The sequence below is a fragment of the Nicotiana tabacum genome, chromosome 1 (assembly GCF_000715075.1).
Source record: "Nicotiana tabacum cultivar K326 chromosome 1, ASM71507v2, whole genome shotgun sequence".
NCBI classification, from domain to species: Eukaryota; Viridiplantae; Streptophyta; class Magnoliopsida; order Solanales; family Solanaceae; genus Nicotiana; species Nicotiana tabacum.
This window is the reverse complement of record NC_134080.1, coordinates 45,690,874-45,829,632: the sequence shown is the minus strand read 5'-3', so window position 1 is coordinate 45,829,632 and position 138,759 is coordinate 45,690,874. Positions and strand designations below refer to the sequence as shown.

The following is a 138,759-nucleotide window of genomic DNA, read 5'->3' as shown; positions in this document are numbered from 1 at the left end:
TCTGGTCTAGCAGGAAGAGCATAGAATCGGGCTTGGCCGCCACCTAAGCGGCCTCCCCCTCTAGGGCGACCTCTAGCTGACTGAGCCCCACCCCGAGCTGGCTGAGTGGGTGGTATAGCTGTTGTTGCTGGTTCCATTGGTCGAGAACTCTATTGTGGAGTACCACTCAACAACCTAGGGCAATCTCTCTTGATATGACCAAGATCCCCGCGCTCGAAACAACCTCTCATCTAACGGAACTGCTGCTCTTGATACCCCGAGGAACTACCCATAGAAGCCTGAGCGGATGAGGCATAGTGAGAACTCTATGCTGGTAGTGCACTGAATGAAGACTGGCTTGAGCGAGCAATGTAAAAACTATGGATAACTGATGCACCACGATGAGCTGGTCAAGTCGTCTGAGCATGCCTGAAAAGACGACCCCTGCCGTGGTGGAACTGACCCCCGGAAGGAACACCACTATAACCACCTGATCCACGAGACCTCTTGGACTTTCTATGAACCCGCTCTTGGTTGCAGACCAACTCTATTTGTCGAGCAATGTCAACAACCTCATCAAAAATAGCACCAAACACCCTCTCTTTAGTCATAAGCACTCGTAGCTGAAATGTGAGGCTATCAATGAACCTCCTGATCCTCTCCCTATTAGTGGGAACCAACCAGACTGCATAACAGGCCAACTCAAAAAACCTCATCTCATATTGCATCATAGACATATTATCTTGACGTAACTACTCAAACTGTCTACGCAGCTCTTCTCTGTGAGACTGTGGCATGAACTTTTCCAAGAAGAGAACGGTGAACTCTTGCAAGTAAGTGGTGCTGCACCAACCATCCAACGCCTCGCATAAGCCTCCCACCAACTGAAGGCAACCCAAGATAACTGAAAAGTAGTGAACGAGACCCCACTGGTCTCTAGAATACCTATTGTATAGAGAATCCTCTGACACTTGTCCAAGAAACCCTTGGCATCCTCCGCCTCTGTGCCACTGAAAGATGAAGGTTGGAGTTAGGGATGACAATTAGGGCAGGGCGGGGCAGGGATAACCTTAAATGGGGTGGGGCAGGGGAAGAATTTAATGGGGCAGGGCGGGGCCCGGCAGGGCAGGGCAAATTGTTAATTTTAAAACTTTTTAATAAGGCAGGGTAGGGCACATATGGGTTAATAGCTAGGTCGGGTCAAAATAAGTTAGACTCGCTTATGGGCGTAGCCCCAAATCTTAAATCCCAAACGCTAAAAGCATAAAACCTAATTTCCAAACTCAGAAGTCAGAAACTCTCAATCTCTCATGTGATTCTTCTTCCTCTTTGAACTGCTACGAATCTGCGATTCTTCTTCCTCAAACCTTCTTCGATTCTTCTTCCTCCAGCAAATCCAGATAAATATCTAATAAGTACACAGTTCTCTTTGATCTCTAATAATTTCCATTCATTTTGTCACGACCACTGGTCTTTTCCGGCCTAGTAATGGTGTTCCACTGATCAACAAACCTTTTTTGGAGAAGAACTACCTTAGACCAGGTCTACCAGTCTTTATTTGTCAGGTTCTGACTCGATTTTATTGCTACTTGATTTCTCTAATTCTATATTCTATTGGGAGATTAGTGTCGGGCTGCACTTTTTTTTAATTTTGTTACTGATATAGTGGGTTTCCTATGCATAGAGAGTTATCTGATTGCTAGGTTTCAGTATTATACGTGCTTTTTCTGTACCTTAATCCTGACATAATGTTACTCAACTACCAGGTTTCTTCTAGTTCTGCTTTGTGATTTATCTATGTGGAATAAGACTTGGTCGAAAATCCTTTTTTGAGCTTTCCCATTTGTGGGAAATTTTGGTGGATCCTCCAATTTATTTTGGTAGTGTGAGTAATTATTTGGAACGGAAACAAACGATGGGTAGTTTTAGTCTTTTAGAAAATGATTCTTGGCTTCTCCTTCAACAAGAACTAAAAGTCTTGCTATGGCTTCTCTTTGGGCTATTAGAATTGGCATGGCAGACTTGTTTCATTCTTAGTGCCATATTGCTATGACTTCCTGGTGTGCATAAAATGAAAAAAAATTGTTTTCTACTTCCAAATGTTTCCTTTAGTAACTCCATTGTAGCACAGGGAGTTTTCACAATATATTATAAAAGAATCTGATTCACATAGATAATATCATCAGATTTCTTAGTTTAAATATAAGATCATCTGTTGTAGATGGACACCATCTTTTGTTACTTTGTTTATCACAGTACTTGGAATATCTAAATACTCCTACCAAATATTTTATTAATATAAGTTAATACTAGCATATTCGATGTACATGTCAAGGAAAACCTGCACCATGAAACTTATGCTTGGTGAAATTCAGATATCATCTTGTCCAAATCAATCACTTAACTACTGTTTGACTGTTCATTTTGACACAAAAGTGAGTAGATTCTAGGAACATGACATTTGGTTATTAAATTTTGTTGATGGAGAATGAGACAAATCTTCTTGTCGCTGGGACATATACTAAATATCAGTTTTTAGTGATATTTCTTGTCTTTGATTTACTAGATAATCATGGCATCTCAAATTGAAGAGAATCTACGAGCTTCATCTATTAATGCTATTTCCATAGACGATGAGAGTCAAAGGCCTTCACAACCTGATGAAGTTGAACTGAAAAAAAGGAGATATTCCCGAGCATGGGATCATTTTGAGCCGGTGAAGGTTAAGGGTGTTCCATATGGTGCTTGTAAGTATTGCGATCGCCGGTATAAAAATGCTAGGAATTGTGGGACAAAATCTATGTTAGATCACATGCTTAAGTGTCCTAATAGGCCAAGAGATGCACAAAATGAGGGCGATACTGGGGGTAGTTATTTTGATCGAGATGTTTCACGTAAAAAACTTGCACATGCCATTATTTTACACGAGTATCCACTCTCTATAGTTGATCATGTGGGATTTAGGAACTTTGTTGCGAGTCTTCAACCTATGTTTAAGATGGTTTCTAGAAATACAATCAAGAATGACATAATAAAATTTTTTAACAATTTGAAATCGCAAAATTCTATGTTGTTGGAGAAAGTCACGAGTAGAATTGCAATAACAACTGATATGTGGACTTCCAATAGTAACAAAAAAGGATTCATGGCTATTACTGGTCATTTCATTGATGATTCATGGAGACTTCAAAGTCATATTTTGAGATTTGCTTATGTCCCTGTTGCACATGATAAAGATGCTTTGTATGGTGCTTTGGTTAATTGTTTGTTTGATTGGAATCTTGAACGAAAACTATCAACTATCAAAGTTGATAATTGTAGCACAAATAATACTATGATTAAAACTTTATTGGATGAGAAACTTAATAAAAAAAAAATTATTGTTGAGTGGTCGAGTATTTCATGTGCGTTGTGCTGCACATATTTTAAACTTGATTGTGCAAGAAGGGTTAAAAGTGATAGGAGATAGTATTAGCAAAATACGTGATAGTGTCTTGTATTGGATTGGATCAGCTGGCAGAATTGAGAGGTTTGAAGAAGCCGCACATTTGGTTCACTGTTCTTGTTATATGAAGTTGGAGTATGATTGTTCTACTCGGTGGAACTCAACATATTTAATGTTGAGAACAACTATAGAATACAAAGAGGTGTTTAACAAGTTGAGTCTAACTGACACAAATTATAAGTCGTATCCAACTAAAGAGCAATGGAGTAATGCAGAAGATGTTTCTGAGAAGCTCAAACTTTTTTATCATATCACTGAACAGTTTTTAGGAACTCAATATCCAATTTCTAGTCAATACTTTACAAAAGTTTGTGAAATTAAATTAGAATTGGAAGCTTGGGTGAAAGAGCTTAATCCTTTGATTAGCGATATGGCATCTGCCATGTTGTTGAAATTTAAAAAATATTGGGATGATGTGCATATTTTGATGGGAGTAGTTGCAATCTTTGATCCACGGTACAAGATGAGGTTGGTAGAGTTCTTTCTTCTACTAATTTATGGTGAAGAAGCTTCAACTAAAATTCAAGAAGGTCGATCCAATTGTTATGATCTCTTTCAAGATTATAAGAGTAAATTATCTGCTCCACATGATTCATTAGCATCTAGTTCTAGTGAAGTCACTAGTTATACTCAGGGTGATCGGCTTTCGAGCTTTGACAGATTTGTAGCTTCAACTGGAGCTACCGTGGAGAAAAGATCAAAGTTGGACATGTACTAAGAAGAAGACCTACTACCTTGAACCCCTTCATTTGACAATTTGTGTTGGTGGAAGACAAATGGATTGAAATTTCCTACATTGCAAAAAATGGCTCGTGATCTCTTAGCCATTCCCGTGTCTAGTATTGCTTTAGAATCGACATTTAGCACTAGTGGGAGGTTGATTAGCCCGCATCGGAGTAGACTCCACCCCACTACTTTGGAAGCTTTAATGTGTGCGCACGTGGTTATGGAATGACTTAAATGATAAGTAATTTTCTCATTATTGTCTTAATAGGTATTCAATTGTTTAATACTATATTGATACATTGAACTATGCATTTTTCCTTTTAGGTTTGACTTCAACCGTTGATCAAGTTTCATGTCCAACATTGCTTGATGAAGAGGACGAGCCGGATTCAAGTGGTTTATCGCAAATATGAAACCCTTAACATGCTACTGTTTTTCCACATAGCTACTGTTTCACATAGCTATTGTTTCAATTTATAGTATCTGTTTTTATTGTTGTTGGTACTATTTGAATTGAAGTATGGTTTTGGCCTACTTGTAGCAGTTAAATGTTCCTTGTAAAACTCACAGTTTTTTTTTCATGGTTAAAAGACTATGTTTGTCAAGTAATTACAACATACAGGATTAACTAATTGTGCAAAGACGTACATTTCCATGATGGGGTTGAGTAGGAATACATGTACATGTTGTCTGATGTGTGTCTAGCAAGTACGAAGTGAATATGGTTCCTGCAAAGGCAACCTTAATCTATAAAATAAAAGTATTCTACCAAATATATACTCATCATTATAAAAATGTAATTTACAACCCAGGGATAATAAACTAAGACACTTGAACATCAAGAGTGTACAACAGTAGACTTTTGTTCAAAAATATATAAAATTTCTTCAACTCTTGCAATGCAGGCTGGCAGTCTTCCAAATCCTCTTCAGCTCCTTCATGAACTTGTATCCCTCACAGTAGCAACCCAACTCAGATTTGAAAATCTTTTTAATAGTTCTCACAACTAACTTGCAACTGTACAATGAAAATCTTGATCTTTTAGCCCAGTTGACACGACAATATTTGCAAGAGAGAGAGTGTGTGTGCGCTCGCGCTCGTGTAACACGAGACTTTTTTTTGTTTCTATACAAAGGTTAGGATGCAAAAATTGTATATGTCTATACAAATACATTAATGCATGATTATGAAGATGGGATCTGCTCATACACTATATATAAACATAATATTACAAATTAGAAAAACAATACAAGAGAACCTAAATGGGGCAGGGCGGGGCGGGGCAGGGCAATATTTGAAAAAATTCTATATAGGGCAAGGCAGGGCGGGTCAAAATATTAGCAGGTCAAGGCTTGCCTCGCCCCGCCCTAATCTGCCCTGCCACATTTGACACCCCTAGCTGGAGTCCCAAACCTCTTTGGAGTGCGGGCCGGCTGGGCTGGTAGTGCCCCCGATGTATGGAGTCCCTGCATCACCTGTTCTGGTGTACGGCCGGCGGGAGTCTGAGCACCTCCCCCGACCTGAGAAGTGGTTGCTATGGCCGTAACAGAGACAGCCTGAACAAGACTGGTGCACACGGTCAAAATCTGAGCTAAGGCCTCCTAAAGGTCTGGAATCACAATGGGCACGCTCATCCACAACCGGAACCTGATCTTAAACTGGGGAAACTGGTAGGTCTACAAGTGTTGTGCGAGTTGTACCCCTGCCCTTGCTGCGGCCTCTACCGTGACCTCGTCCTCTCACGGCCCAGACTGGTGGTACTAGTGGTTGTCCTTCCTGCCCGGTAGTATGTGTCCTCACCATCTCTGAGAGAATAGAATAACAGAAGTTTAGTTACCAAAATCAATAGATTCACACGACAAGAATTCAAGAATGTGAAGTTTCCTAAGGGTTTGACAGCCTCACAAAGATAAGTACAAATGTCTCTGTACCGATCCACACGACTTTACTAAACCTTCTCATGACTCGTGAGACCTATATAACCTAGGTTGTGATACCAACTTGTCATGACCCAAATCCTAACCCGTTGTGATGGCGCCTATCGTGGTACTAGGTAAGCCGACATTTCCAAAATACTTCCAACATTTAATAGAAATAAATTAAGAAGTTTGTAAATAACCAAAATTTCCATAAAAATAGGATAAAACCCAAACACAAGTGCGAAAAATAATCTCCCAAATCAGGGTGTCACTGAGCTCATGAGAACCTATACAACCAGTCTAAAAAGAAATGCCTACAAGAGTCTTTGTCAAAGTACATATAAAGAAAGATAAAGAAGGAGAAACAAGGACTGTGAACGTCGGGCTGCTACTTCGTAAATATCCGAAGATCAGCCATGCACGATATCAAGGCCCGCCGTATCCGAAAATACCTAGATCTACACACGAAGTACAGGGTGTAGCGTGAGTACAACCAACTCAGTAAATAACAATAAAAAATAAGGAACTGAAACATAGCGACGAGCTACACAATTATAGTTCATTTTCAATAATCTCAACAAGAAAGTAAGCATGCTTTCAAATCCAGCAATTTAAGTCAAATCAGTTTATACAAGCCAAGTTCAAGTAAAAACCGGATATAAAATCTCTCAGGAGTTTTCAAAACAGTGACATATAGCAGCTATGTGCAACAACAAGGAAAGCAGATACATCTTCTCAGGGCAATAGTCACTTAGTCTTTCTCAATATCTCATCACTCGGCTCTCAGCCCTCAACACTCACACTCAATAGGTACCTACGCTCATTGAGGGTGTACAGACTCCGGAGGGGCTCTTACATCCCAAGTGCTATAATCTGTACGAACAACTAACGTGCTATAATATCATATCAGAATCCTCACGGACAACTCACGTACTACTATATAAATATCTGAATCTGCATGGACAACTCATGTGTTATGGTATCAATATCTCACCATCAAGCCCTCGGCCTCACTCACTCATCAACCTTTCTAGCCTCATGGGCTCTCAATAATCATGGAAATCAGCCCAAAATAAAAATGATATAACGTATCAATAAGGAATAACAGAGACTGAGGTAAAATATGCATGTAAGACTATAACCGAGTACAAATGGCAATTAACAATTAATTCAACGGGTATCACGGCCTCTGCGGGTCCCTATAGTACCAACACATAGCCTAAACATGATTTCTAATATGATTTACAGTCAAATTTCTTTAACACATGGAGAGCATATAGCTAGTAACAAGTTATTCAACTTTACAGTTTCACGGAATGGACCAAGTCACAATTCCCACGGTGCACGCACACACACCCATTACCTAGCATGTGTGTCACATCCGAAAGAATCAGATGCGCATAAATCCGGGGTTTCATACCCTCAGAACCAGATTTAAAACTGTTACTTACCTCAATCTGAGTAAGACTATACACTAATATGCCCTTGCCTTGCTAATCGACCTCCAAATGTCCTGAATCTATCCACAATCAGTACAATACAATCAATACGGGCTAAGGGAATCAATTTCACAAGAAAAATATGAAATTATAACCAAAATCTAAAATCGGCTCAAACCCGGCCCCTAGGCCACGTCTCGAAATCCGACAAAAGTCATAAAATCCGAAAGCCCATTCACTCACGAGTCTAACCATACCAAATTTACCAAAATCCTACACCAAATGGTCATTCAACTCCCCAAAATTCACTCTCCAAATTACCTAGCCTCAAGCCCCTAAATTTCACCCCAAAAATACACCAACTAGGTGGAAAATCAGTGAGGAAACATAATTATTGAAGAAAAATGAACACAAAAAGCTTACCTCAAGAATCCCTCTTTAAAATCCTCTCAAAACCTCCAAAATCTGAGCTCAAAATGGTAGAAATGGTGAAAAATCTCGGAACCCTCGTATTTATAGTTTTTGCCCAAGCTTTCCGCACCTGCGGCTAACTCCGCACATGCGTCCAAAATTTTGCTTCTGTGGAATCGCTTCTACGAGACAATTCTTTGCTTCTGCAGAGTCAAGCTACAAGGCCAAATCCGCTTCTGCGGTCACGTAGGTGCGGAAAAACCATCGCACCTGCAACCTTCCGCTACCTCACTTCTCTGGCCTCTTCTGTGGCTTACTTCCTGCTTCTGCGGGCTCGCACTTGTGGTTCCACTCCGCAGGTGCGATTACACCAGTAGCGGAATACCTTCAGCAAGCTAACAACTTCAAAACTTAATCCGCTAATCACCTGAAATCAACTTGAGCCCCCTGGGACATCAACCAAATATACCAACAAGTCTTATAACCCAATACGAACCTAGTCGAATCCTCAAACCACCTCAAACAGCATCAAAAACATGAATTGCACACGGATTCAAGCCTAGTGAACTTTGAAATTTCATAATTCTACAAACGACGCCGAAACCTATCAAATCACGTCTGATTGATCTCAAATTTTGGACACAAGTCACAGTGACACTACAGACCTCCTCCAACTTTCGGAATCGGAATACGACCCCTATATCAAAAAGTCCACTCCCTGTCAAACTTTTCAAAATTTGAACTTTCGCCAATTCAAGCCTAATTCTACTACGGACCTCCAAATCAAAATCCGGACACGCTCCTATGTCCAAAATTACCAAACGGAGCTAACAGAGCCATCACAATTCAAATCCAAAGTCGTTTACAAATAAGTCAACATTCGGTAGACTTTTCCAACTTAAGTTTTCAATTAAGAGACTAAGTGTCTCAATTCACTCTGAAATCTCTCGAGACCCAAACCAACCAACTCGCTAAGTCAAATAACAGTTGTAGAACACAAAAGGAGCAGTAAATAAGGGAACAGGACTACAACTCTAGAAACAACTGGCCGGATCGTTACAGATAAGGAGGTGCTCTCTTAAGGAAACAAACCTTTAACTTTAGAAGATATGGCAAGATATTTGGAATACCTCGACCCTTGAGCAGAATTTCGATTTAAGCCCTTGAAATGAAAAACTTCTTTGGTAAGAGTATTTTACCACCATTAGTGCACTTACATAGCACAGAATCAAATTAATTAAGTTAGTGAATTTCGAACATAGAATGTCTTTAGTTACTTGCCCATGGATTTTTACTACTCCTGTAAAGTACTAATGTAAAGCCCCAAAAAATTTTGCCAAGTATTTTAAGATTTTGTGGTGCTAAGGTAGGCTAATTATTTTATTTTGTGTGCAAATGAGGATTCATGATATAATGGATATCAATTGGATATGTTAATAAGAGTACAAGTCATATTATAAGTGAATTGGGGTCTAAGGAGAGGCCTAAGTCTAAGCCAAGTTGGAAAATTTCATAATAGACTAAAGTTGTAAATGAGTGCGCACAAGACCTCACTTTAGACAATCACATCTCCAGTTATATAAGGTGTTGTGTGATCCACAACCTATCAAATTAAAGCCCTTTGAGTCTAGTTTCCAACTCATCAAACCATTCATCATTTAGAGGTGTATACAAACGTTACGACCATTTTACTGGGCATGTGTCATTAGCGCGGCCTTAGCGCGGCCGCGCATATTGCGAAGTATTCTGCCTCGTTAGCGTGGCCTTAGCGCGGGCGCGCTAGTGGCAGACCTCTAAATACACCTAAGGACGGGAAATTAGAGGATTTAAGTCATTTTTCAAGACTAGGGCATCCTCTCCATCCCCAATCCGACCAAGGCATCCAATTGCACACCTAAGGTGAGTTTTTAAGTGTGTTTTCGTGGTAATTTCACTTCTCAATCACTAGTTACAACATGATTTTGATTGGATTTCATAGGATTTCTTCAAAATCTCAAGAACACCCCAAAATTGTCTTTCAAGATTTGGTCTACAAGAGGTAAACTTTTACCCTTAGACTTACATATATGGAGTTATTATGGAATTATAAGTATGAATAAAGTATTACAACTTATGGTATGGTGATTGGAAGCCATAAATTCCCAATTTAAATACATGACCATGGTAGGGATTTAAAGGTGATTATTTGATGGAATTTTGTTGGTTGGGTGTGAATGGTTGATCACACATGTGGTGTTAGGAGTAAAAATTGTTAAAGAATAATGGTGGGATAAATTGTTGGTTAATGGTGATAGTTGGATGAACCAATATTATAGTTATAAGGTGTAAATATCTATACCTACAAGGTGTTTGATAATATGCCTAAATGACTTAAGTTATGGAATTTATTACAAATATTGGCCCTATTGAATGTTGTATTGTAGATTGAAGTTACTTAAGTGTATTGGATCATTGTAGTATCATTAAGGGGCAAATTTCAGGTATGTATGGCTAAAACCCCCTTTTATTAGAAATTGAGCTCCGTTGGCATTTACGAAAGTGTGGTAAGATTTGAATTGGTTAATGTATTGATTGTTATTGTGCATTAATTGATTTGCAATTAACTACACATATACGTGAAGGATGTGCCTCAATGTGAGTAATGTACCATTCTTGATAATTAGAGAAGTATGAAGAATACAATTATGTGTTGAAATGTTTAGGCTATAAGACAAGATAGAAACTGAGAATTATTCATGCTAGCTATGTGCCCACTTACCTGTACTGCAACTTGAATTACTTTTGTATATGCCTATGATCACAACCTGCAAGATGAATACTGAAAATGGAAAATGATGTGATAATGGTGGCCCTGAGTGCCAAGGAATCGATATGATATATATGAAATAAAGATTCAGATGTGATGACTAATTAAAGGAACAACGCCTAGATAAGGCGGCCTAGCCGATCGGGTCGTGATCGGACACCATGCCACACACATGGTGGTAATGTGCTGATATTGAATTTCGGATAAGGGAAATGAAATAGTGATTGAGATATATTCCTCCAATGAGGCAACCTAGCGGTCGGGTCATGATTGGACTCCGCTTAAGATAGCGGTGGGGTTGAGAACAGTGATGAAGATATGAAAGAAATGCCCCAAACTAAGTTTTGAAAATTATATGAAGGGTTGAATGAATTACATATTTGATTTACTCATGTGATTTACTTGTCCTTGCTTGATTGTTCTTTCTAGTAAAATGGTGTTTCGTTATACATACTAGTGCTATTCGATGGCACTAACATCCCTTTTGCCGGGGGTGCTACATTTTTTTTTATGAATGTAGGTGGCTCCATTGCGAATAGTACCGATCGTGCATAGCGGAGTACCTTATTCTTAAAGTCTTGGTGAGCCCTTTTCTCCTTCAAGGGGTTATATTGTACATCTTCTTATTTTGGACTTTCACTTTTGAGGTATAGCCGGGGCCTTGTTGCCGGCAATGTTATCACGTCTTTTGTATCCTTAGAGGCTCCGTAGACGTTTGTGTGGGTTATGTATGGGTATTGGATAGTTCAATGGACCATGTTATAACCTTGTACTCTTGCTTTCTTCTACACTATAACTTGTATAGAACCTTGGAAGTTTAACCACATTTTAAATGTTGTGATATAAAATGAACTAAGATGTTGAATGTACTATCTTTCCTAGTTTAAATAAAGGTAAGCATAGATTCCTTATTCCTATCGAGTTGGGTAGATAGCGGTTCATAAGGCTTGATCATTGGATTCACTCGATTGAGCGCCGGTCGCGCCTCCCGAAGTTGGGGAGTGACAAACTTGGTATCAGAGCCTAAGGTTTTAAAGTGTCCTAGGATGTCTCGGAGCCATTTCTAGTAGAGTCCTTCTTATTGGTGTGTTGTCGACCACATCTATAAGTTGGAGGATACTTGGTCATTTAGGAATAACACCCTTCTTTGATATTCTTGATCGTGCGGTGAAACTGTTTTCTTCCTAATCAGTGTGTTGTTCTATCTTTTAGTAAATGGCACCTAAGAAGAAAGCGAGAATTAGTCAAGAAGCCAATGCCACCCCAGGAGTGGCTGATGATTCACTGTTTGATGTTGCGGGTGAGGGTAGTCACCCTGCTATTACTCTACCGGATCCTTCTATTCCAAAGCAGACTACCCCAGTTCCTACACCTACGGAGGGTACCACTATCCCTCCCGTTGATACTTATGTCCCGCCTCCAGCCCCAACCTCAGGTTCTGGTATTTCTGATGGGGATCTTAGGGGAGCTATTCATATGCTGACCCAATTAGTATCCTCTCAGGCCCAGAGATCAAATGTTGTGCCCAGTTCATCCAGCCAGCAAGGGGATTCTACTAGTTCCAGGGTAAACAGATTCCTTCAATTAGACCCTCTAGTATTTACGGGTGCCAATCCAGAAGAAGACCCCCAGGATTTCATTGATGAGATGCATAAGACCCTCAGGGTGATGCATGCAACTGAGACAGAGGGGGTGGAGTTGGCTGCCTACCACTTGAAAGGGGTGGCCTATTCTTGGTTTGAGTTGTGGGAGGATTCCCATGAGGAGGGGCGTCCTCCGGAGAGATGGAGTGAGTTTGCAGACGCCTTTATAGATCATTTCCTGCCTGCCGAGACAAGGGCAGCCCAGGCAGCGGAGTTTGAAAACTTGAGGCAAGGTAACAGGAGTGTGTGGGAGTACCACATGGAGTTTGCTCGCTTGTCAAAACATGCCATTCATATGTTGCCTACAATGGAGGCCAGGGTGCGGCGGTTTGTTCAGGGACTTAATTATTTGACCATTAATGAGTCTTCTACGGTTGCATTGAATTCGGATTTGAATTATGGGAAGATGGTATCTTTTGCTCAGGCTACAGAGAACCGCAAGTTGAAGAACAGAATGGAGAGAGAGGGTAACAACAAGGCCAGGTCCACGGGCAACATGAGAGAGTCACTAAGTGGGGGAAGATCAGCTTTCAGGGGAGGATCATCAGGGCCTTCCCAGTCTATTGCACAGTCTTCAGCTAGTGCACCGCCATCAAGGCTCAGCCAACAACAGTGGAGTCGTTTCAGGCGTGGTCAGGGCAACATGGGATCCTATCAGCAGGGGCGGTCAGGAGAGAGGTTCCAGCAGTAGCAGAGGTCCCCGTGCCCCAGGTGCGGGAAGATGCACTTGAGAATTTGCTATATGGAGTTACCTATATGCTATGGATGTGGGATGAGGGGTCATATTCAGAGACATTGTCGTGTGTCTCGCAAGCGAGCAGGTAGGGGTGCAGCTCAGCCCACCAGTCCAGCAGCTGCTACATCTTCAGCCCCCTCTCCAGCTCGAGGTACCCCAGCACCCGCAGGGCGTGGTGCAACTAGGGGTGGTGCGTAGAGTTCAGGAGGACCCAGCCGATTCTATGCTATGAGTGGTCGCCAGACCGTAGAGGCTTCTCCAGATGTTGTTACAGGTATTCTGACTATCCAATCTCATGATGTGTATGCACTTATTGACCTCGGTTCCACCTTATCCTATGTTACCCCTTTTGTTGCTATGGAATTTGGGATAGAACCAGAACAACTTCATGAACCATTCTCAGTATCTACCCCGGTTGGAGAGTCAATTTTGGTTGCTCGAGTCTATAGAGGGTGTATTGTCACGGTGCAGGGTAGGGATACCACGACCGATCTTGTTGAGTTAGGGATGGTCGACTTTGATGTAATAATGGGGATGGATTGGCTTTATTCATGCTTTACTAAACTTGACTGTCGGACTAGAAATATTAGGCTTGAATTCCCTGATGAGCCTGTTATTGAATGGAAGGGTGATAATGTAGTGCCTAGATGTCGGTTTATTTCCTACCTTAAGGCCCGAAGATGATCAAGAAGGGGTGTATCTATCATCTAGTTCGGGTTACGGATGTTGATGTCGAGGTGCTTAGCCTTGAGTCTGTACCGGTTGTGAATGAATTCCCGGACTTCTTTCCAGATGAGCTCCCTGGGATTCCCCCAGATAGGGAGATTGACTTTGCTATCGATGTGATGCCAGACACATAACCTATATCAATTCCACCTTATAGAATGGCACCGACAGAATTGAAAGAGCTAAAGGAGCAATTGAAGGATTTGTTAGAGAAGGGTTTCATCCGGCCGAGTGTGTCGCCATGGGGTGCACCGGTCTTGTTTGTGAGAAAGAAAGATGGATCGCTGCGGATGTGTATTGACTACCGGCAACTCAACAAAGTCACAATCAAAAACAAATATCCTCTGCCAAGAATTGATGACTTGTTTGATCAATTTCAGGGTGCTACGTGTTTCTCAAAGATTGACTTGCGGTCCGGGTGTCACCAATTGAAGATAAAGGAGCAATATATTCCAAAAACAGCCTTCAAAACTCGGTATGGGCACTTCGAATTTATGGTGATGTCTTTTGGGCTAACAAATGCCCCCACAACTTTCATGGACCTTATGAATCGAGTCTTCAAGCCCTTTCTAGACTCCTTTGTGATAGTGTTCATTGACGACATTATGGTATATTCCCAAAGTCGGGAGGACCATGCTGACCATCTCAGGGCAATTTTACAGACTCTTCAGCAACATCAACTATATGCGAAATTTTCAAAATGTGAATTTTGGATTGAATCTGTCGCATTCTTGGGTCATGTCATTTACAGGGAAGGAATTATGGTTGATCCTCAGAAGGTTGCAGCAGTGAATAATTGGCCTAGACCTATCACTCCAACCGATATCCGTAGTTTCTTGGGTTTAGCTGGATACTATAGGAGGTTTGTGGAGGGGTTTTCTACTCTTGCCTCTACATTGACTAAATTGACATAGAAAGCAGTTAAATTGCAATGCTCCGATGCTTGTGAAAAGAGTTTCCAAGAATTGAAATCAAGGTTGACAACAACACCAGTATTAGCCCTGCTAGAGGGTACAGAGGGATTTGTGGTGTATTGCGATGCTTCAAGGATCAGGCTCGGGTGTGTGTTGATGCAACACGGCAAGGTTAAAGTCTGCACTTCTAGGCAACTCAAGAATCATGAGAAGAACTATCCAACCCATGACCTAGAGCTGGCAGCAGTGGTGTTTGCGCTAAAGATTTGGCGACATTATTTGTATGGGGTCCATGTGGATGTATTTACGGATCATAAGAGCCTTCAATGTATTTTCAAGCAGAAACAGTTGAATCTGAGGCAAATAAGATGGCTAGAGTTACTTAAGGACTATGACATCGACATTCTCTATCACCCGGGAAAGGCTAATGTCGTGGCACATGCACTTACTCAAAAATCTATGGGGAGTTTAGCTCATTTGGGGACATATCAGAGGTCGTTAGCCAGGGAGGTTTACTAGTTGGCCAGTTTGGGAGTTCGCCTTGCGGACTCTAGTGAAGGAGGGGTAATTATACAGAATAGGGCTGAATCATCACTTGTAGCGGAGGTGAAGGAAAAACAATTCAACGATCCATTGTTAGCACAATTGAAAGAGGGGATTCACAAACACAATACCACAGCTTTTTCCTTTGGCATGAATGATGGTACTATACGGTACCAAGACCGCCTATGTGTTCCTGATATCGACGGTCTTCGGGAAAGGATCATGGCAGAAGCTCACACATCCAGGTATTTCGTGCACCCCGGTTCTACAAAAATGTATCATGATCTCAAGGAAATTTATTGGTGGAACAACATGAAGAGGGATAGGGCAGATTTTGTAGCAAAATGTCCAAATTGTCAACAAGTGAAGGCCGAACATTAAAGGCCCGGTGGATTGACTCAAAGCATAGAAATTCCAATGTGGAAATGGGAGATGATCAATATAGATTTTGTAGTAGTGTTGTCGTGCACTCCGCGCAGGTTCGACTCAATTTGGGTGATCGTTGATCGACTCACAAAATCAGTGCACTTCTTGCCAGTTAAATCTATCGACACAGCGGAACAGTATGCTCAGTTGTATATCAAAGAAATAGTCAGGTTGCATGGCACTCCAGTCTCAATCATTTCAGATCGAGGGGCTCAGTTCACGGCTAACTTTTGGAAGAAATTTCAGCAAGGTTTGGGTACGCAGGTAAACCTTAGCACATATTTTCATCCATAAACCGATGGGAAAGCAGAGCGGACTATTCAGACGTTTGAAAACATGTTACGTTCTTGTACTATTGATTTCAAAGGTAGTTGGGATGACCATTTGCCACTCATAGAATTTGCTTACAACAATAGCTTCCATGCTAGTATCAGATGGCACCATTCGAGGCACTGTATGGTAGGAGATGCAGGTCTCCCATTGGGTGGTTCAAGGTTGGAGAAGCAAAATTGATAGGGCCGGACCTCGTGTATTAGGCCATGGAGAAAGTCAAGATTATTAAGGAGAGGTTGAAAACTGCTCAGAGTCGCCAAAAGTCTTATTCGGACATTCGTCGCAGAGATTTATAGTTCAAAGCAGATGATTGGGTATTTTTGAAGGTTTCCACCATGAAGGGCATCATGCGATTCGGGAAGAAAGGGAAATTAAGTCCAAGGTATGTCGGACCGTACATAATCATTCAGAGGATCGGTCAGATGGCATACAAGCTCGAGATGCCACCCGAGATGTCGTTGGTACATTCGATTTTCCATGTGTCTATGTTGAAGAGGGTAGTGGGAGATCTGTTTGTTATTGTGCCAATTGAAGCTATTGAGGTTAATGAAGAACTATCTTATGAAGAAATTCCAGTTGTCATTCTTGATAGGCAAGTCCGAAAATTGAGAAATAAGGAAATTGCCTTTGTAAAAGTGTTATGGCAGAACCAGCAGGTTGAGGAAGCCACTTGGGAAGCCGAGGAAGAAATGAGAAAGAAGTACCCAAATTTGTTTGAATAGTTATGTAATAGCTTTTATGCATTTGGTTCCTATGAACTCTTATCTTTTGATTTGATCTATGTTAAACTATTCCATTTTGGTAATATATGTTGCCTATGCGGCCATGGTTGGTGTTGTATAAGTTATGTTATGCTTATGGAACATGTATATGTTGTTAGGATATGTATCTGGGGCTCTCTGACAGGTGGATAGTCCTAGTTACAAGGAAAACTCTGCCGAAATTTCTGAAAAATTTGGGAGTTAGTCAATTTGGGAGTTAAAGATGTGTGAGAAAGGAGATAAGTTATACAAAGTATTTTCGGATTGACTCCAATTATCATTCGAGGACGAATTATCCTAAGCGGGGGAGAATGTAAAGCCCCGGAAAATTTTGCCAAGTAATTTAAGATTTCGTGGTGCCAAGGTAGGCTAATTATTTTATTTTGTATGCAAATGAGGATTCATGATATAATGGATATCAATTGGGTATGTTAATAAGCGTATAAGTCATATTATAAGTGAATTGGGGTCTAAGGAGAGGCCTAAGTCTAAGCCAAGTTGGAAAATTTCATAATAGACTAAAGTTGTAAATGAGTGCGCACAAGACCTCACTTTGGACAATCATATCTCCAGCTATATAAGGATTTGTGTGATGCACAACCTATAAAATTAAATCCCGTTGAGTCTAGTTTCCAACGCATCAAACCGTTCATCATTTGGAGGTGTATACAGAAAGCTACGACCATTTTACTGAGAATGTGTCATTAGCGCGGCCGCGCATATTGCGAAGTATTCTGCCTCGTTAGCGCGGCCTTAGCGCGGGCGCGCTAGTGGCAGACCTCTAAATACACCTAAGGATAGGAAATTAGAGGATTTAAGTCATTTTTCAAGAGTAGGGCATCCTCTCCATCCCCAATCCGACCAAGGCATCCAATTGCACACCTAAGGTGAATTTTTTAGTGTGTTTTCATGGTGATTTCACTTCTCAATAACTAGTTATAACATGATTTTGATTGGATTTCATATGATTTCTTCAAAATATCAAGAACACCCCAAAGTTGTCTTTCAAGATTTGGTCTACAAAAAGTAAACTTTTACCCTTAGACTTACATATATGGAGTTATTCTGGAATTATGAGTATGAATCAAGTATTACAACTTATGGTATGGTGATTGGAAGCCATAAATTTCCAATTTAAATACATGACCATGGTAGGGATTAAAAGGTGATTATTTGATGGAATTTTGTTGGTTGGGTGTGAATGGTTGATCATACATGTGGTGTTAGGAGTATAAATTGTTAAAGAATAATGGTGGGATGAATTGTTGGTTAATGGTGATAGTTGGATGAACCAATACTATAGTTATGAGGTGTAAATATCTATACCTACAAGGTGTTTGATAATATGCCTAAATGGCTTAAGTTATGGAATTTATTACTAATATTGGCCCTATTGGATGTTGTATTGTAAATTGAAGTTACTTAAGTGTATTGGATCATTGTAGTATCATTAAGGGGCAAATTTCAGGTATGTATGGCTAAAACCCCTTTTTATTAGAAATTGAGCTCCGTTGGCGTTTACGAAAGTGTGGTAAGATTTGAATTAGTTAATGTATTGATTGTTATTGCGCATTAATTGATTTGCAATTAACTACACATATACGTGAAGGATATGCCTCTATGTGAGTAATGTACCATTCTTGGTAATTAGAGAAGTATGAAGAATACAATTATGTGTTGAAATGCTTAGGCTATAAGCCAAGATAGAAACTGAGAATTATTCATGCTAGCTATGTGCCCACTTACCTGTACTGCAACTTGAATTACTTTTGTATGCCTATGATCACAACCTGCAAGATGATACTGAAAATGGAAAATGATGTGATAATGGTGGCCCTGAGTGCCAAGGAATTGATATGATATATATGAAATAAAGATTCAGATGTGATGACTAATGAGAAAGGAACAACGCCTAGATAAGGCGGCCTAGCTGATCGGGTCGTGATCGGACACCATGCCGCACACATGGTAGTAATGTGCTGATATTGAATTTCGGATAAGGGAAATGAAATAGTGATTGAGATATATGCCTCCAATGAGGAAACCTAGCAAGTCGGGTTGTGATCGGACTCCGCTCAAGATAGCGGTGGTATTGAGAACAGTGATGAAGATATGAAAGAAATGCCCCAAACTAAGTTTTGGAAATTATATGAAGGATTGAATGAATTGCATATTTGATTTAATCATGTGATTTACTTGTACTTGCTTGATAGTTCTTTCTAGTAAAATGGTGTTTAGTTATACATACTAGTGTTATTTGATGGCACTAACGTCTCTTTTGCCGGGGGCACTACATTTTTGTTTTATGAATGTAGGTGGCTCCATTGCGGATAGTGCCGATCGCGCATAGCGGAGTACCTTCTTCTCAAAGTCTTGGTGACCCATTTCTCCTTCAATGGGCTATATTGTACATCTTCTTATTTTGAACTTTCACTTTTGAGGTATAGCCGGGGCCTTGTTGCCGGCAATGTTATCACGTCTTTTGTATCCTTAGAGGTTCCGTAGACGTTTGTGTGGGTTATGTATGGGTATTGGATAGGTCAATGGACCATGTTGTAACCTTGTACTCTTGCTTTCTTCTACACTATAACTTGTATGGAACCTTGGAAATTTAACCACGTTTTAAATATTGTGATATAAAATGAACTAAGATGTTGAATGTACTCTCTTTCCTAGTTTAAATAAAGGTAAGCATGGCTTCCTTATTCCTATCGAGTTGGGTAGATAGCGGTTGATAAGGCTTGCTCAGTTGGGTTCACTCGATTGAGCGTCTGTTGCGCCTCCCGAAGTTGGGGCGTGACAACTAAAATCCTATCACATTGAGTCTTTAACACCAATATCATATAAACAAAGCCAAATACATCGACAGCCCCTTAAAGTTGTCATTACTTTTCACTTACACACTCTATCTTAAGTCTGTTCCATTTGAACACGTCAACCATATCTCATATGTGCCATTTAGACACAAAATTACTAGGCAGTCAAACACAAAAGATACGTGTAATTCACACTCCAAATTGATGAATAAGCCAAGGACACGTGAAACAAAATAAAAAAAAAGAACCAACCCCCCACCCCTTCGTCATCTTCTCAATGATCCCCCTCCTTCCGTCATCTTCCCGACGACCCCCCCTCCCCCTATTTTGTCTTCGTAAAACTCTCCACCTACATCGTTTTCTTCCCCATATCTAATGTGAGAAAGCAAAAAATATTTTTATATCTAAGACTTGAGGACTGAGATCTGTCAAAGCTTTGACGGAGTTGCATTAGATTTGACAAAATTAAACTGAAATACCAAAAACAGAAAAAAGAATTAGGACAATGGAAAAGAGAGCAAAGAAAATTCCTCATTTCAACAATCCAAACACACCAACGCGCGCGAGCAGAGAGAGGGAGCTAGTACTATCAGTAACATTCTAACCTAGCCAAGAATCTTTGGAGTACTACCAACAAATTTTGCTGAAAGTTACATACAAATTAGGCTCAAATTTCAAATTTAGAACGACATTCCAAATTTTTCATATCAGAAAGGAACTTTTTCGGCCAAAACAAACTTTCAGATTGTTGTAACCTTAGTGAGTTGCAGATCTTGAAAATTTCTTTTAAAGTCCAAAAACGTTTGTAGCCATGAGTAACCTTTATAAGTTGCAGATTTCTTTTGCCATTATTCATTTTTTTCTCCTCTCAGCTCGCCGGGAAATTCTCCGCCTCATTCGTCGGACTACAATAGGTCAGGAGCCTCATTCTACAATTGGAGAAGGGGGTGAATGGAGAAGGTGATTATATCGATGGAGATAGAATGATGAAAAATTAAAAGAAAAATTATTCATTTTCCGGAAAGAAAGATGAGGAGTTTGTTTTTGGACCATTTCACACGTCTGAAAAATGTGAGGAACACTTGACTTACCATGTCAGCTTTTTGTGTTTAAATGGTACATAAGAGATATGATTGAAGTGTTCAAATGAAACGAACTTAAGATAGAGTGTGTAAGTAAAAAGTGAGGACAACTTTAAGGGGCTGCCGATATATTTGGCCTATAAACAATGTTAATATATTGCTTGAATGCATATTTGACAAGATATCTTAGTGTGCTTTGCTATTTGGTTCAGGTAAAATCTTTCCAGCACCCGGTGTTTACACTAAGTAAATGAATGCATGATATATGTCCTGTATACAATATATTTTTTGCTTAACTGTGATTAAATGATATGGATCCGCACTTTAAATTGTAAATGTCATGGTTAAACTGCTTGGTTTGGTGTAAACATCATATGCATATAAGTATTTATCCTTGGTACACGCTTAACATGCCATACGGCGAATGCAATTCACTACAATAGGAGTACATGACTGAAGCAATATTTGGATCCTTTAACATGCGTAGGATTTTTCCCAAAATGTCTCACACCATATTAAAGCTCATTGACAACACATCCGTCTGAGAGGTACTCTACCCTGACTGGCTAGAAAATATAGTGGTAGCTCGTAAAAAGGATGAAAATGGTGTGTATGCACATATTTTATTCATTTGAATAAGAGCATTGTTGCACCTAATATGTAGCTTTTTTTATTATCAGCATTTAATGTGAAACTTTGTTCGTACGTTCAACAACAATATCTATTCCAAGTGATTTTCATGTAATAAACAAGCACCAATACAATGACCTCAAAGTTAGTAGATAATTCAAGTAAAACTAACAACTTATTATTAGCTTAAACTCATGAACATGCGTCGAACTCCAAATACTATACTGCTAAAAGAAATGGTGATCCTCCAATTTCTATAACTAAATGGAAAGTTTTCTTGATAATCATGTTAACAAGCATGTTATTGGGGGTAAAGTTGAGTTGGCTTGTCCATGAGCATTATTACAAGCTGCAAGAGTTTGTTTTTCAGGAAAAACTGTGGTTATATTAATTTGCTCAAACACTAAGCTGGTGCAAGCTGTGCAGTTGTCACTGCAATTCATATTTATAGCTATTTTGCTTGGTGTTGTCCCAAATATATCCTTGTATGTTACATTACTCACTTGGACTGCATTTGGCTGCACAAAAAAATAATATGGATTATCGTTTCAAAATATAATATGTTCCCTTTTACTAAGAATTCGATGGGTTTTAATTTTTTTGTATTACCTCAACTCCACAATTATGAGCACCATTGCAATAGAATTGGTCTATGATGATGGGATGACGAACATTTGTGAGGTTGATATTCTCAAAATTTATAAATCTGGCATAGCCCATACCACCCTGAAAAGCAATCAAAAGACATTTTTCAGAAAAAAATGGAAGGTTAATTTTACAATATTTGTATAAAATAAATTAATTTCCCTCTTTATTTTGTTTATTAGTAAAAGAACCATCCTTCTACTTACCTGCCATGTTTTGATTCTTACACCATTTTGTGTTCCTTGGAGGGTACAATTTGTTACATTTATATTCTCCACAGTAACAAAAGTCTCATTAACTCCTAGACTTCCTACACTGCATTTACACACAAAAAAAAGGTATAGGAAGGATTTCAGTAAAATAAAAAGTGTAAAATGAAGTAAAATAGAAAAAAGAAACAAAAAATGAAAAGAGAAATTTAGGTCAACTTTTACCTTATACCATGTCCTGGTCCACATGAAATACCAGTAATATTGATATCAGAACATCCCGTATTGATGGAAATACAATCATCGCCTATTTGTATCAATACTTTTAGTTACGAAAGTTAATCAACTTAAATCTTATCGAAAGAATTAAAAAACTTAACCTTAAGACATTGCTAATAGTACATTAAAATTATACTTACCTGTTTGAATAGTGGAATTCATAATTTGAACTTGAGTAGTAGACATAGAGAGGTCAATACCATCAGTGTTGGGGCTATCTTCAGGTGCAGTTATAGTGATATTGGAGATATTTACCCCTGTGCTAAAATTAATGCTAATATGGTTTCTTGAACTATTAACAAGGTTCAGTCCACTCAATTGAAGATCATTACAAAAATTAAAGTGCATAGCCTGCAAAAATTTTCATACAAAAATTAAAACAATTAGTAGGCATTTGGATATTATATTTGGTTGAAGTTTATTTTTTATTTATTTTTTAAAAAGAGTTTCAAACTGAACCATAAAGTTGAAAAATATATATTTGAAAGTTGTGTTTGCCTAGACATGAATTTCATTTAAATTACTATCGGTGGAAAATAATATTTAACTTAAATTACTATCTTAAACAAAACTTTAATATTTCACCAGTATTTTAAATATTGAAATGTTACCCACGACTAACATAAAAATATGGATTCAAACTTTGAGAAAATTAGGTTAATTACAGAAATATTTACTAGAACTTTGCTAAATTAAGTGAACACTCCATAATCAATAATTACAAAAAGGGTTTAAGCAATTCAGCGACCACATAACCACATTATACCTTAACACTTTGAAAAATACGAAGTGTCTTACCGTTGGCTTGTGGCAAGTCCCATTGACCTAGCAAAAAAAAAAAAAAAAAAAAAAAAAGAGAAAAAGGCTTTGTCAAATTCCTTAATATTATTGACTCATAATTCCTTAAAACTCTCTTTTTCTTCGAATAATTAACAAGAAATGCAATTCAACATCAAAAATCAAGAGATTATTAGAGTTCAAACTCTTAATGCTTTAGTTTAAATTGTTTTTTTTTTTGGTTTCCTACCTGGTGTCCGATACCCGCATTGGAGCCCGACTATATCGGGATTCGTGCCGCGTAGGGCCCCATTCGAGGGGAAGCGCTCCTTATCAAGGATTTTTCCATACCCAGGGCTCGAACTCGAGACCTCTAGTTAAGGGAGAGTCGCCTTATCCACTGCACCACTTCTTTTGATGGTTAATTTTTTCCATTAACCTCTTGAGCATTGAATTATCGTATTGAATTAGAATATTTTGAGTGCGAGCTCTAAACATACCTTGTGAGCGCGACCAGAAATGTTCCACCAGGTAGCGCCTTGACCATTAATTTGACCAGTGCCATTGATGATGAGACCAGATATCCCAGTGAAATAAAGCCAACTATCATTTTCACACCCTACCCATTCTGTTATATTTTGGGGTGCCGTAATATTCCCTAAAACCTGTTTATAAAAAAAATACGATATTTAGTTTTGAAAATAATTAAGTAAATCTCTCTCTAATAATCTGCAAAAAGAATTATAGAATCCACCAATTCTTTTGAGGAAATTTATTTCTCCCTTGTGTTCCTTTATATTTTTTCTTACACACACACCTTAAAAATAAATTCATGAGAAGAAAGACACGTTAGATGGTTGCTATTTTTTTAATTAAAAAGTGAGATAGATGTTTGTTAAAAAATTATTTTAAAAGTGTCCAATTCTTTTAAGGAATTTATTTCTCCCTTTTGCAGGTTGTCTTGGGGTGCAACCTTCCCCAGACCCTGCGTGAATACGGAATATTTTGTGCACCAAGCTGCCCTTTTTGTCCAAGGACATTTCTCAAAAAAGAGCTTTTCCTAGAATTTTATCTATAAAATTTTAAAACCTTTTCCAATAAACCAAATCAAATGAAACATGTTTAATTAGAAAGTGAAGTTTAATTTCTAACAAATATTTCTGGGCTATATATCTCCTAATTAAAGAAAGTGTAGCATTTTACCTGTATATTAATAGTGGTAGAATTGCAAGGGCCTTGAAATAATATAGGGCTCAACAAGAATAACTTTTCACTTGGTAGGTTCATCGTTGGATTTTCACAATCATAGCATACATCTAGCCAAGCTTGTTGAAAAGCCTTCAAAATGGAGATTAATCATAATACAAGAACAATTAATCAAAGTCTTTTCTTCTATTCATAGAATTTTTTTTCTTTATAATTAAGATGTGAAAACTAATTATAAAAAAATACTTTACTTGAGAATCATCAGTTACTCCATCTCCAATAGCACCATAATCCGTGACATCAAAAGTAGCAGCAAGACCTTGGTGCAGAATAAATGAAGTAGCAAAAACTAGAAAGATGGAAACTCTGTCCTGCAAAAATGACAAAAAATAGCTATAATCAATCATTTTTCATTCACGTGAATTAATGATTGATATAAGAAAATTTTCAGAAAAGTATTATTACAGTGACTTGATAGAAAAATAAAAATAAACACTGAAACCCAAGTTATTGTAAAGAAACTAGTAAGTCATGCCGATTCAAATTTACTTGGGATTGAGATGCAAAGATGATGATGATTATTATTATTATTATTATTATTATTATTATTATTATTATTATTATTATTATTTGCAATGTAATATACCTTTTATATAAGTAAATTAATCCCTTACTTTAAACGTAATCTATTTGACTATTTACAATATCTTCTCTAATTAATTTCGGCTGATGTTGGAGAATCTAGTGGAATTCTTATTTTTATAGAAAATAAAGGGCCAAAACTAGAGAAAGTAAATTACCAAAGGCTTGTTTCATCAAGAGATTTTCTTTTATAATTCCTTTCCAAGTAAAGTTTATAATTCCGATATGTTAAATAACTAATGAGCAATAAAGAGTTACCAACATGTCTTGCATAATAAATTGTCAATTGTTTCATAAAGAGAATTTCTTTTATAAGTTCGTTCCAAAGTAAAGTTTATAATATAATTCTGATATGTTAAAAAACTAATGAACAATAAAGAGTTACCAACATATCTTGCATATCAATTTTAAACACTCTTGTCTTTCCAAATAAAGATCAAATTTTACGTGTAGTCATTTAACTTTGTGTTCATTACTCAAAAATCATTTCTTCTTTTTTGTTATGTAAAAGTTATTTAACTTTGTGTTCATTACCGAAAAGTCAATTTTTCTTCTTTTGTTACACAAAAATCATTTTACTTTGCTCTACTTATAACAAAATTCACCTTAGCCAGATTTTATAATATTTCTATTTGAAAAGTCTATTATGCCCTTGACATTATAACTTTTCTCATTCATATAATACCTTCTATATTATATACTATAGAGCATATTTTTAACTAGATATTTACTTATAATTAAAATAACTATATATTATTTTATTTATTATTTCTATAATATACCCCTACATATAATTTTTTCATGGCACTCAATTTGTTTAAAATCATATTCAAACATGAACATCTTTTAAAATATAAATGATAAAAATATTTGTTTTTTAATATTTATTTAAAATAATAATAAAATATTTATTTAACAAATGTGTTTTTTATAGTTAGTTAAACTTACAAAATTCAGAGATATTTGTGTTTAATATTAAGTTTTTTAAAAATTTATCTATTAATATTATTTATTTGAAAGTATTAATCTGAAGTATCAGTGTTCTAAATGTGTGTGTTTTGTTTATTTGGATTAACGAATATGGCTTGGCGGATAAATTTATGAGCTTTGATTTTATAATTTTTATTAAAAATATTTTATTAGGCATAATTAAGAACATTAACTTGAGATTTATTCACAGTAATGTTAGTGAAAAATTTAATAATGTTACCTATATATCTTGAAAATTAAACGTTAAGTAAAATTAAATGTACGAATATATTATAACAATAATAAATAAAACAATATAAAATTATTTGAATTATAAGTAAAATACCTAGGTAAAAATAAATTATATTATATTATATATATATATAAGGTATTACATAAATCGGAAGATTTATATTGTCAATGGCATAATAGACTTTTCAGGTGAATGTTTTAAAATCTAGTCAAGATGACTATTGTGACAACTAGAGCATAGTAAAATAATTTTTGTGTAACAAAAGAAAGAAAAATGACTTAGGTAATAAACACAAAATTAATTGACTTTTACGTAACAAATAAAAGGAAAATAAATTTTGGGTAATGAACACAAAGCTAAATGACCACCCATAAAATTTACACCAGAAAATCGGGTCTTACCAGTTCAGAATATCCGTCAGAATTAACTAAATAACTGGTTACTCAATTATTTAAATTAAAAATAGTGTATATATATATATATATATATATATATAGTATAATATTAAATGAAATAGAATTAACTAAACAACTAGTTCACTCAATTATTTAAATTAAAAATAGTGTATATATATATATGTGTGTGTGTAGTGGTAGAATAACAACAGCAAAATTTCTCTAACTTTAAATGACTCTTGATGTATGAGCGGTTCTATTTAAAGTATCACTAGTCATTTGGGATGAACTATTAAGTTATTTTTTGTTTAACCGTAAAACGGTACAGTTAAATTTGTAACGTAGTTTATAGACAAGATCAATTGTCACACCTCCTTTTTTACTACATCCCCGGGAGAGTATAAATAAAAGGGAGTTTTTCCAATTAAAGGACAATCGAAACGGGATTTAATTCAGAGTCGCCAATTAAGGGAGTTTATTGTTAAAAGATTCAGAGTCGCACTTGGGAGATTTATGGTGTCCCAAGTCACCGGTTGAATCCCGAATCGAGGAAAGGGTTGACTCTGTTTAACAGTCCGCGAACCAGAAATCCGAGTAAGGAATTCTGTTAACCCGGGAGAAGGTGTTAGGCATTTCCAAGTTCTGTGGTTCTAGCACGGTCGCTCAACTGTTATAACTGGCTTAATTATCTGATTTTAATACATTTGAACCTATGTGCAAATTTTAACTTTTTAACCGCTTTTAATTATTTTTAGGAAGATTCAACGTCATCTAAAACACGTCTTTGGACCACGCCACATGAAATGCACCCGCAGTCCGAGACACATTTTATTTAACGTTGTTAAGACTTGGAGTTGGGTCACATGAAATGCACACCCGAGTTTAGAAAGGTAATTTAATTACGCGTCTAAAGCAACTATGCGTTTGCAACTTTGCGAGGGCCATAGAAATTCGCTAAATGGCGCGCCTCGAATTCTAAGGCTCAAAATACTAATTAAGCGAGGGCCATGCATTTTAAGACTTTTGTTCGGCACGACGCACCTCGATTATTCTTATAAAAGAGTTTCTACACTTAATTTTGAGGGTCATAAATATTGGTCTTGTTTGATATGGCATACCTCGATTAATTTAAAGGACCCTGCTAACTAATTAAAAGACTGAAGAATTTCCAATCATTAAGGCGAAAATTTTAAAATCAATGTTATTAATTCGTAAGTTAACAGTACATGAAATCAAATGGAATTACTGAAGGAGCCCAGGCGGGCTATGAACCCAATGACCAATTGCCCATTTCGCCAAGAGGTATGATGATGCAAATGGGCTCAAACACGAAGCCCATAACTGAGATCTGTCCGTCAAAAGAAAATTTGGCACAACTGGGCCAATGTTAATAGCCCAATTCAGTGATTTAAGCATTAACAATTGAAAGTAAACTACATTGTTGTAAAGATTTAGAATTTGAAAAAAAACTGATTATTAACAGCTCGTGCAGGATGTTTTATCATTTTAAGCCACCAATTCGAATTTCCAGCAAGAAGAAAAACAATTTAAAGTTTCAAGATAGACTTCATTCATTAACAAAGGACTGGGAACTGCCTGACTCCAAACCTCGAAAGAAAGCAATCACTGGTTGATTCTACCTAAACCAAATAGGAGACTTTTGTATTGCAACATGGCACAACCAATTTTCTGCATCTCAAAATCAGAACTACTACATAATCAATATTTAAACTAACACATTCAGCGGCTTCAGTGGAATATTACAGCCATTCGGATCAGCTATCAAATACAATATCGTGCACTGAATTCGTTCAAACACCTAACCTAACATCTAGAAGAGGTAAGCAGCCTCAAGTTAGTTAATGGAACTCACATGTCTAACTTCTGAACACAATCTCACATTAGAACTAATAGTACTAAAAGCATGGCTAAATGTATCTAACAACATTCTTATTAACCCATAACTCAAACCATACTAGACCAAATTACTCATCTGCTTTACAAATGCTTTAATAATACTTAATGAACACACAACCATGCAACAGGACTACATGAACACAGAACCAAATAATTTAACATATACTGCCATAAAACATGGTATCATCAGCATGCTCATTCCCATTTCAATATGTCATTTGAAGTCGAATGTGTACCTGGTTACAGCAAAGACAAACAAGAATTTTGAGAATCAACTTAAAGCAAAACCAAGCCAACAAGTATATCAGCAGTAAAACCAAATCAAACAGCTTCCAGAGATCCAACAATTTCAGCTCTTTAAACCATTTTTCACCTAGATAAAGCAAAAATTCTTTGAAGCTTTTAAATTCCAGTTGAAATTCAAGATTAGTGAGCTGATTCAGAACCAATTCACACCCCAAAAGATGCAGAAATCTCAATGTGTTTTCAGAATAACTTTTCTCAACCGTTTTGCCTTTTAGTATTTTTTTTAATCCCTCAATTCTTACTTGCTAAAGAAGGAAAGACCCCTTTATAGGCAAGTCTTATGGCAACATAAAAGGGATTCAGATTTGCACTCCTACCCTTTTTAAATTCTCATTTTTGCTCACATACCCTTAATTTAAAAATCAGGTTTTCACTTTAGTCCCAATCCCAGCTTCTAGGAAGCTTCCTATTCAGTTACAAGAGATTTCCCTCACCTATAATTCCTAAACTACATCTTAGGATCCCTGTTTTTACCCTGAAATCTATGGGTCAAGTTGACCCAATGACTTAACTAAATGAACGGGCTGCCTTTCGTTTTGCAAATGGGTCAGAAACCCAAAGCCCAAACAAAATAAACCAAAGCATTCTATAATCTCATGGAAGGCAGAGGAAAGCAGCACTTAAACGATTTCAAACAAATTAAAAATCTAGACTAAATGAATGACTTATAAATGGGCTAGAATTAACTAGATTATCAAATTAACACCAAGTTTAACTAAATTAGTTATCGACTGAAACAGAAATCAGAAGTTAAAACATGTAGAATGCACAAACCAACAAAATTATTGAAATTTCTAAAAGAAAACAAAACAAAGAAGAACCTAAAACCAAAAGCTAAACAAATTCAACAAATTTAACAGAAGAGACCTAAACCTACAGAAATAATAGACGAGAGAAGAACAGATGTGAAATAACGCAAAAAAAAAACGAAACAAAAAGGAAATGCAGAAACTTACCAAATAGACTCGGAATTGATATTGATATTCCAACTTAACCCAAGATAATGTTAATCGCTTGTTCCTTTTCAAGAACCAGCGACCATCATTATTTTGTGGTAAGTTGACCTTGAAAAACTCAGAAAACTCGAGACATAACCTTTCATGCAACCAATTTCGAGAATAGGCCTTTTAGGGTTCAGACTTCAGATTTAAGATTCAAGGGATTCGGGATAGATTCGAGGGAAAAGAGTTAGAGATTTGGGGAGAGGGAACCATGGGGATTTTGGGGTGTTAATTTGGGGTGATTTGGGGGTGGCGCCGCCGGGCAGATATGGTGGAAAACCAAGGCGGCGCTAGGTTTTTTTGTTTGGGTCTCTGATGATGGGAAGTGAGAGAGATGAGTTTGAGAGGGGGTAGGCTTTAGGACATTTAAATACTAAAATGTGACCCAGTTCCCGACCATTGATTAAAAGAAATCGAAGACTAAGATTTAATAAGGGAAACTGTGTCGTTTGGTCATAGACTGAGATTTGGACCGGGTTGGGGCATGGTTTAGGCTGGAATTGTACATGTTTCAAGGTATCAATTGGGTTGATGGAGGTTTAATTAAAATGGCCCAAGTCCGAACTTCTCTTTGTTTTTGAATCTTTTCTCTTTTTCAATTTTAAAATTTCTTTTCTTTTCAAAATTAGAAATAAAACCTAAATTAATTATTAAAACTAATATTATCCTACCAAATTAAACTAATTAAACTCTAAAAATAATTACCATAACTAATTAAATACCAAATTAAAAGAAAACTACCAAAATTCAAAGCTAAGAATTATAAACAAAAAAATGCAAAATAAGTTATTTTTTGTGTTTTTTCTATTTTTGTAAAACACTAATTACTAATTAATCTATAAAAATGTAAAATTAAATCCTAAATGCAAATGCAGCATATTTTTGTATTTATTAATTAAACAAAAATGAAATGCACAGACAAATGCAAATAATTAACAGAAAATGCCATGAAATCCTCAAAAGGTTCCAAATAAAAGGAAGTTATTTTGTTTTGAATTTATGGGAGTAATTCATGTAGGACAAAAATCACGTGCTCACAACTGCCCCTTTTTGCTCGAAAACACGAAGAATTTTCGTGCAAAGATAAAGTGAGCGGATACGAGCGATTTTTGCCCGTTTGAATACTCCGTGGGAAGCATTTTTGAAAGATTTGACCGCACCCTACTTCCGAGGTTGCCTACATATCCTTGGCTAAAAAGAAATCAGGTCAGTGTAGTTCGGGAATGTCTAGTAGCTGGGACTACCATGAAGCTGGTCTTTCACTGTTGTTTTTGCTGCTGCTACTGCTTACTGAACCCCTTATTACACCATGTCAAAAATAAAAGAAGCTAGACTAGACTATGATCTATGTTTTACAAAATTCTATCTATATCTTCAAACTTGATCTTGTAGTTTTTGCTGCCATATTGTCCCTTATTCTCGCGGTGACATCCGTTAGTTACTACCTTGAATTGTAAGCTGAGATGTTTTCCCCTTCTTCAGGTGGGTGACTGACTGCTGAACTTGATATGTATTCCCATGCTCTCCAGGCGGGGCTCCTGATCGCTGAACTTGAATGTATTCCTATGCTACCCAGGTGGGCTCCTGACTTCAAAACGTGAATGTATTCCCATGCTATCCAGGCGAGCTCCTGACTTCAACAAAATAGATAAAAACAAGGAAAATTTTCTGCCCCAGTTTGGGTATGTGGGCCCGTGTAAGTGTAAAATGAATCACATTACCGAATATCAATAAGAATTTTAAAAACCAGAACTTGAATTGTACTCCCTTGTTCTCCAGGCGGGCTCCTGACTGCTAAACGTGAAATTATTCCCTGCTTTCCAGGCGAGCTCCTGACTTCAACTTGAAAGAACTCCTGCTCTCCAGGCGGGCTCCTGACTTCACAATAGACAAAACAAAGAATTTGAAAGCTAAAACTTAAATTGTGCTCCCTTTTTCTCCAGGCGGGCTCCTGACTTCAACTTGAAATGTATTCCCTGCTCTCCAGGCGGGCTCCTGATTGCTAAACTTGAAATGTCTTCCCTGCTCTCCAGGCGGGCTCCTGACTTCAACAAAATAGATAAAAACAAAGAAAATTTTCTGCCCCAGTTTGGTGGCTGGGCACAGATGTGAGTGTAAAACTAAGTCATATTACTAAGAATTTGAAAGCTAGGTCCCATTATCCAGGGGGTCCTGACAACTCTTAATTTAAACGACAATTTTAAATCTAAGTTATATCTTCTAAAGGTGTGACTTCTGCTAAATCTTGTTAACTAAGAGGGTCTTTAAACTACTCCCCATTATCTAGGAGGGTCCTGAAAATCAAAGGTCAAATTTTATCTTGAGGGTGACAACTTTCATGGCTGAATTATACTACCCTATAGCAGAATTTACGCTAAATGTTGTTATCTAATCGAAATCTTAAAGCTAAGTCCCATTATTCAGGAGGGTCCTGGAAACTCCTAATTGAATCCTATCTCGAACATGCAAAGCTCTAAGCCAACTTATTCCTTTGGGATACATTTATGCTAGATTATGCTATTTCTGAACTTTAAACTAGGTCCCATTTTCCAGGAGGGTCCTGAAACTTAGTGTCAAACCTATTTGATGCCTGCCTTTCCTTGCGGAGAGTTCCTCCGAAACAAATGAACTTTTCTGCCCCTATTTCAATCAAAGAATATTAAGTCAATTTAAAATGGTGGTTAGCTGATGGCATTCTTGTTGAAGATCTTTTCGTTGCATCGTTTTGTTCTGACTGGCTTCCCCGAACTAGCCCTGAACCGCTTTGACTTTCTGACTGACTTTCAAACCCCCATGATCTTTGACGAACCGAGTGTTTTATACTCGTACTGTTGTTTTGCCTCTGACCCCTTTATCTGAACCTTTGCATCCCCCATGACATTACCAGTCCCTTCCACCGATGAGACTTCTGGTGATTCCTTGTACCCTCCCCTTACATCATGTTATCCTTAGTATGCTCCGACCACGATGTGCTTTGCAATTTTGGAAGTTGATAGTGAGTTTTGACTTACTTTGAACATGACTGATATTGAAACATCTTAGACAGATAAACCCAAAAGAAATGAAATGTAATGACTTTGCGGGTTAAGGATAAGAAGAATCTAAAACCAGATGACTGCTACAAAAGGAAAAGAAAAAGAAACTTATCTGAGTGGAACAGCTGGTACCAATGATCATGACATGCATTTCGGATTAATCGGCCCAATCTGTCCGACCAATCGACTTTCAGTTGTCGTAGTTCGTTACCTCAGAATTTCCATGACCTGATTAATTTACCCAAACCTTGACCTTGTTCATCATGCGGCGCCTTGAAAGGTTTTCACCAGCAGACGTTTTTCATTCGTTCATCTTTCAACTCAGTTTCGCCTTACGGTGCCCGTGAGGGTCTTCACCAATAAGACTTTCTCATTTTAATTTCTCTCAACTCCTATCGCCTTATGGTTCCCGTGAAGGTTTTCACCAATAAGACTCTCTCATTTTATTTCCCTCCTTGCTTGAACCAAAGTGTTGCCCCCGACATGAATTACCTTTACCTGCTTGACTTGGCATTTCTCAAAGACTGATCGGAAGGTCTTTCTTTGGACCGTAACGTGGTCTTTTGGATAGGGATAAAAAGAAAGGATGTCAAAGGCTCAAAAAAATTCTCATGGGTTCAAAATTACAACTTTCGGAATCATATTTCTTACAACAACCACATCTGCCCCAGTTTCTTGCTTGGGGACTTTTGGACTTTATTTTGCTGAGACCGAACCGTGAGGCTGCCTACGTATCCTTAAAAGGAATCAGGTCGAACGTATTTCATGTCATAGAAATTACTTCGTTGTTGTGATTTTTCTTTTCTCTCTTTCTTTTCTTTATCTCTCTTTTTTCTTCTGTTATTCTTCTTTTCTTCTTTCTTTTTCTCTCTTTTTCTTTTCTTGCTTTTCTCTTTTCTTTCTTTTCTTTCTCTTTCTTCTCTCTTTTCATTTTTCTTCCCCTTTTCCTTTCTTATTCATTCTTTCTTTTTCTTTTCACTTACTTATCCTCCGCACTTGCGTTTCTGAATTGTGTCGTTGATCCCGAAAGAGGGGTATGAAAGAAAATAAATAAGGCTCAAAAGGGGTGATAAGGGATAAAGTGTTTAGATAGCAGAACAAAACGCCTTCATCATTTCAATTTTCGAAATATGCCAAATACAAACAAGACAATCAAACAAAGAAATCATACATAGTATCTCTTAACTGCATCGGAATTGATAGCCTTTTCTACACATTTGCCTTTTATATCTATCAAATACAATGCGCCACTGGACAATACTCTGGATACAATAAATGGCCCCTGCCAGTTTGGGGCGAACTTTCCTTTTGCTTCAGCCTGATGAGGCAAAATACGTTTCAACACTAACTGACCCACTTCGAACTTCCGTGGACGTACCTTCTTGTTATATGCCCTCGCCATTCTCTGTTGGTACAATTGGCCGTGACATACTGCTGCCAATCACTTTTCATCCATCAGACTTAATTTTTCCAAGCGGGTTTTGACTCATTCAACGTCATCAATTTCTGCCTCAACGACAATCCGAAGGGATGGGATTTCAATTTCTGTGGGTATTATTGCTTCCGTGTCGTACACCAATAAATATGGAGTGGCCCCTACTGAAGTACGGACAGTAGTGCGATAACCCAGCAACGCAAATGGCAGCTTTTCATGCCACTGCCTAGAACCTTCCACCATTTTTCGAAGTATCTTCTTAATATTCTTGTTGGCTGTCTCGACTGCTCCATTCGCCTTAGGGAGATATGGGGTGGAATTGCGATGTATAATCTTAAACTGCTGACATGTCTCCGTCATCAGATGACTGTTGAGATTAGCACCATTGTCCGTAATGATTACCTTCGGAATCCCAAACCGACAGATGATATTTGAATGCACAAAATCGACCAATACTTTCTTGGTCACGGATTTGAAAGTTTTTGCTTCAACCCACTTGGTGAAATCATCAATGGCTACCAGAATAAATCTGTGTCCGTTTGATGCTGCTGGCTCGATTGACCCAATGACATCCATGCCCCAAGCAACAAAAGGCCTGGTGCAGACATTGTATGTAATTCAGATGGTGGAGAATGAATCAAATCTCCATGCACTTGGCACTGATGACATTTACGCACAAAACTGATGCAATCCTGCTCCATAGTAAGCCAGTAATAACCTGCTCGGAGAATCTTCTTTGCCAGAACGTACTCACTCATATGCGGTCCACAAACTCCGGAATGTACCTCAGTCATGATAGTTGTGGCCTGTCATGCATCTATGCATCTTAGCAATCCCAGATCTGGAGTTCTTTTATACAATACCCCTCCACTGAAGAAAAATCCACAGACCAATCGTTGGATTGTTCTTTTCTGATCACCTATGGCCTGCAACGGATATATTCCCATCCTGATGTATTCTTTGATATCATGGAACCATGGCTCCCCATCAAGTTCTTCTTCCACCATATTACAGTAAGCATGCTGGTCACAGATCTGAATCTGCAAAGAGTCCACATAAGCCTTATCTGGATGATGTAGCATTGACGCCAAAGTAGCCAAAGCATCAGCAACTTCATTATGGATCCTTGGGATATGCTTGAATTCTATCGACTGAAACCGTTGGCAAAGATCATGCAAACATTGTCTGTACGGTATGAGTTTCAAATCTCGTGTTTCCCATTCTCCCTGAATTTGGTGCACCAGGAGGTCTGAGTCACCCAAGACCAAGACTTCCTGGACACCCATATCCACAGCTAACCTCAAACCCAGAATACATGCCTCGTACTCAGCCATGTTGTTGGTACAGTAAAAACGAAGCTGAGCCATAACAGGGTAGTGCTGCCCTGTTCCAGAAATAAGTACTGCTCCTATCCCCATGCCCTTTATGTTTGCGGCTCCATCAAAGAAAAGTTTCCATCCAGGCTTCTTGACTTGTTCCAACTCATCAATGTGCATCACCTCTTCATCAGGGAAATAAGTTTTCAAAGGTTCGTAATCTTCATCAACCGGGTTCTCGGCCAAATGGTCTGCCAAGGCCTGTGCTTTCATTGCAGTTCGAGTCACGTAGACAATGTCAAACTCTGTGAGCAGGATCTGCCACTTTGCAAGCCTCCTTGTGGGCATAGGCTTCTGAAAGATATACTTCAATGGATCCAAGTGAGATATGAGATAGGTAGTGTAAGATGACAAATAATGTTTCAGCTTCTGCGCCACCCAAGTTAGGGCGCAACATGTCCTCTCAAGATGAGTGTACTTAACCTCGTAGGATGTGAACTTATTGCTGAGGTAATAGATGGCATGCTCCTTCCTGCCAGTGATATCATGTTGACCCAATACACAGCCGAATGAATTGTCCAATACCGTCAAATATAGAATCAACGGTCGCCCTGGTTCTGGTGGGACCAACACGGGTGGATTTGACAAATACCCCTTTATCTTATCAAACGCCTCCTGACATTCATCTGTCCACTTGACCGCAGCGTCTTTCTTTAACAGCTTGAAGATAGGCTCACAAGTTGTCGTGAGCTGAGCGATGAACCTGCTGATATAATTCAATCTCCCCAACAAACTCATCACCTCGGTCTTATTCTTCGGAGGTGGCAATTCCTAGATGGCCTTGATTTTTGATGGGTCTAATTTAATACCCCGACGGCTGACTACGAACCACAACAGCTTTTCAGACGGTACCCCAAAAGCACACTTTGTAGGGTTAAGCTTGAGATTGTACCTGCGAAGCCTTCGGAAGAACTTCTTCAGATCCCTGACATGGTCAGACTGCTTTCTAGACTTCACGATCACATCATCCACGTACACCTCGATTTCTTGGTGTATCATATCATGGAATATTGTTGTCATTGCCCTCATGTAGGTTGCCCCAGCATTTTTCAAACCTAATGGCATTACCCGACAATAGTACGTTCCCCACGGCGTGATGAAGGTCGTCTTTTCTGCATCTTCCTTGTCCATTAAGATCTGATGATAACCCGCGTAACAATCCACAAAAGAACTAATCTCATGTTTGGCACAATTGTCAATCAATATATGGATGTTTGGCAGGGGGAAATTATCCTTAGGACTTGCTTTGTTGAGATCCCGATAGTCAACGCACACCCTGGTCTTGCCATCCTTCTTCGGCACAAGCACAACATTGGCTAACCTGGTGGGATACCGCGTGACCCAAATAACTTTCGCATCGAACTGCTTGGTGACCTCTTCTTTGATCTTTACACTCATATCCGTTTTGAACTTTATCAGCTTCTATTTGGCAGGGGGAATGTCGGGTCAGTGGGTAACTTGTGAACCACCAAATCAGTGCTTAGACCTGGCATGTCATCATAGGACCATGCAAAAACGTCTTTGTATTCGAACAGTGCTTTAATTATCTCTTCCCTGAGTTGAGGTTCCAAATGGACACTTATTTTAGTTTCACGAACATTTTCTTGGTCCCCTAGATTAACTGCTTCTGTGTCATTCAAATTAGGTTTGGGATTTTCCTCAAAGTGACTTAGTTCCTTACTAATTTCTTCATAGGCCTCATCATCCTCAAATTCCAACTCGTCATCACACTCAATTTCTTGTATTATTATTTCAGAGTTAGATTGGCTTTTAAAACTGGGCCAAAGATTCCTCACGTATGTCATGTCATTGATATCAGCATAAAAAGAACTGTATAAAAGAAGAAAACAAAATAAAATTAGAAAAAATGAAGGAAAATGAACAATTGCATTTCATTGAATATAAAGATAACAGGGTTTTAACACATCCAGCTGGACGGAACATAGTATCTGAATTACAGACCCTGGAATAACCCAGACAACTAAAAGAAAATCAAAACCCACTACCAAGACTCCCTTCGGGTAGGAAGAGGAGTAGCTTCCTAGTTGTTGACTTTTACATGTGGTCCCACAAATTGCACATCTGTCTTGCTGGACCCTTCCCCAGCCTGAACCATATTGACCTCGGCGAATAACCTTTCGAACCCCTTCTCCAAGTCTCCATCGGCACCAATCAGTGGTCCAGGGACCTTTGACAATAGTTGCTTTCTGGTACCCGGCCTGATAAATGACCTAGACAAACGCGGGATTGGCTTTGGCAATGCCCATGCTTTCTTTTTCATTTTCCTAGCTCTTCTCATGTCTGCAACGGTGGGTTTGAAACCAAAACCAAAAGTATCCAGATTCTTTAGAAGAGAAACTGGCCGCACAATACCTTGCAGAGATGCACCTAACCCCTTGCCCGGTACGAAACCATTTTTCAACATTTCAACAGCTACCATAACTGATGCCGCAGCCATCTTTGGAGTTGGAATGCACTTTCCTTCCGGAATTTTCTCTATCGATACTATGTCGGAAACCTGATAAACCCATGGTCCCTTGTCATCGTCAATCTCTATGAACGGAACAATGGCACCGTTGGGAACACACAAATTATCTTCGTCGTGTACAACAATTTCATGTAGATCCCATTCAAACTTGACCACTTGATGTAAAGTAGACGGGACTGCTTTAGCAGCATGGACCCAGGGTCTTCCCAACAACAGATTGTACGAAACAGCCACATCGAGCACCTGGAATTCCATAGTAAATTCAACTGGCCCTATTGTGAGCTCAAGCACTATGTCCCTGACTGAATCCTTCCCCCCGCCATCGAATCCCCGAACGTAAATACTGTTCTTATGAATCCTGTCATCCTCCACTTGCAGCTTGTTCAATATGGAGAGAGGACAGATGTTTGCGCTAGGCCCATTGTCAACCAATACCCGAGTAACCACGGAGTCTTCGCATTTCACCATCAGATAGAGGGCTCTATTGTGCTCGGTACCCTCCACGGGCAACTCATCATCGGAAAAGGTGACTCGGTTTACCTTAAATATCTTGTTAGCTATCTTTTCCAAGTGGTTTACTGAGATTTTGTCAGGAACGTGGGCTTCGTTCAAGATCTTCATCAAAGCACGACGGTGTTCGTTTGAATGGATTAGTAATGACAAGAGAGAGATCTGAGCTGGTGTCTTCCTTAACTGTTCCACAATGGAATAGTCTTGCGCTTTCATCTTTCTCAGGAATTCTTCTGCTTCTTCCTCAGTTACAACTTTCTTCACCAACACTGGATTATCTTTTGAGGTCTTAGCTTTTCTCAACTCTTCGGGGGCAAAGCATCTCCCCGATCGAGTCAAACCATGAGTCTCACACACTTCTTCTTTAACCTCTTTCCCCTGGTAGGTTACTGTCATTCGTTCATAATTCCACGGGACCGCCTTGCTGTTGACTATCGGTAATTGAGTTACTGGTTTTATGATAACAGGCTTTGTGCGAGCACCCTTCACGACCACAACAGGTTTACTTGTAACCCCTAGTACCACCACTTTAGCTTTCTCTGGTTTCACTGCAACAGTACTTGATGACCCTTTCTCGTCTACCACAACCGGCTTGTCGTCTACCTCTTTAAATTGGACCACTGATTTCCCGCTGATTATTTTTTCTTGGGACATTTTTCACTGGAGCGGATAATCATCACTGTCTGCGAGGGTTTCTTAGCCTCCCCTCCCTTGTGTATCAACTCAATCATATGGGTCTTATGGTGAGCTGGTAGCGGATTTTGGTTAATATTTGGTATTTCTGGGGCTTGAACCTCGATCCGATAAGTATCAATGAGCTCTTGTACAGCTGTTTTTAGTTTCCAGCATTTCTCTATGTCATGGACCAAGGACCCTGAACAATACTCACAACTCACCGAGCGATCAATATTTCTAGGAAAAGGATTCGACATTTTTACCTCGATCGGATTCAACATACCCAACTGTCTCAGTCTGTGGAATAGGCTGGTATATGATTCTCCCAATGGAGTGAAAGTCTTCTGCTTCTGCAACCTTTCATTCTTAAAGGCTTTATTAGATCGAAAACCTATTCCATGAGGGTTTTTGTAGGCTTTTGGGGGTGGATGGGTATTTTGTGGAGCTTGGTAAGGACTCTGTGGAGCTGGCGCACGCCATTGCGCGTGAGCGAGAGGTTGGGTATAAGTATGTGCGTGATAGACAGAAAAATGGAGATCTACCGGTGGGTAGTAGTGTTGTGGTGGGCTATATGGAGTGTGGGGGTATGTTTGGGGATAGGGTCGAGGCTGGTTGTAGAATGGTGGAAGGTTCCTAGATCCACCCCAAGCTGCCGACTCGATCGTTGCAACATCCTCTTTCTTCTTCTTTCTGAGTACATCTCCAGTACCGTTTTGAATGGCCTGGGTGGTTGCTTTGATTGCTGAGTAACTCATGATCTTTTTGGACTTGAGTCCCTCCTCAACCATGCCTCCCATTTTCACAACTTTATTAAAGGACTTACCCACCGCTGACACCAAGTGACCAAAATAAGTGGGCTCCAAAGCCTGGAAGAAATAATCCACTATCTCGCTTTCTTTCATCGGAGGGTCAACCCTCACCACTTGCTCTCTCTAACGGAACCCATATTCTCGAAAACTCTCACCGGGCTTCTTCTCAATCTTAATCAATGACAGACAGTCTGGGATAATTTCAAGATTATACTGAAAATGATAGGCGAAGGCAAGTGCCAAATCGTCCCATGTGTACCACCTGCTATGATCTTGTCTGGTGTACCATTCTAGCACCGACCCACTCAAACTTTGGCTGAAATATGCCATCAGCAATTCGTCTCTTCCACTTGCTCCTCTCATCTTGCTACAGAATCCTCTTAAGTGTGCTACCGGGTCGCCATGCCCATCCAACAGATCAAACTTGGGCATTTTGAACCCTGCTGGCAACTGAACATCTGGGAACAGACACAAATCCTTATAGGCCACACTCACTTGGCCTCCCAGCCCCTTCATATCTTAGAATGATTGCTCTAAGCTTTTGACCTTTTTGATTATCTCTTCATGCTCGGGATTTTTGGGCGGTTACTCGGTCTCTGTCGGGATATCAAGATGATGAGTGTAAGGATATGGTTTTGGAACTTTGAAGGTGGGTTCAGGGGGATAGTACTGGTTTTCATGAGTTTGAAACAGGGGTTCACTGGAAGATCTGTGTAATGTAGCAGGTGGAGGTGCTACAAAAATAGGTGTAATTGGTGGGGGAGGGTACGAGACTTGTTTGGGTGGTGGAGCTTGAGAAGTATGGGAAGTGGTGTCATGACATTGTTGGTAGAGGGGGAAGGCAAAAGATGAGTTCACAGTGGGAGGCTCCGGAGGTTAGGCTGATGGTGGGATATAAGCAGGATTGGCGGGATAAACCGGTGGTGGATGCCCTTTCGCCCAAGCTTGGTAAATTTCAGCCATATGCTGTTTCAGCTTATACATTTCTTACCTCATTGCATTAACGTCCATTTCTTCCACCTCTTTCGACGGGTCGACAATACTTGTTTCCGGTTCCTGGTCGACCATATTCAGCCTGTCTTTCGATCGGGTGTTGTAGGAGTGAGTTGCCAGACTGTCAGTCAACTAACCACCTGTCTGGACTTAATACATCAAACAAATAACCTTGTTAGCGATTAGGCTTTAACAGATTGGTAACTGCACATTGGGCATGAATGCACCTAAACAGTTAACCGTCTCTATTGTGTATTTGATTGGTTGCATGCGTCATCCCGGCCTTTTCCTTCTTTTAATTGCAAACATCCCCTTTTCTTTTCTTTTCTTTTCCTTTCCTTTCATTCCTGCCTCTTTTCTCTCTTTGTCTTTACCCTCTCTTATTTCTTATTTTCTCTCTCTTTTGTTTTTTCGCTCTTTCTTCACTTTACTCTCTTTTATTTGATTACGGTCGAATTCTATGAAGATTGCCTACGTATCATGACCCCGCATGAATCAGACCAAGCGTAGTTCTTGTAGATAAGTGCGAAATAAAACATTTTTTTGGGATTTTCAGTTTTCATAAAACAACAAATGCCTCCATTACAAACTCAAAACTAACAAATTCCAAAAGACTAACAGATTTCAATGCAAAGATGAAATACAGACTCCAAGAATGGACTGTCATACTCCGAAGAAATACAAACTCAAAAATAGAAAGAAAATACAAACTCAACATGACTTACAGACTCCGACAGAAAAGGAAATACAGACTCAAACGAAAAATCACGAATACATCCAAGCTCCTAGTGCCCGCGGGATATCATTCGGTTTTGCCACGGGCTTATATGCAAGATCCCTTTGAAGTCAGTTCAAGTCATTCATTATTTGTTTAACAAAGGTCATCACCATTACAAAGAATGTAGTGCGATTCATATCCTCACAGATATGGCACTTCATAACGATGTAGTCGGCAATGCTTCTAATTCTCTCTCTTATGGCGCCCTTTTCTTATAAAAAAACGCCCAATCTGCTGGGCCCTGGCTTCCAAAGTTTGCTAAGCCACATGATTTTGCTCCTGAAGTTGTTGCAAATCTATTTCTAATTGCGCCAATGCTGTATAACAATGTTCCCTTTCAACTTTGAAGTCTTTTGCCTGTTTGATCATTTTGTTTTCTGCGGCGATGGCCCTTCTCTTTAACCCTGCGACCTCATCGTCGTACCTTTCTCTCAATTGCTTAAACAAGCATACTCGTTCATCTGGGTTTTTAGCCAATTGCTTTCGAGCCCTGGCTAATTCACTTTCTGCTTTATTCAAATCAAAATTGTAGTCATTTACTTTCTGCCTCATGTTAGCTATGAGTTTTTCATCTCTGTCACTTCGGACTGGATTTTCTGCTGCTACTTTTAATTTTTGGATTTGAGCTCGAAGGGCCTCATTTTCTTTGGCTAGTTTTTTTCTTTTCTCCTTCATCCGCCGACACTTGCAAGCTATTCTCGAATTGAAATTCTTTGACTTGCTTTTCCAACTTGCTAATGGTAGTGCTGTAATTGTTTTCTTTGGTCAGCCAATCCCATTGTACCTGAGCTCCGTCGGTGAATTGCTGGACATGAGGTCTCTTTGCGGGCCTGTCAGGCTCATGTTGAACTCAGGATCTTTTACCATACCAAGCAATATAACTGGGCTCCACCTCGCCTCTGGATAGGTCTCGTACTCGCGTGTTAGGCCCTAAGAATCTGCACTGATGCCAAACCCGACGTACTTTTTCTTCTGGGAAGGCAGCTTTTGGATCTAACTCAATGACTTGCTGACTCAAATCTTCATTGTGTCGGATGGTCTGGTACCGGCCCAACTGACGCAAGACTCTATGCGGAGCATAAGGCTGGATAATCCGCAGACCCATCAACAGCAAAAAACACACCTCAGCCGACATATAGGTTACTTCGTTGATCGAGAGCCATCCGAATGTCCATTCGATCTTATTTGCGGTCAAAGATCTCAAATGAGTATGCCATGCTTCCGCACCATCTGGAAACTCATAACCCTCTACTCGCTTTTCATGTTTTTCAATGCACTCGAGGCCAATCATACCGCAATTCAAGTATTCGGGATGGTGGCAAAGGTTTTCCTCCATCCATATTTGTAACAGCATATTGCACCCTTCAAAGAACTTTGCTCTTTCTCGACAATGAGTAAGAGCTCGGTAAATTTCTGCCAAGATCAACGGAACTATAGTCCCATTTGGCTTATTCACCATAAAGTCAGCTATCCCAACTAATCCCATCTCTATGTTCCCATCTTTTCTTGGGCAAACCAAAATACCCAAGGAACGCCACTATGAAAGTTAATCCTCTCCGAGCTTCCCACTTATGGTAATTCCCAGCATGAGTAAGACCAGAATCTGGTGTTTCGAAACCACGTGGATTCCCGTATCGTCGGTACAGAAAGTAGAAGGTACAAAATCCTTTGGCCAAATTTCCGTCTCGAACATCCCGACTGATGCTTAACAAGTCCAAAAATTTGTGGGGGGTCACTGTTCTTAGTGCTACCGGGTATTGACTTCTGAGATTCCCTTCAAAAACCGGCATAGCCTGCTATCTCTTCTAGCGTAGGAGTTAACACGAAATCCGCAAAGTGGAACACATTATGTGATGGGTCTCAAAACGGTATTAAGGCCTCAATCACGTCTTTTCTGGTCTTGACCTTCAAAAGCCCAATAAGACCGCCCAGTGCTTTTGTCACAATTTTTCTGCTGTCGTCCCCCAAATCATGCCACCACATATGTAGCTCCAAAGGGATCTCTTCACGGACTGAGAAAGGTTCATTTTTGATTTGTGCTCATCCTGCACATTTATTAAGGTGATTTTAATTTAAAAGAAAACCATGACTCGTTTTGACTTAAGAGAAATGACCAATTCCATAATTTCCATAAAACATCTGGCCTTGCCAACACGGCCTTTCAGCACTTCAAAAACGAAGATTTTAAGGCTGTGTCAGCTAACCGGCCAAAACCTTTGAAAGTGACAAAAGTGGCTGTTCTTGCAAAAATAGACTTCCGGCGCCCTTTTGGGGGACATTCGGCTATTTTGACAAGAGTGGCATCACCCTAATTATTTTCAAATTAAAGTAAATTTTTTGGGCTTTTGGGCTATTTTTGCAAAAAGAAAGTTGGATCCGATGGGGGTTGCCTACGTATCTCACACCCTGTGAGAATCAAACTGGCGTAGCTCGGACAAATAAAACAAACTATTTGTGAAAACAAGAGTCTCTCTTTTTTATTTCATTGGCAAATACAACTATTTTTTGAAAACAAAAACTTTTTCTCTCTTTTTTTCTTTTTTCATTTCATTGGTAAATAAAACAATCTATTTTGAAAACAAAAAAAAAACTTTTTTCCTTTTCTTCCCTCTTTTTATTTTCTCGAAAATTCGGCAGAGTTTCGACACTATTTGGACATTGGGTTTTTTTTCAGAACACGCGATTAACTCTCTTTAACCCTCATACTGCCATTTCTCTTTCCTCAATCTTTCCCAATATTCATAAGTCGGTCAACATGCAAGTCCGAAGCAAATAAATGCACAAGTAGCAAGTAGGATGCATCAGGATGGTCTTTTTGTTTCGGGTCCACCTGTCCTAGACAGACCCAACCCCTGTGTTGAGCCTCCAAAGTCAAAATGCACATGATGCAAACAAACGTTCCTACTAGGGATCTGGCATGAAGCTGTGTTTTGCTAGGTTTAAATCCTGGGGTTTATTGTTCTAGACCTGGCTTACCCGAGCGGACAGCTCGAGCCCGGGGGGGAGGGGGGGCAGCGTACCGGGAATACAGAAGCTTCACCGGCTTTGCAACTTGTCCGAACCTCGTTCTAAATTTGGAATATGATTCTAACAGAAAAGAAGTCACACGAAGTGCACACTTCTTCATGATTTAGAAGACTCAGAGAGAGGAAGGACTTCGCAACAGTTTATATACAGTTCACGGAATATCAAAGCGGTAAAAGCAATCAATTATCACATTAGGCCCAAATCATGTAACAAATTCAGATAATGGATAAAGCCAACTATAACAATTATTCTAAGCTCGAATTTTGGAACCCTGAACCAGAGATTCTGGGTTCTGTCCCCAGCAGAGTCGCCAGAGCTGTCACACCTCCTTTTTTACTCCACCCCCGGGAGAGTATAAATAAAAGGGAGTTTTTCCAATTAAAGGACAATCAAAACGAGATTTATTGTTAAAAGATTCAGAGTCGCCACTGGAGATTTATGGTGTCCCAAGTCACCGGTTGAATCCCGAATCGAGGAAAGGGTTGACTCTGTTTAACAGTCCGCGAACTAGAAATCCGAGTAAGGAATTCTGTTAACTCGGGAGAAGGTGTTAGGCATTCCCGAGTTTCGTGGCTCTAGCACGGTCGCTCAACTGTTATAACTGGCTTAATTATCTGATTTTTATACATTTGAACCTATGTGCAAATTTTACCTTTTTAACCGCTTTTAATTATTTTTAGGAAGATTCAACGTCATCTAAAATACGTCTTTGGACCACGCCACATGAAATGCACCCGTAGTCCGAGACACATTTTATTTAACGTTGTTAAGACTTGGAGTTGGGTCACATAAAATGCACACCCGAGTTTAGAAAGGTAATTTAATTACGCGCCTAAAGCAACTATGCGTTTGCAACTTTGCGAGGGCCATGGAAATTCGCTAAATGGCGGGCGTCAAATTCTAAGTCTCAAAATACTAATTAAGCGACGGCCATGCATTTTAAGACTTTTGTTCGGCACGACGCACCTCGATTATTCTACTAAAAGAGTTTCTACACTTAATTTTGAGGGCCATAAATATTGGTCTTATTTGATATGGCATACCTCGATTAATTTAAAGGACCCTGCTAACTAATTAAAAGACTGAAGAATTTCCAATCATTAAGGCAAAAATTTTAAAATCAATGTTAATAATTCGTAAGTTAATAGTACATGAAATCAAATGGAATTACTGAAGGAGCCCAGACGGGCTATGAACCCAATGACCAATTGCCCATTTCGCCAACAGGTATGATGATGATGCAAATGGGCTCAAACACGAAGCCCATAACTGAGATCTGTCCGTCAAAAGGAAACTTGGCACAACTGGGCCAATGCTAATAGCCTAATTTAGTGATTTAAGCATTAACAATTGAAAGTAAACTACAGTGTTGTAAAGATTTAGAATTTGAAAAAACTGGTTATTAACAGCTCATGCAAGATGTTTTATCATTTTAAGCCACCAATTCGAATTTCCAGCAAGAAGAAAGATAATTTAAAGTTTCAGATAGACATCATTCATTAAAAAGGACTGGGAACTGCCTGACTCCAAACCTCGAAAGAAAGCAATCACTGGTTGAGTCTACCTAAACCAAATAGGAGACTTTTGTATTGCAACATGGCACAACCAATTTTCTGCATCTCAAAATCAGAACTACTACATAATAAATATTTAAACTAACACATTCAGCGGCTTCAGTGAAATATTACAGCCATTCGGATCAGCTATCAAATACAATATCGTGCACTGAATTCGTTCAAACACCTAAACTAACATCTAGAAGAGGTAAGCAACCTCAAGTTAGGTAATGAAACTCACATGTCTAACTTCTGAACACAATCTCACATTAGAACTAATAGTACCAAAAGCATGGCTAAATGTATCTAACAGCATTCTTATTAGCCCATAACTCAAACCATACTAGACCAAATTACTCATCCGCTTTACAAATGCTTTAATAATAACTTAATGAACACACAACCATGCAACAGGACTACATGAACACAGAACCAAATAATTTAACATATACTGCCATAAAACATGGTACCATCAGCATGCTCGTTCCCATTTCAATATGTCATTTGAAGTCGAATGTGTACCTGGTTACAACAAAGACAAACAAGAGTTTTGAGAATCAACTTAAAGCAAGACCAAGCCAGCAAGTATAGCAGCAGAGATCAGCAGTAAAACCAAATCAAACAGCTTCTAGAGATCCAACAATTTCAGCTCTTTAAACCATTTTTCACCCAGATAAAGCAAGAATTCTTTGAAGGTTTTGAATTTCAGTTGAAATTCAAGATTAGTGAGCTGATTCAGAACCAATTCACACCCCAAAAGATGCAGAAATCTCAATGTGTTTTCAGAATAACTTTTCTCAGCCGTTTTGCCTTTTAGTATTCTTTTTAATCCCTCAATTCTGACTTGCTAAAGAAGGAAAGACCCCTTTATAGGCAAGTCTTAGGGCAGCATAAAAGGGATTCAGATTTGCACTCCTACCCTTTTAAATTCTAATTTTTGCTCACATACCCTTAATTTAAAAATCGAGTTTTCACTTTAGTCCCAATCCCAGCTTCTAGGAAGCTTCCTATTCAGTTACAAGAGATTTGCCCCACCTACAATTCCTAAACTACCCCTTAGGATCCCTGTTTTTACCCTGAAATCTATGGGTCAAGTTGACCCAATGACTTAACTAAATGAACGGACTGCCTTTCTTTTTGCAAATGGGTGAGAAACCCAAAGCCCAAACAAAATAAACCAAAGCATTCTATAATCTCATGGAAGGCAGAGTAAAGCAGCACTTAAAAGATTTCAAACAAATTAAAAATCTAGACTAAATGAATGACTTATAAATGGGTTAGAATTAACTAGATTATCAAATTAACACCAAACTTAACTAAATTAGTTATCAACTGAAATAGAAATCAGAAGTTAAAACATGTAGAATGCACAAACCAACAAAATTATTGAAAATTCTAAAAGAAAACAAAACAAAGAAGAACCTAAAATCAAAAGATAAACAAATTCAACAAATTTAACAGAAGAGACCTAAATCTAAAGAAATAATAGACGATAGAAGAACAGATGTGAAATAATGCAAAAAAAACAAACGAAACAAAAAGGAAATGTAGAAACTTACAAAATAGACTCGGAATCGATATTGATATTCCAACTTAACCCAAGATAATGTTAATCGCTTGTTCCTTTTCAAGAACCAGCGACCATCATTATTTTGTGGCAAGTTGGCCTTGAAAAACTCAGAAAACTCGAGACATAACCTTGCATGCAACCAATTTCGAGAATAGGCCTTTTAGGGTTCAGACTTCAGATTTAAGATTCAAGGGATTCGGGATAGATTCGAGGGAAAAGAGTTAGAGATATGGGGAGAGGGAACCATGGGGATTTTGGGGTGTTAATTTGGGGTGATATGGGGGTGGTGCCGCCGGGCGGATATGGTGGAAAACCAAGGCGGCGCTAGGTTTTTTTTTGTTTGGGTCTTTGATGATGGGAAGTAAGAGAGACGCTTTAGGACATTTAAATACTAAAATGTGACCCAGTTCCCGACCATTGATTAAAAGAAATCGAAGGCTCGGATTTAATAAGGGAAACATTGTCGTTTGGTCATAGAGTGAGGTTTGGACCGGGTTGGGGCATGGTTTGGGCTGGAATTGTACAGGTTTCAGGGTATCAATTGGGCTGATGGAGGTTTAATTAAAATGGCCCAAGTCCGAACTTCTCTTTGTTTTTGAATCTTTTCTCTTTTTCAATTTCAAAATTTCTTTTCTTTTTAAAAATTAGAAATAAAACCTAAATTAATTATTAAAACTAATATTATCCCACCAAATTATACTAATTAAACTCTAAAAATAATTACCACAACTAATTAAATACCAAATTAAAAGAAAACTGCCAAAATTCAAAGCTAAGAATTATAAAAAAAATGCAAAATAAGTTATTTTTTGTGGTTTTTCTTTTTTTGTAAAACACTAATTACTAATTAATCTAAAAAAAATATAAAATTAAATCCTAAATGAAAATGCAGCATATTTTTGTATTTATTAATTACACAAAAATGAAATGCACAGACAAATGCAAATAATTAAAAGAAAATGCCATGAAATCCTCAAAAGGTTCCAAATAAAAGGAAGTTATTTTGTTTTGAATTTATGGGAATAATTCATGTAGGGCAAAAATCATGTGCTCACAGCTGCCCCTCTTTGCTCGAAAACACGAAGAGTTTTCGTGCAAAGATAAAATGAGCGGATACGAGCGATTTTTGCCCGTTTGAATACTCCGTGGGAAGCTTTTTTGAAAGATTTGACCGCACCCTGCTTCCGAGGATGTCTACATATCCTTGGCTAAAAAAGAATCAGGCCACGTGTAGTTCAGAAATATTTGGTAGTTGGGACTACCATGAAGCTGGGCTTTCACTGTTGTTGTTGCTGCTGCTACTGCTTACTGAACCCCTTATTACACCATGTCAAAAATAAAAGAAGCTAGACTAGACTATGATCTATGTTTTACAAAATCCTATCTATATCTTCAAACTTGATCTTGTTGTTCTTGCTGCCTTATTGTCCTCTATTCTCGTGGTGACATCCGTTTGTTACCACCTTGAATTGTAAGCTGAGATGTTTTCCCCTTCTTTAGGTGGGTGACTGACTGTTGAACTTGATATGTATTCCCAAGCTCTCCAGGCGGGCTCATGATCGCTGAACTTGAATGTATTCACATGCTATCCAGGCGGGCTCCTGACTTTAAAATGTAAATGTATTCCCATGCTATCCAGGCGGGCTCCTGACTTCAGCAAAATAGATAAAAACAAGGAAAATTTTCTGCCCCAGTTTGGGTATGTGGGCCCATGTGTAAGTGTAAAACGAATCACATTACCGAATATCAATAAGAATTTTGAAAACCAGAACATGAATTGTACTCCCTTGTTCTCCAGGCGGGCTCCTGACTGCTAAACGTGAAAGTATTCCCTGCTTTCCAAGTGGGCTCCTGACTTCAACTTGAAAGAACTCCCTGCTCTCCAGGCGGGCTCCTGACTTCAAAATAGACAAAACAAAGAATTTGAAAGCTAAAACTTAAATTGTACTCCCTTGTTCTCCAGGCGGGCTCCTGACTTCAACTTGAAATGTATTCCCTGCTCTCCAGGCGGGCTCCTGATTGCTGAACATGAAATGTCTTCCCTGCTCTCCAGGTGGGCTCCTCACTTCAACAAAATAGATAAAAACAAAGAAAATTTTCTGCCCCAGTTTGGTGGCTGGGCACAGATGTGAGTGTAAAACTAAGTCATATTACCGAATATTACTAAGAATTTGAAAGCTAGGTCCCATTATCCAGGGGGGTCCTGACAACTCTTAATTTAAACTACAATTTTAAATCTAAGTTATATCTTCTAAAGGTGTGACTTCTGCTAAATCTTGTTATCTAACAGGGTCTTTAAACTACTCCCCATTATCCAGGAGGGTCCTAAAAATCAAAGGTCAAATTTTATCTTGAGGGTGACAACTTTCATGGCTGAATTATACTACCCTATAGCAGAATTTACGCTAAATGTTGTTATCTAATCAAAATCTTAAAGCTAAGTCCCATTATTCAGGAGGGTCCTGGAAACTCCTAATTGAATCCTATCTTGAACATGCAAACCTCTAAGCCAACTTATTTCTTTGGGATACATTTATGCTAAATTATGTTATTTCTGAACTTTAAACTAGGTGCCATTTTCCAGGAGGGTCCTGAAACTTACTGTCAAACCTGTTTGATGCCTGCCTTTCCTTGCGGAGAGTTCCTCCAAAACAAACGAACTTTTCTGCCCCTGTTTCAATCAAAGAACATTTTGTCAATGTAAAATGGTGGTTAGCTGATAGCATTCTTGTTGAAGATCTTTCTGCTGCATCATTTTGTTCTGATTGGCTTCCCCGAACTGGCCCTGAACCGCTTTGACTTTCTGACTGGCTTTCAAACCCCCATGACCTTTGACGAACCGAGTGTTCTATAACCATAGTGTTGTTTTGCCTCTGACCCATTTATCTGAACCTTTGCATCCCCTATGACATTACCAGTCCCTTCCACCGATGATACTTCTGGTGATTCCTTGTACCCTCCCCTTACATCGTGTTATCCTTAGTATGCTCCGACCACGATATGCTTTGCAATTTTGGAAGTTGGTAGTGAGTTTTGACTTACTTTGAACACGACTGACATTGAAACATCTTAGACAGATAAACCCAAAAGAAATGAAATGTAATGACTTTGCGGGTTAAGGATAAGAAGAATCCAAAACCAGATGACTGCTACAAAAGGAAAAGAAAAAGAAACTTATCTGAGTGGAACAGCTAGTACCAATGATCATGACATGCATTTTGGATTACTCGGCCTAATCTGTCCGACCAATCGACTTTCAGTTGCTGTACTTCGTTACCTCAGAATTGCCATGACTTGATTACTTTACCCAAACCTTGACCTTGTTCATCCTGCGGTGCCTTGAAATGTTTTTACCAGCAGACTTCTTTCATTCGTTCATCTCTCAACTCACTTTCTCCTTACGGTGCCCGTGAGGGTCTTCACCAATAAGACTCTCTCATTTTAATTTCTCTCAACTCCCATCGCCTTACGGTGCCCGTGAGGGTTTTCACCAATAAGACTCTCTTATTTTATTTCTCTCATTGCTTGAACCAAAGTGTTGCCCCTGACATGAATTACCTTTACCTGCTTGACTTGGCATTTCTCAAAGACTGATCGGAAGGTCTTTCTTTCGACCGTAATGTGGGCTTTTGGGTAGGGTTAAAAAGAAAGGATGTCAAAGGCTCAAAAACAATTCTCATGGGTTCAAAATTACAACTTTCGGAATCAGATTTCTTACAACAACCACAACTTCTGCCCCAATTTCTTGCTTGGGGACTTTTGGATTTTATTTTGCTGAGACCGAACCGTGAGGCTGCTTACGTATCCTTAAAAGGAATCAGGTCGAACGTAGTTCATGTCATAGAAATTACTTCGTTGTTGTGATTTTTTTTCTCTTTCTTTTCTTTCTCTCTCTTTTTTCTTCGGTTATTCTTCTTTTCTTCTTTCTTTTTCTCTCTTTTTTTTTCTTGCTTTTCTCTTTTCTTTTCTTGCTTTTCTCTTTTCTTTTCTTTTCTTTCTCTTTCTTCTCTCTTTTCATTATTCTTCCCCTTTTCCTTTCTTGTTCGTTCTTTCTTTTTTCTTTTCACTTACTTATCTCCGCACTTGCGTTTTTGAATTGTGTCGTTGATCCCGAAACAAGGGTATGAAAGAAAATAAATAAGGCTGAAAAGGGGTGACAAGGGATAAAGTGTTTAGATAGCAGAACAAAATGCCTTCGTCATTTCAATCTTCGAAATATGCCAAATACAAACAAGACAATCAAACAAAGAAATCATACATAATATCTTTTGACTGTATCGGAATTGATAGCCATTTCTACACATTTGCCTTCTATAGCTGTCAAATACAATGCGCCATTGGACAATACTCTGGATACAACAAATGGCCCCTGCCAGTTTGGGGCGAACTTTCCTTTTGCTTCAGCCTGATGAGGCAAAATACGTTTCAACACTAACTGACCCACTTCGAACTTCCGTGGACGTACCTTCTTGTTATATGCCCTCGCCATTCTCTGTTGGTACAATTGGCCGTGACATACTGCTGCCAATCACTTTTCATCAATCAAACTTAATTTTTCCAAGCGGGTTTTGACGCATTCAACGTCATCAATTTCTGCCTCAACGACAATCCGAAGGGATGGGATTTCAATTTCTGTGGGTATTATTGCTTCCGTGTCGTACACCAATAAATATGGAGTGGCCCCTACTGAAGTACGGACAGTAGTGCGATAACCCAGCAACGCAAATGGCAGCTTTTCATGCCACTGCCTAGAACCTTCCACCATTTTTCGAAGTATCTTCTTAATATTCTTGTTGGCTGTCTCGACTGCTCCATTCGCCTTAGGGAGATATGGGGTGGAATTGCGATGTATAATCTTAAACTGCTGACATGTCTCCGTCATCAGATGACTGTTGAGATTAGCACCATTGTCCGTAATGATTACCTTCGGAATCCCAAACCGACAGATGATATTTGAATGCACAAAATCGACCAATACTTTCTTGGTCACGGATTTGAAAGTTTTTGCTTCAACCCACTTGGTGAAATCATCAATGGCTACCAGAATAAATCTGTGTCCGTTTGATGCTGCTGGCTCGATTGACCCAATGACATCCATGCCCCAAGCAACAAAAGGCCATGGTGCAGACATTGTATGTAATTCAGATGGTGGAGAATGAATCAAATCTCCATGCACTTGGCACTGATGACATTTACGCACAAAACTGATGCAATCCCGCTCCATACTGAGCCAGTAATAACCTGCTCGGAGAATCTTCTTTGCCAGAACATACCCACTCATATGCGGTCCACAAACTCCGGAATGTACCTCAGTCATGATAGTTGTGGCCTGTCTTGCATCTATGCATCTTAGCAATCCCGGATCTGGAGTTCTTTTATACAATATCCCTCCACTGAAGAAAAATTCACTGGACAATCATCGGATTGTTCTTTTTTGATCACATGTGGCCTGCAACGGATATACTCCCATTCTAATGTATTCTTTGATATCATGGAACCATGGCTCCCCATCAAGTTCTTCTTCCACCATATTACAGTAAGCATGCTGGTCACGGATCTGAATCTGCAAAGGGTCCCCATAAGCCTTATCTGGATGATGTAGCATTGACGCCAGAGTAGCCAAAGCATCAGCAACTTCATTATGGATCTTTGGGATATGCTTGAATTCTATCAACTGAAACCATTGGCAAAGATCATGCAAACATTTTCTATACGGTATGAGTTTCAATTCCCGTGTTTCCCATTCTCCCTGAATTTGGTGCACCAGGAGGTCCGAGTCACCCAAAACCAAGACTTCCTAGACACACATATCCACAACTAACCTCAAACCCAAAATACATGCCTCATACCCAGCCATGTTGTTGGTACAGTAAAAATGAAGTTGAGCCGTAACAGGGTAGTGCAACCCTGTTTCAGAAATAAGTATTGCTCCTATCCCCACGCCCTTCATGTTTGCGACTCCATCAAAGAAAAGTTTCCATCTAGGCTTCTCGACTTGTTCCAACTCATCAATGTGCATCACCTCTTCATCAGGGAAATAAGTTTTCAAAGGTTCGTAATCTTCATCAACCGGGTTCTCGGCCAAATGGTCTGCCAAGGCCTGTGCTTTCATTGCAGTTCGAGTCACGTAGACAATGTCAAACTCCTGTGAGCAGGATCTGCCACTTTGCAAGCCTCCCTGTGGGCATAGGCTTCTGAAAGATATACTTCAATGGATCCAAACAGGATATGAGATAGGTAGTGTAAGATGACAAATAATGTTTCAGCTTCTGCGCCAACCAGGTTAGGGTGCAACATGTCTTCTCGAGCTGAGTGTACTTGACCTCGTACGATGTGAATTTCTTGCTGAGATAATATATGGCATGTTCCTTCCTGGCAGTGATATCATGTTGACCTAATACACAGCCGAATGAATTGTCCAATACCGTCAAATATAGAATCAATGGTCGCCCTGGTTCTGGCGGGACCAACACGGGTGGATTTGACAAATACCCCTTTATCTTATCAAACGCTTCCTGACATTCATTTGTCCACTTGACCGCAGCATCTTTCTTTAACAGCTTGAAGATAGGCTCACAAATTGTCATGAGCTGAGCGATGAACCTGCTGATATAATTCAATCTCCCCAACAAACACATCACCTCGGTCTTGTTCTTCGGAGGTGGCAATTCCTAGATGGCCCTGATTTTTTATGGGTCCAATTCAATACCCCGGCGGCTGACTATGAACCCCAACAACTTTCTAGACGGCACCCCAAAAGCACACTTTGCAGGGTTAAGCTTGAGATTGTACCTGCGAAGCCTTCGGAAGAACTTCTTCAGATCCCTGACATGGTCAGACTGCTTTCTAGACTTCACGATCACATCATCCACGTACACCTCGATTTCCTGGTGTATCATATCATGGAATATTGTTGTCATTGCCCTCATGTAGGTTTCCCCAGCATTTCACTGGAGCGGATCATCATCACCGTCTGCGAGGGTTTCTTAGCCTCCATTCCCTTGTGTATCAACTCAATCATATGGGTCTCATGGTGAGCTGGTAGCGGATTCTGGTTGATATTTGGTGTTTCTGGGGCCTAAACCTCGATCCCATGAGTATCAATGAGCTCTTGTACAACTATTTTTAGTTTCCAGCATTTCTCTGTGTCATGGCCCAAGGCCCCTGAACAATACTCACAACTCACCGAGCAATCAAGATTTCTAGGAAGAGAATTTTGCATTTTGGCCTCGATCGGATTCAACATACCCAACTGTCTCAGTCTATGGAATAGGCTGGTATATGATTCTCCCAATGGAGTGAAAGTCTTCTGCTTGTGCAACCTTTCATTCTTAAAGGCTTGATTAGATCGAAAACCTATTCCATGAGGGTTTTTGTAGGCTTTTGGGGGTGGATGGGTATTTTGTGGAGCTTGGTAAGGACTCTGTGGAGCTGGCGCACGCCATTGCGCGTGAGCGAGAGGTTGGGTATAAGTATGTGCGTGATAGACAGAAAAATGGAGATCTACCGGTGGGTAGTAGTGTTGTGGTGGGCTATATGGAGTGTGGGGGTATGTTTGGGGATAGGGTCGAGGCTGGTTGTAGAATGGTGGAAGGTTCCTAGATCCACCCCAAGCTGCCGACTCGATCGTTGCAACATCCTCTTTCTTCTTCTTTCTGAGTACATCTCCAGTACCGTTTTGAATGGCTTGGGTGGTTGCTTTGATTGCTAAGTAACTCATGATCTTTTTGGACTTGAGTCCCTCCTCAACCATGTCTCCCATTTTCACAACTTTATTAAAGGACTTGCCCACCGCTGACACCAAGTGACCAAAATAAGTGGGCTCCAAAGCCTGCAAGAAATAATCAACCATCTCGCTTTCTTTCATCGGAAGGTCAACCCTCGCCGCTTGCTCTCTCTAACGGAACCCATATTCTCGGAAACTCTCACCGGGCTTCTTCTCAATCTTCGTCAATGACAGACGGTCTGGGATGATTTCAACATTATGCTGAAAATGACAGGCGAAGGCTTGGGCCAAATCGTCCCATGTGTACCACCTGCTATGATCTTGTCTGGTGTACCATTCTAGCGCTGACCCACTCAAACTTTGGCTGAAATATGCCATCAGCAATTCGTCTCTTCCACCTGCTCCTCTCATCTTGCTACAGAATCCTCTTAAGTGTGCTACCGGGTCGCCATGCCCATCGTACAGATCAAACTTGGGCATTTTGAACCCTGCTAGCAACTGAACATCTGGGAACAGACACAAATCCTTATAGGCCACACTCACTTGGCCTCCCAGACCCTTCATATCTCGGAACGATTGCTCTAAGCTTTTGACCTTTCTGATCATCTCTTTATGCTCGGGATTTTTGGGCGGTTTCTCGGTCTCTGCCGGGATATCAAGATGAGGAGTGTAAGGATATGGTTCTGGAACTTTGAAGGTGATTTCAGGGGTATAGTACTGGTTGTCGTGAGTTTGAAACAGGAGTTCACTGGAAGATCTGTGTAATGTAGCAGGTGGAGGTGCTACAAAAACAGGTGTAATTGGTGGGGGAGGGTACGAGACTTGTTTAGGTGGTGGAGCTTGAGAAGTATGGGAAGTGGTGCCATGGCATTGTTGGTAGAGGGGAAAGGCTGGAGATGAGTTCACAGTAGGAGGCTTCAGAGGTTGGGCTGATGGTGGGATATAAGCAGGATTGGCGGGATAAACCGGTGGTGGATATCCTTTCACCCAAGCTTGGTACATTTCAGCCATCTGCTGTTTCAGCTTATACATTTCTTCCCTTATTGCATTAACGTCCATTTCTTCCACCTCTTTCGACGGGTCGACAATACTTGTTTCCGGTTCCTGGTCGACCATATTCAGCCTATCTTTTGATCGGGTGTTATAGGAGTGAGTTGCCAGAATGCCAGTCAACTAATCACCTGCCTGGACTTAATACATCAAACAAACAACCTTGTTAGCGATTAGGCTTTAACAGATTGGTAACCGCACATTGGGCATGAATGCACCTAAACAGTTAACCGTCTCTATTGTGTATTTGATTGGTTGCATGCGTCATCCCGGCCTTTTCCTTCTTTTAATTGCAAACATCCCCTTTTCTTTTCTTTTCTTTTCTTTTCCTTTCCTTTCATTCCTGCCTTTGTTCTCTCTTTGTCCCCTATCTTATTTCTTATTTTCTCTCTCTTTTGTTTTTCCGCTCTTTCTTCTCTTTACTCTCTTTTATTTGGTTACGGTTGAATCCTATGGAGACTGCCTACGTATCATGACCCCGCATGAATCAGACCAAGCGTAGTTCTTGTAGATAAGTGCGAAATAAAACATTTTTTTTGGGATTTTCAATTTTCATAAAACAACAAATGCCTCCATTACAAACTCAAAACTAACAAATTCCAAAAGACTAACAGATTTCAATGCAAAGATGAAATACAGACTCCAAAAATGGATTGTCATACTCCGAAGAAATACAGACTCAAAAACAGAAAGAAAATACAAACTCAACATGACTTACAGACTTCGACAGAAAAGGAAATACAGACTCAAACGAAAAATCACGAATACATCAAAGTTCCTGGTGCCCGCGGGACATCATTCGGTCTCGCCACGGGCCTATGTGCAAGATCCCTTTGAAGTCGGTCCAAGTCGTTCATTATTTGTTTAATAAAGGTCATCACCGCTACAAAGAATGTAGTGCGAGTCATATCCTCACAGATGTGGCACTTCATAACGATGTAGTCGGCAATGCTTCTAATTCTCTCTCTTATGGCGCCCTTTTCTTGTAACAAACGCCCAATCTGCTGGGCCCTGGCTTCCAAAGTTTGCTCAGCCACATGATTTTGCTTCTGAAGTTGTTGCAAATCTATTTCTAATTGCGCCAATGCTGTATAACAATGTTCCCTTTCAACTTTGAAGTCTTTTGCATGTTTGATCATTTTGTTTTCTGCGGCGATGACCCTTCTCTTTAACCTTGCGACCTCATCGTCGTACCTTTCTCTCAATTGCTTAACCAGAGTACTCGTTCATCTGAGTTTTTAGCCAATTGCTTTCGAGCCTTAGCTAATTCACTTTCTGCTTTATTCAAATCAAAATTGTAGTCATTTACTTTCTGCCTCAGGTTAGCTATGAGTTTTTCATCTCTGTCACTTCGGACTGGATTTTCTGCTGCTACTTTTAATTTCTGGATTTGAGCTCGAAGGGCCTCATTTTCTTTGGCTAGTTTTTTCTTTTCTCCTTCATCCGCCGCCACTTGCAAGCTATTCTCGAATTGAAGTTCTCTGACTTGCTTTTCCAACTTGCTTATGGTAGCCCTGTAATCGTTTTCTTTGGTCAGCCAATCCCATTATACCTGAGCTCCGTCGGTGAATTGGTAGACATGAGGTCTCTTTGCGGGATTGTCAGGCTCATGTTGAACTCAGGATCTTTTACCATACCAAGCAATATAACTGGGCTCCACCTCACCTCTGGATAGGTCTCGTACTTGCGTGTTAGGCCCTAAGAATCTGCACTGATGCCAAACCCGATGCACGTTTTCTTCTGGGAAGGCAGCTTTTGGATCTAACTCAATGACTTGCTGACTCAAATCTTCATTATGTGGGATGGTCTTGTACCGGCCCAAATAACGCAAGACTCTATGCGGAGCATAAGGCTGGATACTCCGCAGACCCATCAACAGCAAAAAACACACCTCAGCCGACATATAGGTTACTTCGTTGACCGAGAACCATCCGAATGTCCATTCGATCTTATTTGCGGTCAAAGATCTCAAATGAGCATGCCATGCTTCCGCACCATCTGGAAACTCATAACCCTCTACTCGCTTTTCATGTTTTTTAATGCACTCGAGGCCAATCATACCGCAATTCAAGTATCCGGGATGGTGGCAAAGGTGTTCCTCCATCCATATTTGTAACAACATATTGCACCCTTCAAAGAACTTTGCTCCTTCTTGACAACGAGTAAGAGCTCGGTAAATTTCTGCCAAGATCAACGACACTATAGTCCCATTTGCCTTCTTCACCATAAAGTCAGTTATCCCTACTAATCCCATCTCTATGTTCCCATCTTTTCTCGGGCAAACCAAAATACCCAGGAACGCCACTATGAAAGTTAATCCTCTCCGAGCTTCCCACTTATGGTAATTCCCAGCATGAGTAAGACCAGTATCTGGTGTTTCGAAACCACGTGGATTCCCGTATCGTCGGTACAGAAAGTAGAAGGTACAAAATCCTTTGGCCAAATTTCCGTCTTGGACATCCCGACTGATGCTTAACAAGTCCAAAAATTTGTGGGGGGTCACTGTTCTTGGTGCTATCGGGTATTGACTTCTGAGATTCCCTTCGAAACCAGCATAGCCTGCTATCTCTTCTAGCATAGGAGTTAACTCGAAATCCGCAAAGTGTAACACATTATGTGGTGGGTCCCAAAATGGTATTAAGGCCTCAATCACGTCTTTTCTGGTCTTGACCTTCAAAAGCCCAATAAGACCGCCCAGTTCTTTTGTCACAATTTTTCTGCTATCGTCCCCCAAATCATGCCACCACATATGTAGCTCCAAAGGGATCTCTTCACGGACTGAGAAATGTTCATTTTGATTTGTGCTCATCCTGCACATTTATTAAGGTGATTTTAATTTAAAAGAAAACCATGACTCGTTTTGACTTAAGAGAAATGACCAATTCCAAAATTTCCATAAAACATCCGGCCTTGCCACCACGGCCTTTCAGCACTTCAAAAACGAAGATTTTAAGGCTGTGTCAGCTAACCAGCCAAAACCTTTGAAAGTGACAAAAGAGGTTGTTCTTGCAAAAATAGCCTTCCAGTGCCCTTTTAGGGACATTCGGTTATTTCTGACAAGAGTGGCATCATCCTAATTATTTTCAAATTAAAGTAATTTTTGGGCTTTTGGGCTATTTTTGCAAAAAGAAAGTTGAACCCGATGGGGGTTCCTACATATCTCACACCCCGTGAGAATCAAACCGGCGTAGTTCGGGCAAATAAAACAAACTATTTGTGAAAACAAAAGTCTTTTTTTTTATTTCATTGGCAAATAAAACTATTTTTTGAAAACAAAAACTTTTTCTCCCTTTTTTTCTTTTTTCATTTCATTGGTAAATAAAACAATCTATTTTGAAAACAAAAAAAAACTTTTTTTCTTTTCTTCCCTCTTTTTATTTTCTCGAAAATTCGGCAGAGTTTCGACACTATTTGGACATTGGTTTTTTTTAGAACACGCGATTAACTCTCTTTAACCCTCATACTGCCATTTCTCTTTCCTCAACCTTTCCCAATATTCATAAGCCGGTCAACATGCAAGTCCGAAGCAAATAAATGCACAAGTAGCAAGTACGATGCATCAGGATGGTCTTTTTGTTTCGGGTGCACCTGTCCTAGACAGACCCAACCCCTGTGTTGAGCCTCCAAAGTCAAAATGCACATGATGCAAACAAACGTTCCTACTAGGGATCTGGCATGAAGCTTTGTTTTGCTAGGTTTAAATCCTGGGGTTTATTATTCTAGACCTGGCTTACCCGAGCGGACAGCTCGAGCCCGGGGGGGGGGGGGGGGGGCAGCGTACCGGGAATACAGAAGCTTCACCGGTTTTGCAACTTGTCCGAACCTCGTTCTAAATTTGGAATATGATTCTAACAGAAAAGAAATCACACGAAGTGCACACTTCTTCATGATTTAGAAGACTCAGAGAGAGGAAGGACTTCACAACAGTTTATATACAGTTCACGGAATATCAAAGCGGTAAAAGCAATTAATTATCACATTATGCCCAAATCATGTAACAAATTCAGATAATGGATAAAGCCAACTATAACAATTATTCTAAGCTCGAATTCTGGAACCCTGAACCAGAGATTCTGGGTTCTGTCCCCAGCAGAGTCGCCAGAGCTGTCACACCTCCTTTTTTACTACACCCCCGGGAAAGTATAAATAAAAGGGAGTTTTTCCAATTAAAGGACAATCGAAACGGGATTTATTATTAAAATATTCAGAGTCGCCACTTTGGAGATTTATGTTGTCCCAAGTCACCGGTTGAATCCCGAATCGAGGAAAGGGTTGACTCTGTTTAACAGTCCGCGAACCAGAAATCCGAGTAAGGAATTCTGTTAACCCAGGAGAAGGTGTTATGCATTCCCAAGTTCCGTGGTTCTAGCACGGTCGCTCAACTGTTATAACTGGCTTAATTATATAATTTTACTACATTTGAACCTATGTGCAAATTTTAACTCTTTAACCACTTTTAATTATTTTTGAGGAAGATTCAACGTCATCTAAAACACGTCTTTGGACCACGCCATATGAAATGCACCCGCAGTCCGAGACACATTTTATTAAACATTGTTAAGACTTGGAGTTGGGTCACATGAAATGCACACCCGAGTTTAGAAAGGTAATTTAATTATGCGTCTAAAGCAACTATGCCTTTGCAACATTGCGAGGGCTATGGAAATTCGCTAAATGGCGCGCCTCGAATTCTAAGGCTCAAAATACTAATTATGCGAGGGCCATGCATTTTAAGACTTTTGTTCGGCACAGCGCACCTCGATTATTCTAATAAAAGAGTTTCTACACTTAATTTTGAGGGCCATAAATATTGGTCTTGTTTGATATGGCATACCTCGATTAATTTAAAGGACCCTGCTAACTAATTAAAAGACTAAAGAATTTCCAATCATTAAGGCGAAAATTTTAAAATCAATGTTAATAATTCGTAAGTTAACAGTACATGAAATCAAATGGAATTACTGAAGGAACCCAGGCGGGCTATGAACCCAATGACCAATTGATCATTTTGCCAACAGGTATGATGATGCAAATGGGCTCAAACACGAAGCCCATAACTGAGATCTGTCCGTCAAAAGGAAACTTGGCACAACTGGGCCAATGCTAATAGCCCAATTCAGTGATTTAAGCATTAACAATTGAAAGTAAACTACATTGTTGTAAAGATTTAGAATTTGAAAAAAAAACTGATTATTAACAGCTCGTGCAAGATGTTTTATCATTTTAAGCAACCAATTCGAATTTCCAGCAAGAAGAAAAACAATTTAAAGTTTCAGATAGACTTCATTCATTAACAAAGGACTGGGAACTGCCTGACTCCAAACCTCGAAAGAAAGCAATCACTAGTTGATTCTACCTAAACCAAATAGGAGACTTTTGTATTGCAACATGGCACAACCAATTTTCTGCATCTCAAAATCAGAACTACTACATAATAAATATTTAAACTAACACATTCAGTGGCTTCAGTGGAATATTACAGCCATTCGGATCAACTATCAAATACAATATCGTGCACTGAATTCGTTCAAACACCTAAACTAACATCTAGAAGAGGTAAGCAGCCTCAAGTTAGTTAATGAAACTCACTTGTCTAACTTCTGAACACAATCTCACATTAGAACTAATAGTACCAAAAGCATGGCTAAATGCATCTAACAACATTCTTATTAGCCCATAACTCAAACCATACTAGACCAAACTACTCATCCGCTTTACAAATACTTTAATAATAACTTAATGAACACACAACCATGCAACAGGACTACATGAACACAGAACCAAATAATTTAACATATACTGCCATAAAACATGGTATCATCAGCATGCTCATTCCTATTTCAATATGTCATTTGAAGTCGAATGTGTACCTGGTTACAGCAAAGACAAACAAGAGTTTTGAGAATCAACTTAAAGCAAAACCAAGCCAGCAAGTATAGCAGCAGAGATCAGCAGTAAAACCAAATCAAACAGCATCCAGAGATCCAGCAATTTCAGCTCTTTAAACCATTTTTTCACCCAGATAAAGCAAGAATTCTTTGAAGCTTTTAAATTCCAGTTGAAATTCAAGATTAGTGAGCTGATTCAGAACCAATTCACACCCCAAAAGATGCAGAAATCTCAATGTGTTTTACGAATAACTTTTCTCAGCCGTTTTGCCTTTTGGTATTTTTTTAATCCCTCAATTTTGACTTGCTAAAGAAGGAAAGACCCCTTTATAGGCAAGTCTTATGGCAGTATAAAAGGGATTCAGATTTGCACTCCTACCCTTTTTAACTTCTCATTTTGCTCACATACCCTTAATTTAAAAATCAGGTTTTTACTTTAGTCCCAATCCCAGCTTCTAGGAAGCTTCCTATTCAGTTACAAGAGATTTCCCCCACCTACAATTCCTAAACTACCCCTTAGGATCCCTGTTTTTACCCTGAAATCTATGGGTCAAGTTGACCCAATGACTTAACTAAATGAACGGGCTGCCTTTCTTTTTGCAAATGGGTTAGAAACCCAAAGCCCAAATAAAATAAACCAAAGCATTCTACAATCTCATGGAAGGCAGAGGAAAGCAGCACTTAAACGATTTCAAACAAATTAAAAATCTAGACTAAATGAATGACTTATAAATGGGCTAGAATTAACTAGATTATCAAATTAACACCAAATTTAACTAGATTAGTTATCGACTGAAACAGAAATCAGAAGTTAAAACATGTACAATGCACAAACCAACAAAATTATTGAACATTCTAAAAAAAAAACAAAGAAGAACCTAAAATCAAAAGCTAAACAAATTCAACAAATTTAACAGAAGAGACCTAAACCTACAGAAATAATAGATAAGAGAAGAACAGATGTGAAATAACGCAAAAAAAAAACCAAACGAAACAAAAAGGAAATGCAGAAACTTACCAAATAGACTCGGAATCCATATTGATATTCCAACTTAACCCAAGATAATGTTAATCGCTTGTTCCTTTCCAAGAACCAGCAACCATCATTATTTTGTGGTAAGTTGGCCTTGAAAAACTCAGAAAACTCGAGACATAACCTTGCATGCAACCAATTTCGAGAATAGGCCTTTTAGGGTTCAGACTTCAGATTTAAGATTCAAGGGATTCGGGATAGATTCGAGGGAAAAGAGTTAGAGATTTGGGGAGAGGGAACCATGGGGATTTTGGGGTGTTAATTTGGGGTGATTTGCGGGTGGCGCCGCACGGGCGGATATGGTGGAAAACCAAGGCGGCGCTAGGTTTTTTTTGTTTGGGTCTCTGATGATGGGAAGTGAGAGAGACGAGTTTGAGAGGGTGGGGGGGTAGGCTTTAGGACATTTAAATACTAAAATGTGACCCAGTTCCCGACCGTTGATTAAAAGAAATCGAAGGCTCAGATTTAATAAGGGAAACTGTGTCGTTTGGTCATAAAGTGAGATTTGGACCGGGTTGGGGCATGGTTTGGGCTGGAATTGTACAGGTTTCAGGGTATCAATTGGGCTGATGGAGGTTTAATTAAAATGGCCCAAGTCCGAACTTCTCTTTGTTTTTGAATCTTTTCTCTTTTTCAATTTCAAAATTTTTTTTCTTTTCAAAATTAGAAATAAAACCTAAATTAATTATTAAAACTAATATTGTCCTACCAAATTAAACTAATTAAACTCTAAAAATAATTACCACAACTACTTAAATACCAAATTAAAAGAAAACTACCAAAATTCAAAGCTAAGAATTAAAAAAAATGCAAAATAAGTTATTTTTTGTGGTTTTTCTATTTTTGTAAAACACTAATTACTAGTTAATCTAAAAAAAATGTAAAATTAAATCCTAAATTCAAATGCAGTATATTTTTGTATTTATTAATTAAACAAAAATGAAATGCACAGACAAATACAAATAATTAACAGAAAATGCCACGAAATCCTCAAAAGGTTCCAAATAAAAGAAAGTTATTTTGTTTTGAATTTATGGGAGTAATTCATGTAGGGCAAAAATCACGTGCTCACATCAATTTGATCCAAAAATAATAAAGAAATAAGACTAAAGTTAAGATTTAGTGATTGAAATTAAAGAAGATAACAAGAATTCCGAACTCAGTCTTTCTAAGAGCAAAAGTTTAGCCAAAGATAAAGCAACGATAAAATTGTTAAAGTGAGAGCTTGAATAGTAAAATATGAGAGCAAAATAATAAAGTATAACTTTTGCATGTGGAATATTTAGTGTCCTTACAATGGCTGTTAACACCACTATTTATAGTTTATCTAGGGAAACATGATCTTAGGATCAAGCTCCTCTTTAAATGATAATAAAAAGGTCATTGATGAGTATGTAACGGCATGCCTTGAATACAGATATTCTATGTAACGGTTGGTCATTTAATGCTAGCAAATATTCTCTCATTGAATGTTGTCCAATGGCAAATCTTTCAACTTCTACCGCCGTCTACGTTCCCTTCGGAATCTATCCGGTACCGATCAGACACGCCGCATTCGATACTAATTGTTTTCCGACTCGTCCTTTGTCTATCTTCGGCTCTACTTGTCATTTTACTGTTCGACCACCTGTTATCAACTAATTTTATCCCATACATTTCTTAACGTGTGGTTATTATTATTATTTCAATGAGTTTATGTGTGAACGGGATGTACATAGTTAAGTGAAAGTACGACATTATAAGAAATACACGAGGTCGACTTTTATACGATGAGGTGGCTCGAATTGTATTGGGAAATGAGCACTTTTAGCAAAGTCTGTTTTTTTTATTATAGAAGAGCCAAGTTGGTCGACCAAGGGTAGAAATGACAATTTACAGAAGGATAAAAAGGTTATTTTACTACAACTGATATTAGCAAACCACTTGTGCTTTTTGATAGGTAAAACCGCGCCTCCTTTCTCTCATGGTCTTCATTTGTGTTTATTGCTTCACCCTATTAACGACGAATTTCTGTGATTCAGTTCCTTTTATCGCGTTTGCCTTCTTCCATTTAGCTTCAGCAAGATTCTTTTTTAATTGTAAAACTTCTTTTTGTTGAAATCTTTCCGACATGTGCTTCAATTTATTCAGGTATTTCTTAAAGCTAAATTGTGTATTTTGTGGGAATTAGGTTTAAAGATAAGAGATGTAGTAATTGTCGTATTTTGTTTCCCATGTCTGTTTAATGTGATATTCATTATCTTTTCTTTTTCCTTGCTAATGAATGGGACAGTTGCTAGAACAAACAAAGGGGCTTTCTTTAAGGGCTTTACAGAGATTATGTGTCGCAGCTTCTTTATATGCCACCTTTATTATTGCTTGTGCTTTCCTTGGTGACGGGTCTGTTTCTCTAAATATTTTTGCATATTTTGTAAAAAAAAAAAAAAAGCATTTTCTTACATTTTTTATGTGGTACTAATATTTGTTGTCATTATTTTGATATGTTTAATATTGAATTCTAATTATTGTGATACAAATATTATCGGATGGGTCCAAGTATGATTTCACTTTTACTAATTGTAGGCGGTGTTGCTCTGATGGTAAGCAACCCCCACTTCCCAACCTCGGTTGTGAGTTCGAGTCTCCCAAGAGCAAGGTGGGAAGTTCTTGGAGGGAAGGATGCCGGGGGTCTATTTGGAAACAGTCTCTCTACCCTAGGGTAGGGGTAAGGTCTGCGTACACACTACCCTCCCCAGACCCCACTAAGTGGGATTATACTGGGTTGTTGTTGTTGTTGTTGTTGTTGTTGTAATTGTAGGCGGTGTACTACGAAGTACATAAGATTTGGGAGTACAACAATATTGGGGTATGTCTCTGTTTCTCTTTCAACCTTAGATTCTTGTAAAACATTTCTTTTCTGCATTCTATATGATTTCATGTTTGTGCCATTTCTTTCTCAGTATATTTTGCCAAGTCAACATGGAACTTTACTCATCCTACATTGTTTAGGCTGCCTATATTTATTTCAGAGGCACAAGGATATTTGGTGTTAGCGAAAGGATTATAGGATGCAAAGAATGTACGTAAATTTAAATTATAGTTGAAATATTTGCTGAGTATATTAGATTTAGGAAAACCTATGCAAAAGCTAAGATATTTAAGAGCAATTAATTTTGCTGGGCAGCGGATTCTGCTAATAGATATACAGGAATGCTACTGTGATCGCTTCAACAATTTATTTATTGCCTAAATCTCATAGAATGGAGTACTTGGTTGATGCTGATTCCTTTATCCCTGTGTAAGATGTTTAAAGATTTTTCATTTTCTTTACACGCAAGTGGTTCTATATGTTTAAAATTGCTAAGTAACTTTGAGATTCTTTGTCTCTAATAGGAAAAATCTTATGCTAACAAATTTGTTGGAGTCACTTCTTTTGAGATGTTATTACTTTATATCTATTATTCTTTTCAGATAAACTAAGCATTTACATTGATAAGCACGTACCAAAAAAAAGGCCGAGACATTGTTATCGTTCTTTCTTCTCGGGTATAAGTGTGATATAGACCTATTTGCTTGATTCTTCCTTCTCTAAACTCATGCTCACCATAGTTTTTCTTCTTTCCAAGTTCTATTTTTATTGCTTATTGATAAAGTAAAAGTGTCTTTTCTGATTACTTTGCGCACATTATTCCAGTTTGATTATATACTTGATTGATGATGAAAGCGAAAAACTTATCTTTTTCCTAAAGCATCTCTGATTTGCTCCTTGTTTATTCACTTTAATCTTTCTTCCTACACTTTTCGTAAAACATCTCTAAAATGATAGCTTTTCTGGTAGATGAATTGAATGGTTGTATTGACGCACCTCCTGACAAGGAGAAAAGAAAGAAGGAAGTTCAAAATTTACATATTTTAAAGAAGAGAAAGTACAGCTTAGGGCAATTACCAAACTTATAATCTTAGTTGTAACAGGAGGGAAACACACTATATTTGCTGGGTGCCTCATTTTTATTATTTTGAATATATATCTTATCCATGAGCAATAATTGGTCGTAGTTATAGATTTTTGCCAGATCCTAAATATAGATAATGGAGTAGCTTGCAATGATAGCAGTTCATCCATCACCACTGCTGTAAGGGGATCCTACAAATTATAGGTCTTTAACTAGACTAAATGCTTCTTGAATGCGCTGAGATGGAAACAATAGTGCTGAGACGGTAGAAAAAAGCGATGAAGATGTTTCCTGCAAAAACTGGCTTTCTTGCTGATCTCAGATTCGTAAATCGGGAAGAACCATTATAATGTGGTAAGTGTCATACCTCTTGAATGATATTTTACAATTGCACTATCACTTCTCCCAACTGAAACTAGCCTTAGTGGACTAAAGTATTAAGTACTTTTGAGTATAAAAAAATTCTAGATGGAAAAGATCAGCTTCGTTTCTCTTCTTTAGAGGGAGTTGGCACAAAGAACACATGCAGTGTATTAGCAGTAGTGGAACAGTACTTCTATTTAGTTCTTCCAATCCCTCTACATAGTTATTTGATTGCTCGCAGAGATGGAATGCTTGAAGAATATTGTTTATATAAACTAATGTTTCCCATAGAATATGCCAAATATTCTAAGATATCTGCAAAATGAAAAGTCTGCAACAAGAAATGGGATGGAGGGAGTAATTAAATCAATATACGTAAGATACATGACATTTTCATCAAATGGATCACGAAATGGATTTGTACTATATACAAAGATGGCTGCTTACTAAAAAAATCTCCTTTACGTGGTTCTTCAACAGAGAGTACTTTTGACATCCCGAGTAGGTTTGCAAGTAGTGCTGCTCTGGTCCTCTTTTTGTTGCTCCTTGAGCTATTAAACTATTATGGAGTATCATATATTTTATAGCGTATAACTATCGATTTGGATTTGTAGTACTATTTTATTATAATTGATTTTCTTTCAGTGGAAAAGCATTATTTACCTGTGCATGTAAATGGAGTCGTACTTAAATATTTATATCCTTACAGGTCACCAAAGATATCCCTTCCAAGAGTTATTTCATCCTTGAGATATTTGATATACAAAAGATTTATTCCTCGACAATTCTTTTGACATTATACAGGTTGTAGTAGAATATGATGCTTTAACTCGAACAAGAGGGGAGAGAATAGTATTAGTATATCTTAGTTCAATCTGTTGCCAGCCAAAGCCTGGAGATCCTGAAGACTTATTCACCTCTTTGGGTGTATTGCTCAATCTTTCTAGGCAATAGGTGCACGTGTTTTACTCAAAAAAAAGAAGATAGATCCATGTGTAAAGATCGTAACTGTCAATTGTTTACTTTTTCAAATTTTATGCCTTCTGCAGTATGTTTCTTAATATTTCTTTGGAAGATGTTTCATTTGAGTGAAAAAAATGACAGAAAGATCTCAGTTGATGAGTTTTGTGATTTGAGCACCTATGCGTGATATATTATTTTGACTCTAAGATACTTATTCAATAAATTTAGAATTGTTATAAAATAAAAGCAATGCAGTAATATGTAAATAAGAAGAGATAGAAAGAAAGAAGAAGTCTTTTCTTCTTTCACTTTGGTGTATCTTTCCATTGCAATTACATAGCCTTTTATAGGCATAAAAAGTAAAGATGATGGGCATAAAGTAAGAGATTTAATCTTTAAGCTATTCACAACATGGACATCCAATGTAGCATCCAATGTACAAATTATGCTATTCACAACATGAGCATCCAATGTAGCATTCAATGTACAAACTATTTATAACACCCCCCCTTGGATGTCCATGTAAGATAATGTGCCTCGTTAAGAACTTATAAAAAAGAATATTGGGATGTACATAGTTATTTATAATATGCATTGCTTGTTGTCTCATTAAAAACCTTACCAGGAAAACCCAGTGGAACAAAACCTTGGTTAAGGAAAAAAGTGCAGCATGTAGTTACTCCCCCTGATGAAAAATCACTTAATGTCTCGAAGACGGCGCATTCCAATCTTATATATTAGCTTTTCAAATATTGAGGTTGGTAATGCCTCAGTGAACAAATCAGCCAAATTATCACTTGAACGAACTTGTTGTACATCTATTTCACCATTCTTCTGAAGATCATGAGTGAAAAAGAATTTCGGTGAAATGTGTTTTGTTCTATCTCCTTTGATATATCCTCCTTTCAATTGAGCTATGCATGTAACATTGTCTTCATACAATATTGTTGGAATATTCTCTTTCGAAGAAAGACCACATGTTTGCTGAATGTGTTGAGTTATCGATCTCAACCAAACGTATTCTCGACTTGCTTCGTGAATGGCTATTATCTCTGCATGATTTGAAGAAGCAACAACCATAGTTTGTTTTGTCGAATGCCATGATATGGCTGTACCTCCGCTTGTAAATAAATAGCATGTCTGAGATCGATCTTTGTGTGGATCAGACAAATATCCTGCATCTGCATAACCAATCAATGATGGCTTGGATTCATTTGAATAAAATAAACTCATATCAATGGTCCCTTGGAGATATCTGAATATATGTTTAATACCATTCCAGTGTCTTGGTGTTGGCGAAGAACTAAATCTTGCCAATAAGCTTACTGAGAAAGCTATATTTGGTCGGGAATTATTGGCAAGATACATTAATGCCCTAATTGCACTAAGATATGGTACTTCGGTACCAAGAAGCTCTTCATCATTTTCATGAGGTCGGAATGGATCTTTCTTTATATCAAGTGATCTCACAACCATCGGGGTACTCAATGTATGTGCTTTATCCATATAGAATCACTTTAAAATCTTTTCGGTGTGTGTTGATTGATGGACAAATATTCCATCTTTCATATACTCAATTTGTAGATCAAGACAAAATTTTGTCTTTCCAAGATCTTTCATTTCAAATTCTTTCTTCAAACAGTCTACTGTTTTTGGAAGCTCCCCAGGAGTTCCAATGATATTTAAATCATCAACATACACGGCGATTATAACAAATTCAGATCCAGACCTTTTTATAAAGACATAAGGACAAATTGGATCATTCTTGTACCCTTCTTTCAACAGATATTCACTCAGGCGATTGTACCACATACGACCTGATTTTTTCAATCCATATAAAGATTTCTGAAGCTTTATTGAACAAGTTTCTCGAAAACTTTTATATGCTTCTGGCACTTTAAATCCCTCAGGTACTTTCATAAAATTTTCGTTGTCTAATGACCAATACAAATAGGCTGTAACAACATCAATTAGATGCATATCAAGTTTTTCTTGCACTGCCATATTTATGAGATACCTGAAGGTGATAGCATCCACTACAGGAGAATATGTCTCCATATAATTAATTCCAGGTCTTTGGGAAAACCCTTGTGCCACAAGTCGCGCTTTATATCTAACGACTTCATTTTTATCATTTCGTTTTCTCACAAAAACTCATTTGTACCCTACTGGCTTTATGCCTTCAGGTGTTCGAACTATGGGTCCGAAGACTTCACGTTTTCCAAGTGAAGTTAACTCTGCCTGGATAGCGTCTTTCCATTTTGGCCAATCATTTCTCTGTCTACATTCATTGACAGATTTTGGTTCAAGATCCTCATCTTGTTGCATTATTTCAACAGCAACATTGTAAGCAAAAATGTTATCGATAAAAATATTATTTCGGTTCCATCTTTTCCCGGTTGAGACGTAACTTATTCATATCTCTTCATTCTCATTATTTTCAGGTACTTGGACCTCCCCTAAGGTCTTATCATTTGTTACGTTTTGGGGCTCTTCTTGAGCCACTACCTCTGTGTTATGTTCACTTTGATCACTTGCTCCTTTTCTTCTTCGAAGATTTTTATCTTTAGAACCGATTGGTCTACCACGTTTCAAGCATGGCTTAGACTCATTTGCTTTAATTAATTGTCCGGCTGGGATATCAACTTGAATTGGAGCATCAGCAGCTGGAATATGTGACTTAATCACCCTTGGTAGGTCAGTGAATGCATCTGGCAATTGATTTGCAATATTTTACAAATGAATAATCTTTTGAACCTCTTGTTCACATTGATTTGTTCGAGGATCTAAATGAGACAGTGATAATGCATTCCAATCTATCTTCTTTTTCAGCTGTTTATTTTCTCCGCCTAATGTTGGATATACTGATTCATCAAAATGGCAATCAGAAAATCTTGTCGTAAATAAATCTCCAGTCATCCGCTCTAGATATTTTATAATAGAAAGAGATTCATATCCATCATATATCCCCAACCTTCTTTGAGGACCCATCTTTGTGCATTGTGGTGGAGCAATTAGAACATATATCGCACAACCAAAGATCCTAATTTGGGAAATATTTGGCTCCTGACCAAAAGCCAATTGCAATGGGAAGACTTTATGATAACTTGTGGGCCTAATCCGCACAAGTGCTACTGCGTGCAAAATAGCATAACCCCATACTGAAATGGGAAGTTTTGTTCTCATAAGCATTGGTCTAGCGATTAATTGGAGGAGTTTGATCAATGATTCTGCTAGACCATTTTGTGTATGAACATGAGCAACCGGATGCTCAATTGTTATCCCAGTTGAAATACAATAATCATTAAAGGCTTGGGATGTAAACTTACCAGCATTATCAAGACGAATTGTCTTAATTGCATAATCTGGAAATTGTGCTCTTAGCTTTATTATTTGAGCCAACAATCTCGCAAATGCCATATTGCGAGTTGATAGTAAGCACAAATGTGACCATCTTGTAGATGCATCTACCAAAACCATATAATATTTGAATGGTCCACATGGAGGGTAAATGGGCTCATATATATCTCCCTGTATACGTTCCAGAAATACAGGGGATTCCATCATAGCTTTAATAATTGATGGTCTAATAATTAATTTTCCTTGAGAACATGCAACACAAGAGAATTCCTTAAATTGAAGAATCTTCTGATTCTTCATTGTATGTCCATGTGAATTCTCAATTATTTTACCCATCATATTAGAACCAGGATGGCCCAACCGGTCATGCTAAATAATAAAATTATCTTGATTAATAAACTTCTCGTTTACTACGGCATGTGTTTCAATCCTGCTAATACTTGTGTAGTATAAGCCGGAGGAGAGAGCAGGTAACATTTCAAGCACATATTTCTTACCAGACATTATTGTAATAATATAAAAATATTCAATCTTTTCATCATTTGTAGTCTCAATATGATAGCTATTTTGTCGAATATCTTTGAAACTTAATAAGTTTATTTGAGATTTACTACAATATAATGCTTCATCAATAACCAAATTTGTTCTTCCTGGTAGTAATAAATTGGCTCTTTCAGAACCTTTAATTAATCTTGTGCTACCGGATATTGTATTAACATTCGCTTCTTTCATTACCAAATAAGAGAAATATCTCTTATCTTTTAAAATAGTGTGTGTTGTAGCATTATCCAAAAGACAAATATCATCTTTATTAATCTTGAGTCCAACTGAAGACTGAGGAATTTTCATATTCTTCATAAAAAAACAAAAAATACATCATAAGAAATATGAAAGACAAACAAAAAAAACATTAAGAAATACATTAGGAATGTAGAAACTAGCAACACATGATGCATTAGGAAAATACACTCAAGAAAAATAAACTAGTTGCAAACATAAATAACAACTTTTATAGCTTCATTCCCCAGTAAGATGATTAGTTCTTCCGTCAATATCCTCAAAGAAGTCTCCAGCTTCTAAATGAGTAATATTTGTTAGGCCTCCAAAATCATCATCTTTATATGCAAGATGTGCCTTAGAATCATATTTGTTTGAGGGACCTGCTTCATCATCATTATTTTGAAAGGTCAAGTGTGCCTCCACATTATTTTCTTTTTTTCTGAGGGAGGCTTGATAAAGTTTGACAAAATGATCTGGCGTACGACAAATGCGTGCCCAATGACCATTCATACCACATCGGTGACACATACTAGTTTTACCTTTTGAATGATTAATTTGAGAACCCTTATTGTTCTCCAATTTATTTCCACCATAACGACGATAATTGTTTCGTCCCCTGCCACACCCACATTTACGACCATGTCCACGACCACGGTAATTATTTTGTTTTCTTTCAAACTTATCATATGCTGCTACAACATTCACTTCCGGAAATGGAGTTAACCCAGTGGGACGGGCTTTATGATTTTTTATTAATAGAGTATTATTCTGCTCTGCCACAAGTAGGCATGTGATTAATTGAGAATATTTCTTAAAACCTTTTTCACGGTATTGTTGTTGTAGCACCACATTTGAAGCGTGAAAAGTAGAAAACATTTTTTCCAATAAGTCCTCATCTGTGATAGTGTCTCCACATAATTTTAATAGAGAACTTACTTTAAAGATAGTAGAATTATACTCACTTACGGTTTTAAAGTCTTGCAGCCTTAAATGTATCCACTCATACCGAGCTTTCGGTAATACCGTAAGTTTAGGTGGTCATACCGATCCTTCAAATTAATCTATAATTCAAGTGGATCTTTTACGGTTAAATATTCAGTTTTTAACCCTTCATGTAGATGATGACGAAGGAAAATCATGACTTTCGCTTTATCCTGATTTGATGCTTCATTTCCTTGTATAATAGTATTTCCAAGACCTTTAGCGTCAAGGTGAATTTTAGCATCAAGGACCCATGATAAATAGTTCTTCCCGGTGATGTCAAGTGCCACAAATTCAAGTTTTGATAAATTTGACATAGTGAAAACTTAATAAAATATGGCTCAGCTTAGCGGGAGTTAAGAATAAAATTAGAGCTTTGTGCTGATAACGTGTTATAAAATAAAAGCAATGCAGTAAAATGTAACTAAGAAGAGATAGAAAGAAGGAAGAAGTCTTTTCTTCTTTCACTTTGGTGTATCTTTCCATTGCAATTAATAGCCTTTTATAGGCATAAAAAGTAAAGATGATGGACATAAAGTAGGAATTTAATCTTTAAGCTATTCACAATATGGACATCCAATGTAGCATTCAATGTACAAATTATTTATAACAAGAATAAAATTATTCTTTTCACTTATTATTCTCCTCTTTAACTGCCATTAACTACTCTCTATATTTTACTGGTAAGTAATCCCTCTTTTTTTGTGATTTGAGTTGCTGATTAGAGGTGTAATAAGTGCCAAAGAAAATATAAGAGAAAGTAGAATAAGAACAACACTTGCGCTGGAATGAAATAAACAAATTCTGCTACTAATATAAGCCTCAAAGTCATTTGAGGTGTTGGACCCGTGCTATGCACGGGCAATCATATCTAGTGTTTTAGAGAAGGAATTTTTACCTTCTTATGCCACATATGAAACCTTATTACCCTCAATATTTAAGGTTAGATATAATTACATTTAGTATACTAAATTATCATTTATATACCATAATTTAAAACAGGGATATAATTAATGGGGCATTTATACGAGGCATAATTATAGGACCGTATATTCCCACGTTTCTCTTTCTTTTTAGCTCAACCCCCTTCCCCACGTTTTACCTTTACCCGTAACTCCCCCCCCCCCCACGTTTTACCTTTCCCTTCACTCCTCCACGTTTAGCGTCTGTTTTCTTTTTACAGAACAAAAGCTACACACGTTCTTCATTATTCTCCATGTAAATTCACCAAATATTGAAGTTATCATTCTACAAAATTCGTTCCCATCTTTAGTCAAGTTGAAGTTAAACCATGAAGAACATCAAATTTCCCAAAAAAATACCTAAAAAATCTACAGTAGGTGATATCCCCTCTTTCGATTTGGATGTTTTAACACCAAAATCACCACAAAAACAAGTAAAATCTACACACGCAATGGAACCTACTACTCACATTTTATCTCCTAGGCAAATCCGTGCCGAGATGAGAACAAAGCAAATGCACAATGTAGATGCTGGAGGAAGTGCTACAACTGGCGGCAAACAACTCAAAAGAAAGGGGAAAGAGGTATGTATAGATGATGACATTGTTGAAGATGCCCCTAAAATTCCAACAGTTAAAAAACCCAAGTTGTCTCCTGCTTCCTCAAAACAAAAAATGAAGAAACAGTCCAAAAAACTCCCAAAATTGGTTTAGAAAAAAAATTTGGTGAAGGTAAACATTTATTATTTTCGTTTCCAGTTTTTTAGTTTTGTTTTGGATGTAAAAATCTCTGTTTTAAGTGTTTTGGTAAATTATAGATTAGTTGTCTTAGTTTTGTAGATTATTTGTAGTTATGAACAAGGTGCAAATCTCCGTGTTTTCATAACGGGTTAGTTATCAAACCCGTTTTCATAACCCGTTTAAGTAATAGGTTATGAAACCCGTTAGACATCGTCTAAATCTCCGTGTACATTCATAACGGGTTATGAACATGGTTTCATAACGGGTTTTGAAGATGAACAAGGTGCACAATCATCAGAGGTTCCAAATGTCGATTCTCCAACATTGGAACCCAAACATACAGATTGTCAAGAGGACAAGGAATTTGTGGCTAAGAAGCTCAGGAAGCTAGAAAAGGGAATTGAGCAGGTAATATTATAACTACATTATATTTACATATTTGCTACAATTTATCTACATTTCATAACAATTTATGTAGTATACATTGTAGTTAAATTGTAGTATAATTCTATAGTCAGTCGTGTTGGGATTGCACACATTGTAGTTAAATTGTAGTATAATTGTAGCAATTTATAGACAATTGTGAAAACAATACTGCCTCGTACATAATTAAACTGATTTGTAATTTATTTGAATAAAATTACCAACTAACTATATTTTTAACTTTTAGGTTGATGGAAAGTTAGAGGATTTTAGGAAGACTGTATTTGAGGAACTCCATGACCTTCGAGTGTTTATAGATGATTATGTGAAGAGTGTTTTGAATTTGATAAACATGAGATATGATGCGGATGAGGCAAAGGTAAGAGTTGACATATATTTATATACCAAAAAAAATTATGACATGAAACAATATACTCAAACTAACATAAAATCTTTAGTTTGCTGGTAGTTCAACCAAAAACAAGGAGTGAACAACCAACAATTTTAGTTCAATATTGGTGAGCAAGTGCATCCAAGCACAAACAACACAGGTATCTACAAAATACTTACAAATATATATACTTAGTATTAAACTTTATAGAGCATAGTTTTATTATTCACATTTTATCTACAACTTCCTACATATATCTACAAATTTTAAGGCAACATTATCTAGTATTATTTACCTTTTTTTAATTATAAATTGAAGCTGCAGTTTGTCCAGAACATGTTCCAGCACATCTTGACTTATATTCAGAATTTCAAGAAGCAACTGAGGTAGAACAAGCAGGTATAATATCATACTGTCATTCAGAATAAATAATTGTTGTTTATACAGTTTTACATTTTTGTTAAGTAAGTTATGTTTTATGTAACAGATATTGAAGATATCAATTCACAGTCCCCAATTCACGGAGTGACTGTAGCAGCTCAGATAGAACAAGTCATTGAGAAACAGCTAAATGAAGGTGAAGATGCACAACATGTGGATGAAGTTGTTTCTGAAGGATAAGACATTGATAAGAAGGGTGTGACATTGGATGACTTTGAGTTGCCAGACAACTTAACACAATTGGTTAAGTATGGCAAGCCCATACCAGATGAAGCAACCCTTATTCATCCGGGGAGAACCAGGCAACCGGGGAAACATGGACGATCACCTTTCATACCTCTATATAGTTCTGGAGGCAGCAGCTCTATTGGACCTAAATTTTTCTACCTCAAGCACCCCTTCACAACTCTTATAGGTGAAAATGTAGATTCTGATGTGTTAGATAAGTTCAACAAGTGGTTATACCACCGTAGTGACAAAGTATCTAAGACGTATGAATGCTTAATTTGATACTTTCATTTCAGCATTTTAAAGTTTAAATATGTAATTCATTCTGTGATTTTTTTTATTGGACATTTATTTGTTGTTACAGGAGGAAGGTTCTCTTTTCCATAAAGGATAACCAAATGAAGCCTTGGTTAAACCTTGGAGTTAAAAAGGTGGATAAGAAGCACTGGTTTTATTCCATTGCTCACCCTGGACAAGTCCTCAATGACTCGGTAAGTATCAAAGAATAAATTCACAAGATATATTTTGTCTTCTGTTTTGTAGTATAATTGTAGTTATATTGTAGATATGAAATATATGTGACTATGCCTTTTATTATAAATTGTAGACATTTCGTATAAATGATGCTCTTATTATTTATAGTGTGATTGTATTTAGGTTGGACCTTATGTATCATATTTGATGATGGATTATATGTAAAGATTGTATATTTGGTAATTTGGACAGAATTGGTATATCTATATTTCATGATTGTAGTTAATTTGTAGTTAAATTATAGAGCAAGTTGAAGACTTATAATATTAACTGTAGTTTGAATGTAGATATTATTGAGACCTTATGGTAGTTGTTGTGTTCCATTTGTTGCTGTGTATAGCAGCTAAAGTGTAGCTATTTGTTAGATTATTTGAATTCTGGCTTTGTAGTTTAAAGTGTAGCTGCTTTGTTGATAATTGTAGTTACACTGTAGCTTATAGTAGATTTTATTTTATTTTGCAGCACATTGATGTTATTATGTATTACTTGAGAAAAAGAGGCAAATATGGCCCCAACAACAACAACACTAGGTTTACAACAACGGATTGCTTGTTCAAGTCAAAGATTGAACAAATTTATGAGAAGTTCATAAGTTCTCCGCCAGAAAAAAAGTATTCGATTGTTAAACCCGATGATGATGTTGCAGAATATATTCTTGGGTATAGACTTCTTGCTAATGTTGCCTGGGATGAAGTTGACTATGTCATCATGTCCGTGAACATTGTAGAGAATTTCCATTGGTTGTTGGTCGTTTTCGACATAGCGGACATGCAACTTTATGTGTATGATTCCATGGTGTCTTCACACCATCATAATGTTGTTGAATCATGTGTTGATAAGCTTTCAATCATTATCCCTCTGTATTTGTCTTGAACTGGTTTCTACGGGAAGCGTAAAGACATTAACTTCAAGACCACAAAGGCATACATTGAGAAACCAGTTACAGACCCTCACAATATACAGTGGATGGTTGCGGAGATTCCACAGCAAAAGGAAGGATCACTGTAAAAAACTATTCTCTCTTTCTATATGTTTAATTATTATTTTTATAATCATTTGTTAAATAATTAAATTTTTTTTGTCTTATGCAGCGATTGTGGTGTATTTGTGGCCGCTTTTACGGAGTATGTTAGCCTTGGAGATTTGTCAATCCCTTCAGAAGACCTTTCGGATATCGACCAACACCGTAGACTCTATGGAGCTCTCCTATGGGACTATGCTACAAAGAAGCAAGAAGATGGGTCAATCAGTGAAAGTGAGGTTACATGCAGGCTAGCAAGGAGGAAGGGTGTTCCTGCTTTGAATGAGAAGACTAGAGTCCAGAGAAAGAAGAAATAGTGTCCTGTTTTCCTAGTTTAGTTGATGCCAATTTGTAGTTGAAGGAGAATACACTACTTTATGAACAAAATTTTTATTTTTTTATTGCAGCATACCTTTTTGTTTTGTTATTTTATCTTTCATTATTAGTTGTTCACTTGAATATAAATTGGTTGTTTACAGCACTGTATCTTCATTATATTAAACATGAGTATTTTGATATTAGAATATAATTTACCTACAAATAATCTTCACAATATCTACATTTTGGAAACACTCAATGTAGTTATTGTATATAATTTTGTAGTTGTATATGTTCATAATTTTTACGAAATACCTTCAAGTTCTAGGTAATATCTGTATATAACTGTCAGTTGAAGTTAAATTACACAACAAATAGAAGAAATAAATACTCCAATCCTAGAAATATATTTTCCACAATTTATCTACAAATCATCTACAAATTATTACCAAGACTACAATTTAACTACATTTAACCTATATTTTACCTACAATCTGGAAACACTTTACATTAAAGTTATTTTTTTGATATCAGTTGTATTGTAGATAATAAATATTAAAATTTAATTACACTATATCAAAGACAAATTTAAATGCCTGACACAATACATAAAAGCATATTAAACACACACAAATTGTAGTCTACTTCGTAATGATCTTTAAAAACTTAAACGATTACACAAAAAATCTGCTAACTTTAACTCACTAACAGTTAGTTTGAATAACTATTCTAATTACATGATATTCATTTCTTCTTGGGCGCATTCTTGCAAGATCTTTTGTTATGCCCTTCACCTCTACAATTTCCACATGACACCTTGTATTTCTTTGACTTTATTTCATCATATGTTTTATATCTTTCCTTTTGAGGTCTCCCTGACTGCCTTTTATCTCCCGTCGGTGGATTTACTACCTCATCCAAAATATATTGTGGCACATTCCATTTTCTTTCATCAGGAAGAGGATTTACTAGTATTTCATACATATGCAGAAGGCTCTCCCTTGTGTAATACGGAGAGCAATAGTTTTCATATGTTTCATTCCTGTGCCTTAATGCTTCCAAAGCATGCGCACATGGAAGTTCTTCAAGTTGGAATTGGCCACAACTACATTTCTTGTTTTCTAGACACACAATGTACCGCTTCACACCATCTAACACAGTATGTATATGATCTGTTGAAGCCCTCACCTACAATTGCAGAACAAACAGAAAAAATATTATCTCAATCATAAAAATAGATTATCTACAACCTATCTACAAATCATCTACAAATATTCTACACCTTATCTACAACCTACAATTATCTACAATTTGACTACAATTTATCTACAATCTGAAAACACTGCATATTAAGTAATTTATTTTTTCTGCACCAAATAAACAGATCTTACCCTAAGCTTCTGAGATAATGTTCTGTTGTTCTCTAATTCTTTGTTGAATTTGGACCCAAGAAATGTGAAAGTACCCTTCGCCTTCAATAACTTCTCGTTGGTCCAACGTTCTAGCAGTGTCCGCATATACTCTAAAAGGTCAAATATCGACAGTTCTCTTGCATCTTTTGTTACAACGTTCAACGACTCTGCAATATTTGATGTCATTGTCCACGTTCTATTCATTGTTGCATGTACTCTTGACCATCTATGATAGCCAATATCATATAGGTAAGATTTCGGGTCTACCTCTTCAATCTTCGACATCCTTTCATTAAATTCATCGAGAGTGTATGACCGTGCTGTAGCAAAGTACAATTCATGTAATTGTAGATGACCCTTCTTGAATTTTGACCTTATATTTGTCCAAATATACCACATACAAGAGTAGTGTGTCATGCCCGTATAGACAATTGATGTTGCCTTCAGTATACTCTCATTCCTATCTGAAACAACACACATTAAAGGTTTTTCACCATATGCCTGCTTGAATTGCTCAAAGAACCACTTTCAAGATGCGTCATTTTCAGAATCAACCATAGCATATGCCAAGGGCAATATTGCACCTACATTATTAATTCATAAAATATTAATTGGCAGTTATGAAAATGTATATAAAAATATAAATATATAACAACTACAATATATCTTCATAATATAGACAATTTATCTACATTTCTTGTAATAGCTACAAAATAACTACAAAATTACTATAATGTATCTACATTTTATAGACTGCCTAAAAAATAACTACAAAAGTTTTACACTTTTTACCTGTTGCATCCATGGTGCTTGCTGTCAGCATAATCCCCCTGTAGGCTGACTTTACGAATGTCCCATCAACTACTACTACTGGCCTACAATGTTGCCAACCACTTATTGATGTACAAAGAACAATAAATGCGTATAAGAAGCATTCATCTGCAGTTTTCTTCAATTTAACAACTGATCCAGGATAAGTCTCCTCAAGAATATAAAAATATTTGGGTAATTTGCTGTAGGAATCAGCCGGATTCCCTCTCAAAAACTGTAAAGCCTTTTCCTTTGCTCTCCATGCTTGCATGTAGCTTAGGTTTACTCCGTGTTCGGATAACATGTCAATTTGTATGTCCTTTGGTGTGTAAATAGTCTTAGGATCACAATACTTTGGAATGACCATGCTACCAACTACAGCTGCAGTACGTTTGCGCTGTATGAATGTTTCGTCCATTAAGGAGCATGTGTGTTGTCGGTTGAAACTCCTTATCTTGAACATTGCGGAATCATTGATTGACGTTGCCTTGAAGTGCCATTTATAGTTTTCACCAACGCATACAAGCCAGTAGCTACAAAAAAAATATAAAAATTTAATACAGATTATAAATGTAGATGCAACAAAAGGACTGTTTTAACATAAAGTAATATAAACTATAATTTAACTACAATTTATTTACAATGTTTTAAAAACACATATCTTGAGTAAAATACTGCTTTTAATGATCTTTTCACCACAAATATCTCCATACCTTCTATGACTGGATCTTTTAACTCTGAACTGGAACATGTGCATCACAGAAAAGTGCTTCATTGCAGCAGCTACAGTTTGCTAGTCCTAATACACTTGTCCTTCTTCAATAGCGGTTTGAGTAGATTCTGTTATTATTTCACTTTGATATTCCTCTATAGCTGGAGAGGATGTCAAGTAACTTTAGGGATCCAGACGAACCTGCATCAAAATAAAGATAAACAGTGTCATTATAATTTTGTAGAATCTTTGTAGATAATTTGTAGATATAGTAAAAATTTTGTAGTCATCCATTTTAGGATGTCAGACATTATAGTTAAATTGTACTATAACTTTTGCAATTTGTAGAAATTTGTGAAAACAATACTGCTTCGTGCATAATTAAACTGATTTGTATTTTATTTGACTAGATTTTGTTCTAAACATAGATTGTAGTTTTATTTGAAGACAACATTTTGAAATCAACAATTTCTAATCATATATTGTAGTTTATTTTGTCGTATAAGTGTAGTAACTTTGTAGATAATTTTGAAAACAACATTGCTTTATTCTTTCATTAAACTGATTTGTCGTTTAATTGTAGGTAAATGTAGTAATTTTGTAGATAATACCGTAAAACCATAATTCTATGCAATTTCAAACTATACAAACCTGCACTTGTGTTATCGTTGGTGATTGTCAATTCCATATTGAAATCTTGTACACTTATACATAACGGATATGAACCTAAGTTTTTATTCTCCTTTTTGGTCTCCATATACACACGAACCCCTATATCATTCCTAATCTTCAATGGGGGACAATTGTCGTTCACCATGTATTTGATTTTTATAATTTTTTCTGAAGTATCAATCGATAGTTGTTTTGCAATTGTAGAAATCAGAATACTGTAGCTTGCATTCTCATCTACCACAATGGCATCAACTTCAAAATCTCTAAATCTGCAATAGTTATCCCAATTCCCATTTAATTGTAGCATGATTGCGATTTTGGACATGATTGCGTGTTGTTGCTGATGTATTATTCTAAATTTTTTCGTTTTTTTGGATTTCTAGATTGAGAGAAAAAAAGATGAAGAACAGATATACGATCGCCAATTTGATTTCTGAAAACGACGAAGAATAGAATATTCTACAATTTGAATTCAGTTTGTTGAATCTCGAAGATATTTCTGCAATTGTTGCGAAATCTCCTTTCCGTTTCAAAACTTGAATATAATGTAGAATCAACCAATCCTAAGATTCTTTCCTGATTTTTCGCGCGTTATTAGGGGAAGATTCTGCCCTATTAATTCCTAATAAACGAATGGTACAGAAATTGTAGGAAAAATGTGGACTAGGTGGGTAATTTAAATACTATGCATATATTTGGTAATAAAATTTCATATATGGTATAGGAAGGAAAAAATCCCTTTAGAGAAATAGTGAATTGGGGGGTGCCCAAGGTCATATGTAAATGACGTTTATGAGATGGGCTTTTGAGCTGATTCTTACCCGGGTACGGCCCAGTACAAGTATAAATAAAAGGAATTTGTTTCTATATATACAACATTAGGACAATATTTATCCGGTTTAGTTAGATTTTCCTATTTATAAAAAGTAATTAGATGTATTCACAAAACACATATATATCCATCTAAAAGCTATAATTTGTATATAATTTTTTGTTGTATAAAATCCGATCAAAAGCTACTGTTTACATATAACATATACAACTTGCATATAATTACTTGTTATACAGAATCTGGTAAAAAAACTATACTTTTACATACAAATTGGGTATAATTATGTTAATTATGTATTTTATATGTCGTTTGTAATTTGTACATCCGAGTTCCGACATACAAAAATATATACAATTTATTTATGTCTTCTTTTTTCGAGTTCAATATGAAATTCCAAACAAAACCAACTCGAATCTTCACCAAATTTCTTCAAAATTGAGATATAAACTTCAGTGGATATTCTCAATCATTTGCAACACAATCCAAATAAATAATAATTTTATAAAATTTAATTTTCGAATTTAAAGCTTCAATTTTTTTTTTAACGGATGTCAATAAAATTTAAAGATAGCCATGAACTGATATTTAAGATTGTTTGGGGATTCGGCTTTAGAGGAAATTATTAATTGACTTAATGATTTATATCACTCCGATTATAGTTATGAGTAATTGAACACTCACAGAACTTGAAAAAGTTATTTGGAGCTAAAGATTTGAGGCGCCTCGAGGTTTCTTCCTTTAGTCAAAGGTTGGATTAGAATGTGCATACTAAATTGCTTGATTATTTGCCTCACTGTTCAAAATAAATTATATATTGATGTTTTATACTTCAATACCACACAAGAGGGGAGTGATTTGTGTGATGTCCAATTTTTCGCTTAAACTGATTATAGAAGGACCTGATTCTTCTATGTGTTCCAACTACTACTGTTGCGGAATAATAAGTACAGAAATTAAAGAACACAGAGATTTTACGTGGAAAACACCTGGCTCAAAAGGTGAAAAAATCACGACCTACTTTCCAGTAGGATTTTCCCAAACTCTCCACTAAAATCACTGAGCCAAAAACTGCATTTACAAAAACTCTTTTGTAAACCTAGGATTAACTCTAATCCCGTTGTAGCACACAACCTCAACTGTTGCGACAACTTCAAGTTAACTCTAACTTGAAAACTTTGAGTACCTAATATAATTGCTTCCAAATAAACTTAAAGGTACAACATGAAAACACCTACTACAATTGAACTAGAAATAAAAGACAGACACTTGGAACTGGTTCTTCTATCTGGTTCAAGTAGCTTCAGGTTTGCACGCTTGAATCACATATGAACTACTTGCAAAATTGTCTTGCTATTTTGCTCTCAATTCACGTTTAACTTCTGCTTATGTGTGTTACCTGTAAAAGAGAACAACACTGATATTTCTGGAGTTAGTAAATAGAGATTAACTAGAATTCTGATGCTACTCTTCCTTGGTGGAAGAGTTCTAGTTGATCTCATCCTCTAACTCTATCCTTCGCTTAAGTCGTGTTCTCTTTGTATAAGGAATCTTTCTCCTTATCCAATATACAACCTTTTCGATCATGATCAGGAGATATCACTTCTGGTAAGTTAGGTTTATCTCCTTCACGTGCATCTCACCTGCTTGAGTTGACCATATCCGTGCCTCGCTAGGATGGACGTGGTCCATGTCTGAGTTCCTTTGTCAGTCTTCAAAACTCACATTTACTTGGGCCAACAAATTTCCCATTTTTGATGATGACAAACTCTGTGCTTTTCATTCACTTAAGCCCTGTCAGAACTCAGCTTATTCATTAATGCAAAGTTAGAAATTTTTTACTTATCATCAAGGATCAGGTTCATTAGGTTATAAACATCACTTATACAGAATATAAAGCACAATATCTCTTCCCCCTTTTGACATCATCAAAAATATGCATAAACACAGTGTGATTCCGAGAATTTTAACAATTACTCATGGTCACTGGGGTCACTACAAGTGTAATCATTGATTAATCATCAGTAATCGACCAAACATATTCAAACTATCAAGGAAATATAAACAGTCAACAAGAGCAAAAACATCAAACTTCATTGATATAGAATATGATTCTGTCACAGTCCACAAAAAGAAACAAAAACAGTCAAACATGAGCAAAACAAGAAAAATCCCTAATCTGGGTCACTGAAAGGTCTAGACAAGGTTCAGGAAATGAAGGCTAAAGAACTTAAGTCTTGGAAGAACTAGAGGGTTGGGTCTTGGCTTGGAGAAGGTGCAACATGTCTTGAAGAATGCCATCATTCTTCTCCTTTTCCTTTGTGAGCTAAGCTCTGAGAGCATCTCTCTCAGATTCAACCTCTCTTAAACGAGCCTTCAGCCTAGCTATCTTAGCATCCTTTGCCCTGTTCTCCTGCACTAGAGCTCTGACCTTGCTATTGATAGGTGTCTTTTTAGATGAACTAGGTTCAATGGGAATCACATTGACCTCATAGTTACAAGCAATCAAAGTGTTGAATCCAAAATGGTCTTTGCCTGTGGTCATCTCCCACTTCTTTAGTGGTACCTTGCAACGATCAAGAACAGTAGTCAGAATAAACTCATAAGGAGTGGCATGGGCCTTGGAGCCATTGATAATCCTGTCCAGTAACTTAATAAAAAATGCAGGCCAGTTGATCTGCCTTCTACTTTCAAGACACTCCATTAAAAACAAATCCATGTAGTTAGCAATGTATCTTATTTCAAACACTTGTTGACAAATTTAAGCAAGACTTTGTGGCATGGCTTCATTTCACTCTTATGCACAACCTTGGCCTCATTCACTTCTGTGAAATCACAAAATTTCCTAGTGATTGAAAGGGCAGTAGGAAGGGAGTTCAGACTTGGCCATCTTTGCCTCGTGTAGTCATCATACCCTTCAGAAGGGATGTCAAGGATCTCACCCAGCTCTTTTGCATCAAATGTCACTTGAACCCCTTTCACCTGACTGGTAACTCTACCATCCTTGACCTATACATTTTCCATGAACTCAATAACCTCATTCCTTGCTAGCCCGGCATCCAACTGAAGGACCATGTCCTTACAACCCTGAGCAGCTAGAGCATCAACCAGTCGAACCATCCCTGGTTCCACCAAATCCTTCAAAAGTCTACCCTTCAAGATTTTTCTTTTGCCAAACTTGGCCAGCTTATTTTGTTCATAGTCAGATTCACCTTTTTATTCACCACTTCAATCTTCTTCTTCAGTAATGTTAACTTGCTTGGCTTTCGCAGCAGACCTTGTTCTTTTAGCTAAAGAAGAAGGTTCAACAGCCTTGGAAACAGATGAAGACTTCTTGGAAGAAGCCTTGGTTTTCTTTGGCTTAGGGATCTGAACCTCTACATTCACAGTCACATGTTCATCTTGATGGATTGGGTCCATCCTATCCACATCAACAGTCTCAACGGGCTCTGCAACCTTAGCTTTCCCTTTGTCCATTATTTTCTTCTTGCTTTCTGCCATAGCCTTTTGTAACTCATCCTCACTCTGCTTTAACTTACTCCTTGTGGTCCTTCCTTTTGGTAGAGGAATCTCAGTAGTTGTTGGAGAAGTAGCCTTCCTTTTCTTAGTAGTTTTTGTAGTGATGGGGGCTTTCGGTGTTGAGGTTCTCCTTTTCTTTGGATTATAGCTTGCATCTGCTTTCTTCAGAAGGTCTGCTAGGGTCTCCTCAATAGATGAACCAGATTATCTCCCTGTGAACTGAGATTAACCAACCCTTTAGTAGCCTCCCCTGAACCACTTCCCCTATTTTCTTGCTACTTTCTTCCACACTTTCATGTTCAGCCCCACAGATAGCCGGTCTAACCATTTTAGAAGTGGGTGATGATTCATCCACTTCTTTCCCTTTCCCCCTCACATCACTACTCACACCCTCACTCTCCTTTTCTTTTTCACTTTTATTTTTACCTCCTCTCCTTCTTGACTCAGGCATTTCCATATTCATAACAGACCTAACCAGAACAAACCTATTGTCCAAATTTTCAACTAGAACAGAACGTACCTTAGAAGGGGGATTTTGAGCTTTCTCAGAATCAGAAGACCCAGTTCCTTCCCCCTCACTCGTAGATTTGAAGGAGTCATCTGAGTTTTCAGAATCTTGGGCTTGGCTAGCCTTTAATTTTGCGTTCAATTTCTTTGAAAGCTCACCTGTAGCCACAGTTTTGCGAGCAAGAATCTTCACTCGCCTTCTCCTAGGTTGGGGGGTTGTGCTGGGTTGAGGAGAAGTGAAGGAATCAGAGGGGGTAGGTTGTGGAGGTGTGCCAGGGTTGTCTTGGGGGTTGGTCATCTTTGCTAATTCAGTGAGAAAAGGGGATGTGTGTGGAGAATTTTTAGAAGCGAAGAGGAGAGAAGAGAGAAAATTTTTGACGATTATGGAAATTTTGGAGGAGTGGCAGTGGTGGTGATGATGAAGTTAAAGGAGAAGGTGTATTTAATACATAACGAAAACTTTTAGTAGTCAAATAGGAGTCTTATCACCCTAAAATTTCAGTTTGAATAGATGGTTAGGTTTCCCTAGAATCTAGGCGTTCTAACACAGTGAGGATTCTAGTTTGGGACGGAACTGGTTCAAACGCAAAAGGCTAGGTTTTTCTGAAGTTTTTGAACATAGGTAGGACTCTGCTCATGAATTAAATATTAATATTTTTCATTATGCAAAGTGTAGAAAACATACCTCGTTATTCAGATAAACCCATACTGATGAACCAGGTTCTTCACTAAGAATCCTCTTGATCATGCCTCAATTTACCAAAATAGAGAAAATTTTGTTAGAGATCAGTGAGTCATATCAACACATGTCACAGGAGTATACTATTTACAGTATGAGACTGAGCAAAAATTAATCTAGATATTTACACAAGTTCCAGACTTTCTAACCAAAAAAAATATTTTTTTTTGTTTTTTTTTCATTGTGCATCCTGAACTGGTCCCATTAGGTGATCTTAATCATCCCTAGTTCTAACATGTTCCTTTTAAAGTGCTCTATACTCAGTACTTTTGTGAAGATGTCAACAATCTATTTATCAGTAGCACAAAATTCTATAGAGATCAGTCCTTTCTCATAGTTTTCCCTCAAAAAATGGTGTCTAACATCTATGTACTTAGTTCTCTTATGATGAACCGATTTCTTAGTCATACTAATAGCACTAGTGTCATCACAGAAAATAGGGATACAAGAAACTTCAATACCAAAATCCATCAACTATTATTTTATCCACAACAATTGAGCACAACAGGAAACAGCAACAACATACTCAACTTCAGCAGTAGATAAGGCCACTGAATTTTGCTTTTTGGTAGCCCATGCCACAAGACATGAACCAAGGAAGTGTGTCATACCTGGGGTGATCTTCCTCTCCATAAGAAAACTTGCATAGTCAGCATCAGCATATCCCACTAAGTTAAAGTTGCTACCTTTTGGATACCAAAGGCAAAATATCAGTAGTTCCTTTCAAGTATCTCAATATTCTCTTGACAGTAGTCAAGTGGTATTCCTTGGGATTTGCTTGAAATCGAGCATAAAGCCCTACACTGAAAATAATGTCAAGTCTGCTAGCAGTAAGATACAAAAGTGAATCAATCATACCCCTATAATACTTCTGATCAACAGATGAACCAGGTTCATCTATGTCCAATTTTGTAGCTGTTGCAATATGAGTGTCTATTTCCTTTGATTCTTCTATTTTAAACTTCTTAATCAACTCTTTTGCATATTTCTGCTGATGGATCATGGTTCCATTTGAGTTTTGTTTAATTTTTAAGCCTAAGAAGAAATTAAGCTCACCCATCATACACATTTCAAATTCACTCCCCATAAGTTTAGCAAATTCCTTACTTAGTTTTTCAGTGGTTGCTCCAAAAATTATGTCATCAACATATATTTGTACTACAAGAAGATCCTTATCTTTTTCCCTCAAGAATAGAGTGCTATCAATTTAACCTCTCTTGTAGCCATGTTCAAGCAAGAACTTGGATAGTCGTTCATTCCATGCTCTAGGAGCTTTCTTGAGTCCATAGAGTGCCTTGTCTAGTTTGTATACATGATCCGAACAGTCCTTGCATTCAAACCCTAGAGGTTGTTTGACAAACACCTCTTCCTTTAAGTAGCCATTTAGGAAGGCACTTTTGACGTCCATCTGGTGAAGAGTGAATTCCATGTATGAAACAAAGGCTATGAGGAGTCTTATTGCTTCTAACCTTGCAACAGGAGCAAAGGTCTCATCATAGTCTATGCCTTCCTCTTGGCTATAACCTTGAACCACCAACCTTACCTTGTTCCTTGTAACAGTTTTATCTTCATCAAGTTTGTTTCTAAACACTCATTTAGTGCCAATTACTGATCTGTCCTTGGGTCTTGGAACCAGATACCAAACTTGACTCCTTTCAAACTAATTGAGTTCATCTTGCATTGCATTTACCCAGTCTGCATCCTGCAAAGCCTTAGCTATATTTTTAGGTTCAATAAGAGATAAGAAAGTATCAAAAGCACACAGATACTTTAATTGAGAACTAGTTTTAATTCCAGAGGTTGGATCAGTAATTATGTTCTCAATGGGATGAGAACTTTGATACTTGTAAGGTTTCACAACCAACTGGTTTCTGTTTGATGTTTCTCCCATGTTATGTTGCTGAGGAACAGGCTCATGGACAGGTTCCATTTGGGAATTAGATTATATTTTCTTTGTTCAGTTCCCCCTGTCAGGTTTCTCTGGATGGAAGAACCTGTTCCATCACCTCTTCCTTCTTCTGGTGCAGCTTGATCGCAGCCTACTCCGCACCACTAATAAGTAGCGAGAGAGGGTCGCAATAGCTTTTACCCGATTTTGGGTCGGGATTAATTTCCACAGAGAGCTAGAAAGGGAGTTGAGTATCTATTTAGGTTGGGATTGCGTATTAGTTCCAAATTGCACTTCTATTCATTTTTGGGTTTTCTTTTATAATTCTACTATTGTCAAACTACAAATTATAATTGCAACTAGATTAAGCTAAGAGTAAAATGCTACAAATTGTTCAAATATTCTAAAAGACACTAGGGTAGTGACTTTCACCTAGGTGGCCAATTGACGGGTAATTGTGTGTAAGACACGATTGACATGATTGGAAAATATGTTATAACCGTTGCTCGATATTATCCATTTTCACACCTATCGGTAGAAAGAATGATTTTGCCCAATTAACTTTCCCAAGACCAATTGGGTATGCATATTTGCTCAAGCAACTAAGGTTCAAGTCGAGTATTACTCTCTTGAGGTTTAACCCTTTAATTGTGACTATCAATTCTCTTGACTCCATCCCAATTCCTTGTTGGATCAATTTCGGAGACTTAGGCTCTCTTTTTCAAGAAGAGCCCAAGTCAACTTAGCACAAACTAGTGTTTGCAACCACTAATTCAATAATTAAACCATGAAATTGACCCAAATAAAAAACACCCATAGTCAATCTAGCCCTAAATTACAACACCTATCAATTACCCACACTAGGGTTGAGCCACAACCCTAGCTAATGGGTCTAGCTACTCATACTTGAAGAGAAAAACAGAGAAATATATGAAGATGAACACATATTAATTAATTGCTAAACTAAATACAAAGATTCAATGACAAAAAGTAAGTAAAAATGCCCAAAATGGCTACAAGATATGTTCTCACGAGCGCAGCAGTTGTTCTAAAATGTCTGATACCCTAAAAATGGAAAAGGGATCTATTTATACTGAGCTGGAAAAACTGGACAAAAATGCCCCTACGAGGTTAGTGCGGACCGCACAAAATGGTGTGCGGCCGCACTAGGCTCTTGAACTTGAAAACATTGCTCTTTGAACTCAGGCTCCGCGGACCGCACAGAATGGACTGCGGCCGCGGCGGCTTCTAGTGTGGTCCGCACAATCTGGACCGCGGACCGCATAGGCTTGAAAGCTCCAATCTTCACCCTCTCTGAACCTTGATTCTGCGGACCGCACAGAATGGTAGTGCGGCCACATTGCCTTTAGTGCGAACCGTACAAAACCTTCTATGGCTGCACTGCCTTAATGCCTGAAGTACCAGCTCTATGAATCTACCTAGTATGGACCGCACAAAGTGTAGTGCGGCCGTACTAGGCCTGTTTTTCCTGAGCTTGTCTTGTCTTTGGTACTTGTGCAAGTTTCACTCCTTTTGAGCTGATCTTTGACATCTTGTCACTTTATTGATCAAACCTGCAATCAAGCACAACTTATGAGCCTTTTGGGACTATTTGGTATGAATTTATAATCAAAGCACAAGCAAGAAGGAGTATAAAATGCGTCAAAATCCCTAGTTATCAACTCCCCCAAACTTAAGCTTTTGCTTGTCCTCAAGAAAACAAAATAAGACCCACCCCTTAAGGGAAAATCCAAGAAATTTTTAGCTGTCCTAAAGAAACCTCACTAGCATCAATTGGGACTAACAATTGCCCTCAATACAAATGAGTCATTAACAACATTTGGCCTTTGAAAAACCATGGATCAAGTGCGACACAAGAGCTTCAAGAGTTGACTCAACACATCAAAGAACTCTCTCAATTACTTTGGTCATTGTGGAACCCAAACTCACACATCCTCAACTCTCCGTAAGCAAACCTCACCTTTAGAATATTGGCACACAAAACGAGGCTAATGGAATTTCACTCATCTCTCTCAAGAAAAAGTCACAAGTCCAGCTCTAAGTACCATATGCTTGCCCCTTATGTGAGTATCCACTAATGTAAGCTTCATTCAACTCAAGATCATATAGGGATTTTGTGGAGATATTGTGAAGGCTTTTGGTTCAGGGTAGGACATGTTTTGGGCTAAGTAGGTTCCATCTTCCCTTAAGCACTTCTTTTGATTCATTTGGCACACATTCTCTTGACTCTTTGAGTCATTTCACTTCTTTCTAAGGAGTTAGAGAGACATACTTCCACACCTTTCATCTTTGATTTTTCTTTAATCCCTTTTTATTCTTTTTCACTTTGAACATTTTTTTTGTTTTTTTTGCTTTTCTATCTTTTTTCATTGCCTTTCCCTTTTATTTTTATTTTTTTCATTTTCGTGCTTTTTTACCACTTTGTTTCCATCTTCGTCTCTCCTCCCAAACTTATACTTTTGCCATGTGCTAAAGGAAAGATCGGGTGCCAAGAGAGAGTATCTTTTAAAACGAGTATAGGCTTGTATCATGGTTCTTGAAAGAAAAAGGTCTAAGGCTCAAAAGGAGTAAGTAGGGATCATATTATTGGTAGGCTATGGAATTGTTCAAACTATCATTTGGATCAAGGAGAGCCTATAATCACGTTTCAAGTCAAAATTCACTTAGGATTTCGCCTCAACAAACATTCAGGGCAAGTTCTAGACCAATGGATTGGTACTTGGACTCGCAATTAAATTACTCACCACACAAGCTAAGGGATTGCTAAAGACATAGAGTCGAGGTCCCACAACGACCTTAGATACGATTTGAGCACACAATGGTCCCGAAAACCACTTGATGATTATTGGTCAACACAAGAGTCTCAAGGTCACGACTTTCACCATCCTAAACACAACAACTTGTTTTTGATCATGAGATCAAAGGAAAATATGCTAGGCCCAAGTGAAGTTTTGCTTGAGGTATCCTTAACTACAACTACTAAAAACAAAAAGGAAAACGGACTCAAACCCTTAAGAAGGTTGTCACGCCATCCATCATTGGGAAGAGCCACCCGGTTCACACAACACTCCACCTTTGGAAAGAATCATGGCATTAAGAAAACCAAAAGCTTATTGAAAACGTCCAAAACAAAACAAAAAGCTGCGAACACAAATAAGAAGCTAAAAATGAAAATTGTTTGCAGAAAATAGCATGAATATATACAAGAGGGGATTTGAATATACAACGGATGGGATGAATATATACAATGTGATATAACTTTATATACAGACCCAAAGTAAAATAAAAGTGCAATAAATGTAACTAAATATCAAATTATATACAGACCAAGGATGAAAAATCAAGAAAGCATAAAAATGTATCAATATATATATATACAATCATCCATCAAATGAATAGTAGGGCCTACCCCCTTAAATGAAAGTTGGCATTGTCCCAACTAGTCTAAATAAGCACCAAAAAGATAGAGGAAAAGGATATAGAAGACTCCCTAGGCCATGTCTGTTTGCATAGGATCATGAGTGGTCCCTGGGTCCTCTGTGTGCTCGGGAACCTCAGACTGGTTCCTGGTGGTCTGCTCCTCTGCTACTGGGACTTGGGCCTGAACCTCGACAGGCTCTGGAACTGGTACATCCTGTGGATGACTGGAGGAAGTCTACGGTGGGTCCGCCAACTGGATGATAGCATCATCAGCTCTAGGAATCATCCTCCTCCTTTTCGGAGGCCTCTATGTCTACTCCTGCTGTGGCTGAGCTGCTGGGACTGGGTCCTCGAGCAATAAGTCTAAAGGCATGAAGAATTGCAGACAGTTGCAGAAACCAGCCCAGTGTGGACCGCACGAAATGGAGTGCGGTCGCATAAGGGACAGTACGGACCACACAAAATTGACTGCGGTCCGCACAAGGGTGGGGTTCAGAATACCCACCCTCTGTATCTTGACAGTGCATACAACACAAAACAGTAGTGCAGCCGCACAGGGGCCAGTGCGGACCACACAAAATGGAGTGCGGTCCGCACAAAATGGAACTGCGGACCACACAAGGACACTGCGGACCGCACTAAAATGACCGCAGTCCATACTGAGTGCCCAGATATGGCACTAAGCTAGGGTGCATAAAATTTTTCTTTTAAGTCCAATTTTTGCACCTAATAGGTGTTGCTAAGTTATTACCCAATCCATTAAGCTAACTAATTCCACATGAATCAAAATTTAAACTAACCTAACTTAGCAGTTAAGAAAAAATGAAAGGAAGAAGAAATAACAACTAAGAAAATGAATTTAAATGAAATTCACAAAATTAAACAAGTAAAAAGAAGATTATAGTACCAGATTATGAGATGAATTGAAGCAAATAAGTTCCAACAAGTAATTACGAGCAAGTAAGGATAGTGAACAGTGATTACACTCTCTGAGATTTCAAATTTGCGAATAGTGTAAAAGGGAGCCCTTAGGGTCTATTTATAGAAAAACCTCTGGGGCTTATTCTCATCAACCAGTACAGACCACACAAAATGGACCGCGGTCCGCACTGCACAGTTATGCTCAAACCTGAGAAGGCAATGCTCTGCAGGCCACATAAAATGGACTGCAGCCGTAGAGGTCCAGTGCGGACCGCACAAAATGTAGTGCAGCCGCACTCGCAACATCATAGACCTGTGCATATTTCCACCTTGTCTTACACTGCATCAACACAACCCTGTAACATCTCACAACCAGTTAGTCCAAAAATCAGTCCTATACTACAAAGAAAATCAAAGAAAACAAGAAGAAAAACACATGGGTTGCCTCCCAATAAGCACCTAATTTAACGTCGCGACACAACACATGTTACCATCACATCATTTGAAGTGAAGAAGTGCCACCACGTGGCTGTTATCAATTTTCCCAAGATAATGCTTGACCCGGTGCCCGTTAACTCTGAAGACTTCACCATTTTTATTTTTCAAATCAAGAGCACCAAAAGGGGTCACGAACACAATTTCAAACGGTCCATTCCATTTGGATTTGAGCTTTCCCGGAGACAGACGTAACTGGGAGTTGAACAAGAGAACCAAATCACCTACTTTGAACTTTTTTCCACAAGCATATTTGTCATGAAGGTACTTCATCTTGTCCTTATACAAGGACGAACTGGAGTAGGCATGGAATCTAAATTCATCGAGTTCATTGAGCTGCTCTACACGAAGATTGGCTGCAACATCCCATTCAAGATTCAACTTCCTCGAAGCCCACATGGCCTTGTGCTATAACTCAATCGTAAGATGGAAAGCTTTCCCAAACACCAACCGATACGAAGACATACTAATCGGAGTTTTGTAAGCTGTCCGATAATGTCACGACCCGGATTTCCCACCATCGGGTGTCGTGATGGCGCCTACTATCGGAGCTAGGCAAGCCAAATATTTAAAACACCTTTCTTGCTTTCTTTCAAACGATATAATAAACGAGACAAAATTTAAGCGGAAGACTTTAAATCTAAAGCAACTGAAAACCAAAAATACGGAAGTTTAATACACATCACTACCCAAGGTCTTGTGTCACTAGCTCACGGACTACTACAGAATACTACAAACAATGTCTGAAAGGAAATACATCATGTTTGTCTGATACAAGATGAATAAACGAAAAACATGTAAAGGGACTTCGGCCTACGAACGCCAGCTAGGCTACCTCGAGAGTCCCTGGACTGAAAATAGCTCCTAGAAGTCCTATTGCTGTGGTCCGTAAGCTGCTCCCTGATCTGTGCACAAAAATGCTTAGAGTGTAGCATCAGCACAACCGACCCCATGTGCTGGTAAGTGCTTGGCCTAACCCCGACGAAGTAGTGATGAGGCTAGACAAGACCTACCACAATTAACCTGTACAGATATATATACAAGTGCAAGAAACCAATAACAAGATAATACAAAGTAAAGCTAGGAGGGGATATGCTATCGGGGAGTAACAGACAAAAATGAAATATCGGAAATAAATAGAAAAAACTCCGGTTCCCATGATATATATATAGTGGACGGTGTGCCACACGATCCCATAATATCATATATAAGTGGACGGCGTGCCACACGATCCCAATTTTCATATACCACGTGGTAGGCGTATCACTCGTTCACATTTCATCTTTATCACAGTGCGCAATATGTCACTGGCAATGGAAGCCAATAACCAATAATCACTCTAATTTGTGGTAGGCGTACCACTCGATCCCATTTCGTAAAATCATACTTGGACGGCGTGCCACACGATCCCATAATATCATATATAAGTGGACGACGTGCCACACGATCCCATAATATAATATAAAAGTGGACGGCGTGCCACACGATCCCATAATATAATATATAAGTGGACGGCGTGCCACACGATCCCATAATATAATTCGAAACATCTGATTTTGTAAGGAGAATCCATTAGAGGAATCAACAACATATCACTCTAACCCGGCAAGGGTACAACTAACAGCCCAAAAATATCCCGACAAGGTAGGGTATATATATCGGTCTACACATCCCGGCAAGGGAGTAATCATAACACATTCTCTTTTTAAATCCCTTCTTCCTCAACTAACACATTCATGTTCGAGCTAACGCTCCAAAAGTACACCAATCACAATTTTACCTCAACCGTTCACATTATATGAAACTCATCAAATAAACAAGGAGATTGTGTCATGTTATTCGAATTAAAAGCAATTAAGACTCACGGTCATGCTAGACTCCGCCGGTGCATAGATAACCGTCACCATGCCTATACACCGTACTCCACATTAGCAAGTAGCAAATAACATCCTAATCCTATTCCCTCAAGCCAAAGTTAGAACAAACACTTACCTCGAATGCTCCAAACTCAACTCACGCTTCTAGTATAGCTTTACCTCTTGATTCCACCACCAATCCGCTAAAATCTAGTCATAAGTTACTTAATCACATTAATATTTACTAAATGAATCACTCCCCATGCATGAAATATAAATTTTACAAGGTTTTTCCCAAAATGGTCAAAAACACCCCCGGAACCACGTGGTCGAAACTCGAGGTTCGGACCAAAACCCGGTTACCCATTCTCCCACGAATCCAAATATATGATTTGTTTTGAAATCAGACCTCAAATTGAGGTCTAACTTCTCAATTTGTAGAAAACCTAGGTTATACCCAAAACACCCAATTTCCCCCATGAAAATCTTTGATTTGAATTTGAAATCATGTTAAAAGATGTCAAGGAATAAAGAAATTAAGTTAGAAATCACTTACCAATCGTTTTGGAGAAGAAAAGTTATTTGGAAAATCGCCTCTTAGGTTTTGGGTTTTTGAAAAGTGGATAAAATGACTGAAAATCCTGAATTTATATATATGCTGGGGGCTGGCGCGGACCGCGCAGAAATGTATCGCGGTCGCGCCGAGGGAGGGAAGAAGTGGGCTTTCTCTGAACCCACCCAGCGCAGACCGCACTGATTTGGTGCACGGCCGCGCTGGTCGACCCTCTGAACTCCACCACACGGACCGTACAGAAAAGCACCGCAGCCGCGTGTCTGCCTGCGCGGACCGCGTGGAAATAACCGCGGCCGCACTGGGGCCTGCAACATCTGAACCTGCATTTTTTAAGCCTAAGACCTCCCGGGCCCCACTCAAAACTCACCTGAGCCCTCGGGGCTCCAAACCAAACATTCACATGTTCTCGAAAACACTTTACAGACTTACTCGTGCGATCAAATCGCCAAAATAACATCATATACATAGGATCAAGCCTCAAAACTCATGATTTTCTTTCAACTTTCATAAAACTCAAATTCCCCATTTTAAGTCCGAAATACGTCATATGACGTCCATTTTTAGCCAAACTTTACAGATAGTGCTTAAAACATATTTAAGACTCGTACCGGGCGTCGGAACCAAAATACGAGCCCGATACCACAGTTTTCTGATCAATTTTCTTCTTCCTTTTCCTTAATTAATTTCAGAAAACAATTTCACACAAAAATTCATTTCTCGGGCTTGGGACCTCAGAATTTGATTCCGGGCACACGCCCAAGTCCCATATTTTTCTACGGACCCTCCGGGACCGTCGAAGCGCAGGTCCGAGTCCGTTTACCCAAGATGTTAACCGATTTCAATATTATGCATATTAATATCAAAATTCATCAAATTTTTCACATAATTCACATATTCTAACATAAAAACTTTTCGGCTACGCACCCGAACTGCGAACGCAAATCGAGGCAACTAAAAGCGAGGTTTTCAAGGCCTCGGAAGCGCGGAACAAGGAAGAACTACGGTGATGACCCTTTGGGTCGTCACATTCTCCACCTCTAAAACAACCGTTTGTCCTCGAACGGACAAAAGAAAGAAGTACCTGAGTCGGGAAATAAATAAGGATAACGGCCTCGCATATCAGACTCAGACTCCCAGGTCGATGCCTCAGGAGGCTGACCTCTCCACTGAACACGCACCAAAGGAAAACTCTTTGACCTCACCTGTCGAACCTGCCGGTCTAGAATAGACACCGGCTCCTCCTCATATGACAGATCCTTGTCCAATTGGATAGTGCTGAAATCTAACACGTGCGATGGATCTCCGCGATACTTCCGGAGCATAGATACATGAAACACGGGATGCACAACTGACAAGCTAGGTGGCAAGGCAAGTCTATAAGCCACCTCTCCCACACGATCAAGAATCTCAAATGGACCGATGAACCTAGGGCTGAGCTTGCCCTTCTTCCCAAATCTCATCACGCCCTTCATAGGCGATACACGGAGCAATACCCCCTCCCCAACCATGAAAGCAACATCTCTAACCTTGCGGTCTGCATAACTCTTTTGTCTGGACTAAGGTGTACGAAGTCTATCCTGAATAATCCTAACCTTGTCCAAGGCCTCCTGAACCAGATCCGTACCCATTAATCGAGCCTCTCCCGGCTCAAACCATCCAACCGGAGACTCACATCGCCTACCATACAACGCCTCATACGGACCCATCTGAATGCTTGACTGGTAGCTGTTGTTGTAGGCAAACTCTGCTAAAGGCAAAAACTGGTCCCACGAGCCTCCAAAATCAATGACACAGGCTCGGAGCATGTCCTCAAGAATCTGAATAGTCCTCTCGGACTGACCGTCCATCTGGGGATGAAATGGTGTACTCAACTCAACCTGGGTGCCCAACTCTCGCTGAACCGCTCTCCAGAAATGCGAGGTAAACTGCGTACCCCGATCCGAAATGATAGATAGTGGCACCCCATGAAGGCGAACAATCTCCCTGATATAAATCTCTGTTAACCTTTCAGACGAATAGGTGGCTGCAACAAGAACAAAATGCGCTGACTTGGTCAGCCTATCAACAATGTCCCAAACTGCATCAAACTTCTTCCGAGTCATCAGAAGTCCAGCAACGAAATCCATCGTAATCCTCTCCCACTTCCACTCGGGAAGTGCAATCCTCTGAAATAGACCACCAAGTCTTTGATGCTCGTACTTAACCTGCTGATAATTCAAACACCGATCCACATGCGCAACGATGTCTTTCTTCATCTTGCACCACCAATAGTGCTGCCTCAGATCTTGATACATCTTTGCGGCGCCCGGGTGAATAGAATACCGAGAACTGTGGCCCTCCGCTAAGATCAACTCTCGAATCCCATCAACATTGGGCACACAAACTCGCCCCTGCAATCTCAATACGCCATCATCATCTAAGGTTACTTTCTTGGCACGTCCACGCTGCACCGTGTCTCTCAAGACACACAAATGGGGATCATCGAATTGCCGATCACGGATACGCTCCAATAACGAAGAACGAGCGACCGTGCAAGCTAATACTCGACTAGGCTCAGAAATGTCCAACCTCACAAACTGATTGGCCAAAGCCTGAACATCCAAAGCAAGTGGTCTCTTACCGACCGGAATATAAGCAAGACTGCCCATACTGGCTGACTTCCTACTCAAGACATCGGCCACCACATTGGCCTTTCCCGGGTGATATAAGATAGTGATGTCATAATCTTTCAACAATTCCAACCACCTCCTCTGCCTCAAATTCAACTCCTTTTGCTTGAAAAAATACTGAAGACTCTTATGATCCGTGAACACCTCACACGCCACACCATACAGATAGTGCCTCCAAATCTTCAATGCGTGAACAATGGCTGCCAACTCCAAATCATGCACTGGATAGTTCTTCTCATGAACCTTCAACTGCCTCGAAGCATAGGCAATGACCTTGCCATTTTGCATCAACACTGCACCAAGTCCAATACAAGATGCATCACAATAGACTGTATAGGGCCCTGAACCTGTAGGCAAAACCAACACCGGTGCCTATCACACCTCCTTTTTGCGCGCCCCGCCCCGAAGGGTTAAATGCGCGAGGGGAGTTTTTCCAATTTAAGTGACAATATTCGAAATGGGATTATTTATTTAATTCAGAGTCGCCACTTGGGAAAGGTTTGGCTTTTGGTGTCCCAAGTCACCGGTTTATCTTGAATCCCAAATCGAGGAAATTTTCGACTTTTCCAAATGAAGTCTGCGAACCAGAAATTCTAAGTAAGGAATTATGTTGACCCGAGGGAAGGTGTTAGGCACCCTCGAATCCCGTGGTTCTAGCACGGTCGCTTAAATTGTTATAATGGCTAAATATCTGATTTAAATACATGTTATGACTTACGTGCTTTTATTAAGTTTAAACCGCTTTTATCATTATCACTTATTTTTATAGAATTGCAACGTCGTGAAAATGCATCTCGAACCACGTCACAATCAATGCGCCCGTGATCGTCAACACATTTTGACTTCGTTGAGATTTGGATTTGGGTCACATCAATGTGCACCCGAATTTAAGAATATGATTTAATTAAGCCGCGCCTAAAGAGTCTAACGCGTTATTATTTTTTTGAGAAGGCCATGACATTCACTAAACGGCCTAGCCTGAATTCTAAATATTATGATTAGTTGTTGAGGGCCCCGCAATTTGCATTTTTTATTTAGCAAGGCTCGTCTCATTATTTTAGAAGAGGATATCCTAAAGTGACTACATTTCTATTATTTTGTTTCCAGAAATAGAAGAAAGAAAGATGTATGCTAATCGAAGTATATGCTTTGGCCTAAACCGGACTCCTATCAATTTCTGATTAATTACTTATAAAGTGAAAAGACGTCATACCTTACGAAAATGCTTTGGTTGAACAAAGAAATTACATATGAGATTGATGAAATGCAATACTTAATCCGACAACATCCTTAAGTCGAATCTAAATCAAATTGCTTAAACAGGATTAATAAAGTTCCTTATTAAAAGATGTTACTGATGATGTTCAAAACTAGTCCTATAAACTGCCTAAAGAAATCGAAACTGGATGATTCAAAACTGTATTATATTTGGCTAGATTTAACAGCCATTTGCCTCTACCTATTCAAACATGCTAAAAGAATGAGTTTAAGTTTAACAATTGTATAAATAGTGTCATATTCCATGGATCGTATTTACATCCTGTATGCTAACTAAACGAATCAAATACCGCAGTTTCAGATTAACATAAACTTTACTTAAGTACAAACTTACCAATGTATTCTCTATTAGCTATAAACTAAAATTTACACAACTTAACAACATTTATGAAGAGGCAGTCAGTAAATAACAGGTGATTGTAACTCCTTCAAATCTTTCTATTCATGCTTTTCAATGTTACAATCAGCTACACCAAGATGAGACTCGAGATGTGTACCTGGAAATACTGAAAATGCAAAGGAGAAGAGGAAGAAGATAGGGAAATCAGCAGCAGCAAGAAACAGAATTAGCAGTAGCAGCAGGACACAGAATAGCAGCAGCAACAGGAAACAGAATAGTAGCAGCAACAACTCACGAAACAATTGGAGTGGGATCAAGACCCCAACTAGACCAAGTTCCCGAGTAAAACAACAACAACCAAGCAGACTCAGTTGGGATTTGGAGAAATCAGTGTTGCACAAACAGGTCAAGATTTAGTGAAATCAAAACATCAAATCAAAAAATGTAATTTCTAATTCTGCCTGTCTGTGTTATCAAAGAGAATTCTTTTCTAGTTTTCTGTCTTTCAGAACTTAGTTCTCAAAAATGTTTTTGTCCTCTCTCTCTATGTTAACAATTTCCCTGTTTGTATCCCTATCTCCCTGTTCTTTTTTTTTATCTCTCAATGTGCCTCCCTTTTATAAGCCTTAACATCACCCTTTTTACAGCCTGATAGACTAATCAGATACCCCTCCCATGTGCTATCTTCTTTTCAGTTCCACTTAGCTATTTAAGTATTAACCCCATGACATTCCCTTGGCAGGCTTAACTTTCCCATTTTATTAACTAAAAGCAGTCATGGGCAGCAGGAATATAATCTGACAACATATGCTGTCAAACTATTTTAATCCAAAAGGGCCTTTATGCACATGTTGTGCACAAATGCACATGCCTTCCAATTCATATTGCAGCTAACAATCTACCCTTTTATTTTCAGATTCAAATACAGCAACTATAAGTGACCATACTTGATTCTTACTTTGATTCAAACAAAGTTGCAGCAGGCAACATGTTCAATTGTTAACATTTGAACTACTGAAATTAATTGACGACATTTGTCGACTCGACTATATTAGTTATAACACATACAATCGAAACCAAAATCAGACATTTAACAGTATGGGACACATGCTTCGAATTGTATTGACTAAGCAGAATTGTACCCGAGGAATCAGTTAATCAGTTCAAATTTGAAATTCAACCAATTGCACAACAAATACATACATACACATTATCAGAACAAGTAGAAGAAGAAACTCAATCAAACAACAAAGGTTCAGGCAAGGTGGACAGGACACAGTTGATAAAACTCAAAACACCGATTTCACGAAACATGAACAACCTTTAGAACAATCTCATGGACTAAAACAAATAAAGAAAAGAAAGCAAAACTCACCTTAAAACCCGAAAAATCAAAAGACCCTAGCTTGGACTCGAACAAACCTTTCTTAAGGCTGAACGGACTTTAATCGAAGTGTTTCTCAGATGAGAAACACTTCGATTAAGGTCCATTAGACCTTAATCTCTTCGGCTAGAACAAGACACGGACCATTGACGAGGAACCCTAAGGTTCCAAAAATTAGATTCGGGATTCATGCTTCCCTGGTCAGATTCGGACCAAACCAAGCATGGTTTGGTCACGAGGGGGGTCTGGGGAGTGTCTGGTGTGAAACTGGGGTTAAACGGTGTAAGTCAAGTTCTAACTCAAATCTTCAAACGAAGATTCGAGAAGGTGGGAAGGGATTCGAGTTAAGTAGTTAACAGATCCATGTTCAGGATGGCAAGGGGATTCTAGGGTGTTAAGGTGAAAGTCACCGACGTTCATGCCGCCGGGTTTCTGGTGAAGGGAGATGGGGGCGGCTAGGGTTTGAAGGGGAAGGGTCTGTGAAGACGAAGGCCGGGGTATTGGATAGGGGGGCAGGGTAAAGGTTCTAGGCTTATATAGTTAGTGAGGGATCGATTTTTGGCCGTTGGATGGGGTGAGATGAAGGGTCAAGATCTTTTGGCTGATGGGGAACAGTGTCGTTTCAACCTGAAGGGGTTTGGGTCGGTCCGGGTGGAATGGGTCGGGTTTTGTTTATGGGTTATGGGGAAGTAATATCGGCCTTTGATCAATCTGAGATCAACGGCCTAGATCAGATTGGATTAAAACGGCGTCGTTTGGACGTTCTGGGTGTCAGCTGGTGTGGATCGGGTTACACATGGGGTTTTGGGTTTGAGTTTGGGCTTTGAATTAAAAATAAAAATAGGCCCAACCGAGTTTTAAACCCAATTCTGCATCTCCTTTTTTTATTATTTTTATATATATATTTTTTATTTTATTTTTAAAACAAAACCTAAGTAAATAAAAATAAAATTTCATAAACACTTAATACAATTATTTGCACACATATATCAAAATATTTAAAGCAGGCAAGATCGAACAAAACAACAATCACGGAACAAAGATGCATATTTATGATTTTTTTATTTAACAACCGGATTTCGGTTCAAACAGCACATGACACACACATTTTTTTGTATTTTGTTTTAATAAAAATGGGCAAAAATCATAAATAATTAACAAAGTGCCATGTAAAAATCCAATTCGTACAGCAGGGCCATTTGTTATTATTTTTTAATTCTTTTGGAGCGATTGTCGTGTAAAACAAAAATCACGTGCTCACAGCTGCCCCTCTTTGTTTGGAAACACGAAGAGTTTTCGTGCAAAGATAAAGTGAGCGTGTATGAGCGATTTTTGCCTATGGACTACTCCGTGTGAAGCATGTTTTTGAAAGATCTGACCGAATCTTGCTTCAAAGATTTCCTACATATCCTGGGCTAAACAGGAATCAGGTCAATGTAGTTCGGGAAAATTTTGGTAGCTGGGACTACCGTGGGATTGCAATGCTTGCTGTTACTGCTGTTGTTGTTGCCATTGTTGCGTCACTGACCGCCTTATTACAACCAAAGGAAAATTGGAACTGAACTAACTACTTATATGCATGTCAACTGCGAGTTACAATATTCCTATCTATGATTCTTTTGCGACTTGATCTTGGGTCTTAGTTGATTGTGCTTGGAGACTTTGATCCGAATCTTGATGCTTACGAGTTGCGGCGACTTGTTCAATCTTTGGGATACTGAGTGAAACGCGACTGGCAGAGTTCAGGACCTTAGTCAAATGTTGGAGTCGATCCGCCTTCCATTTACTTTGATATTCTCGGGACATCTTCTTTTTGTCTTTTTTCTTCTTTGATTCTGAGTTGAGACTCATCTCGTGGGTCATTTCGAATTGGGTGGCTCGAGGTTAGACCTGCGGGAGAAAACAAACAAACGAACGAAATTTTCTGCCCCAATTTCACTAGGAAAATTTCATGAATTATTCGCCAGGAAGTTCATAAAATTGATGAAGGAAGATAAAAATGCTCAGTTCAGGGCTGGAGCCCTAATACCGACTAGCTGGGGAGAAGTTCAGTTTAGGGTTTAAAATCCTAATGCTGACTAAAGGAAAAATTCAGTTTGGGGTTTAAAACCCTAATGCTGATTGCATGGAAAAGCTCAGTTTAGGGTTTAAAACCCTAATGCTGGCTGAATGGGAAAAAAGTTCAGTTTAGGGTTTAAAATCCTAATGCTGACTAAAGGAAAAATTTAGTTTAGGGTTTAAAACCCTAATGCTGATTGCATGGAAAAGCTCAGTTTAGGGTTTAAAACCCTAATGCTGGCTGAATGGGAAAAAAGTTCAGTTTAGGGTTTAAAACCCTAATGATGACTAAAGGAAAAATTCAGTTTAGGGTTTAAAACCTAACGCTGATTGCATGGAAAAGCTCAGTTTAGGGTTTAAAACCCTAATGCTAGCTGACAGGAAAAGAGTTCAGTTTAGGGTTTAAAACCATAATGCTGATTAAAGGGAAAAATTCAGTTTAGGGTTTAAAACCCTAATGCTGATTGCATGGAAAAGCTCACTTTAGGGTTTAAAACCCTAATGCTAGCTGAATGGAAAAAGTTCAGTTTAGGGTTTAAAACCCTAATGCTGACTGAATAGGAAAAAAGTTCAGTTTAGGGTTTAAAACCCTAATGCTGACTAAAGGAAAAATTCAGTTTAGGGTTTAAAACCCTAATGCTGATTGCATGGAAAAGCTCAGTTTAGGGTTTAAAACCCTAATGCTGGCTGAATGGGAAAAAGTTCAGTTTAGGGTTTAAAACCCTAATGCTGACTAAAGGAAAAATTCAGTTTAGGGTTTAAAACCCTAACGCTGATTGCATGGAAAAGCTCAGTTTAGGGTTTAAAACCCTAATGCTGGCTGAAAGGAAAAGCTCAGTTTAGGGTTTAAAACCCTAATGCTGGCTGAAAGGAAAAAGCTCAATTTAGGGTTTAAAACCCTAATGCTGGCTGAAAGGAGAAGCTCAGTTTAGGGTTTAAAACCCTAATGCTGGCTGAATGGAAAAAGTTCAGTTTAGGGTTTAAAACCCTAATGCTGGCTGAAAGGAAAAAAGTTCAGTTTAGGGTTTAAAACCCTAATGCTGGCTGAATGGAAAAAGCTCAGTTTAGGGTTTAAAACCCTAATGCTGGCTGAATGGGAAAAAAGTTCAGTTTAGGGTTTAAAACCCTAATGCTGACTAAAAGGAAAATTCAGTTTAGGGTTTAAAATCCTAATGCTGATTGCATGGAAAAGCTCAGTTTAAGGTTTAAAACCCTAATACTGGCTGAATGGGAAAAAGGTTTAGTTTAGGGTTTAAAACCCTAATGCTGACTAAAGGGAAAATTCAGTTTAGGGTTTAAAACCCTAACGCTGATTGCATGGAAAAGCTCAGTTTAGGGTTTAAAATCCTAATGCTGGCTGAAAGGAAAAGCTCAGTTTAGGGTTTAAAACCCTAATGCTGGCTGAAAGGAAAAAGCTCAGTTTAGGGTTTAAAACCCTAATGCTGGCTGAAAGGAGAAGCTCAGTTTAGGGTTTAAAACCCTAATGCTGGCTGAATGGAAAAAATTCAGTTTAAGGTTTAAAACCCTAATGCTGATTAAAATGGAAAAAGTTCAGTTTAGGGTTTAAAACCCTAATGCTGACTAAAGGGAAAATTCAGTTTAGGGTTTAAAACCCTAATGTTGATTGCATGGAAAAGCTCAGTTTAGGGTTTAAAACCCTAATGCTGGCTGAATGGGAAAAAAGTTCAGTTTAGGGTTTAAAACCCTAATGATGACTAAAGGAAAAATTCAGTTTAGGGTTTAAAACCTAACGCTGATTGCATGGAAAAGCTCAGTTTAGGGTTTAAAACCTTAATGCTAGCTGACAGGAAAAGAGTTCAGTTTAGGGTTTAAAACCATAATGCTGATTAAAGGGAAAAATTCAGTTTAGGGTTTAAAACCCTAATGCTGATTGCATGGAAAAGCTCACTTTAGGGTTTAAAACCCTAATGCTAGCTGAATGGAAAAAGTTCAGTTTAGGGTTTAAAACCCTAATGCTGACTGAATAGGAAAAAAGTTCAGTTTAGGGTTTAAAACCCTAATGCCGATTGCATGGAAAAGCTCAGTTTAGGGTTTAAAACCCTAATGCTGGCTGAATGGGAAAAAAGTTAAGTTTAGGGTTTAAAACCCTAATGCTGACTAAAGGGAAAATTCAGTTTAGGGTTTAAAACCCTAACGCTGATTGCATGGAAAACATAAAAGAGATTCGAAAAGAAACAAAGAAAGGAGAAAACAAATTTCAGGAAGGGAGTGTCCCTTTTGGGACGAGAAAGACTTATCTGAGGAAGATAACGCTAACTTTAAATGACATGACATGCTCTTTGGACTGGACGCCTGACCTTCCATGAACTTGCGTTTCCCTGAACCAGAACAGATCTGTGATTCCAATCCGGTGGAACTTTGCCGAGACCTCCTTGGGGTGGAGTCATTCTTTTCGGCCAACAGCGCCCTTTGCGGGTTTTCGCCGGCTGACCTCTCTCATTTCTCTTCCTGTCATCGCTTGATATCACTCTTTGTGAGTTTTTACTAAACAAGCTCTCTCATTTTGGTTTCTCTACTCCAGTCGCCTCGTGGTGCCCGAAGGTTTTCACCGACGAGACTCTCTCATTTTATCTCTCTCAATTCAGAGTGTGCCGGTCTCCATTTGTGACGCTTATTGGTTCCCCACCATCTTTGGTAATTGATTTGAAGGCTTGTGCTTGGTAAAGAGAGGTAGATAATACTAACTTCTCAACTGCTCGACGTGCCCCGGTTTCCATTTCAGGGCGAATGGGATTTTATTGTTGGTGTGACTGAACCTCAGGGAGAGGCTGCCTACGTATCCTTTCGGAATCAAGTCAAACGTAGTTCAGGCCTCAATCAATGGTTTTTTTTTTAAGCGACTCAAAGGTTTGTAGAGAGAATTGGGTAGTGTTTGGGGAGTAGTGGGGAATAAAACCTTTGTCATTTCGAATGCGTCAAGATTACTGGAGTATAATTCAGACGTAGTATCTCTTGACTGCATCCGCATTTACTGCTGTGTCGGGGTCATTTCCTTCGATATCACCTAAATACAATGCTCCTCTCGGCAATATCTTCCTTATGATGTATGGGCCTTTCCAATTTGGGGCAAACTTACCTTTTGCTTCCTCATGATGCGGCAGAATATGCCTCAGTACCAGCTGACCTACTTCGAAATTCCTGGGTCGGACTTTCTTGTTGTAAGCACGGGCCATCCTTCGTTGGTATAACTGTCCGTGACAAACTGCGGTCATTCGCTTTTCATCAATCAAAGTCAATTGCTCTAACCGAGTCTTGACCCACTCGCTGTCTTCGATTTCTGCTTCGACAATGATTCGAAGCGAAGGAATTTCTACCTCTGCCGGTATTACAGCCTCGGTCCCATAAACCAAAAGATAAGGAGTCGCTCCTACTGATGTGCGTACCGTAGTGCGATACCCCAACAATGCAAATGGTAACTGCTCATGCCACTGTCGGGAACTTTGGATCGTTTTCCTCAAAATCTTCTTGATGTTTTTGTTCGCCGCTTCCACAGCACAATTGGCTTTCGGCTGATAAGGAGTAGAATTCCTATGCGTTATCTTGAATTGCTCGCATACATCTCCCATCAAGTGACTGTTCAAGTTTGTTGCGTTATCTGTAATGATAGTCGCAGGAATACCGAAACGACAGATAAGATTTGAGTGTACAAAATCCACTACAGCTTTTTTAGTGACCGACTTGAGAGTGACATCTTCTACCCATTTTGTGAAGTAATCGATGGCAACCAGTATAAACCTGTGTCCATTCGAAGCCTTCGGTTCGATTGGTCCAATGACGTCCATGTCCCAGGCGACATATGGCCAAGGTGCAGACATGGGATGCAGCTTCGTGGGAGGTGCATGAATCAAATCACCGTGCACCTGACACTGATGACACTTCCGAACGAAGCTAAAGCAATCCTTTTCCATGGTCATCCAGTAATAACCTGCTCGAAGGATTTTCTTTGCTAAGACATAACCGTTCATGTGAGGTCCGCACACACCTGCGTGTACTTCGTGCATGATCTTTCTTGCCTCCTCGATATCGACACATCTTAGAAGATTGAGGTCCGGGGTCCTCTTATACAACAATTCACCGCTTAGAAAGAAACCACTTGCATGTCGCCTAATGGTCCTCTTTTGATCTCCAGTAGCGTGCTTGGGGTATTCTTGTGTCTTTAGGAACCTCTTGATGTCATGGTACCACGACTGCGTATTTGATCCTGCCTCGATTACATCGCAGTAACCGTGTCTTTCCTTGATTTGGATTTCCAAAGGATCGACGTGGGCGTTGCCCGGGTAGGGTAGCATTGAAGCCAAAGTAGCAAGTGCATCTGCCAGTTCATTGTGACACCTCGGGATATACCTGAACTCTATTGAGGTAAAGCGCTTGCTGAGGTCCTCCACATGCTGTCGGTAAGGGATAAGTTTGACATCCCGAGTTTCCCATTCGCCTTGGGCTTGCCGGATAATCAGGTCAGAATCTCCCATAATCAGTAAGTCTTTGACATCCTGATCGATTGCCATATGCATGCCCATGATGCAGGCTTCATATTCAGCTGTATTATTTGTGCAAAAGAAACGAAGTCTAGCTGTGGCGGGATAATGCTGACCAGAAGGTGAGATCACAATTGCCCCAATCCCTACACCCTTGGCGTTCACGGCTCCATCAAAGAACATCTTCCAAACATGAGCTTCCTCCGAGACCACTTCTACGGTGTTTACTTCTTCATCTGGAAAGTAGGTATCCAATGGCTGGTATTCCTCATCGACCGGATTTTCGGCCAAATGATCTTCTAACGCCTGGGCTTTCATTGCCGTGCGAGTGACATAGACTATGTCGAATTCCGTAAGCAAGATTTGCCATTTAGCCAGTCTCCCGGTAGGCATTGGTTTCTAAAATATATACTTCAAAGGATCCAACCTGCTTATGAGGAACGTAGTGTGGGCTTGGAGATAATGTCTCATCTTTTGAGCAACCCATGTGAGAGCGCAGCATGTCCTTTCCAGCAGAGTGTATTTGGCCTCGTAGCCGGTGAATTTCTTGCTCAAGTAGTAGATTGCTTGCTCCTTCTTTCCGGTTACGTCGTGTTGCCCGAGGACGCAACCGAAAGAGTTCTCCAAGACTGTCAGATACAAGAAAAGTGGCCTTCCCGGTTCTGGAGGGACCAAGACCGGGGGATTCGAAAGGTATTCTTTGACTTTATCAAAGGCTTCTTGACACTCAGTTGTCCATTTAATCGCCGCATCTTTCCTTAACAGCTTGAATATGGGCTCACACGTGCTTGTCAGCTGGGCAATAAACCGACTGATGTAGTTCAACCTGCCCAACAGACTCATCACGTCTTTCTTTGTTCTCGGGGGAGGCAGATCTCTGATGGATTTTATCTTAGTTGGATCTAGCTCGATACCTCTCCTGCTTACGATGAAGCCCAAAAGTTTGCCCGACGGAACTCCGAAAGCGCATTTGGCTGGGTTTAGCTTCAAGTCATACTTCCTTAATCTCTCGAAGAATTTCCTCAAGTCTTGGATGTGATTATCCTGTGTCCTGGACTTGACTATCACGTCGTCCACGTACACCTCTATTTCCTGATGCATCATGTCATGGAAAATGGCAGTCATGGCCCTCATGTAAGTAGCCCCAGCATTCTTCAAACCAAATGGCATGACCCGGTAACAGTAGGTGCCCCAAGGCGTGGTGAAGGCAGTTTTCTCGGCGTCCTCTTCATCCATCAATACCTGATGATACCCAGCGTAACAATCTACGAAAGACTGTATCTCGTGTTTGGCGCAATTATCAACGAGGATGTGGATGTTGGGCAGCGGGAAATTATCTTTAGGACTTGCTCTGTTCAGATTTCGGTAATCTACACATACCCGAGTTTTCCCGTCCTTTTTTGGTACTGGAACCACATTCGCCAACCATGTTGTATATTGGACTACCCGAATCACTCCCGTTTTCAGTTGTTTGGTGATCTCCTCTTTAATCTTGTCACTGACCTCAGTTTTGAACTTTCGTTACTTTTGTTGAACTGGAGGACAATCAGGATGAATCGGCAATTTATGAACCACTAGATCAACACCTAGTCCCGGCATGTCATCATATGACCAAGCAAACACGTCTTTAAATTCAAAAAGAAGTTGAATTATCGCCTCTCGCGTTTTCTTGTCCGTGTGAATGCTTATCTTGGTCTCCCGGATTTCTTCCGGGGTTCCTAAATTTACCGGTTTAGTGTCATTCAGATTTGGCTTAGGTTTATTCTCGAAATATTCCAACTCTCGGTTTATCTCCCTAAAAGCTTCTTCCGCATCATATTCTGGTTCTGGGTTCATTAATTCGCAGTTAAATAGCTCATTGTGATCTGGACGTGAAGTCCGCAAGCATGTCATATTTAAAGCCGCATTATTATGACTGAAAAGAAAGATAAAAGGAAAAATAACAAAAATCAGAACAAAAGAAAGAATGGGAAAGCAATGATGATTTTTTTTATTTTTCTTTGGAAAGTTGGAAGACAACAATGTTTACAACTTAGGAATTCAAAACAACAATTGAAAAGAAGAAAACGTTCAAGTTATGTCCTGGAGATAACTTGTGACACAGGAAAGGTGGCAGGACAGGTCTACCCGGACTTCCGTCTAGTCGGGAATGGCGTAGCCTCCCAGTTTTGAAGTTTGGCGTTCGGCCCCATGTACATCATCTCAGCAATGCTTGTGCCTTCACCTGGTTGAACCATGTGGACCTCGTAGAGCATCTTTCTCATCGCCCCACATATCTCCTCGATTTCCTCAGCTGTGAAGACCTCATCATCTTCTTCTTTAGCGTACCTTGGCCTGATGAAAATTGCATATAAATCCGGCGGTGGTCGAGGTAACTTCCAACCCTCATTTTTCCTTTTCTTTGCCCACTCTTCGTCTGCTGGAGTAGGTTTGAAACCTAGTCCAAAAGGTTTCTTGGTGACTGGCAAGGTAATGGGTTCTGTTATTCCCTGAAGGGTTCGTCCAAGCCCCTTCCCTGGCCTAAATCCGTGTCGGATCATCTCTTTGGCCACCATAACCGAGGCGTTAGACAAGAAAGGCTGGGGGTAGGGTATTCCCTCTTCGTGCTGCTCTGCCAGTACAATCTCAAAAGCTTGATAGACCGTATGTTCGCTCCCTTCTCTCGGTTCCAGATATGGGATGGATGGGTCCCGATAAATAGCATGCTCATCTTCCCCATGGACCACGATCTCTCTGTCTTCGTACTCGAACTTCACCATCTGGTGAAGGGTGGAAGGCACGGCTCCTGCCGCATGGATCCAAGGTCTGCCAAGGAGAAAATTGTAGGATGTATCCATGTCGAGCACCTGGAAGGTTACTTGAAATTCGACTGGTCCTATGACCAACAACAGGTCTATTTCTCCCATGGTATCTCTCTTGATGCCGTCGAAAGCCCTTACGCAAACATTGTTGGGTCGGATTCTTCCGGTCCCAATTTCCATTCTTTGTAGCGTGGAGAGCGGGCAAATGTCAACTCCTGAGCCCCCATCCAACATTACCCGCTTGACATAATAGTCTTCGCATTTAACTGTTAGATGCAAAGCCTTGTTGTGTGCCGCTCCTTCCGGGGGTAGATCGTTCTTGCTGAAAGAGATTTGGTTGACGGCGAAGAATCTTTCTGTCATCCGCTCTAATTGTTCTACCGAGGTTTCAACTGGCACATATGCTTCATTCAGAGTCTTCAGTAAGATCTTTTGATGCTCGGTCGACCTCATTAACAATGACAGCATGGACACTTGCTCGGGGTACTTTCGTAGTTGATCTATCACTTCGTAATCTGGCATTTTCATTTGTTGGAAGAACACCTCCGCTTCTTCAACACTTACGGGATTCTTTGGCGGGAAGCGCCTTTATGTGGCGTCGTTCAGTTCTTGGGTATTTGAATACCTTCCAATGAAAGTATTTTCTGGAAGTTCTCCCATGACCTCTTTGCCTTTGTACATTACCAATGTCTTTTGATAATTCCACGGCACTGTGGATGGGTTGGTCATTGGCTTTTGCGGCACGCGTCCGATAACCACTGGCTCATTCAGCCGAGGTGGTTGAATCGTCCCCCGGACTACATAGGCCCCTTTCGGCACGTACATAGGTTTTGTCTTTTTGATTCCGAAGTTCTGCGTCTTCTCAGCTCGACCTCGTGGTATGTAAAGAACCCCACCCTTTACCGGTACCACTTTCTTCTCCACCTTCTTCTCAGGCACTTTCTTTATAGCTTTGGCCTCCTCCCCCTTTTCTGGTTTCTGGTCTACTTCGGGCCTCTTCCCCGTGTCGACAATGGCAATTATGGCTTTCAGAGCGGGGTCGAACTCTTTGTCTTCACAAATCATTCCGATCAGCGGCCCATTATTGTGAACAGGTAATGGATTGTTAGTTACATTCGGGATCTCCTCATCCCTTAGCACTATTTTCCCTTGCTCTATCAAATTTCAACCACTCTTTTCAACGACCAGCAGTCATTTGTATCATGTCCCTCGGCCCCTGAATGATAGGCGCATATGACTCCAGCTTTGTAAGAAGGTGATGTCGGGTTTTGCCTTGTTTGAGGGATTGGTTGCAAGAAACCCAACTGGACCAGCTTTGGGAACAAAGTTGAGTATGGTTCACCGATGGGTGTGAAAGTCCGCCTTCTGGGTGGCTCCTGAGGGCGGAAGTTATTCTGCGGGGGTTGTGGGTTATAGTGGTTGCGGTAAGGAAGCTGATTTCTGGGAGGTGGAGCTGGGCCTCGGTTGGCTTGTTGTGGTGGATGGGTATAAGGTTGGGCATTTATGACCATATAAGGTTGATGAGCATATGCCAAATTTGAGTGGGGGTAGTAGTGTTGTGGGGTTCTTTCCGGAAAACGGGGCCTGGGATGACGATACTCCCTTGTTTCCGAGGCTGCCATAGTCGTTTCTTCCTTCTTTTCCCCTCTTGTCGTTCCTCCGGACCCGCTTTGGACGGCCTGGGAGGTCGCCCTTATGGCTGCTTGACTCAGAATCCTACCTGTTTTCAAACCATTTTCCACCATCTCTCCAATCTTGATCGCTTCCGCGAATGGCTTACCCATGGCTGACATCATGTTTTGGAAATAGTCAGACTCTTGAGCCTGGAGAAAGGTAGTGACCATTTCCACTTCATCCATGGGAGGCTTTACTCTTGACGCCTGTTCACGCCACTTAATAGCATATTCTCTGAAGCTTTCTGAAGGTTTCTTCTTCAAATTCGACAGAGAATTTCGGTCTGGCGCAATGTCGATGTTATACTGGAATTGTTTCACAAAATCTCTGGCGAGATCATCCCATATATGCCATCGGGACATTTCCTGGTCCATATACCATTCTGAGGCTATCCCTACTAGACTTTCCCCAAAATATGCCATTAGCAGTTCTTCTTTTCCGCCGGCTCCTCGCAATTGGTTGCAGTATTTCTTAAGATGTGCAATGGGGTCACCGTGCCCATCGTATTTCTCGAACTTTGGGGTCTTGAAACCCGTTGGCAGGTGCACGTGAGGGAACATGCACAGGTCGGCATAAGAGACGCTCTTCTGTCCGCTCAATCCTTGCATATTCTTCAAACTTTGTTCAAGGCTTCTCATTCTCTTGGCAATCTCATTTTGTTCTGCAATTCTGGGGTTCTGATCCTGCCTTGGTGCAAGCTCACACTGAGGCGGTAGAGGATTAGTGCTGGTAGCGAACCTAGTTGGTTCCATTGAGAACGATGGTGCTTGGAATGTAAAAGAGGATGAGTCAAATCTTGGCTTGTACGTGGTAGGCTGTGCCGTAATCGGGCAAGGCGATGCAGTAAAGATGTTCATGCTTGCATCAGTGGATGACATTCGGGGATGAGCCTCAGAAGGCGATCCAGTAGAGAAGGCTGAGGTGGCTGGGTACCCGAATGGGGTAGCAGGATAATTTATGGGGACATTAGAAATCCCACTCGACCTGGAGAATAATTCAGGGAATCCGGGGACGACACTTGGCGGTTCTTTCCCATTATTCCAGTCGTCCAACATTTCCAACATGCGGAGCCGTAGGATTCTATTTTCCTCCGCAGTTGCGAATTCAGGTGTGAGGACGGCTGAGATTGAGCTCTCCTCAGAAACAAGGATTGTTTGCAATGGAATTTCTGAAGACATTTCCACACTTCCTTTTGACCTGGTGAAGTAAGTGTGAGTACTGCTTCTGGTCCTAACAACAGGTAGTTGAACACTTCTCCTTGACCTCGTGAAGTATGAGTGCGAGGCCAGACTTTCACCAAACCAACCGTCTTTTCAAAACCCTGGATACTCAACGACAAACGCACGGTTAATTTGCAGCGAATAACAGGTAGTTAATCTCACGTTGGTCATGATGCACCTATACAGTTAAGTGGATTACTACATGTTTGCTACGAGAGCATGCGTCATTCCGGCATTTTTCCTCTTTATTAGTTTTTCCCCTTTTTATTATATTTTTCTTTTTCTTTTTTTTTTGTTTTTCTTTTATGTTTTTTTTTATTTTGCAGTAAAAGAAATGCGACCGGATCCGATGAGGATTGCCTACGTATCACGATGCCTACGTGAATCAGATCATTACGTAGTTCGAAAAACACAAATGAGCGTAAAAGAAGCAACCTCTTTATTGTTGAAATGGTCTATTACAAACTACATTTTGCAAAAGAAAGAGCAAACTTTGAAAATAAACCTAGACTCAAAATAGACTAAAAATCACCCTGATGGAAAAACAGGCAGAAGATGCTAAGATACAGGCTTGACTTATGAGTGCATTATGGTTTTGAAAATTGGTGTCCGCGGGGCATCGTTCGGCCTCGCCGCGGTCCTAGGCGTGATATCCCTCTCAAGTTGCTCCAGCTCATGCATAGTCTGCTTGACATAACCCATCACTGCCGAGAGGACGGTAACGCTGGACATGTTCTCACATCGTAGACATCGTCTGGTGATGGCATGGGCAATGGCCTTGATCCTATCTCTGGTTTGCTTCTTCTCTACGAGTAGGCGTTTTATCTGATCGCTACATATCTTGAATACTTGAGTATCCTGTATATGCTGATGCTTCAGTCGCCGTACTTCCAACTTCATCTGGGCTATTGAGTCGTACCAGTATCTGCTCTCAATTTGGAAATCCTTGGCCTGATTAGCTGCTTTGATCTCAAGTGCAGCCATCTCTCTCTTTATTTTAGCAACAGTTTTCTCGTGGTCGCCTTCCAATTGATTCAAATATCGGCGATGCTTATCTGTTCTTGTATCCCACTGTGCCCTGAGCTCCGCTATGACGTTTTCAGATTTCTCCAAACCATCTTGCCATTCCCTGATTTCACTTTTTAACCTTTTTATCAGCTGCTCGTCTGATCGACGCCTTCGCTGTTTATCTACATCCACCCCTATCTGTTTGATCTGGGCTCTGAGCATTTCATTTTCCTGAATTAACCTGTTCCGCTCTCCCAGATTGGTAGCAGCTTGCACGTTGTGCTCATATTTCAAGCCTTCTACTTGTTGCTTTAACCTGCTGATTTCGGCGCAATAGCCTCTTTCCTTTGCTAACCAATCCCACTGCCTTTGCGATGATTCGGTGAAATTCCGGATGTGGGGTCTCTTAGCCGGCCTTTCATGCTCAAATTCCCTTCTATACCATGCAAGGTAACCTGGCGCTGTATCTCCTTTGGCTCGATCCCGCACGCAAGTATCTGATTTCAAATATTGACACTCATTCCAGATTTGGCGAATCTTTGCTTCTGGGAATTGTTCGTTAGGACTTATCTCAATTGCTTGAGTGCTAAGATCTTCCTCATGAGGTACTGTCTGGCATCTTCCGAACTGTCTCAAAACTCGGCAGGGTGCGTAAGGTTGAATGCTCTTAAGCCCCATCAGTAAGAAATAAGTTTTAGTTGCCGACATATATAGGATCTCATCAACAGGCAACCATCCTAGCGTCCATTGTATTTGGCTGGCAGTAAGAGCTTGAAAGAACGAGGTCCATGCCAGGACTCCTTTGGGCAAACTGATCTCTTTGGTTCTCGTGTAAGATTCTTCTATGCAAGTCTTTTCCGGGGAACCATGGCTCAAAATCTCGGAATGATGGCAGAGGTGCTCGGTCATCCATATCTGTAGGAGCAAGTTACAACCTTCGAAGAAATTTCCCCCAGCTTTACAAGCTGTAAGAGCTCGAAAGATGTCAGATACCACCATAGGCGCGAGAGTACTATCACTTTGCGTGAGTAAAGTGCTGACGACCCCGGATATCTTCAAATCAATGTTTCCGTCTTTCCTTGGAAATACCAGAAGGCCCAGGAACATCATCATGAACGCTACCCGTCTGTGCTTGTCCCACTTCTGACGAACTCCTTTGCTGCACAGTTTGTTGATTGGATTATTGAATCCCCCTTCATGACCATACCTATCATATATGAAGCATGGAGTACAAAATCCGGCTACCAGATCCGGGTTGTGGACTGTTCTAGGTATCTTCAATGAATCTAGGAACCTATGTACCGTGACAACTCTTGGGGCGACCAAGTATTTTTGCCTCAAGGGAAGTTCAGTATTCCCGATGTATCCGGCCATTTCTTCCAAAGTCGGGGTGAGTTCAAAATCAGAGAAATGGAAAACATTGTGCGCTGGGTCCCAGTAGGTAACCAAAGCTCTTATGATATCTCCCCGAGGTTGGATTTCCAACAAACCCACAAGACCTTTCAGATATTTCTTGACCTCATTTTGTCCTTCAACACCTAGATCATTCCACCATAGCCGTAACTTGACAAGGATTTTGGTCATTATTGAAAAGTGTTCATTTTGCATCGTGCTCATCCTGCACATTTATCAAGGTGATTTTAACAAAAATGACTTGACTCAAAAAATATTTTACAGAGGGGATCAAGTTTTGAACACGGCCTTTAAACACTTCGGGGGCGAAGATTTTAAGGCTGTGTGGGTCAACTGGACAAAATGCTAAGCAAGACCCAAAGGTGGCTGTTTATGCAAAGTCAGCCTTCCGGCGTCCCTTTTTCGGGAACATTCGGCTATTTATGACAAAACAGCATCACCTGACTTTTTTATGACTCTTTTTTTTTAAAAAAATTGACACATTTTTTTTCTTTTTTTTTATTTATTGATTTTGGCTATTTTAGCAAAATGGGGTTGAACTCGACGAGGGTTGCCTACGTATCTCACATTCGATGAGAATCAAACCGGCGTAGTTCGGGAATATCATGAATAGAGAAAATCAAATAAACCTAGAAATCAAGAATACGTATTTTTTTTTTTGAAAAGAGATAAAGACTAAAGAAAATATGTTTTTTTTAGGAAATATTTGGGACTATTAGTCTGAATTTATAAAAGGGGTACTATGAAAGAAACAACATTTTTCTGAATTATTAATTTTCCGTTTTTTTTTACTTTTAAATAAATACCTTCTCTTTTTTTTTTGATTTTGAAAGTGGTAAAAAGAAAATTTTTATATTATTTTTTTTTACTAACTCAAACTAGAAGACAAATTTGTTTTTATTCTCTTTTTTTTTAGAAAAATTCCGGCGAGGTTTCGACACTACTTGGACATTGGTTTTATTTTTCCAAAATAAGTAATTATCTCTCTACGCTGCTATTTTTCTTTTTTTAGAAACCGGTCAGCATGCGGAACTGAAGCAAATAAATGCGCAAAACAGGTAGGAATGCAGCAGGATGGTCTTCTCATTTCAGGTTGCCTGTCCTAGACGGACCCAACCCCTGTGTTGAGCCCCCTAAGTAAAATGCAACATGATGCAAATAAACGTTCCTACTAGGGATCCGGCATGAAGTTTACGTTATACTAGGTTTATAACCTGGGTATTTGTTCTAGACTGTGTACCCGAGCGGACAACTCGAGTCGAGGAGGGGGCTACGTACCGGGGACCCGCGAGATCGTCCGGCTTTGTAACTTGTCCGACCTCTTTCTTATTTCAGGTATTGACACTAACAGAATAGGGAGTCTCGACCAGCGAGCTTCTCCCCGGAGGTAAGAAGAGAAGGGTTTCGGCACAGTTTATATACAGTTCAGATAATATCAAAGCGGTAAAAGACAACATTTAGCATGTTATGCAAAAACATGTAATAAAGATCAGATAATAAAACCAAATATAACAATTATTCTAAGCTCGAATTCTTGAACCCTGAACCAGTGGTTCTGGGTAAATGTTTCCCCAGCAGAGTCGCCAGAGCTGTCACACCTCCTTTTTGCGCGCCCCGCCCCGAAGGGTTAAATGCGCGAGGGGAGTTTTTCCAATTTAAGTGACAATATTCGAAATGGGATTATTTATTTAATTCAGAGTCGCCACTTGGGAAAGGTTTGGCTTTTGGTGTCCCAAGTCACCGGTTTATCTTGAATCCCAAATCGAGGAAATTTTCGACTTTTCCAAATGAAGTCTGCGAACCAGAAATTCTAAGTAAGGAATTATGTTGACCCGAGGGAAGGTGTTAGGCACCCTCGAATCCCGTGGTTCTAGCACGGTCGCTTAAATTGTTATAATGGCTAAATATCTGATTTAAATACATGTTATGACTTACGTGCTTTTATTAAGTTTAAACCGCTTTTATCATTATCACTTATTTTTATAGAATTGCAACGTCATGAAAATGCATCTCGAACCACGTCACAATCAATGCGCCCGTGATCGTCAACACATTTTGACTTCGTTGAGATTTGGATTTGGGTCACATCAATGTGCACCCGAATTTAAGAATATGATTTAATTAAGCCGCGCCTAAAGAGTCTAACGCGTTATTTTTTTTTTGAGAAGGCCATGAGATTCACTAAACGGCCTAGCCTGAATTCTAAATATTATGATTAGTTGTTGAGGGCCCCGCAATTTGCATTTTTTATTTAGCGAGGCTCGTCTCATTATTTTAGAAGAGGATATCCTAAAGTGACTACATTTCTATTATTTTGTTTCCAGAAATAGAAGAAAGAAAGATGTATGCTAATCGAAGTATATGCTTTGGCCTAAACCGGACTCCTATCAATTTCTGATTAATTACTTATAAAGTGAAAAGACGTCATACCTTACGAAAATGCTTTGGTTGAACAAAGAAATTACATATGAGATTGATGAAATGCAATACTTAATCCGACAACATCCTTAAGTCGAATCTAAATCAAATTGCTTAAACAGGATTAATAGAGTTCCTTATTAAAAGATGTTACTGATGATGTTCAAAACTAGTCCTATAAACTGCCTAAAGAAATCGAAACTGGATGATTCAAAACTGTATTATATTTGGCTAGATTTAACAGCCATTTGCCCCTACCTATTCAAACATGCTAAAAGAATGAGTTTAAGTTTAACAATTGTATAAATAGTGTCACATTCCATGGATCGTATTTACATCCTGTATGCTAACTAAACGAATCAAATACCGCAATTTCAGATTAACATAAACTTTACTTAAGTACAAACTTACCAATGTATTCTCTATTAGCTATAAACTAAAATTTACACAACTTAACAACATTTATGAAGAGGCAGTCAGTAAATAATAGGTGATTGTAACTCCTTCAAATCTTTCTATTCATGCTTTTCAATGTTACAATCAGCTACACCAAGGTGAGACTCGAGATGTGTACCTGGAAATACTGAAAATGCAAAGGAGAAGAGGAAGAAGATAGGGAAATCAGCAGCAGCAAGAAACAGAATTAGCAGTAGCAGCAGGACACAGAATAGCAGCAGCAACAGGAAACAGAATAGCAGCAGCAACAACTCACGAAACAATTGGAGTGGGATCAAGACCCCAACTAGACCAAGTTCCCGAGTAAAACAACAACAACCAAGCAGACTCAGTTGGGATTTGGAGAAATCAGTGTTGTACAAACAGGTCAAGATTTAGTGAAATCAAAACAGCAAATCAAAAAATGTAATTTCTAATTCTGCCTGTCTGTGTTATCAAAGAGAATTCTTTTCCAGTTTTCTGTCTTTCAGAACTTAGTTCTCAAAAATGTTTTTGTCCTCTCTCTCTATGTTAACAATTTCCCTGTCTGTATCCCTATCTCCCTGTTCTTTTTTTTATCTCTCAATGTGCCTCCCTTTTATAAGCCTTAACATCACCCTTTTTACAGCCTGATAGACTAATCAGATACCCCTCCCATGTGCTATCTTCTTTTCAGTTCCACTTAGCTATTTAAGTATTAACCCCATGACATTCCCTTGGCAGGCTTAACTTTCCCATTTTATTAACTAAAAGCAGTCATGGGCAGCAGGAATATAATCTGACAACATATGTTGTCAAACTATTTTAATCCAAAAGGGCCTTTATGCACATGTTGTGCACAAATGCACATGCCTTCCAATTCATATTGCAGCTAACAATCTACCCTTTTATTTTAAGATTCAAATACAGCAACTATAAGTGACCATACTTGATTCTTACTTTGATTCAAACAAAGTTGCAGCAGGCAACAGGTTCAATTGTTAACATTTGAACTACTGAAATTAATTGACGACATTTGTCGACTCGACTATATTAGTTATAACACATACAATCGAAACCAAAATCAGACATTTAACAGTATGGGACACATGCTTCGAATTGTATTGACTAAGCAGAATTGTACCCGAGGAATCAGTTAATCAGTTCAAATTTGAAATTCAACCAATTGCACAACAAATACATACATACACATTATCAGAACAAGTAGAAGAAGAAACTCAATCAAACAACAAAGGTTCAGGCAAGGTGGACAGGACACAGTTGATAAAACTCAAAACACCGATTTCACGAAACATGAACAACCTTTAGAACAATCTCATGGACTAAAACAAATAAAGAAAAGAAAGCAAAACTCACCTTAAAACCCGAAAAATCAAAAGACCCTAGCTTGGACTCGAACAGACCTTTCTTAAGGCTGAACGGACTTTAATCGAAGTGTTTCTCAGATGAGAAACACTTCGATTAAGGTCCATTAGACCTTAATCTCTTCGGCTTGAACAAGACACGGACCATTGACGAGGAACCCTAAGGTTCCAAAAATTAGATTCGGGATTCATGCTTCCCTGGTCAGATTCGGACCAAACCAAGCATGGTTTGGTCACGAGGGGGGTCTGGGGAGTGTCTGGTGTGAAACTGGGGTTAAACGGTGTAAGTAAGTTCTGACTCAAATCTTCAAACGAAGATTCGAGAAGGTGGGAAGGGATTCGATTTAAGTAGTTAACAGATCCATGTTCAGGATGGCAAGGGGATTCTAGGGTGTTAAGGTGAAGGTCACCGGCGTTCATGCCGCCGGGTTTCTGGTGAAGGGAGATGGGGGCGGCTAGGGTTTGAAGGGGAAGGGTCTGTGAAGACGAAGGCCGGGGTATTGGATAGGGGGCAGGGTAAAGGTTCTAGGCTTATATAGTTAGTGAGGGATCGATTTTTAGCCGTTGGATGGGGTGAGATGAAGGGTCAAGATCTTTTGGCTGATGGGGAACGGTGTCGTTTCAACCTGAAGGGGTTTGGATCGGTCCGGGTGGAATGGGTCGGGTTTTGTTCATGGGTTATGGGGAAGTGATCTCGGCCTTTGATCAATCTGAGATCAACGGCCCAGATCAGATTGGATTAAAACGGCGTCGTTTGGACGTTCTGGGTGTCAGCTGGTGTGGACCGAGTTACACATGGGGTTTTGGGTTTGAGTTTGGGCTTTGAATTAAAAATAAAAATAGGCCCAACCAAGTTTTAAACCCAATTCTGCATCTCCTTTTTTTTATTATTTTTATATATATTTTTTTTATTTTATTTTTAAAACAAAACCTAAGTAAATAAAAATACAATTTCATAAACACTTAATACAATTATTTGCACACATATATCAAAATATTTAAAGCAGGCAAGATCGAACGAAACAACAATCATGGAACAAAGATGCATATTTATGATTTTTTTATTTAACAACCGGATTTCGGTTCAAACAGCACATGACACACACATTTTTTTGTATTTTGTTTTAATAAAAATGGGCAAAAATCATAAATAATTAACAAAGTGCCATGTAAAAATCCAATTCGTACAGCAGGACCATTTGTTATTATTTTTTAATTCTTTTGGAGCGATTGTCGTGTAAAACAAAAATCACGTGCTCACAGCTGCCCCTCTTTGTTTGGAAACACGAAGAGTTTTCGTGCAAGGATAAAGTGAACGTGTATGAGCGATTTTTGCCTATGGACTACTCCGTGTGAAGCATGTTTTTGAAAGATCTGACCGAATCTTGCTTCAAAGATTTCCTACATATCCTGGGCTAAACAGGAATCAGGTCAATGTAGTTCGGGAAAATTTTGGTAGCTGGGACTACCGTGGGATTGCAATGCTTGGTGTTACTGCTGTTGCTGTTGCCATTGCTGCGTCACTGACCGCCTTATTACAACCAAAGGAAAATTGGAACTGAACTAACTACTTATATGCATGTCAACTGCGAGTTACAATATTCCTATCTATGATTCTTTTGCGACTTGATCTTGGGTCTTAGTTGATTGTGCTTGGAGACTTTGATCCGAATCTTGATGCTTACGAGTTGCGGCGACTTGTTCAATCTTTGGGATACTGAGTGAAACGCGACTGGCAGAGTTCAGGACCTTAGTCAAATGTTGGAGTCGATCCGCCTTCCATTTACTTTGATATTCTCGGGACATCTTCTTTTTGTCTTTTTTCTTCTTTGATTCTGAGTTGAGACTCATCTCGTGGGTCATTTCGAATCGGGTGGCTCGAGGTTAGACCTGCGGGAGAAAACAAACAAATGAACGAAATTTTCTGCCCCAGTTTCAGTAGGAAAATTTCGTGAATTATTCGCCAGGAAGTTCATAAAATTGATGAAGGAAGATAAAAATGCTCAGTTCAGGGCTGGAGCCCTAATACCGACTAGCTGGGGAGAAGTTCAGTTTAGGGTTTAAAACCCTAATGCTGACTAAAGGAAAAATTCAGTTTGGGGTTTAAAACCCTAATGCTGATTGCATGGAAAAGCTCAGTTTAGGGTTTAAAACCCTAATGCTGGCTGAAAGGGAAAAAAGTTCAGTTTAGGGTTTAAAATCCTAATGCTGACTAAAGGAAAAATTCAGTTTAGGGTTTAAAACCCTAATGCTGATTGCATGGAAAAGCTCGGTTTAGGGTTTAAAACCCTAATGCTGGCTGAATGGGAAAAAAGTTCAGTTTAGGGTTTAAAACCCTAATGCTGACTAAAGGAAAAATTCAGTTTAGGGTTTAAAACCCTAACACTGATTGCATGGAAAAGCTCAGTTTAGGGTTTAAAACCCTAATGCTGGCTGACAGGAAAAGAGTTCAGTTTAGGGTTTAAAACCCTAATGCTGATTAAAGGGAAAAATTCAGTTTAGGGTTTAAAACCCTAATGCTGATTGCATGGAAAAGCTCAGTTTAGGGTTTAAAACCCTAATGCTGGCTGAATGGAAAAGTTCAGTTTAGGGTTTAAAACCCTAATGCTGACTGAATGGGAAAAAAGTTCAGTTTAGGGTTTAAAACCCTAATGCTGACTAAAGGAAAAATTCAGTTTAGGGTTTAAAACCCTAATGCTGATTGCATGGAAAAGCTCAGTTTAGGGTTTAAAACCCTAATGCTGGCTGAATGGGAAAAAGTTCAGTTTAGGGTTTAAAACCCTAATGCTGACTAAAGGAAAAATTCAGTTTAGGGTTTAAAACCCTAATGCTGATTGCATGGAAAAGCTCAGTTTAGGGTTTAAAACCCTAATGCTGGCTGAATGGGAAAAAGTTCAGTTTAGGGTTTAAAACCCTAATGCTGACTAAAGGAAAAATTCAGTTTAGGGTTTAAAACCCTAATGCTGATTGCATGGAAAAGCTCAGTTTAGGGTTTAAAACCCTAATGCTGGCTGAATGGGAAAAAGTTCAGTTTAGGGTTTAAAACCCTAATGCTGACTGAATGGAAAATTCAGTTTAGGGTTTAAAACTCTAATGCTGGCTGAAAGGAAAAACTCAGTTTAGGGTTTAAAACCCTAATGCTGGCTGAATGGAAAAAGCTCAGTTTAGGGTTTAAAACCCTAATGCTGGCTGAATGGGAAAAAAGTTCAGTTTAGGGTTTAAAACCCTAATGCTGATTAAAGGAAAAATTCAGTTTAGGGTTTAAAACCCTAACGCTGATTGCATGGAAAAGCTCAGTTTAGGGTTTAAAACCCTAATGCTAGCTGACAGGAAAAGAGTTCAGTTTAGGGTTTAAAACCCTAATGCTGATTAAAGGGAAAAATTCAGTTTAGGGTTTAAAACCCTAACGCTAATTGCATGGAAAAGCTCACTTTAGGGTTTAAAACCCTAATGCTGGTTGAATGGAAAAACTCAGTTTAGGTTTTAAAACCCTAATGTTGGCTGAAAGGAAAAAGCTCAGTTTAGGGTTTAAAACCCTAACGCTGATTGCATGGAAAAGCTCAGTTTAGGGTTTAAAACCCTAATGCTGGCTGAAAGGAAAAGCTCATTTTAGGGTTTAAAACCCTAATGCTGGCTAAAGGAAAAAGCTCAATTTAGGGTTTAAAACCCTAATGCTGGCTGAAAGGAGAAGCTCAGTTTAGGGTTTAAAACCCTAATGCTGGCTGAATGGAAAAAGTTCAGTTTAGGGTTTAAAACCCTAATGCTGACTGAATGGAAAAAATTCAGTTTAGGGTTTAAAACCCTAATGCTGACTGCATGGAAAAGCTCAGTTTAGGGTTTAAAACCCTAATGCTGGCTGAATGGAAAAAGCTCAGTTTAGGGTTTAAAACCCTAATGCTGGCTGAATGGGAAAAAGTTCAGTTTAGGGTTTAAAACCCTAATGCTGACTAAAGGGAAAATTAGTTTAGGGTTTAAAACCCTAATGCTGATTGCATGGAAAAGCTCAGTTTAGGGTTTAAAACCCCTAATGCTGGCTGAATGGGAAAAAGGTTCGGTTTAGGGTTTAAAACCCTCATGCTGACTAAAGGGAAAATTCAGTTTAGGGTTTAAAACCCTAACGCTGATTGCATGGAAAAGCTCAGTTTAGGGTTTAAAATCCTAATGCTGGCTGAAAGGAAAAGCTCAGTTTAGGGTTTAAAACCCTAATGCTGGCTGAATGGAAAAAATTCAGTTTAAGGTTTAAAACCCTAATGCTGACTGAATGGGAAAAAAGTTCAGTTTAGGGTTTAAAACCCTAATGCTGACTAAAGGGAAAATTCAGTTTAGGGTTTAAAACCCTAATGTTGATTGCATGGAAAAGCTCAGTTTAGGGTTTAAAACCCTAATGCTGGCTGAATGGAAAAAGTTCAGTTTAGGGTTTAAAACCCTAATGCTGACTAAAGGGAAAATTCAGTTTAGGGTTTAAAACCCTAATGCTGATTGCATGGAAAAGCTCAGTTTAGGGTTTAAAACCCTAATGCTGGCTGAATGGGAAAAAGTTCAGTTTAGGGTTTAAAACCCTAATGCTGACTAAAGGAAAAATTCAGTTTAGGGTTTAAAACCCTAATGCTGATTGCATGGAAAAGCTCAGTTTAGGGTTTAAAACCCTAATGCTGGCTGAATGGGAAAAAGTTCAGTTTAGGGTTTAAAACCCTAATGCTGACTAAAGGAAAAATTCAGTTTAGGGTTTAAAACCCTAATGCTGATTGCATGGAAAAGCTCAGTTTAGGGTTTAAAACCCTAATGCTGGCTGAATGGGAAAAAGTTCAGTTTAGGGTTTAAAACCCTAATGCTGACTAAAGGGAAAATTCAGTTTAGGGTTTAAAACCCTAACACTGATTGCATGGAAAAGCTCAGTTTAGGGTTTAAAATCCTAATGCTGGCTGAAAGGAAAAGCTCAGTTTAGGGTTTATAACCCTAATGCTGGCTGAAAGGAAAAAGCTCAGTTTAGGGTTTAAAACCCTAATGCTGGCTGAAAAGAGAAGCTCAGTTTAGGGTTTAAAACCCTAATGCTGGCTGAATGGAAAAAATTCAGTTTAAGGTTTAAAACCCTAATGCTGATTGCTTGGAAAAGCTCAGTTTAGGGTTTAAAACCCTAATGCTGGCTGACAGGAAAAGAGTTCAGTTTGGGGTTTAAAACCCTAATGCTGATTAAAGGGAAAAATTCAGTTTAGGGTTTAAAACCCTAATGCTGATTGCATGGAAAAGCTCAGTTTAGGGTTTAAAACCCTAATGTTGGCTGAAAGGAAAAGCTCTTTAGGGTTTAAAACCCTAATGCTGGCTGAAAGGAAAAAGCTCAGTTTAGGGTTTAAAACCCTAATGCTGGCTGAAAGGAGAAGCTCAGTTTAGGGTTTAAAACCCTAATGCTGGCTGAATGGAAAAAATTCAGTTTAAGGTTTAAAACCCTAATGTTGATGGCTGGGGGCAAAATTTGAGAACAACAACTGACCTCTTTTTTTTTTTTTTGAATTTTCTTGTTTTAGTAGAAGATAAAAGGGAGTTTCGTGGAAACTTACCTTTCGAGTGAATTCCTTATTGCCGAAATGTTTCTTGTACCCATGTACCTTCTTCTTTGGGCGACACTTGCTTCTTGCACGGTTGTCTTGGATTAAACCTGTTTCAACTTTTCAGACAAAGAACATTTGTTAGTTCGGAAATGACGGTCGGTTTGGTGACCTTGATCGTTCCCGGTTGCTTTGTTGCGTCTTCATTTCTGTTGCGAAGTCCCGCCATTGATTTGATTCATATGTCGGAACCTTTTAGACTGCTCAGGCTTGTATTTCCAGATTCCGTGATGATTTGCCTCACAAGGCTCTTTTTCTTTTCTCTCTTTCTCTTTTTTTTTGTCCCGTTTTGCTTGGAGGTTCTCAACGGGGGTTTTATTGGAGGTATACGGTGGGGATTTGTACAAAAGGAAGCTCTGAGGGGGAATATTTACAAAGTGGATTCTTTGTGCGGATTTTGTATAATGGGGCATGCTGGGTATTTGTTTCAAAGCGGGCTTTTTAGGATTTGTTGGGGTAAGCTTGTTGGGTAATTTTTACAAAGGGACTCGCTGGGGATGTGCTGGGGAAATTCCAACAGGATTTTTTTTCTTCTTCTTTTTTTTTTATTTTTATATTGGGGAGACTCTGTGGGAGTATTGTACAAGGAGAGACTCTGTGGGGATTCGTCCGAAGGCGGACTTGCTGGGGGAAATTTCTCTTTTTCCTCTTTACTTCGAACGCCATCAAACGTCATGATTCATCAAGTTTGGACAGACGTACCAACGAAATGGGGTGTTTTCCTTCATGAAACGGAACTCCGTGAAAACAAACCTGCCACCTGCCCTCTCCAGTGTATCCTGAACTTGGGGTTAAAACATAAAAGAGATTCGAAAAGAAACAAAGAAAGGAGAAAACAAATTTCAGGAAGGGAGTGTCCCTTTTGGGACGAGAAAGACTTATCTGAGGAAGATAACGCTGGCTTTAAATGACATGACATGCTCTTTGGACTGGACGCCTGACCTTCCATGAACTTGCGTTTCCCTGAACCAGAACGGATCTGTGATTCCAAACCGGTGGAACTTTGCCGAGACCTCCTTGGGGTGGAGTCATTCTTTTCGGCCAACAGCGCCCTTTGCAGGTTTTCGCCGGCTGACCTCTCTCATTTCTCTTCCTGTCATCGCTTGATAGCACTCTTTGTGAGTTTTTACTAAACAAGCTCTCTCATTTTGGTTTCTCTACTCCAGTCGCCTCGTGGTGCCCGAAGGTTTTCACCGACGAGACTCTCTCATTTTATCTCTCTCAATTCAGAGTGTGCCGGTCTCCATTTATGACGTTTATTGGTTCCCCACCATCTTTGGTAATTGATTTGAAGGCTTGTGCTTGGTAAAGAGAGGTAGATAATACTAACTTCTCAACTGCTCGACGTGCCCCGGTTTCCATTTCAGGGCGAATGGGATTTTATTGTTGGTGTGACTGAACCTCAGGGAGAGGCTGCCTACGTATCCTTTCGGAATCAAGTCAAACGTAGTTCAGGCCTCAATCAATGTTTTTTTTAAGCGGCTCAAAGGTTTGTAGAGAGAATTGGGTAGTGTTTGGGGAGTAGTGGGGAATAAAACCTTTGTCATTTCGAATGCGTCAAGATTACTGGAGTATAATTCAGACGTAGTATCTCTTGACTGCATCTGCATTTACTGCTGTGTCGGGGTCATTTCCTTCGATATCACCTAAATACAATGCTCCTCTCGGCAATATCTTCCTTATGATGTATGGGCCTTTCCAATTTGGGGCAAACTTACCTTTTGCTTCCTCATGATGCGGCAGAATACGCCTCAGTACCAGCTGACCTACTTCGAAATTCCTGGGTCGGACTTTCTTGTTGTAAGCACGGGCCATCCTTCGTTGGTATAACTGTCCGTGACAAATTGCAGTCATTCGCTTTTCATCAATCAAAGTCAATTGCTCTAACCGAGTCTTGACCCACTCGCTGTCTTCGATTTATGCTTCGGCAATGATTCGAAGCGAAGGAATTTCTACCTCTGCCGGTATTACAGCCTCGGTCCCATAAACCAAAAGATAAGGAGTCGCTCCTACTGATGTGCGTACCGTAGTGCGATACCCCAACAATGCAAATGGTAACTGCTCATTCCACTATCGGGAACTTTGGATCGTTTTCCTCAAAATCTTCTTGATGTTTTTGTTCGCCGCTTCCACAGCACCATTGGCTTTCGGCCGATAAGGAGTAGAATTCCTATGCGTTATCTTGAATTGCTCGCATACATCTCCCATCAAGTGACTGTTCAAGTTTGATGCGTTATCTATAATGATAGTCGCAGGAATACCGAAACGACAGATAAGATTTGAGTGTACAAAATCCAATACAGCTTTTTTAGTGACCGACTTGAGAGTGATAGCTTCTACCCATTTTGTGAAGTAATCGATGGCAACCAGTATAAACCTGTGTCCATTCGAAGCCTTCGGTTCGATTGGTCCAATGACGTCCATGCCCCAGGCGACAAATAGCCAAGGTGCAGACATGGGATGCAGCTCCGTGGGAGGTGCATGAATCAAATCACCGTGCACCTGACACTAATGACACTTCCGAACGAAGCTAAAGCAATCCTTTTCCATGGTCATCCAGTAATAACCTGCTCGAAGGATTTTCTTTGCTAAGACATAACCGTTCATGTGAGGTCCGCACACACCTGCGTGTACTTCGTGCATGATCTTTCTTGCCTCCTCGATATCGACACATCTTAGAAGATTGAGGTCCGGGGTCCTCTTATGCAACAATTCACCGCTTAGAAAGAAACCACTTGCATGTCGCCTAATGGTCCTCTTTTGATCTCCAGTAGCGTGCTCGGGGTATTCTTGTGTCTTTAGGAACCTCTTGATGTCATGGTACCACGGCTGCGTATTTGATCCTGCCTCAATTACATCGCAGTAACCGTGTCTTTCCTTGATTTGGATTTCCAAAGGATCGACGTGGGCGTTGCCCGGGTAGGGTAGCATTGAAGCCAAAGTAGCAAGTGCATCTGCCAGTTCATTGTGACACCTCGGGATATACCTGAACTCTATTGAGGTAAAGCGCTTGCTGAGGTCCTCCACATGCTGTCGGTAAGGGATAAGTTTGACATCCCGAGTTTCCCATTCGCCTTGGGCTTGCCGGATAATCAGGTCAGAATCTCCCATAATCAGTAAGTCTTTGACATCCTGATCGATTGCCATATGCATGCCCATGATGCAGGCTTCATATTCAGCTGTATTATTTGTGCAAAAGAAACGAAGTCTAGCTGTGGCGGGATAATGCTGACCAGAAGGTGAGATCACAATTGCCCCAATCCCTACACCCTTGGCGTTCACGGCTCCATCAAAGAACATCTTCCAAACATGAGCTTCCTCCGAGACCACTTCTACGGTGTTTACTTCTTCATCTGGAAAGTAGGTATCCAATGGCTGGTATTCCTCATCGACCGGATTTTCGGCCAAATGATCTTCTAACGCCTGGGCTTTCATTGCCGTGCGAGTGACATAGACTATGTCGAATTCCGTAAGCAAGATTTGCCATTTAGCCAGTCTCCCGGTAGGCATTGGTTTCTGAAATATATACTTCAAAGGATCCAACCTGCTTATGAGGAACGTAGTGTGGGCTTGGAGATAATGTCTCATCTTTTGAGCAACCCATGTGAGAGCGCAGCATGTCCTTTCCAGCAGAGTGTATTTGGCCTCGTAGCTGGTGAATTTCTTGCTCAAGTAGTAGATTGCTTGCTCCTTCTTTCCGGTTACGTCGTGTTGCCCGAGGACGCAACTGAAAGAGTTCTCCAAGACTGTCAGATACAAGAAAAGTGGCCTTCCCGGTTCTGGAGGGACCAAGACCGGGGGATTCGAAAGGTATTCTTTGACTTAATCAAAGGCTTCTTGACACTCAGTTGTCCATTTAATCGCCGCATCTTTCCTTAACAGCTTGAATATGGGCTCACACGTGCTTGTCAGCTGGGCAATAAACCGACTGATGTAGTTCAACCTGCCCAACAGACTCATCACGTCTTTCTTTGTTCTCGGGGGAGGCAGATCTCTGATGGATTTTATCTTAGTTGGATCTAGCTTGATACCTCTCCTGCTTACGATGAAGCCCAAAAGTTTGCCCGACGGAACTCCGAAAGCGCATTTGGCTGGGTTTAGCTTCAAGTCATACTTCCTTAATCTCTCGAAGAATTTCCTCAAGTCTTGGATGTGATTATCCTGTGTCCTGGACTTGACTATCACGTCGTCCACGTACACCTCTATTTCCTGATGCATCATGTCATGGAAAATGGCAGTCATGGCCCTCATGTAAGTAGCCCCAGCATTCTTCAAACCAAATGGCATGACCCGGTAACAGTAGGTGCCCCAAGGCGTGGTGAAGGCAGTTTTCTCGGCGTCCTCTTCATCCATCAATACCTGATGATACCCAGCGTAACAATCTACGAAAGACTGTATCTCGTGTTTGGCGCAATTATCAACGAGGATGTGGATGATGGGCAGCGGGAAATTATCTTTAGGACTTGCTCTGTTCAGATCTCGGTAATCTACACATACCCGAGTTTTCCCGTCCTTTTTTGGTACTGGAACCACATTCGCCAACCATGTTGTATATTGGACTACCCGAATCACTCCCGTTTTCAGTTTTTTGGTGATCTCCTCTTTAATCTTGTCACTGACCTCAGTTTTGAACTTTCGTTACTTTTGTTGAACTGGAGGACAATCAGGATGAATCGGCAATTTATGAACCATTAGATCAACACCTAGTCCCGGCATGTCATCATATGACCAAGCAAACACGTCTTTAAATTCAAAAAGAAGTTGAATTATCGCCTCTCGCGTTTTCTTGTCCGTGTGAATGCTTATCTTGGTCTCCCGGATTTCTTCCGGGGTTCCTAAATTTACCGGTTCAGTGTCATTCAGATTTGGCTTAGGTTTATTCTCGAAATATTCCAACTCTCGGTTTATCTCCCTAAAAGCTTCTTCCGCATCATATTCTGGTTCTGGGTTCATTAATTCGCAGTTAAATAGCTCATTGTGATCTGGGCGTGAAGTCCGCAAGCATGTCATATTTAAAGCCGCATTATTATGACTGAAAAGAAAGATAAAAGGAAAAATAACAAAAATCAGAACAAAAGAAAGAATGGGAAAGCAATGATGATTTTTTTTTATTTTTCTTTGGAAAGTTGGAAGACAACAATGTTTACAACTTAGGAATTCAAAACAACAATTGAAAAGAAGAAAACGTTCAAGTTATGTCCTGGAGATAACTTGTGACACAGGAAAGGTGGCAGGACAGGTCTACCCGGACTTCCGTCTAGTCGGGAATGGCGTAGCCTCCCAGTTTTGAAGTTTGGCGTTCGGCCCCATGTACATCATCTCAGCAATGCTTGTGCCTTCACCTGGTTGAACCATATGGACCTCGTAGAGCATCTTTCTCATCGCCCCACATATCTCCTCGATTTCCTCAACTGTGAAGACCTCATCATCTTCTTCTTTAGCGTACCTTGGCCTGATGAAAATTGCATATAAATCCGGCGGTGGTCGAGGTAACTTCCAACCCTCATTTTTCCTTTTCTTTGCCCACTCTTCGTCTGCTGGAGTAGGTTTAAAACCTAGTCCAAAAGGTTTCTTGGTGACTGGCAAGGTAATGGGTTCTGTTATTCCCTGAAGGGTTCGTCCAAGCCCCTTCCCTGAAGGGTTCGTCCAAGCCCCTTCCCTGGCCTAAATCCGTGTCGGATCATCTCTTTGGCCACCATAACCGAGGCGTTAGACAAGAAAGGCTGGGGGCAGGGTATTCCCTCTTCGTGCTGCTCTGCCAGTACAATCTCAAAAGCTTGATAGACCGTATGTTCGCTCCCTTCTCTCGGTTCCAGATATGGGATGGATGGGTCCCGATAAATAGCATGCTCATCTTCCCCATGGACCACGATCTCTCTGTCTTTGTACTCGAACTTCACCATCTGGTGAAGGGTGGAAGGCACGGCTCCTGCCGCATGGATCCAAGGTCTGCCAAGGAGAAAATTGTAGGATGTATCCATGTCGAGCACCTGGAAGGTTACTTGAAATTCGACTGGTCCTATGACCAACAACAGGTCTATTTCTCCCATGGTATCTCTCTTGATGCCGTCGAAATCCCTTACGCAAACATTGTTGGGTCGGATTCTTCCGGTCCCAATTTCCATTCTTTGTAGCGTGGAGAGCGGGCAAATGTCAACGCCTGAGCCCCCATCCAACATTACCCGCTTGACATAATAGTCTTCGCATTTAACTGTTAGATGCAAAGCCTTGTTGTGTGCCGCTCCTTCCGGGGGTAGATCGTTCTTGCTGAAAGAGATTTGGTTGACGACGAAGAATCTTTCTGTCATCCGCTCTAATTGTTCTACCGAGGTTTCAACTGGCACATATGCTTCATTCAGAGTCTTCAGTAAGATCTTTTGATGCTCGGTCGACCTCATTAACAATGACAGCATGGACACTTGCTCGGGGTACTTTCGCAGTTGATCTATCACTTCGTAATCTGGCATTTTCATTTGTTGGAAGAACACCTCCGCTTCTTCAACACTTACGGGCTTCTTTGGCGGGGAGCGCCTTTGTGTGGCGTCGTTCAGTTCTTGGGTATTTGAATACCTTCCAATGAAAGTATTTTCTGGAAGTTCTCCCATGACCTCTTTGCCTTTGTACATTACCAATGTCTTTTGATAATTCCACGGCACTGTGGATGGGTTGGTCATTGGCTTTTGCGGCACGCGTCCGATAACCACTGGCTCATTCAGCTGAGGTGGTTGAATCGTCCCCCGGACTACATAGGCCCCTTTCGGCATGTACATAGGTTTTGTCTTTTTGATTCCGAAGTTCTGTGTCTTCTCAGCTCGACCTCGTGGTATGTAAAGAACCCCACCCTTTACCGGTACCACTTTCTTCTCCACCTTCTTCTCAGGCACTTTCTTTATAGCTTTGGCCTCCTCCCATTTTTCTAGTTTCTGGTCTACTTCGGGCCTCTTCCCCGTGTCGACAATGGCAATTATGGCTTTCAGAGCGGGGTCGAACTCTTTGTCTTCACAAATCATTCCGATCAGCGGCCCATTATTGTGAGCAGGTAATGGATTGTTAGTTACATTCGGGATCTCCTCGTCCCTTAGCACTATTTTCCCTTGCTCTATCAAATTTTCGACCACTCTTTTCAACGACCAGCAGTCATTTGTATCATGTCCCTCGGCCCCTGAATGATAGGCGCATCTGACTCCAGCTTTGTAAGAAGGTGATGTCGGGTTTTGCCTTGTTGAGGGATTGGTTGCAAGAAACCCAACTGGACCAGCTTTGGGAAGAAAGTTGAGTATGGTTCACCGATGGGCGTGAAAGTCCGCCTTCTGGGTGGCTTCTGAGGGTGGAAGTTATTCTGCGGGGGTTGTGGGTTATAGTGGTTGCGGTAAGGAAGCTGATTTCTGGGAGGTGGAGCTGGGCCTCGGTTGGCTTGTTGTGGTGGATGGGTATAAGGTTGGGAATTCATGACCATATAAGGTTGATGAGCATATGCCAAATTTGAGTGGGGGTAGTAGTGTTGTGGGGTTCTTTTCGGAAAACGGGGCCTGGGATGACGATACTCCCTTGTTTCCGAGGCTGCCATAGTCGTTTCTTCCTTCTTTTCCCCTCTTGTCGTTCCTCCGGACCCGCTTTGGACGGCCTGGGAGGTCGCCCTTATGGCTGCTTGACTCAGAATCCTACCTGTTTTCAAACCATTTTCCACCATCTCTCCAATCTTGATCGCTTCCGCGAATGGCTTACCCATGGCTGACATCATGTTTTGGAAATAGTCAGACTCTTGAGCCTGGAGAAAGGTAGTGACCATTTCCACTTCATCCATGGGAGGCTTTACTCTTGACGCCTGTTCACGCCACTTAATAGCATATTCTCTGAAGCTTTCTGATGGTTTCTTCTTCAAATTCGACAGAGAATTTTGGTCTGGCGCAATGTCGATGTTATACTGGAATTGTTTCACAAAATCTCTGGCGAGATCATCCCATATATGCCATCGGGACATTTCCTGGTCCATATACCATTCCGAGGCTATCCCTACTAGACTTTCCCCAAAATATGCCATTAGCAGTTCTTCTTTTCCGCCGGCTCCTCGCAATTGGTTGCAGTATTTCTTAAGATGTGAAATGGGGTCATCGTGCCCATCGTATTTCTCGAACTTTGGGGTCTTGAAACCCGTTGGCAGGTGCACGTGAGGGAACATGCACAGGTCGGCGTAAGAGACGCTCTTATGTCCGCTCAATCCTTGCATATTCTTCAAACTTTGTTCAAGGCTTCTCATTCTCGTGGCAATCTCATTTTGTTCTGCAATTCTGGGGTTCTAATCCTGCCCGGGTGCAAGCTTACACTGAGGCGGTAGAGGATTAGTGCTGGTAGCGAACCTAGTTGGTTCCATTGAGAACGATGGTGCTTGGAATGTAAAAGAGGATGAGTCAAAGCTTGGCTTGTACGTGGTAGGCTGTGCCGTAATCGGGAAAGGCGATGCAGTAAAGATGTTCATGCTTGCATCAGTGGATGACATTCGGGGATGAGGCTCAGAAGGCGATCCAGCAGAGAAGGCTGAGGTGGCTGGGTACCCGAATGGGGTAGCAGGATAATTTATGGGGACATTAGAAGTCCCACTCGACCTGGAGAATAATTCAGGGAATCTGGGGACGACACTTGGCGGTTCTTTCCCATTATTCCAGTCGTCCAACATTTCCAACATGCGGAGCCGTAGGATTCTATTTTCCTCCGCAGTTGCGGATTCAGGTGTGAGGACGGCTGAGATTGAGCTCTCCTCAGAAACAGGGATTGTTTGCAATGGAATTTCTGAAGACATTTCCACACTTCCTTTTGACCTGGTGAAGTAAGTGTGAGTACTGCTTCTGGTCCTAACAACAGGTAGTTGAACACTTCTCCTTGACCTCGTGAAGTATGAGTGCGAGGCCAGACTTTCACCAAACCATCCGTCTTTTCAAAACCCTGGATACTCAACGACAAACGCACGGTTAATTTGCAGCGAATAACAGGTAGTTGATCTCACGTTGGTCATGATGCACCTATACAGTTAAGTGGATTACTACATGTTTGCTACGAGAGCATGCGTCATTCCGGCATTTTTCCTCTTTATTAGTTTTTCCCCTTTTTATTATATTTTTCTTTTTCTTCTTTTTTTTTTTTGTTTTTCTTTTATGTTTTTTTTATTTTGCAGTAAAAGAAATGCGACCGGATCCGATGAGGATTGCCTACGTATCACGATGCCTACGTGAATCAGATCATTACGTAGTTCGAAAAACACAAATGAGCGTAAAAGAAGCAACCTCTTTATTGTTGAAATGGTCTATTACAAACTACATTTTGCAAAAGAAAGAGCAAACTTTGAAAATAAACCTAGACTCAAAATAGACTAAAAATCACCCTGATGGAAAAACAGGTAGAAGATGCTAAGATACAGGCTTGACTTATGAGTGCATTATGGTTTTGAAAATTGGTGTCCGCGGGGCATCGTTCGGCCTCGCCGCGGTCCTAGGCGTGATATCCCTCTCAAGTTGCTCCAGCTCATGCATAGTCTGCTTGACATAACCCATCACTGCCGAGAGGACGGTAACGCTGGACATGTTCTCACATCGTAGACATCGTCTGGTGATGGCATGGGCAATGGCCTTGATCCTATCTCTGGTTTGCTTCTTCTCTACGAGTAGGCGTTTTATCTGATCGCTACATATCTTGAATACTTGAGTATCCTGTATATGCTGATGCTTCAGTCGCCGTACTTCTAACTTCATCTGGGCTATTGAGTCGTACCAGTATCTGCTCTCAATTTGGAAATCCTTGGCCTGATTAGCTGCTTTGATCTCAAGTGCAGCCATCTCTCTCTTTATTTTAGCAACAGTTTTCTCGTGGTCGCCTTCCAATTGATTCAAATATCGGCGATGCTTATCTGTTCTTGTATCCCACTGTGCCCTGAGCTCCGCTATGATGTTTTCAGATTTCTCCAAACCATCTTGCCATTCCCTGATTTCACTTTTTAACCTTTTTATCAGCTGCTCGTCTGATCGACGCCTTGGCTGTTTATCTGCATCCACCCTTATCTGTTTGATCTGGGCTCTGAGCATTTCGTTTTCCTGAATTAACCTGTTCCGCTCTCCCAGATTGGTAGCAGCTTGCACGTTGTGCTCATATTCAAGCCTTCTACTTGTTGCTTTAACCTGCTGATTTCGGCGCAATAGCCTCTTTCCTTTGCTAACCAATCCCACTGCCTTTGCGATGATTTGGTGAAATTCCGGATGTGGGGTCTCTTAGCCGGCCTTTCATGCTCAAATTCCCTTCTATACCATGCAAGGTAACCTGGCGCTGTCTCTCCTTTGGCTCGATCCCGCACGCAAGTATCTGATTTCAAATATTGACACTCACTCCAGATTTGGCGAATCTTTGCTTCTGGGAATTGTCCGTTAGGACTTATCTCAATTGCTTGAGTGCTAAGATCTTCCTCATGAGGTACTGTCTGGCATCTTCCGAACTGTCTCAAAACTCGGCAGGGTGCGTAAGGTTGAATGCTCTTAAGCCCCATCAGTAAGAAATAAGTTTTAGTTGCCGACATATATAGGATCTCATCAACAGGCAACCATCCTAGCGTCCATTGTATTTGGCTGGCAGTAAGAGCTTGAAAGAACGAGGTCCATGCCAGGACTCCTTTGGGAAAACTGATCTCTTTGGTTCTCGTGTAAGATTCTTCTATGCAAGTCTTTTCCGGGGAACCATGGCTCAAAATCTCGGAATGATGGCAGAGGTGCTCGGTCATCCATATCTGTAGGAGCAAGTTACAACCTTCGAAGAAATTTCCCCCAGCTTTACAAGCTGTAAGAGCTCGAAAGATGTCAGATAC

The 138,759-nt window shown here is 39.5% G+C and overlaps 2 protein-coding genes and 1 long non-coding RNA gene across 7 annotated transcripts; 1 reads left to right on the top strand and 2 right to left on the bottom strand.

Moving 5' to 3' along the window:
- Window positions 1-21,679: 21,679 nt before the first annotated feature.
- Window positions 21,680-51,128, bottom strand: LOC107776714 (putative polygalacturonase At3g15720). Its single transcript, XM_075219103.1, has 11 exons — window positions 50,849-51,128; window positions 28,924-29,060; window positions 24,763-24,882; window positions 24,509-24,643; window positions 23,806-23,970; window positions 23,327-23,353; window positions 22,669-22,879; window positions 22,475-22,556; window positions 22,247-22,355; window positions 22,005-22,121; window positions 21,680-21,913 (listed from the first exon to the last, which is right to left on the bottom strand). The coding sequence occupies exons 1-11, from the start codon at window positions 51,126-51,128 to the stop codon at window positions 21,680-21,682; spliced, it is 1,617 nt and encodes a 538-aa protein (XP_075075204.1).
- A 14,624-nt stretch (window positions 51,129-65,752) lies between these two features.
- Window positions 65,753-69,360, top strand: LOC107769195 (uncharacterized). Of its 5 annotated transcripts, none has more exons than XR_012708132.1 (3): window positions 65,857-66,073; window positions 66,216-68,229; window positions 69,043-69,360. It is a non-coding gene; the product is annotated as an uncharacterized LOC107769195 (long non-coding RNA). The 5 variants fall into 5 exon arrangements; XR_012708136.1 differs by having other exon boundaries at window positions 65,858-66,073; window positions 66,506-68,229; XR_012708135.1 differs by having other exon boundaries at window positions 65,858-66,788; window positions 66,883-68,229.
- A 10,764-nt stretch (window positions 69,361-80,124) lies between these two features.
- Window positions 80,125-82,020, bottom strand: LOC107769196 (uncharacterized). The gene is made up of 3 exons (XM_075219099.1): window positions 81,585-82,020; window positions 80,772-81,256; window positions 80,125-80,568 (listed from the first exon to the last, which is right to left on the bottom strand). The coding sequence occupies exons 1-3, from the start codon at window positions 82,018-82,020 to the stop codon at window positions 80,125-80,127; spliced, it is 1,365 nt and encodes a 454-aa protein (XP_075075200.1).
- Window positions 82,021-138,759: the final 56,739 nt, after the last annotated feature.

Coding starts and splice junctions, on each gene's coding strand:
- LOC107769196 (XM_075219099.1), bottom strand. CDS start 82,020: ATGGACGAAACATTCATACAGCGCAAACGTACTGCAGCTGTAGTTGGT. Junction 81,257..81,584: donor AAGCACCATGGATGCAACAG/GTAAAAAGTGTA, acceptor GTGTTGTTTCAG/ATAGGAATGAGAGTATACTG. Junction 80,569..80,771: donor CATTATCTCAGAAGCTTAGG/GTAAGATCTGTT, acceptor CTGCAATTGTAG/GTGAGGGCTTCAACAGATCA.
- LOC107776714 (XM_075219103.1), bottom strand. CDS start 51,128: ATGGGTCAGAGGCAAAACAACACTATGGTTATAGAACACTCGGTTCGT. Junction 23,354..23,805: donor TTTCTGGTCGCGCTCACAAG/GTATGTTTAGAG, acceptor TTTTTTTGCTAG/GTCAATGGGACTTGCCACAA. Junction 22,880..23,326: donor GGACTTGCCACAAGCCAACG/GTAAGACACTTC, acceptor AAATTTTTGCAG/GCTATGCACTTTAATTTTTG.